Here is a 135,000-nt window from a genome sequence, read left to right as displayed (position 1 = left end):
GAATTTTTAAACTACTGTATCACCATTGGCTGAAGGTGTGTGGCAAGAACTACCACAAACTTTCGTTGTATTATATGTATTATGTGTACATTTACTACAATCAAAACCCCAGTCAGTCTAAATTTGTAATGTTCAGGCTTCGCTTGATAGATGTACAACAATCGCTTATAAATATACGAAAGCTTCCTTGAGTCAACCATTAGTGCCGTCTGTCGCGTTGTCATTGGTGGAGCAGTTGTACGTCACATCAAACAATAACAAACATGGTTTGTACTATATGTTGTCGTTTTACATTTACCAGTCATGATTTTACATGTGTGTAATCCAAAACATTGGCATTGAATCAAACGTTGTTATGAACTTGGTCAAAGATGATTAGCTGCTAAACTTTGCTAGGCTATTTTAATATGCCGGCACAGGGGTGTAAAGCAAAGGTAATTTCCGTGTAGTGTAATGGGTAGGTTAGATTTAGTCGAGTTCCCTATGTTGAAGTATAGTCTATGGCTGCATAGCTGAATGAGCGTGATCATCAGATTCGGGAAGTTTTGTTAGGGCAGGGACAAAATTAGGGTAAATGACCGTTATGGTCATCACCAGATTATATTTTCCAGTTTTTATATTCTTTCTGCGATTCTTTTTTCAATCATTCTGGATAAATGCAGTGTTGGTGTGCGTCAGGGGTCAAGTTTGAGTCCCTTGTTTATCAGGGCACTTGAAGCACTCTCACGTAACTTCAGACAGGGACTCCCATGGAAGATGTTGTATGCAGATGATTTAGTGCTGATTGTAGAGAATGAAAGGGAGGCAGGGGAAAGATTTAGGAAGTGGAGAGACGGTATGGGGCACAAGGGTTTAAGAGTAAATGTATATAAAACAACACTGATGATATCTAGGGTTGGTGGCGGTACTGTCAAAGAAGAGGGAGAGTGGTCATGTGCAATTTGTCACAAGGGCATGGGAAGTAATTTCATCTTGTACAGTGTTTGTGATAAGTGGGTGCATAAGAGATTTAGTGATATTAGAGGTAGACTGTGAGATAATGCTGAGTTTATGTGTGCGATGTGTCGGGGAGAGCAGTTGGAGATTGTCAGGCGTGAAAGGATTGAAGTTGTTGGTGGGTCTCTTGAGTGTGTGGAAGAGTGTTGTTATTTGGGAGACATGTTATGCTCTGGAGGTGGAGCTGGAGCTAGCTCTGTGACTAAAGTGAGAAGTGGTTGGAAAAAGTTCTGGGAGCTGTTGCCTCTTCTGACATTGAGAGGGCTCTTTCTACATGCTAAGGGATCTTTGTATGCAGCATGTGCATGGCTTGGTGAATGAATTTGGGAAAGTGTGTAAGAAAAGGAATCTAAAGGTGAATATAGGAAAGAGTACGGTAAAGTTATAGTCTTCAAGAGAAGTGAAGCCACTGAGTGTACAGTGAGGCTGGATGAGGAGGAATTGGAGAATGTGAGTGTATTTAAGTATTTGGGTAGTGTGATGAGTAAGGGTGGAAGTTTTGAGGGTGAAGTGCTTGAAAGGGTACAACAGGGAAGAAAGGTTACTGGTTCTTTGAAAAAAGTAATAGCGACCATGGAAGTAAAAAAGTCGCTGCATGACAGTATTGTGATACCAACCCTAACATATGGAAGTGAAGCTTGGACCTTGTTGGAAGGACACAAGTCAAGAGTGAGAGCATTGGAAATGAATTATTTGAGAGGAGCATGTAGAGTTACACGGAGAGACAGACTGACATATGAGTAAGTGAAGGAGCATTGTGGTATGGGTATGATAGAAAGCATTAGGAGAAATAGGTACATTGAGGTGGTTTGGTCATGTGGAGAGGATGGAGAGTGAGAGACTGACAAGGAGAGTTTAATGCGAATGAGGTGGAGGGGGCGAGAGGGAGTGGGTGGCCAAGGAAGAGACGGAGGGATGGAGTGGAGAGGTACAGGAGAAGGGGGTGTGAGCTGGGAGCAGGGCAATGAAAAAGTAGGTGGATGATGATAAAGAATAACCTAGAGTGCCTAACACACCAGTTTGTCATTGCAGGTTGGCGTGGAGTCCTTGTCCCGATATGTGTCCCCAGTGAACCCTGCCATATACCCCCACCTCACGTTGGTTCTCATGAGCATTGGCGTTCTCTTCACTGCCTGGTTCTTCGTGTATGAGGTCACGTCCACCAAACTTACCAGGGACTTCTTCAAGGTGAGATGTGGTGTTGATACTTCATAGATTTAAGGTATTGCTACGTTAAAACTTTTTGTGCATCTTTTTCTCTTTTAATCCGTGAGTACCGGTATGTTTGTTGAGTGCAGTGTATAATAAGCTCAATTAGATGGTTATTGATTGTGATTCTCTCTCTCTCTCTCTCTCTCCCCCTATGAATGTCATATTCTGGCTAACATCATTATTTTTTCAGCTCAGGAATTATGTCCATGGGGTATAGAATGTTGGAATTATCTCATTAACCAGGCCTGTAGCAAGGGGTGGGTCGAGAGAGTTGGATGATACCCCCCATCTGCCTGAACGTTCACTTTCTTACAGTGTGTTTTTTAATATCAGTGCAAAAAGAGTCACACTCCCCATATTCAAAAGTTTTGTGCTGCTTCTCAATGTCGCTTATGCATACACCCAGACCTCCATAGCAAACGTGCAGCAGACCTTTGACCAGCTGGCTGCTATGCAAGTCCAGGTGCATCAGAAAAGGACCCCCCCCCCACACACACACACACACAGGCCTCTGGCCTGTTAACCCCATCAGGTTGAGGGCTTCTCAGTAATTTCATTCCAGCTAATGCCATACTATTTTATTAAGCATCAGTAAAATGCCCCCAGGCTGTAGAGGATAAGCATCAATAGTATAGATATTTTATGAATTAACCCCTACATGCTGGGGGTTTTCCGATGTCACACGCTTCTCCCTGCGGTGGATTTTTGTGATTTTGGAAAAAAGTACCCTTACTTCATACCCAAATATCTGCCAAACTATAATAGCTAGAGAAAAAAGTAAAGAGACATAAGACTCATCAACTTTTCCTCTTTCAAATGAAAGTATCCCCACGTCTCCAGGTGGTCCCAGTCCCATCGATGAGTAAGGTTAAGTTAAAGTTCAAAGGGTGGCGGGAAGACACTTGCGGCTATACACGTCAACTGGCTTCCACCCAAAATCATGACTGCTATACACGTCAACTGGCACGTAGGAGTTATAATATGGTAAAAGGAATATTAAAAGGTTGTCAGTCACTCAGATACAGTACTGACCTTGTTGAAAGGTAGAAATGCAGTAGACTGGAAGAAAGAATGATGAACAAAGCCCTTTTTTTAAAAATAATAATAAGATACCAGGTATGTGTCCTCTCCCAGCTTATTTCATATAGCTCATTGGCAGAATAAGGTGATGCAGTGGTTCTACATCCTTTACATAGCACATCTTTATGGCTAGCATGATATTCCAGATTTAATCTCTTGTTATAACTCAGCTTTCAAGATGGAGAGAGGACAATTTTTTAATCAGGTTAGAGTAAAAAGAGCTTAGGTATTTCATGAGGAGCAGTAAATTGGATACAGTACAAGGAGATATTGTGAGTTGGAGAATTGAGAGAAGAGCTGAACTCTGATAGTGAAAGGCCACTTGATAACATGCATTTATTTGTGAGCAATATACTTGTAACATTAACACCGTCATCATTGCAGGAATGTCTTATTGCACTGGTAGCATCCTTCTTCATGGGCTTTGGCATTCTCTTCCTGCTGCTGTGGGTCGGGATATATGTGTGACCAAGGGTCTGTTGGACTACAATGTGAGTGAATGTGTGAGGTAAGTTCTAACAAGTTTTCATCATCATCATCCTAACCCCCGTCATTGAGTGGGGATTTGTAGAGTAGGGGCCTGTTGTGTTCTGTGAGCACAAGAAGAAAGAGTCTCCCTGCAAAAACCCTCTCTTGGTAGTTAAGGATCTGGACCAGATTGGTGGCTTTAAATTTTCCAGACTCAGCAGTGCAGGATTTTTTTTTTTTTTTTTTTTTTTTTTTCTCCACAACCCATTCTGTCCATTGTGTGTTCCAAGCTTAACATGAATATTACAGAGTTTGTCTGCATGACATATTGCTAGGGAGCAGGAATGTTTTCTTCATTAAATGTATATGAAAGTTTTGCTAAGTATTAGCTTAAGTAGCATTCACATATCAGACATGACATCTAATATACTATAGCAGTAGCCTTGTGTGTGTGTGTGTGTGTGTGTGTGTGTGTGTGTGTGTATTTTGGGCAGCCAAAACTACACATTCAAATCGCACCAAAATTGGCACATAAATCACAAAAAAATTGCTGATGTAAAAAAACTTGTAATAAACTGTAGCAGTAGCCGTGTGTCTGTGTGTGTACTTCAGGCTTGTGTTCAGACAACTTGGGTTCCATTCCTGAAGCTGCAAATAACATGATCAATTGGTTAGCTGCAAAAAATCCAAGTGACAACGTTACACTAGAATAGCACATAAATGCGCGAGCCCTCTGCAGGAGCAAGTGCGAGGGGCCCTTGCACTTGTTGTATCTGTAGGGGCACCTGTCACACATCTGCCCACTTAACTACACTTCCTGTTTGTCTTTTGCAACAATACCTTGCATTATCATCGTCCACTGAGATGATTTTTGTAGTATCCAATTTATTGATGCTTACAATCATGCTAGATATTCTTAATAAGCCTATGTTTTAGGTTATGCTCTATTCACAGTCGTAGTAAGATGAGTGTTACAAATACTGTATGTTTCAGTCCAGTCGGATCTTGAATTTGGCTCTCTCTTTTACTGTACTTTGTTTTTGTCTTGGAGGGAAGTGTTATTGGAGGCTCATGGCCTTTGGTTCCTTCTTCCTCACATAAAAAAAAAAAAAAGTTTACTAGTACGGTAGTGTATTTGTTTTACAGTGGGATCAGAAAAGTGTTGGCTGATCAAACAATACGTGACCAACCTCTGTAAACATGGATAGGAGGGCAACTATAAATTACATCCTTAGTCACATTAGTCTAGGTTTTACTTTCCTAGGCAGTATGACATCATTTGGTACTTGTCTGTGCGCTCAGAGGAAAAATACAGAAATTGTGAATCCTGCAGTTTGTATAATGTCTAATGATTGAAAGAACTTTAAAACAATATAAATGCATCATAAAAGAAACTAGTACAAATATGTAAACGTCACATGATTCCAGTGGTGATATGTAAATGAAATACAGTATATTACAGAGGGTATAAGAAGTGTGATGAGTTTCAGCCACACTGTGATGTTTCGTATGTTACCAGGATGCAGGACAGGGACCCAACTCATTGTACATCCAGTTACCACTTTGCCCGATCTTTGCAAGTACAGGTACTTTCCCCTGTTTCAGATAATATTTATTTTTGTGAGGGAAGGGCTGACCCACCAAGAGTCACTGGGGGAGGGAAGGAATCACACTCCCCAGATATTGCATTTTAGAAAAGAGTCCGTTGTACAACATGTACACCCGAAAGCACTAATTTCTCCCCCCCTAATAGCCGAAGTCACGACCAGTGAGTGACTGGGGGATCGAACACCCCTCACCCACTGCCCCTACTCCAACCCCAGTGTAAGCATTGTTGAATAGATGTGGAACGGCCAAAGCTGGTCATGTTGCAATGTGTCATTATTGTTTTTATAGACAATCAGAACCAGTAGGTGTAAGTATATAAAGGCATTTTATGTGTAAGACTGTGCTGTTATCCACAACATAAGTATGAGAAAGGCAAAAAAAATTAAAGAAGAGCTACAATGTATAATGTGTTATTGCCTATATACTTATGTCCTATATTATAATGTTACAAATAAGTATAGTATAGTGAACAGCATCTCTTTAAAGATATGCCTTTTCCCATCCATTCTCCCACCTCCACCAACTTTCTCTCTGGATTCGTCTCCACCAAACATCTCTCTCTCCCTCTCGTCCTCCCTTTGTTAACCAGTATAAACTAAGGTAATGATGAAATGATCTGTCATATATTGATAATATTTATATTATCATACACCTCTGTATTAGGCATCAACAAATCAATAGCATAAAATACTTTGGTATACCTACCTACTATTTCATCCAGTGAACTGTTGCGTGGCATACACAGTCCTAGTTGTACATTGTGTTACAAGGACATATGGTTGTTCATCATTAACATAGGTTGTGTGATTTTGGATGTCCATTAATTAATATTAAGCTGGCAGTTTAAGCCTTACATTATTAACATATAAGGTTTATGTTCCTGTCATTATTGGGTGAACGAAACGAATCAGGGATCGGCTCTGACGAACCGCAAACTCTCAGCTTTCACGAAAATATTCCGACCTCTTGTCACAAGTGTCACTTTATACGGGTTGACCCACTTTCAGTCATGTACATATAGACTTTGTGTCACTGTTGTGACAGAGGACGGAATACTTTCGTTGAACCAGAGAGTTTATGGTTCATCAGGGCCGATCCCTGATTCATTGCAGACAGTCAACTGCGCCAACAACACAGCATACACTGCTTGAGAGCTCTGTGGGAAAGCCCGATCTCGGTTGTGGCCTTCCATAGGGACTCGGGGCTGTTCAGCCAGACTGTCTTGGGAACCACAACTACAACTACTACTACTACAGGACATTAATTAAAAAAAAAAAAAAAAAAACCTGAAAGAGGTTTTAATTTCTCTTGTACAGTACTTTATTAATCTTGGAAGGATCTGAATACAAAAAGGAGAGATTAAATATTGTTAGGTTATTGGAGTGATGGAAATTCCATTTGTTAAATTTTTTATATATTGTATACTGTATATTCTCATTTATTTTGTAGGTTGGTATGTGATATAATTAGTTTGTCAAAATGGGTAACCAGTGTTGTGTGTGTCATTGTTGTATGGATGAACCTTGTAACTTGTAATGTTTTGAACAATAATTTGCAATGTACATAATATTGTAGAATTATACAGGCACAGTGTTAGTAAAAGTTTTTTTTTTTCTTTCTTTCTTTCTTTCCAGGTGTTGGTGCATTCCAGTTTATATAGTTTCACGAGTAGATTAAAAAGGTTTATGTACAGAGAGTTTTAAATAACCCATATGTAACTGTAAGGTAATTTTTCATACAGACAGTAAATTTCATAGTTACCTGCATTTTCTGTAAAGCATTAATAATAACTGATATTTTGTTCAGGAGACTTTTGAGAAGATGTGTAATCTAGTAAGCATGGGACCATTTCTTGTTCTTAACCTCCTTGTGTCAGGAGTTCCATATTCTATGGCAGTAAAATATAGGATGTAAAAGAGGAGGATATTATGATGAACAGATTACATAAACGTGGTTCATTGTATATGTGAAGTAAAGCTGAATGACATGACATCCTTAGAAGAACTGAGAGGATGAATGGGAGTGGAAAGCATCAGGAAGGAAATAGAAAGGAGAATATTGAGGTGGGTTGAACTTGAGACAATGAATCTGGGAAGCTGAGTGAGAACAGAGGTGTTGGGCTGTCTCTGGAAACGATAACCAAGGAAGGTGTGAGACAAGGTGATGTGCGCTAACTTTAGATCTGGAGGTATTGCTAAATACAGTTCAGTTCAAAATCTGATATTACTGGGATCATAAGACTTGTAGAGCACTTAATTGTGTGGAAAACTGGAATTCTCTTATTTCCGTACGTATGGACATCCACCTGTTTTGCATTTTGTTTAGTTATCACTGTATCTATGATATCATTTATCCCAGTCATGGTTTTGATGGTTCAGGTGTGAAAAAAAAATAAGCAGTGACAACTTTTTATCCACAGAGACAGAATTGCAGAACAAAATATTGAAATAAGATTAAATCAACCTTGTTAGTCCAGCATGAGGAAACTTGGGGAACTGAAGACAGCTGCATAAATTGTCAGTGCATTACTTTATAGCAGCAACTTTAAAGAAATCAAAAGATTTTTCAGGCAGTAAATGTTTGTCATCCTTTCAGAAAACTTTGTCATTAAATTGCCTTTTTCAAAATTCTTCAGGAAAAATGGGATTTAGATTTTGGCAGTTGCACTGTAACTGGTGATGAACAAAGCAAAGTGAAGTGCTATCAGTTGAACCTGTCTGATCCTTGGTCACTGGAAAATAGATGTCTCTGTCTATCTATAGCCCGATGCCGTAATCCCGCAAAGTGTGGCCACAGACAAAACGCCTCCAAGTCGCTCTGTCACCTATGTAACACTGAAAATGCCGGTGATTTTGACGATCTGGATACCATCATATTTCAAAACAGTTTGTAATTATTATTACATTCACTTACATGATTGACTAGTAAAGCACAAGACAAAGTACTGTACTATTTTCGAATTTGTACAAGAAAAATATACCTTAGTGGTAGGTGGGGGTGCTTACCATCCACTCACTCACTCAATATAGTGCTGCTTTGGGTGTCTGCCTTTTCCTTTCTTCTGTCCTTCTGCTTCTGTTTTTCTTTCCTTCATTCTTCCCTCTTTCTTCTGCCTATGGGGGACTGTACTCTCCCTCTTATATCTTTCTTTTCTACAGTCTTTCTTCTGCCTACAGGTGACTTTACACTCCCTCTTCTGTCTTTCATTCCTTCATTCTTTCCTCTTCCTTCTGCCTAAAGGTGACTCTACACTGAGTGACAAGCCAAATGTTTCCAGTACACCAGGAAACCATTTACTATGCTGGTGGTCTCCATATAACCAAATTATGGCGCCTGGTGGTTTAGTGGGTAATTAAAGTACTCCAATTGGATTGAGTCTGTGTAGGTTTATATCCAAGGGGTGGTTGGGGTTTATTGCTCACAACATGCCAGTCAGGGATGAGTGTCATTCACTCTCATCTTAAATGCTGGAACCAACTTTCTTTGCCCCGGGTTCCTGCACTCCTCATGGGGCAACATAGGATTGAATGATGGATGGATGGATGAAAAATATATCTACAAATTTGAGAGGATGTTGGAGAGTTTCTAATGCCCTCAGTCTGAAGAAGTCTCTTACAAACTGAATTATCTCATCTACAGTAGCCAGAAACATATATATGTGTCCTCAGACTGAATGGATTAATAATGATAGTTTGTCTTTGTATTTTCCCTCCTGGGTTAGGGGGTCTTCTTTGAGGACCTATCCTTGTGCGTGTGGAAAGGATTAGAGAGTACCATTCTTGTGTTCAAGTGTGTCATAAAGGAGGGTGTGTAGAAAAAGAATCCAATAGCCATCTAAACAACTACCCTGGAAAAGGTAACAATAGCCATAGTTGTCAGTCCTGTATTTGTCTAGAGCCCAGTGAACCCAGACAGGTTGATTTGGTTTTGTGTAATGTTAGAGGCATGAATGAAGAGTGACGAAGATTAGAGACAGCAAATGTCTTCAGAAAGGAACGTGTTCTGTTAGGGAATTGGATGGGTGGGAAGGCACTACATGTTAAGTCATTTATGTATGCCTGTGGATGGAGCTGTTGTGGCTGTTGGTGCTTGATGCTACTCTGTCTGACCAAGCAAACCCTCAACCACAACTAGTCAACTGCTTCTGTGGGGCTGTCCCGCTCGTACAGTATGGTACATACACTGTGTAGGGATTCAGTGCCCCGCTGTGGTAAACAGCACCTCACCAACCTCCTTCCTACAGTGAGATGTAGGGAAATAGGAAGTTTGGCTTTCTTGCAGATGCTTCACTTGGAGTACATGGCAGCACCATGTGTAGGCTCCTCCTCAGTGTTTGGATGAAGAAATTAGTGTGTGTTTGATTTAGTGGGTAATTACAGAGCTCCAGTCGGATTGAGCTGGTAAAGATTTATATCCAAGGAATGACTGGGGTTTATTGCTCACTTAATGCCACTCAGTGATGAGTGAGGCGGGTCACTCTCCTCTTGAATGTCAGGACCAACTTGCCTAGCCCTGGGCTTATGCGCTGCTCATGGGGCAACATAGGTTTGGATGATGGATGGATGGATGGATTGATATGACTCCTTAAAATCACAATGCTGAGTGGGGATGTGATACAATTGATAGATGCCATAAATGACAGCCTGAGCATTGTAGTCATATCGTAGTATATTTTTTATGAAGTCTCCAATATGTTTGCATGCATTGGCCTTAATCACTTAATGGTGGCTCTGCACACTGCTGGATCTCTGGCAGCCTTCCTATTCAGTTCCTTATCCCTGAGGTCACACTGTAACCTCATCCTAAGTCTGTGTGTGTGTGTGTGTGTGTGTGCACGCATGCATATGTACATGCACATGTGCAGGTGTCTTTTGCAACTATACCCATGACATTCACACATCTCACCCTCCCCACTCAGTTGTCATCCTCCATCCTCTGAATATGCCTAAACTATCTCAATCTATCCCTCTTTATCACAACACCAGTATATTCAAGTTGCATCCTTCCTCTCAACTCTTCAGTTGCAATCCCAGCCCCCCCCCCCCTCCCCGGACAATATTTGGTTAGTAATGGTAAAGGTGCGTGTGGTATTGGAAGGGTTGTAAGTATGAAGAAAGGTGCAGCTTGGTGGGATGTAAAGGTTGAAAGGCCAGTAAAAAAAAAAAAAAAAAAAAAAAAAAAATTAGGAAAGAAGTGGTTGGGCTGGATACATGAACACTGAGAGTAACATAAATGTGTAAAGGTTAATCATTAAGATCACAGGAAGGACTTAGGCTTGTATGATGTGGATTGAAAAATATTGAATGAAGTAAATGGGTTTTTGTGATGGTAATGAAGCATGTTTAAGAGTGGATGGTCTTGAGTGAGTGGTTCAGTATACAGTAAGGCCTCACTATAACAGACTAATTGGGGCCAAAGCCATTCCGAAAAATGCGATATTCTGATAAAAGTGACATCCAGACTTCCCTGTGCTAACCCGGACTTTTTCCAATATATCAGACATTAGTCCAGATCGCACCATTGGTTTGTAAACTGTTTTGACAACCATTGCGGTACTGTGCTGTGTTATACCATCACTACAATAATCAAATGATATAACATTTATAATAATGCTGTACTGTACACTCAACCCCCTGCTAGCACGCTTAATTGGTCCCAGCAAATGCGCGGGATAGCTGAATACGCGATAGCTGAACTGAACAATCAATGGAAAAATTTCTAATTGGTTTTTCGGTGGCCCATTTTTCTAACTTTTGACCACTTTATGCCTGCGATTTCCTGCAAATCTCTCCTCCAGCATGAAATAAAGCATTATTATATTAATAATAACAGTATAATGACTAAATGAACAACATAAAAGGCCATCAAACTTTTATAAGGATTAAGGCTTTGGTGGTTTGATGGGTTCCGAGGCTTGGGAGTGGCTTAATTGCTGCCAGATCTCTTTAGCTGTCTCCATGATTTCTTAGTGTCCACAGCTAAAGGGGATATCACATGGTACATCGTATCAGGAACAGCCGAGGAAGATTTAAGTGGAACAAAACTCGCAACCTATCACACACGTTCCTCCTCATAGTTGCCAGAGTCCCGTCTTAGTTGTAAATACCTGATTACTTTATCGACATCACAGTTTTCTTGGCATAGGAAATATTAACTCTTTATAAGGGTTTCAAAACAATTGATATTTATGCTAAAATACAGTATTGATAAGTATTCAGAGTTAGGATAAATTTCAATGCTGTAGTACGATATATTTTTTCGAGTTGAATGTGTTTTGTTCACACTGTTTTGCCCGTCGTATCCTCGGCAGGAATCCGTTCAGATGCATTCCAAATGCCCGTGGTATCGTCGGCAATTTTACCACGTTACTGTTCCGATTAACCATTGTATCCCCAGCAAACCTCGTATGAAGTGCCATGTGAATATGAAGTACCGTATGAATATGAAGTACCGCTTAGCCTGTCTTCAAACTCGATGTGTCGTAGCGGTCTTGGGGTGCGTGATAGCATGTATGGTTGTGCATTTGATGTGTGCGTGATAGTAGATAAACGTGATAGCTGAACGCACGATAGCAGGGGGTTGAGTGTACACTGATAAAGATGTCTTATTTACCTTAATGTGGTAAACATACCTGTAGTGGTCAGGCAGTCCAGACTGCTTCTGGTTTGATCAGACTTTTTCCGATATATAGGAATTTAGTCCAGTAGCTCCATGATTCCGATAAAAGCGAATTCCGATCTCTTGAAGTCCGTTATATCGAGGTTTTACTGTATATACACACACACACACACACACACACACACACACACACACACACACACAGTGGGCTTGCACAGTCCACAAGTGGATGGGCAGTCCACGACCTCACACACTGTGATTTCGCGTACTGTGAATACATAATCGTATGGGAAGAATAACATATGGGCGGGACCCCCTCAAACCTTAATATTTTTTTAACCTTAGAGATTATATGGGGAAAATTGTAAAGACATATACTACAGATACAGCTAAAATAACAAAAAACATGGTCAGTCACCTTAAAAACGATAGACGACAGGCCTGATGGACTTAAATAGCAAGGGTTCCGAGGCGCGGCAACACAGAGTGCCCACACTGTCCAGGGTGCACCACGCGTGTTTAATGGTTGCCAGTGTTGTATTAAACCAGGCTTTGATGAAGAAATTTACTGCCTGTTGAATGTTATATTACTTCCAGAATGCAGCAGCAGTCTTTATGGTGGAGGTTGCAGGTATGCCAGGTGAAGCAGGTGAGTCAGGTGGGGCTGTGGAGGTGGAGGGGGAGGCAGCAGGTGAGTCAGGTGGGGCAGTGGAAGTGGAGGAGACGGCGGCGGGCGAGTCAGGGGAGATGGTGAGGGGAGGATCCTCCATCTCCTCGCTACTGGTCACATTTTCGTTAATTTCCCTCATCTCCTTTTGTTTGTTTCATTCCTCATGTTGATATGGATGTATTTGCAGTATAACAACTTGCTTTCACAAAATAACTGTTATTCAAGTGAATCCAAACGTCATTATTGAAACTGTGTATCTTTTTTTTTTTTTTTTTTTTTTTTTAATGTGACTGACTCTGGGCATAGGCTTCACAGCCTGATTTCAAGGCCCAGTAGTCCTCCTACGTACCGCACACCTCTACATGTCACCACTTCGGCGCTAACACCCATCGTCCATACTGAATACATGCCAGGGCTGTCTCATATAGGACTGATGTATTGATATTAGCGAGAGTATTTTTACGACATGTCAGCGGGTCTTCTGGTAGATCAGTAAAGTCTGATTTATGAAATTCAAATCCTTAAACTGTTCCCTGCTTCAGCGGGATTTGAACCCGGGTCTGTCAGGACTGCAAGCCAACTCTCTACTGATTGAGCCATTGTCTTCCCCAACTTACTGTTATTGCCAAAAACGTTATTGTTGAAGTCGTTATTTGTGAGATCTTACTGTAGACTCCTCTTGACCACCTTCCCCACAAGCCTCTAAGACATGATGGGCGCGTCGTGCGGGGAGGGGGGTCATGTAGCCTGGGAAAATAGTGGTTTTGGGCCACTTCTTGCCTCTGCCTCACATATTGTTGGCTATAACTCTCACATTCAAAGTTTTATGGTTATGATTTTTGGTCACTCGTGAACCATGCGATTTGCACACTGTGATCACGCGTACTGTACAAGCCCACTGTATCTCTCTCTCTCTCTCTCTCGCTGTCTATAGTATGTGGTAGGTGGGGGCGCTCACCGTCCACTCACTTGATGTAGTGCTGTTCTTGGGTGTCTGTCCTTTCCTCTCCTCCATCCTTCTTTCATTCCATCCTTTTCTGTCTTTCTCTCCTTTATTCTTTCCTTGTCCTTCGGGTGACTTTGCACTCCCTTTTCTTTTTTCTGTCCTTCATTCTTTCTTCCTTCTGCCTGTGGGTGACTCTACACTGAGTGAGAAACTAAATGGTTTCCTGTACACCAGGAAACCATTTACTGCACTGGGTAGTAACCATATAACCAAATTTTGGCACCTGGTGGTTTAGTGGGTAATTAAGGTGCTCCAATTGGATTGAGCCAGTGAAGGTTTATATCAAAGGGATGGTTGGGGTTTATTGCTCACATAATGCCACTCGTATGGGTGAGGCTGTTCACTCTCATCTTAAGTGTCAGGACCAACTTGCCTAGCCCTGGGCTCCTACTCTCCCCATGGGGCAATGTAGGATTGGATGATGAATGAATGAATGATTATATACTGTATAGAGAGAGAGAGAGAGAGAGAAAATGGAACTATATATATATATACATACATATGGAGGAAAGAAATGGGAACTGTACTTTGTTTTTGTTGATTTGGAGAAGGCCTTTGACAGAGTGCCTACAGAGGTGGTAAAGTGGGCAATGAGAAAGCTTGGGTATGAGAAGTGGCTGGTTAGGGTGGTTATGGCCATGTTTGTGGGTGCTCATACCCAGGTAAGGGTGAATGGAGTTTTGAGTGAGGAGTTTTCCATGCATGTTGGTTTGCATCAGGGGTCAGTGTTGAGCCCCTTGTTGTTTATTATGGTGCTTGAAGCTCCCTCGCATGACTTCAGAAATTGACTCCCGTGGGAGATGATGTATGCTGTTGATTTGATGTTGATTGCAGAGAAGGGAGCAGAGGAAAGATTTAGGAAATGGACAGATGGTATGAGGCACAAGGGTCTAAGAGAAATGCTGGTAAAACAAAAGTGATGGTGTCTAGGGCTGGGGGCAGTACTATCAAAGAAGAGGTGGAGTGGCCATGTGTGATTTGCCTCAAGGGCATGGGAAGTGCTGGTAATTCAATCTTGTGCAGTGTTTGAGATGAGTGGGTGCATAAGAGATGTAGTGGTATTAGAGGTAGACTGCAAAATAACACTGATTTCATGTGTGTGTTGTGTCAGGGAGAGCTTATGGAGATTGCCAGACTTGAAAGGATTGAACTTGCTGGTGGGTCTCTTGAGTGTGTAGAAGAGTTTTGTTATTTGGGAGACATGTTATGTGCTGGGGGTGAGGTTGGAGCTAGCACTGTGGCTAGTGTGAGGAGTGGTTGGAAGAAGTTCAGGGAGCTGTTGCCTTGTCAGACATTGAGAAGGCTCTCCCTACATGCTATGGGTTCTTTGTATGCAGCATGTGTTATGAGTGTAATGTATGGTAGCAAGACCTGGGCAGTAAAGGAAGAGGATAATCGCATGCTCAAATGTACAGGATGGCAATGATTAAGTGGATGTTCAGTGCATCCCTGAGTGCGAGCCTGGGGGGGCTAGGTTTACGATGGAAGAGTTGAGAGGTAGGATGGGGCTGGAGTGTATTGATTTTGTGATGAGGAGGGGTAGATTGAGATGGTTTGGGTATGTGGAGATGATGGTGGATGATAAGTGGGTGTAGAAAGTGAGAAATGTTAATATTGGGGATAGGGTAGCATGAGGTACACCAAAAAAGGCCAGGGACAATGTCATTGAGTGTGACCTCAGGGATAAAGGACTGAATGGGGAAGCTGCCAGAGATCGAGCAGCACGGAGAGCTGCCATTAGGTGACAGATGCCAACGCATGCAAGCATGTTGGAGCCTTCAAAAACGAAAAGATATATATATATATATATATATATATATATTTGTTTGTTCATTTGTTCGAATTTGAAGGCTCTAACATGCTTGCATGTGTCAGCCTTGGTCATGTAATGGCAGGCAGCAAGTAGATGACCAGTTGATGATCAGTGAGGGAATTGTGATGGAGTGCAGACAGCATGTAGATGACCAGTTGAAGCATGTAGTCGACCATGTGAAGATAATTAGTGAGAGAATTGAGGCTGTTGAGAAATACTGCACTGGTGAGCCTCAGGTTAGTGTACAGGGAGCATATGAAAAGAATGGACAGTGTATGGTGAATATTGATGGATCCCAAGCATCTAAAGTTAGCATTACAGGGTTGAATAATCAGAATGTTGGAGTTTTAAGTCCTGGACTTAAATATGTTGATCTAGTTTTTAGGCCCCAAACCAGTGAAGTGCATGGCTATAATGGGTGTCCAATTAAAACAAAACCCTAGGAGTTTGATGGTAGAGTGTCTTGGGAAGCTTATTGTGTGGAGTTTGAGTTACTTGCAGATCAGAATGGTTGGGGTGATAGGCAGATAGCATTGCAGCTTGCTACTATAGTAGCCGCAGCGAGAAATGAACGCTGTGGTGGGGCAGCCGGTCATCCGGGGATTCCCCCACTGTAGCCATATCCACATGTCACCGACCATAGAGGTAGGATGTCACCGACCATCGGCCACTGCTGCAGCCCCGGTCCATGATCCTTACCCTGTGTCTCTGGCTTTCTCTTTCTCTCTCGGTTTCTATGTAAACTGCTGTATTTCCGAAACTAATTATGAAATTATTATGACTTTTGTTCCACACCACCACTGAGGTAAAAATCAAGGAGAGTTTTCTGTATAAAGGTTTCCCCCCCCTTGTCTGAGGGCAGGTCAGTTCTGGCGAGTGTATAATTATAGGTCAGGCGGAGGTATCGGCAAGGCCGCACTCCCCCGCTCATATGCCACATTTAGGAGGGGGGGGAAACCTTTATACAGAAAACTCTCCTTGATTTTTACCTCAAAGGTGGTGTGGAACAAAAGTCATAATAATTTCATAATTAGTTTCGGAAATACACCAGTTTATATAGAAACCGAGAGAGAAAGAGAAAGCCAGAGACACAGGGTAAGGATCATGGAGCGGGGCTGCAGCGGTGGCCGATGGTCGGTGACATGTAGATATGGCTACAGTGGGGGAATCCCCGGTCATCCCGGCTGCCCCACCACAGCGTTCATTTCTCGCTGCGGCTACTATAGCCTTAAGGGCGCAGCAATGGAGATTCTTGGCCAGATATCTGTAGAGGAGAGGAACAGTTACCAGTCCGTAGTAGAAGTACTGGAGCGCAGGTACAGGACCATGTACCAGACTGAGGTGTACGGAGCAAGATTTCAGAGCCATGTACGGGCTTGAGGTGAATCCCTCAGCAGCTTGCTCATGATCTGGATAGTATGGCATACAAGGCGTACACTGGAGCAGCACCTAAACTGTTGGCTATTCTTCTGAGGGATCAGTTCATCGATGCTGTTGATAGTACAGAGCCGAAAGTGCATGTGAAGCAGGCACAACCAAGAAGCATGCAAGAAGCACTAGCCAGGGCTCTAGACTTTGAGTCTTACGTCAGGTCCAGTACGTCCACGTTTCAGGCAGGTTGTAGTGCAGGATTCAAGGCAAGAAGGGGGTAGGTACATGAAGGGGAAAAATTTGAAGAAACTTGCTGGTACTGTGAAAAGCCAGAGCGTAGGAAAGAGGACTGATACAAGTGGAAGATGGAATTTAAGATAGGGGAGGATACTGGTTCTGTGGGAATCCAGGACACAAGAAGGAGGATTGTTACAAATGGAAGAAGGAACAAGAATAGAACAGGAATTCCACAAGTGCAATAAAGGGTGTTGGACATGTGGTGAGGTAGGGCACTTCAGTTCTGCTGTCCGAAAAAGAAAAAGGAGGATATGGAGAAGGCTGCAGAAGACAAGAAAGAAGTGCAAAACTGGTAAGGGCTGGTATTAAGGGTCAACAACCAGCCAGTTTTTTGCAAGTGGCCCCTCCACTGAGAAATTGCAAGAGGACTGCAATTGACAATGTGCGTGCGTGTAGATGGAAGAATAGACGACAACAAGTGTTCCCTGGTGATTGATTCAGGTTCAGACTTTTGTGAGGCCTGATGTGTTAACATCATCGGTGTCTGCGTGAGTTATCAGAACAACTGTGTGGCGTAATTGGGCACCGCACAGAACTGATGGGACCCTTGGATGTCCAGAATGAAATGGCAGGGCAAGAGACTACGCGTCCAGTCTACATGGCTGACGTGGAGGATCTTTGCCCTTCTTGGCCTGGACTGTCTGATGTCCATGGGATGTGAGCTGGACTTCTGCTCCATGAAGCTGAAGGTTTGAGGAAAGTCATTTCCCGTCATGGGAGTGAGACGTACCAGTTATGGTGGCGAGGTGAGGGCATTTCGCACTACAGTGCTACCCCCAAGATCAGAACTATTGCTCCATTGCAAGATGAGTAGCTCTTTTGACAGCTGTCTAGGGGTGGTGGAGCCTGATGTATGGTGCAAGATGAAGGCCAGAGTGATGGTAGGGAGAACTTTGGTGGAAACAGGTGCAGGTGAAGTGCCGGTTGTCTTGGCCAGTTTCTCCTGTGAGTTGCAGAAGATCAGTGAGGGAGAATTTGTGGGAATGTGCCAGGCAGTGGACCCTGAGTGGCATCATTGGAAGGCATATAAAAGGAGTGTAGTTAGAGAAGATGGGAATCTGCCAGCTCACTAACAAAACCTATTTTCAACTAGTTGCCAGTGCCTGGATGAATCACAAGTGCAGCAGTTAAGGCAACTGCTAGAGGAGTTTGCTGATGTCTTTTCCACTGGAGATCTAGACCTAGGATGCACAGGTCTGGTGGAGCATTGTATCAACACCAGGGATCACTGCCAGCACAGAGGATGGCGCTAGCCCAAAAGCAAAAAATGGGGAAAGTGATGGAGAATCTCCAAAGTCAAGGAGTGATGGAAAAGTCCAGCAGTCCTTGGGCATCAACAGTGGTTCTGGTAAGGAAAAGGGATGGCTTAGTAAAGTGCTGTGTTGATTATTGAGCCCTGAATGAAATGAGAGTGAGGGATGCATACCCCTTGCCAAGAATTGATGACACCCTGGGTGCTCTGGCAGGTGCCAAGTGGTTTTCCATCCTAGACATGAAGGCAGGATATCATGAGGTCAGGGTTGCAGAGAAGGACAAGGAGAAAACAACCTTTTTGTAGGGGCAGGATTTATGACAGTTTAAAGTGATGCCATTTGACCTATGCAATGCCCCAGCTACTTTTGAGTGTCTCATGGATCATTTACTGGAAGGCCTGCACTGGCAGACAGCTCATCTGTCTTGACGATGTAATTGTGTTTGAACGAACTTTTGACCAGGAGTTGGAGAGGCTGTCAGAGGTGTTCAACAGGATCTGAGCAGTGCACCTCAAGCTGAACCCTAAGAAATGCTAGTTGTTTCAGAAAGAAGTGAACTACCTTGGACACATTGTAGGCGAGGGCAACGTCTGTGCTGATCCAGAATAGGTGGCAGCTGTGAAAAACTGGCTGGTTCCAACTTGTGTGAAGGAGCTATGGAATTTCCTGGGTTTGTGTGCCTGCTACAAGCATTTTGTCAAGGATTTTGCAATGATAGCTGCACCTCTGCACAAGTTGTTGGGGAAGAAGCAGAAGGTTGTGTGGACAGCAGTGACTCAGAAGACCATTGATGAACTCAAGCATGTGTTGGCAAGCTCTCCTAGTGTTGCCAGACCCAGATCAGAATCAGCCATTTATCCTGGACTGTGACACTAGTGACCCTGGTATTAGTGGAGTCCTGTCGCAGAAGAAGGATGACAAGGAGTATGTGGTGGAGTATTACGGCAAGAAGCTCAGTCCACCAGAGCAGAACTATTGTGTGACCTGTAAGGAGCTCTTGGCAGTGATGAAGAGCCTTGATTTCTTCCATCCTTACTTGTATGGGTCCTACTTCATCATCAGGGTGGACCATTTGGCACTCAAGTGACTGAAGACATTGAAGAATCCGGAAGGACAACTGGCACGGTGGCTCGGGAAGCTGCACCAACACAGCCATGGGGTGCAACACTGTCCTTGACGGGTACATGGCAATGCTGGCAGCCTGAGTCATCAGCCTTGTGACCCAGCATGCCAGCAGTGTAGTACGATAAGAACAGAAGCAAGAAATGCAGCCATACTGGAGTGACAGGGCCAGTGTCAGCTGAAGAGGACCTGAAGAGGATGCAAATGGAGGATACAGGTTTACAACCAGTGCTAGAGAAGCTTCAGGAATTTACAGTCCGACCATCCTGGGAAGAGGTTTCCTGGTTCAGCCGTGCGACTAAGAGCTACTGGAGTCAGTGGGACCTTTGTAGTCTACCAGCTACATCCCTGCAAAACCGATAGTGGGCCACAAGTTACGTTTACCCATTGACTTGATAATGGGAAGACTACATGGTGAAGAGCTGCCTAGAGACACCTCCAGCTATGCAAAGCATCTTTAGGAAAGGCTGGCTAAGGCACATCATCAAGTGCGAGAAGTTCTAAAGTTTTCAGGCAAAGCGATGAAGTGCAAATATGATGTCAGGGCAAGTGGGGTGAGCTTCAAGGATGGTGACAAAATTTGGTTATACAATCCTCAACGGAAAGAGGACAGTCACTGAAGCTGCTGAGACCATGGGATGGGCCTTACACTGTGTTGGACCGACTGTCAGATGAAATATGCCATATTCAGGGAGGCAGGAAGTCTCGTCCAAAGGTGGTACATGTGAATTGTCTGTGGCAGTACCATGGAACAGGACTGTACACCTGGGACGTCTCCAAGAAGTCGTGCTCTCCAGCAGCCGAGGATATTGAGGAGGATCAAGGAGCTGAAGTACAAGAGGATGGTGACAGCTCCTCAAGAGAAGTGCATCAGGAAGAGAAACAAGACATTCCAGCAGGAGTGGACTAATTGAAGGAACAGGGACGTCATCGGAAGCAGCATAGGGGAAGACCTGATAGGTTGAAGGATTATTTCATGTATAATTAAATGTTTAATTTGGATTAAGTGTTATGTTTGTATACATTGCATAGTTTTGTCGGGATGACGGAGGACTAAGGAGGGGGTAGTGTTGAGAATCAGGATTTGCTGGAAGGTTCTCAGTAATTCTGGTATATAGTACAGCATTTTAGTTGTGAGTTAGAGTTGCCAGATAGCCTGATGTTGTGAGTGGAGGTATTTTGTAAAGCTGTGTATTAATTTTTATTTGTCTTCACTCTAAAATGTTTTATTTGGATGAGTATGTGATACAGTGAGTCCATGATAAATGAAAACCTGAAGTACGAATTTTTGATGTTACGAAAGCGATGAATATAGGACAGATTCCACAGTACAAAAGTATCTGTCTCAATGATACAAAAAGCGACACGAAAGGAAATACAAAAAATTCAAAATGGGCGCTCGCTTGCGGCGAGGAAACGAACTAACCCTCTCTGGTAAGCAGTTTTTCGCACGCTTCTCAGTTGAGTCCACGGTTTCGGGACGATTCGCCGTCAGGTCGATTCCCCGCCATTTATTTACATACCAGTTTATTTAGCAAGTAAATTAGTTTTTGATTTATATGAGTTATAAAGGTGATGGCGGTTTATTCTTTTTATAATAAATGTTTATAATAAATGTAAAATATGGCATCATATAGCTGGTATTAACGGAAAAAAATATAAATACTGTATATTGAAACGTGAATCAGGCGACGTACGAGGTAAAACTTGAGCAATGGAAAGAGGGATGGGATGGGGATTAATGATAGAGACTCACACATCTCTTGAATGCAGATATTGCTGTGCTGCTTTCAAAAGTGAACAACATATTTGCAGACTAGTTCAGAATTTTGTAAATACCATGCCTATGAATAGCATAATTTGAAAGGAACTTTTAGGTAAGAACAGTGATAGTTACTGATTAAAAAGTTGGTGTACGACATAGAACACTGCTAAATGGTGAGAGACGAATTGATGAATAAGTTAAGCATCTCGGTGCAGTAATAGGAATTACAGTAATGGTAAATATATAAAGGAAGTGAAGAGCAAATTGGCTCAGGGAAATGTAGATGATGTTATGAAGGCCTTGATACAAACCAAAGTCTGAGTATAGAGGCTGATGGAGGATTGCAATATGGTATGATAGTGCCCACCTCAAGTGAGTTTCGAAGATATGAACCAAGTCTGTTGATAGAGGGTGGAGGATGGAAGAGAGTAGGCCTAGGTAGTACAGGTGTCTTCACTCCCAGCATCCAAGAAGGTGCTTACTCTGCCAGGGGCATGGTCATTGCAAGAGCTCAGAAGTCACCAAAACACCCCCTCAGCGAACATCAGTCTGGTTTCACCCTCTCACATACACATGCACACCTCATAATTAACAGAAACTTTACACACTGCCACACACCTTTTACTTATGAAGCCATTATAGGTGGTGGCTTAAGCACTACCTCGATCAGAGGACGTCAATTTGGTCCAAACATGGATCCCAATTGCTTCTGTGTGCTAAGTTTCATTTAAATATTTCTAACCATTAGGGTTTATGGGTTTTTTTATGTGCACACAAATATATGGTCTTCGAGAGAGGTGAAGTTAGCGAATGTACAGTGAGGTTGGATGAGGAGGAAACGGAAAATGTGAGTGCATAAAAATACTTGGGTAGTGTGATGAGTAAGGATGGAAGTTTAGAGGGTGAAGTGCTTGAAAGGGTACAACAAGAAAGGTAGGTTGCTGGTTCCTTGAAAGCAGTGATAAGAAATGGGGAACTGAGCATGGTAGTGAAAAAGTTACTACTTGTACATGACAGTATTGTGATACCAACTCTAATGTATGGAAGTGAAGCTTGGACCTTGTTGGAGGGACAGAAGTCAAGAGTGAGAGCTGTGGAAACTAGTTATTTGACAGGAGCGTGTGGAGTCACATGGAGAGACAGGATTGACAAATGAGGAAGTGCAGGATCATTGTGGTGTGGATGTGATAGAAAACTTTAGGATAAACACATTGAGGTGGTTTGGTCATGTGGGATGGAGAGAGAGACTAACGAGGAGAGAATATGTGAGGGAGGGGGAGGCCAAGGATGAGAGGGAGGGATGGAATGAAGATGTATATGAGAGAGGGAGGTGTGAGCTGGGAGAAGGACAGTGAAATGGCGGGGGACAGGGCGACATGGAGGCGATTTGTTTGTGGCCACCTCTGACGGGATTAAGGCGTCTGACAATAGATAGATAGATAGAAAAGTATATCAAAAATTAAGTTGAGGGTCATGTGGGGGGAATAATGTACATGAGGTGAGTGTTTTCACGTGAACCAGGTAGACTGCAAAATGTAGGTGACCAGTCCCACCCTCCTTTCGGGGAACAGGGAGGAGGAAGTGAGGCTGGGGGCAACATTCGAGACGGACCTAATGTGTTAGAGAAGATGGTAGAAGAAGGCAATTATTTACAGTAGTTGAGTGGAGGAACAGAGTCAGCGTGATTTATGCGAGGACAGTTATCGTCCATGCAATGGGGGTTACCAGGAGGGAGCATGACGTCGGAAATGTTTACCATAATGAGTATTTTTAAGCAGTGTACTTGATAGTCGCACAATACTTTCAGATCATGACATGAAATTTGTGTTTTGGCGCCTATGAGAAGAATGAAGGCTCCAATGACAGTGTCTGTTTCAACGTACTGAGCTGAAACTAGCACATGTGTGTGTTTATTATTCAAGTAAAATAGTTGCCTTCAATGCGTAATGCTCGGAAAGATATTACTCTGATCGTCTTCTTTATAATAAGGAATATTGGCGACGTCCGGCAATTCACGTATCCCCATTGGTGGAGGTCTTGGAGTTGGTGTTAACTCTTGGTGGTGTAGTAAAGCCTTTAAATGAATATTACATTTTTTACTGAGTACATTGTCGGTAGTGAGAGAGTCTAAGAAAAACAATATCAGTGTTTGCTGTGAGCAACTGTAAGCTGATAGACAATGCAGGAACACAAGTGTGAATATAGTATAATAAGCAAAAGGGCACAATATTGTTGGAATTCTCCATCTTGTTGTTAGGGAAGCGAGACGAACTGAAAGTTGAGGCGTAAGTATCGAATATTGTGCAAGATATTAATTTATATAAGTGCCACGTAGTGGGAAGCGTGTAATATGACCTTGTGTCGAAGGCATATGCGAATGTAATGTAGAATAATGGTAGACCACCATACCTGTTAAGAAAGCACCACTTATTCACAGCCACGTCTCGGTTTACATTACTTCATTGCGATGGCCGGCGCTGTTACAGGGTTCATACCCCTGAGCTTGAAGCATTTTGTATGCTCAAATGCTTTTCCGATCATGCCATTTCCGTCTACCGTAAATGTTTCCCTTGTGTTGGTTCTCATATTCGAGGGTCCGATGAAACTGCGAGTGATGGAGGGCTTGAAGGTTTTTGCGTTCTACAAACTAATGAAGATATTGTGGTTGGTATTTGATGCCGATTGTGGTTGTGGAGTATTAATTAAGTGTATGCTTTTAAAGAATAGTTTTGTCATGGTAAGTTTTACCGTAAAGGAACTGAAACACTTGCGTACAAGTAGCAAGACGCAAGTGAACATTTTTGTCAAATCCTTCCTCATGAGAATGGTTGTAGGACGAAACAGCGGTTGGTTAAAAACACTGGTAAATTTTTAGTTTCAGACCATTATTATTATTATTATTATTTTATTATTATTATTACTTTGGATGATTAGCGGATTTGTTGCAGTAACAGGTGCTTCATATAATAATTTGTAAATAATAGGAGAGTGATTCTCAGGCTACTTTTCATTTACATTAATATGACTGATAATGTAACCTAACCTAAACAGTTATAATGTAGATATGATGATTGGGGAGCCTTCCCCTCCCTAAATTATTATATGAAGTAATTTTAATGGAAAAGTCATAGAGAAGTTTTCCCCAGCTGTAACTTAGTAATGTTAGTAGTGTCAGAAAACACATTTTAAAAAGATTATTGACTGATATTAAAACATATAGCCAAATACCTATTTTTGAGTGCAGTACAACACCACTTAACACAATTGTTTTATTCCTACTACCACCAGACAGGTGTACTTATTTTTTAAACATCTTGGTCTGTCAATCCATCCATTAAAGCTGCTTATCTTAATCCTGTAAGGAGTGGCCACAAACAAATTGCTTCCATTTCACCCTGTCCCCTGCCATTTTGGTGTCCTCTTCTTGGTGATTAGTAATATTGGAAGGCCTCAGCTGGCATGTAGCAGTTTATTTATAATGGAAGCCCTTCATAGCAGTCATTTATATTTATTTTGGTGACCCTTTGCAGTCATATTTTTAGAATGTTTTCAGTTATACTTTTTTTTTTTTTTTTTTTTTTTTTTTTTTTTATCCTGATGGATTTATTGATCAGGGAAACACCATATAGTGAAGGAATTATGATGGGTGTTACTCAGGATAAGTTAAAAATGAAGTAAAAAAAGTTAATTGCCAGTGCAGTTTTTCTAGTATTAAAGCATTTAAAGATAACATGTTCGATTTTAATTGTGGCTTTTATTTGTTTTTAATTTAGAAAGAAATTATTTCTTCCATCCTCAGTTTTTAGTTTTGACATATAAAGGGTCCCATACATGTTCAGTCATGATTGCACAAGCATAAAAGTGATGTATAGGTGTGAGTGAAGGCTTGTGCAAATGATTGAATAGTATCCACATGGTTTGGTGTTTTCTTGTGAGTCATGCCTGTATAATTATGCATGATGGCGTACAGGAATGACTTCCCAGTCATGGTCCTGTAAATGGGCATCATGTGTGAATTTTCACATTACTCATGCCAGTCATTCATCCACACACTTCTTCGTTTACAGGAAGAATTATTTCTGTACATGTGGCCCCTGTACTCATCTTTATGAGGTACTGTACAATACATACCTTGTCTATCTATCTATCTATAGCCCGACGCCCTAATCCCGCAAAGGGTGGCCGCAGACAAAACGCCTCCAAGTCACTCTGTCACCCACCATTTGACTCCCCTCCCCCCAACTCACCCCGCCCTCCCTCATATACTGGTAATAATTGAAGCTTGCACAGCTTTGTTGCAGTAAAAGTGTATGGTATGACCAAAACTAATGATTCCACAATCACCATGATTGTGCAGTCATAACTGACCATGTACGGGACCCTTAAATTTTATTTATTTTTTCTCCGGTTTATATTCACCCCACAATTTCTTGCCTACTTTAGGCCCTGTTGTTTTGGGAGGATAAATGAGGGGCTGCGTGTGGCCGAAAGGGTTCACAGACCATTGGGTGGAAAATGCGTTTTTGTTAGATAACACCATTTTCACCCATACTCTATTGTGTGGTCTGGGATGAGAACACCTTCCTCTACTGGGAGTATGATTGAAAGTCTTTCAAAAAAAGTATTGTACATGCACCCAGCTGTGGTGGTGTTATGAGAGTGGAGGAGCTCGTCTTGGCTGTTGCCTCTGTGTACATGTGTTGGTCGCAGCCAGTGACAACGTAGCTGAGCCACGAGCCTTGTTTAGCTACTGCATGGCTTGCTGTACATGGCGATGTGTTTGCCAAGAGCTTTTGCCGCACCACTTGTCACTCCCTACTGTTGTGCTCTGTTCATAGGACATGAAAAGGAATATTTGTTTTACAGACTACCTGGGTGACCTTTTTGCGGGAACCATAGCACGTTTATACAGTATTGTTTAATGGTATGATAACTTTTCTTCATTCTAATCAACGTTGTTTTTTGCTTAAGCAATCAAGTTTTGCCAGAAAATAGGTTGAAAGTTCAGCAAAATAAAAAAAAATTTAAAATTAAAGAGATAGGTGCAGCATGTGTGGTGGTTAGTGGAGGGAGGAGGAGATGCAGGGGTGTGCAAGGGACAGTATGGTGGAATGACGAGGTGAAACGAGCTGTGGAACAAATGAAGAAGGCATAGTGAATGGCTAGCGAGTAGAGGTAGGGGAGAAGATGAGAGAGAGAAGAGAGAGGTATATGTGAGCAGAAGGGAGGTGAAGAGATTGGTGAAGGAGAGTAAGAAGAAAGTGGACGAAGAGTTTGGAAGGAATCTGTGTGTGAAATGGAGGGAGAGTAAGAAATTGTTTTGGAAGGAGGTAAAGAAATTAAGGCAGTGTGAAAGTGGAAATAGTAGTGGAGTGAAAGATAGGAATAATAGATTGTTGATGGAGAAGAGAGAGAAATTGAGGAGATGGAAGGAGCACTTTGAGGATTTGTTGAATGTAGAAAGTGAGAACAGTGCGAGTATAAGTGGTTGGGGAATGGCTAGGAGAAGAAGAGATGAGAGAAGGGAGGAAGAGATCAGTAGGGCAAAAGTAGTGGAAGCAATGAAGAAGATCAAGATGGGAAAGGCCCCAGGAATTGATGGAGTGTGTGGTGAAATGCTGAGTTATGGGGGTGAGATTGTAGTGGAGTGGATATGGAAGTTATGTAGACTGGCCTGGGAAGAGGGAAGGGTTCTGGAGGACTTGAAATCAGGTATAATTGTTCCTTTATGCAAAAGAAGAGGGGAGAGAGAAGTATGTGGTAATCATAGGGGTATTTGCCTTCTTAGTGTGACTGGAAAAATATATGGTAGAATACTTATTAATAGGGTTAGGCATATAACAGAGGAGCTAGTTGGAGAAAAAGGGGGATTTGGGAAGGGAAAAGGGTGTGTAGATCAGATATTTGTTCTAAGATGTTTAGTGGAGAAGTATCTAGAGAAGGGAAAGAAAATGTATGCTGCCTTCATGGACTTGGAGAAAGCTTATGACAGAATAGATAGGCAAGGTATGTGGAAGGTATTAAGAATATATGGAGTGGAGGAGAAATTGTTGAGTGTTGTGAAGAGTATGTACGCAGGAGCTAGGGCTACGGTGCGAGTGGATGGTGAGTTGAGTGAGTTCTCTGATCTCAGTGTGGGACTGAAATAGGGTTGTGTGATGTCTCCATGGCTGGTTAATATATATATGGATGGGGTTGTAAAGGATATTCAAGGTAGGGCAGTGGATGTTGGGGTGGCTCTAATGAATGAGGGTGAGATTTGGAAGATTCCAGTGTTGCTGATTGCTGATGATACAGTATTGTTGAGTAAAGATGAGTGGGAGTTGCAAGGTTTGGTGAATGAATTTGGGACAGTGTGTAGGAAGAGGAATCTGAAAGTTAATGTATCCATCCATCCATCCATCATCCAATCCTACATTGCTCCATGAGGAGCGTAGGAGCCCGGGGCTAGGCAGTTGGTCGCGACATTTAAGATGAGAGTGAACAGTAAACAAGAGTAAAGTTATGGTGTTGGAGAGGAATGAAGTCACAGACTGCACAGTGAGGTTAGAGGTGAGGATATGGAGAATGTGAGTGCATTCAAGTACTGTACTTGGGTGGTGTGATGAGTAAGAATGGAAGTCTGGGGGATGAAGTGCTTGAAAGGGTACAGCAGGGAAGGAAGGTTGTTGGTTCACTGAAAGCTGTGATGAGAAATAGGGAGGTGAGTATGGAAGTTAAGAAGTCACTGCATGATTGTATTGTGATCACTACCCTGACATATGGAAGCAAGTCATGGACCTTGCTAGAGGGGAACAAGTCATGAGTGAGAGCAGTGGAAATGAGTTACTTGAGAGGAGCATGTGGAGTGACATGGAGGGACAGGTTGATGAATGAAGAAGTGAAAGAATGTTGTGGGGTGGATGTGGATGTGGTTGAGAACATTAGGAGAAATATACTGAGGTGGTTTGGTCATGTGGAGAGAATGAAAGAATGACTAAGAGGGTGTATGTAGGTGAGGTGAAGGGAGGGAAAGGGAGGGGAAGACAGAGGATGAGGTGGAGGGATGGAGTTGAGAGGTACCGTGTATATGAGGAAGGGGGGAGTGAGTTGGGGGGAGGGTAGTCAAATGGTGGGTGACAGAGCGACTAGGAAGCGTTTTGTCTGCGGCCATCCTTTGCTGGATTAGGGCGTCGGGCTATAGATAGGTAGATAGATAGCTTAATTTCATAGATATGGCCAAAATATTATAAGAATCACAATCTTCATTCAAGAACTTTTCCCAGAAAAAGATAAGCTTTTGACAATCAAAATTTAAAAAGATAAGGTTGCGAGAATACTGCTAAACTTTGAACACGTTTTCTGGCATTTTGTGATTTTGCGTGAGAACACCTCACTTCACACAACCCCTCAAGCATGGGTACAAGTTGTTGGGTTGCCACAGGGGCAAAAAGAAAGTTGTAGAAGTCTAGGAGGTAGCAAAAGTAAAATGTTAAATACGTATGAACAGAGGCCTACCAATAAAAACGTTTGTCAGTACCCCAACTCCCACCTTTTAGGCTTGGTAGATCATGGTAGCTATTAGGTTAGGACAGGAGATATGGATGTGCTTTTCACACATGGGTTAGAGATGATTAATCCGTTGTATATGATGTGAAATGCTGTCGGGATAGATGTAGACCATCTTGGTTAGACATGGTTTGTGCCTTGTAAATGCAGTAGCCACTTGTAATGTGAAATGCTGCCAGGATACATACCATATAGCTTTATCAAGGTTAAACATGGTTTGTACCTTGTAAATGACATGCTGTCAGGCTTCTACTTTCCTGTGAGGAAAGATTTAGGAAGTGGGGAGACAGAATAGGGTACAAGGGTTTGAGAGTCAGTGCAGATAAAACAAAAACATCTAGGGCTGGTGGGGGCACTGTCAAAGCAGAGGGAGAGTGTCCATACAGTATGTGATTTGCCACAAGGGTGTGGGAAGTAACTCTAACGTGTGCAGTATTGTGATGGGTGGGTTTGTAAGAGATTTACTGTATCGTGGAGGTATTAGAGGTAGATTGCGAGATAATACTGATTTCATGTGTGTGGTGTGTTGTGGAAAGCATGTAGAGATTGTCGTGCTTGAAAGGAATGATTTTGCTGGTAAGTCTCTTGAGTGTGTGGAAGAGTTTTGTTATTTGGGAGACATGGGGCTGAAGCTAGCTCTGTGGCTAGGGTAATGAGTGGTTGGAAGAAGCTGGTGTCTCTCCGGACATTGAGAGGGCTCTCCCTCTGTCCTAAGGGATCTTTGTATGTGGCATGTGTTAGGAATGTAATGCTGCATGTTAGTGAGACTTGAGCAGTAAAGGAAGAGGGTATTTGTAGGCTCAAATGTACGGAAATGTCAGTGATTAGGTGAATGTGTAGTGTGTCCTTGAATGCAAGGGCTGGGGGGGGGGGTTGCTAGGTTTACAATTGAAGAGTTGAGAGGAAGGATGGGACTGGAGTATATCGGTGTTGTGATGAAGAAGGGTAGATTAAGATGGTTTGGGTATGTGGAGGATGGCAGTTGGATGCTGAAAGTGAAAAGTGTGAATGTCAGGGATAGGGCTGTGAGAGGCAGACTGAAGAAGGACTTGGGCCAAGGTCATAGAGTGTGACTTCACGGACAAGAGTTTGAATAGGGAGGCTGCCAGAGATCAAAGGCTCCTAGCCTTTAGTTCATTCTTCCTTCGGGGGGGGGGGGGAGGCTGCCATTAGGCGACCAAAGCCGACTCATTCAAGCGTGTTGGGACCTTTATAACCGATACAGTATGACGATTTCTGTAGTTCTTTTTTGCAAGCACGTATGTTGGCTGTGCTTGTGAAGCCATTGCCTTGTTGGGGTGTAGTGGCATTGTGTCACCCAGTTTCACTAAGTAAGCCATTGCAGGAGTATGACCAAAAACACCCATCTAGAAGACATTATATTGGACATAATTCAGAATGTCAGCCATGGGAGCCCAAATGGTTGCATTTGGAATGTGTCACCAAAAAAATAATCAGGGGTTGGCATTTTGTTACATAAACAAACATGTGTACGTACTCAGCATCAGCAGTGTAGAGGTGGCATCCAGTGGTGACCATTATTCACTCAGTGTAGTGCTACCCACTTTTTCCTTCACCTTTATCATCCTTTTTCAGTGTCAGCCCATCTACTCATGCCATGTCTCCTGTCCTTTGGGGGAGCATAGTGGCTCTGTGGTAGAGCGTCGAACTCGGGACCTGGAGGGTCATGAGTTCGAGCCACCCCCGGTAGCTGCCATGCCGGGAGGGATAGCACCCTTTTGTCACCTAGCAGGGCTATATGATTTAATAAGGTCTAGCTTGGGGAAACATTTCCCTTTCCTTTTTCCATCTTTTGTGTCACTTTATATTACTCTTTCTTTTATATTACTCTTTCCACTTCAGTTGGCTGTGCACTGAATGACAAGCCTAATGGTTTCTGGTAACCCAGCAAGCCATTATTAACACATGTTGTTGACCATATAACCACTTAAGTGTTGTGGAACTTGCTGTGGTGCCCCTGGTAACTGGGTGGAGAGATGCAAATGCAGCATCCATCCAAGAACCAGACTGGTTGGAAGTGGTGGAAGCTTAAGTACAGTACAGTACTGTACTTAGATTCAGCAATACAAAACTTTGGTAATTGTGTAAAGAGAGAGTAGATTGACCCAAGGTTGAATTGGATATAAAGCCTCAGAATGGCACGTGTCTGAAATCAAGAGTAAGAGCAGTAGAAATGGAAGTGGATAACAAATGTGTGTGGGGTGCATAGGTGTGATAGGACAAGAAATATAAAAGTTCATGAAACGTGCACAGCAAGGAAATCTGTTGATCTAAGGTGAGTGTTCTTTGTGGATATGGTCAGGAAACTAGATATGAATGGGATGGTGAAAATGGTGCATGTTAGTGCATTTCTGGGTGGGAGGTAGCTTGAATGGCCAAGATGGTGAATAGATATGTGCTTTACGGTTTTGATTTCAGTATCTTCCCTTCCCCATATACTGTAGCTCCCAATATTAGTGGAAAATGGGGTTAAGGATGAGAAGATTACAAATGGCCTGTTCTGTTCTGTATTTTGAATATGAGGTGAAGTCATTATATCATTGTGTTTCTTTTTCCAGTGGTATAGACACCATTTGAAAGAGTGAAACTTACCTACAGTAGGCCTTCTGATTGCATGGTTAATGTATCACGGGAAAGTACCGCACAAACAGAAATCACGTAAGTTGTTCCATGAAAACCATTTTCATTTAGCTAAGACAATTATAAATTTTCCCACAGTTCTTAAATTACCTCCCCCTTTTTCTTCCTTCTTTCTTTCTTTCTCCAAGTACGTGTTTGAACAGTGTGTATGAAGGTATGGTGATCATTAATAGTACACATAGTAAAACTGTAATACAGCACTGTAAGTGACAAATCAAGAGGGGATTTTGTTTTTCACTTTGAAAGATGATAATGTGTTATTTTTTTTATGGTTGGGACTAAGCAGTGTTTTGAGTCTCAATATAGTCTTTCACATTTTGAGTTCACAACAGTGTTAGGGTTATAGTCTTTTGCATTTTGAGTTCACAACAGTGTAAGGGATTAATACAGTCTTTCACATTTTGAGTTCACAACAGTGTAAGGGATTAATATAGTCTGTCATATTTTGAATTCACGACAGTGTAAAGGACTACCCAGTGATAGGTAGTCTTTCCTCACAAACTGATTTCGTGCATGGGCACCCATCCAGTCAGAACAGCTATTGTAGTTGACTGATTGGAAGTAAGTTAAAAAGTACCGTACAGTTTGATGAGCAAACAGTTTTCACATGTGGAGGTCCTAAAGTGTCATCTAGAAACACAGGAGATGCTGTTTGAAAACCTTTAACCCCTAACCACCGGCTGTCGTGTATACAAGTCACGATTTTGGGCGCGGAGCAACGCCAGTTGACGTGTATAGCTGCAGGCGTCTTCCCAGTACCCTTTGAACTTTAACTTATCCTTACTCATCGATGAGACCACCTAGAGACGTTGGGATACTTTCATTTGAAAGGGGAAGAGTTGGTGATTCTTATGTATCTTTAATTTTTTCTTTAGGTGTTATAGTTTGGCAGATATTAGGGTTTAAAGTAAGGGTATTTTTTTCCGTCAGGGATATCCCCCGTAGAGAGGAGCGTGCAACATCGGAAAACCCCTGGTGGGTAGGGGTTAAGGTGTCTGTTTTAATGTTGCTGATGGATAAGTTTTTGACAACAAAAACTTTCTAAACCTACAATGAGAGGTTATGAAGGTCCCAAAGTTTACTGTCAGTGAGCTAGAACAAACAGTAAATTGGCCATTAGAGTAGGTGAGAAGATTCTCATGTCATTAAAATTTTTATTTTGATATTTACCCAGAGATGATTCCAGTCACAGCCTACCATACCATACATCTTCCTTCACCTTTATTCTTTATTTTTATTTATATATATTTTTTCCATCCTTCCTGTCACCTTTTATTACTCTTCTCTCCCCTTCAGGCAACTGTACACTAGGTAGGGTATTTTTAGATTTTTGTTGTTTATGCATTGTTTTCTTAGTGTCTGTTATTACATTGGATATTCCCATGTGTGTTTTGTGTCTAAATAACTGAAAGGGTGAATAAAGTTGCCACAGTTAGGTGGGGTACTGCATATATAAGTTGGGTATGGGTAGGGTATTGGTAGGTAGGATATTGTTCCATATTCAGATACACCAGCGGCCCTCTATTACGTCGCATAATCAAGGGATTACTGTAATTTCAAGTATATTTGATGGTTGGTACAGTTCTTATAAAGTGGTACCTAACTACTGCATACAGTCAAGCCCCAAGTTTCACACTTAATTGGTTCCATGAAAAGTATCGGTAATCATAAAACCTCTAAAGTTGGGACATTGATCCTATGAGAAATAGGCTAACCAATTCTGGGTCCCACATCAATTCCCCCTAAAACTCATTTATGCAAAGTAAATTTTGCTGATCACAAAAAAAAAGGAACTAATATTAATACAAAGTTCATAATACGCAAGGAAACTCACTTGGAAGGCTGGAGTGAAGTGCTTAATGGAAGGGATGGGGGCATAATTTCTGAGGCAGGTGGTGAGGCTACTGCGCCCCGCCACCACTGGCACCTCCATCCTCCTCTGCCTTTGCTGCCTTCGCCTCTCTGCGCAACACATCCATCCTGTGCTGCATCACTTCTGGGACAATGGCGGCAAACAAGTGACCATCACTTTCTGTGCGCGCAGTTTGTTTATGTTTTCTCACCGCGGATAGAGGGGTTTTCGCAGGAAACCTGGTGTTTGGAATATTTGCAGGTCACCACTAACCATGAAACCACGAACAAAGATGTCACTAAACTTCGAGCTTTACAGTAGCCTACAGTAAGACTCAATATAACGTACTTCAGCAGACCGGAATTCACTTTTATTGAAGTCAAGGAGCTACCGGACTAAATTCATATATTGCATATCGGAAAAAGTCTGATAAAGCCAGAAGCAGTCTGGACTACCTGACCACTTCAGCTATGTTCACCACAATGAGGTAAACAAAAGATATGTCTGTCAGTGTACAGTACAGTACAGTAAGACCTCAATATAACGGACTTCAATAGACCGGAATTCACTCTTATCGGACTGGAGGAGCTACTGGACTGAATTCCTGTATATTGGAAAAAGTCCGATAAAACCAGAAGCAGTCCAGACTACTTGACCACTTCAGCTATGTTCACCACAATAAGGTAAATAAAAGACATGTTTATCAGTGTACAGTACAGTATTATTATATATATTATACCATTTGATTAATGTACCATATTGAAGTTATAGCACAGTACAGTACAACAGTGGTAGTCAAAATAGTTTAAAAACTGTTCGTGCTATCCGGACTACTGTCAGATATATCAGAAAAAGTCTGGGTTAGCAGGGGGAAGTCCAGATGTTGCTTTTATTGGAATTTTGCTTTTTTCGGAATGGCTTGGGCCCCAATTAGTCCGTTATAGTGATATCATACTGTATCATTATCTTCCATTATATTATACCAGTTGATTATTGTAATGAAGGTATAATACAGTACAGTACTACAGTGGTAGTGAAAACAGTTTAAAAACCGTTGGTGGGATCTGGACTACTGTCTGATATATCAGAAAAAGTCCGGGTTAGCGGCGGGAAGTCCGACTATCGCTTTTATCAGAATTTCACTTTTTTCGGAATGGCATGGGCCCCACTTAGTCTGTTATAGTGAGGTCTTAGTGTATTGTGTGGATGTCATTGAAATAACTCAAAGGCTTTTCTGAAAAATTTCTATTCAGAGTTTGTAAGTTGATAGTTTATGTGTTTGAAAGTACCTGTACAGTTAAAGGAGTGTTATATTTTCATGTACAAAGTCGTGCAAGACTTTCTCTAGGGGTAGAGGAAGAGGAGGCGCTCACAAGTAGATGCTTACCAATGTTGGGGTGGGTTTTGGAGGGCTTGGAGTAATGTTTGGAAGTGCTTTGTGATGACACACTGATGCATATAACTATAAGCACCTTGTGGGTGAGATTCACTTTCATTTTATGAGAATGTATAGTTGGGGTTGGAAGGGTGGGTGATGACGACTCAGTGTACCATCTATAACTCTGTTTATGTAAGGCCTTTTTACATGGTCTGTAGAAAATTACTTACTCATGTAAAAGTGTAATTTATCAGTATTTTCATCATTTTGGTGTATGTGCAAGCACTATCTGTGAATAAACACATTTCAGATGCTCTTGCACACCCCACAGTTGCCCACATGCAGTCGTAAATGCTTGCTTGTGTTCCATCATGTGGTTTATCCTGTATGGTGTTCTTTTACAACCTAACTTTCCGTCTGTCAGATCTAAGAATGTTGGTAGTTATATTGGAGGTGCCAAGAAACATAGGGATCATCTTTCAGAAGAAAATTAGCTTGAAGAAGCAGTAAGAGGAGTGTGATAAGCTTAGTTCTGTCACTCAGCCTCCTGGCATGGCTATTTCCAGTACCAGTATTATTATGAAAGATATGGAGCATGACCAATTTTGTGATAAGAGAAGTAGCACTGTTGTTGAGGTGTAAAAAATTTTTTGGTTGTGTATCATAGACCAGAGAGACATGTGAATCAAAGACCAGAGAGAGAAAAAAACAATAATAAAGTTTTGGGTCACAGAAAGTAATTTCCCAGCTAGGAGTGGAAGGTTCAGATGATAAGGAAGCAAGCAAACCTACACAAAATTAAATTGATTGGGGAAGAAGCATGTGCAGATGATGAGACAGCAGAGGAATTTCAATCTGCCTTGAATGCCATCATCAGAGATCTTTGTACATTAGAATTTCAAATTTAGACGCCATTTAGTACAGGTGGTCCCCTACTTACAAACAGGTTACATTCCAAGAAACAGCTCCTGAGTTGATTTTTTGGTTGGTCAAAAATCCATTTAATGTCAAAAATGCTTTTAGCACACCAAACCAACTGAACATCCTAGCCTAGCCAATCCTAGTTGAAACATGCTTAGAACATTTACATTAGCTTACAACTGGTTAGCATATTAACACAAAATCTGTGTTATAATAAAGTGTTGAATGTCTCATGTTATTTATTGAATACAGTACTGAGATCGTTGATTGTGAAAGTCCAAGTTCACTTGCGATTGCCATTACGGGCTCTCCACTTTCATGCTTGACAATTTTATTGAGTTTTATCTTGAGCAGTTGCCTTCCTTTTCTTTTTCTTCCCAGTAGCTGGAGAGACAGATGGGCATTTCATAGACATAGTGGATGCACAAAACACAATGTAGATACAGGGGGTATCCAAAAAACTGCTGGCAACACAGATAGCTGTAGAGTAGGTCACTTACACTAGCAGGTGCAAGGCAGACTAGGAGGTTCTGGCCCAGGACAGTTCCCCATCAGCAGGCTGAAAATCTCTGACTTATATTTTTATATACATGTAATATGTGTAGGCTATTTGTATAATATTAATGTACAGTAATCCCTCTACTATCCGATGTAATAGAGCCAAAGGCATGTCCGGAAAGTGGACCTCTGCCTGCTGGACTGATACTTATGACCCTAACCCAGCCCAACTTTGAAAGCCACCTAAATAACTCCCTACCGGACATGCATAGCACTTAAACCTATTTAAGACCCTGTTCACGCCAGTAATGAACATAAAGCATGAAGTAAATGAAAAGGAACCAGAGAATGAGGAATTAGAAGTGAGTATGGAAAATACTTAGGCCTAGCAGTGTACAGAGTACTGTACTTACAGCACATCTGTGGCTGTCTCCTATAACTCTCTAAGGCTCTGGCAGTTTTGAAAATGCTCTTGAAGCACGTATAGTAATCCAGTGTTGTGCTACACTTAACTCTTTGCACTGTGAGTTATAATTGTTTAATGCTGCACAGTCTTCTTAATTGCTCCACGCCAGTTTCAACCGCCACTTTGCTCTCCACACTCACTCCACACTTAATCCTTTGCACTCTGAATTCTAATTTCTTAACACTGCACAACACTGTAAATTCCCATGTGGTCTAATGGTGAGGTATTGCAGTTTATTCACTGTTTATTCATAAAAAACGAGCACGTGTGGCATCCACTGCGATGGACGTCTTCCCTGAACAAAGGTTAGGCAGTAACTGGGAACAGGGTTGCCAGATCTGAACTCGGCCACATTACCAAACTCCTCATTTTTCATTACCAAATTCTTAAAGAAAGCATTTATTCTTTGCTAATTATATGTGCAAATGGAAATAATCACTCTACTTATAATCAGCAGCATGTTTGTTTTTGCATTATGTATGCTAACAGATTAATCAAAGAAAGCGGACAGTCCACCATCTCCATTCTCTATATCTTCATACATGTGGAAAATCTGTTTGGTTATGGATCATGACAATTCACTACCAAACAAACTTTTCAGTACCAAATTGGCCCACATTTGGTAATGAAAAATACCAAATGGCAACTGTGACTGGAGAGGGAGGAGGGGGAAGGAAGGAAGGGGGGAAGGGGCCGTGGTGTAAACAGCTGTTTGGCACAGTGGTGCACAGCAGTTTTAAATTATGGGTGGGAAAAAATTTGGATTTGTTGGGATTTTTTTCTTTTTTGGCCATTTTTGGGTTCCGAAGGTCCAGGCCCACAATGTCCGGTAAGTGGAGAGTCCGGAAAGTGGACGTCCAGAAAGTACAGGGAATACTGTATATCGATTGTACATTTAAAGTTATAAGACAATTGTATAAATGCTTATGTCTCATATGTCACCTAATGTTAAACCATCCATCCATCCATCCATCCATCCATTTCAACAGTGAAGTGAAAGTTATTGTACATCGCTTGATTTGTGTTTCAGTATTCTTTCCATTAATACCGACCATTTGATGCCACAATTTACATTTATAATATAAACAATAAACCATCATCACTTTTAAACTCATTTAATTAAAAAACTTGTATACAGGCTGTGGTAGGTGGGGGCGCTTACCATCCACTCATTCGATGTAGTGCTGCTCTCGGGTGTCTGCCCTTTCCTCTCCATCCTTCTTTCCTTCCATTCTCTTCTGTCTTTCATTCCTTCATTCTTTCCTTGTCCTTCTGCCTATGGGTGACTTTACACTCCCTTTTCTGTCTTTCTTTCCTTCATTCTTTCCACTTCCTTCAGCCTGTGGGTGACTACACTGAGTGACAAGCCAAATGGTTTCCTGTGCACCCGGAAACCATTTACTACGCTGGGTGGTAACCATAGAACCAAATTTTGGTGCTTGGTGGTTTGGTGGGTAATTATTGCACTCCAATCGAATTGAGCCGGTGAAGATTTGTATCCAAGGGATGGTTGGGGTTGATTGCTCATGTAATGCCACTGAGGGATGAGTGAGGCTGGTCACTCTCATCTTAAATGTCAGGACCAACTGCCTAGCCCCCGGCTCCTACGCTCCTCATGGGGCAATGTAGAATTGGATGATGGATGGATGGATGATATACAGGCAAACCCTGATTTACAATACCCCTAGATGTGATACCCCAGAATAGTGATGGGGATAGAAATACCACCCTACCCCACCCATCGTAGGCCTACCCCCAGTTTTGTGGTGGGTTTTGAATTTTTTAAACCGATTTGGATGATATTTTAGACTTAAATTTTGTGTTTAGGTTGATTTTTAAACTGTTTTTAGACAGATTAATGTGGTTAGTCATACGTGGAGTGAACACTGTCATTTGGGGTACGGATTCTCGCCCATCTGACGAGGTACAAAACATTGTGGACAACTAGGCGACTCAACAAAGACTATGTCGTGTTTGACCATTGAATTGTCATCTAACCAGTCACGGAATACGTAATAATAATTTTAAATTAATAATAATTGTGAACACCTTAGAGAGTAAATATTTCATGCATTGATGAAAACTATCTATCTATCTATATACCTAGGCTGCTTCCCCCAAGGAAAGGGAGGTAGCCGAGACAGGACGACACACTCCCCATTTACTCATCCATTCAAACACTTTCATTCGCGTCTTAGCCCCAAAAGGGAGAACGGACAGATCCTCACCGCACCACACTGCACAAGGGTCAACTGCGCAATTCAATCAGTGACATCCGCAGCAGGGCCCGACAGCAGAGCTGATTTACCCCTGCCACATCATAACAGACTCATCCTCTTACCCGCACCTGACCTGAAATAGCTGATCAGACCAAATGCGGGAGAATATCCCCTCAGGGCTGCGTCATCACTTATTCACAATTTCTCTCCACCCATTTCTGTCATGCACATTCACTCTTACTTGTTCAACAGACATCCCTCTCGCATCCAGCGCTCTCTTCACACTGTCCATCCATCCTATTCGTGGTCTTCCTCTCAGCCTTACACCTCTCACATCAGATCTACAGTGCTCGTCAGAAGTATGGAGCGCCCTGCGTCCCTCCTGAGAAACAAACCTTTCAACATTGAAAAAACATATAAATAATGCATTTTATTTACCTTTAGTGCTTCGTAGGGTAGCCTTTACGTTTCTTCTCGGACCTGAGACGTCTTGGAAGTGAAAGGGCGAGGCTCCTGAGGTGCTGGAGCGGTATTTTGTCCCAGGAGTCACGAATGGCGGCTTCCAGCTTAGGCAGAGAGCTCACGTCCTTCCCTTGGAGACTCTTCTTTACGAGGTACCAGAGGTTTTCAATCGGGTTGAGGTCTGGGCAATTTCCTGGCCAGTCTGTCATGAATGATACCTCGCAGTCACGAAGCCAATTGGTGACCGATTTGGCCTTGTGAGCAGGTGAACCGTCCTGCTGAAACACTCGTGCACCTGTTAGCTCGAAGGAGTCTGGTAAATGATCACACAGAAGCTCCAGGTAAACATCCTGATTCACTCTGAGGTTCTTGGGAAGTACAACAAGCTTCCCCAGACCCTTCCCTGAGAAACAACCCCATACCATGAGTGAATCAGGATGTTTAACTGTGCTTTCTACATACCGTGGGTCAAGTGGGTCACTACCTTTGCGTGCTCCTCTGTTACAGGTAACACTAAACGTTGCCTCATCAGACCACAACACTGACAACCATTGCTCCTCACCCCAGTTTAGATATTTATTAGCAAAGGCAAGCCTACTAATTCTCTGGCTGCTAGAGAGAAGAGGCTTTTTCACAAGCCTGTGACTTGTGTAACCAAGCTCATGCACCCTACGAGACACTGTTCTCACTGACACCTCACCAAACACTTCTGGGTTGCTCTCCTTAATTTTCCTTGCACTCACACGAGGATTAAACTCCACTGCACGTTTTAAAACATTAACAGACCTTGGGGAAGTTTTCCTAGGCCTACCAGACCTCGGTTTCTTTGTGGGAACTTCACCACTGTTTTCCTCCCGAAACCGCGCACACCAACGACGCACTGTCGATTGTGCCACACCAACCAATTCACTAATTTCCTTTGTCTGGTGGCCTGCCTCATTTAGAGCAATGATCTGGGATATGATTTCACTCGATAGTTCATGGGTAGGTGCCATAACAAAGTTTTAAAGGCCAAAACACTGCGGGACACTCAGTAAAAAATGGCGCAGTTTGAGAGGGACACTCGGCGGAGTTCCTCTCTCTCAGGCAGCCCGTGGGCGACTGAGGCGGGAACCAACCAGCGTGTCGGAAGGCCTCAGGCTACCGTGACGTCATGCTCGGAGCTCAAACTTGTGGCTCAATTCTTACCCCCAAAAATGGGTGATTCTTTTTGGGCCATAAGTATTGCGCGCCCGGCGGACAACGCTGAATACTTCTGACGAGTACTGTAGTTATCTTTTTCACCAATCGCTCATTATCCATTCTCTCCATAAGCCCCAGACCATAGCAACACCCTCTGCCCAACTCGATCAGCCATCTCCCAAACAACTCCAGTTCTCCTTTGCACTTCATTTCTCACTCGATCCATACGCATCACTCCACACACACTCCTCAGACCCCTCATCTCCATTATATTCAAACTTTTCCTCTCTGCTACACCCATATTCCATGTTTCAGCCCCATATAATGCAGTCGATACCACAACACCCTCATAGAGCCTTCTCTTTACATCCATTCTAAGCGAACGACATCTAAACACTTTTTTCATTCCTCCTAGCACCTTTCCTACATAATTCATTCTAAACTTCACTTCTGCATCTATTCTTCCATCCACAGCAACATGTGACCCTAGATATTTAAAACAATCTACCTCCTTAAGCAACTCACCATTCAAAACTATATTCCTCCTCCTACCATCTACTTACCTCATACACTTCATCACTTTACTCTTATTCTCATTTACACTCAATTTCCTCCTTTCACACACCCTTCCAAACTCCTCATTATCCATTCTCTCCATATGCCCAAACCATCGCTCAACTATGGCATCGATAAATCGTGTTTACCTTCGGGCTGTTCAAGGAAAAATGCTTTAAAAATACAAAGGCATTTCTAAATAAATGTTGGAAAACAAGAGAAGAAAATAAAGGAGCTCATCAACCAAAACAATAGCTAAAATGATATAAAGAGTGGCCTTTGAACAGGCTATCCCAATCACATCATCGATTGATAAATCATGTTATACTTTGAGGCTGTTCAAGGGAAAATGCTTTGAAAATGCAAAGGAATTTCCAAATAGATCTTGGAAAATAAGGGAGAAGAAAATAAAGGAGCTCAGCAACCAGAATGGCAACAAAAACGACTTAAAGAGGGGTCATTGAAAAGGCTATCCCAGTCGCATGATCGATTGCATTCCCCATCAAAACACCAGCAGTTCTGTGTCACAACAGTTTGCACCTTGGATGATTCTGAGTCATTCATACATTATTATTATGCATAACAGGTGTTTATTTAATTGTCCCGGGACCTTCTGATGGTGGGATTGTATATGGTGCTGCTGCTTCTTCTCTATCGAGTTTGAATATGAATCAGAGATCGCATTCGCCAGTGACCTTGACTGGGTACAAGTGATACATGCACTAGTTTTAGGCTTGGGTTAGCTTCTTTTACAGTTGTAAGGCCATTTAGATTGGCTTTAAATTTGTTTTTGGATTCATTTGGGTGGGTTTAGGACTTGGTTGGTGGGGAAATCCAAGTTCCAAAAACACATCCCTATTCTTTACATGTTAAATCTGCCCCAAGATACGATATCCCACCTAACAATGGGTTTTTACTTAACCAATTTCATCGTTAAACCGAGGTGTGCCTGTACTCGCTAAGTAAATTGGCACGGTATGGTAGTGATGGGGAATCTTCCTGGTGGGGAATTGTCCCTGAACCCACTGGTTTGTCATCTTTATGCTGGGCAGCTGAGGTGTATCTCAAGGGTAATTGCCTTCCTCCTCCTCTTCTCACCAGTAGCAGGGGAGACGGATGGGCACTTCGTAGACATGATGGATGCACAGAAAGCAACGTAGATATGGGGTTATCAAAAAAAAAAAAAAAAAAAAAAAAAAAAAAAAAAACCCTGGGAACACAGAACTCTGTAGAGCATTGGAGCATCGATTGTTTACACTTATGATGGCTCGGGCAGACTGTGACTTGGCTCACTGCCGCTGCATCGTATTGCATATCGCTAGTCCAGGAAAAGGTCAGAATTGGAATTTTGAAGTTCAGTGTCTGTATTCGTAAAGTCGAAAAATCGTAAGTCTACCGTTCGTAAATGGGAGACCACCTGTACCTGCCAAATTCCAAAGAGAGGCAGTTCCTCTTACCCTTCTGATTACAGACCAATAGATATCACATCTTTTGTCAAAGTATTTGAAATTGTAATTAATAAGCACATTGTCAAACATCTTGAATCCAACAGCTTAATTGGTGATAGACAGTATGATTATTTTCACAGAAGATCTACTGTTGATATACTCAGTCTCCTAACTTATACCATCCATCAGTCAATCGGCCTGTGGAGAAAGTCAAACAGTAGCCCATGATATTTCTGAAGCATTTGACAGAGTGTAGCACCGTTCCCTGCTATCCAAACTCCCTTGCTGTGGCCTGTTTTGTTCCTCTGATTTCGTCATATCTTGGCAACAGAAAGATAAGAGCAAAAGTAAGTGTTGTACATTTCAACATCCACTTAATTAATGCCGGCGGGCCACAAGGATCGGTTCTGGCTTCAACCCTATTCCCAATTCATATTAATGATCTCTTCTCTGTCACCCATAATCCCATTCATTCATATGCAGATGACTCAACACTTCACAGTTCATTCACACTTAAACACCCATTCACAAAGTTTAATATCTTTGACTCACAGCTCAGTACGGCACTCCCCATAAATCAAGATTTATCTAGGATTATGGAATGGGGACAAAATAACATTTTATCATTTAACTCTAGGGATAACAAATACAGTAATCCCTTTAACCTGCCCTGTACTGACTAATTTATTACAAAGCCCATCCCCAAAACCCGACATTTTTTTTTTTTTTTTTTTTTTTCTCAAACCTCTGCTTTTCGTGAGACAACGGAAAATCACCAAGAAATTGCTCATCTGAGGTTAAAAATGGTCTAGACAGGTGACCCTCTGAGCACCTGATCTAGTGTGTTTTCTGTAGCCGTGCTGCTACTGTCACATTTTCTGTGGTAGGGTAGCTATTGGAAACCACTCAGAATATGTAGATATTTATTAATTTGGTATGGTACAAATTTAAATGTAGTACAAGAATATATTGGTTTTCACAGAAAATTGTAGGCGATATAAGCGTTGTTTCATGAACATATGAATATTGCTGAATTCTTGCACAGTTGACGCACTATGACTTGTTTCAACTTATATTCTATTTTTCAACTGACATTATACTTTTCCGCTAACATTATACCAGTTTCCACCACAGGCCTTACTGTTATAGTGAGTGTCATATTATCGCATATTTACAGGCCTTACTATCATAGTGAGTCTAGTTTATCTCAAGCACACACAGTATCAGTAATGTACTAAGGTGTGGTAGAGGAAGGTGTCCCGTGTATACGTACCAAAAATCACGCGCGAAATTTTAAAAATGTGCCCACTTCCCGCCTACCTACCGTTGTGACTGCACGCTCATCACACTGGCTGCCCACATGCTCGCTTTTGTGATGGACATTGAATAAACTGTAATACCTCGCTACTAGACCACATGGGAATTTACAGTGTTGTTCAGTGTTAAGAAATCAGAATTCAGATCGCAAAGGATTAAGTGCAGAGTGCAACATCAGCCTGGCGCAAGTAAGAACAGAATGTGCAGTGTTAAACAACTATAATAGACGAGTTGTCGGTTCTGGGTAAACATGGCCAGTGCACTCTGCCATGTATTTAAAAACTTACGGTATATGTATCTTTTAATTTAATTTATCATTTGCATTGAACAAGACGTGATAACTTAGTTCTTTGTGGCTGGAGGGAACGAGCCGCTATGTTGGCGATGACGTCAGCATTCACGCTGCAGATGATGCTCCAATCCATCACACAATACTTTACCAGTAACAGAGATGATAGTTGTACCTACATGGCCACCGTAGATTCAAACTACCCCCTTCAGGTATGTTGTGAAGAAATATTTTACATGGTGTAAATGGGTGGTACCTGTTAGGTAAGTAAATTGTGATGAAATTGACTAGAAGTAGCTTTTACAGCTATACCATTCCCGAGAGGTGCTCGTACCTCATGAGGTGGGAAGTGTTAAATGTATGTCTTACAGTATCAGTTGTATGAGTTTATGATGGTATTATGCTCATATTTAATATTTGACCTCTTCATTATTAGTTTTCTGAAGAAAAAAAAAAAAAAAGTTTCAGTGACTCAACTACAGGACTTCGGCGGTCATTTACCAAATCAACACTGAATTGGCACTTTTTAATTGGTAAGTGTTATAGATTTTATCGCCGTAGAGGTTCATAGTCACCTAATTATTCGAAATCTGGTCAAATTTTTGTATTTAATTTTACCTTTAAAAAATCCGGATTCACAGCGAAAGCGGGCTAAAATTAGTGGAAATGCTTCTCCTTTAACAGCTTGCCTTGGCAGACTACTGCTTTGTATAATTATTAATTTAACATACAAATGCACTTATTTGCACTTTAAATTAGTATCTGTGCAAGACAGAAGTCTGTCAAGGCATGTTGGCAATCTAAAGTAGAAATACCCGCTAACCTTAGCATGTTTTCGCTCTGACTCTTAATATTCTATTAATGATTAAATAAAGCATAGTTTTTTTTACTGAATTTCAGATAATTAGATGTGTATGAACCTATATGGTGAAGAATATAATATTTTCACAACAGTAAAGACTGCATTCCAGCACTGGGAACTTCCGATGATCAGCCAGCCACCACTGTTTTCGTTTATTGTTATTGGCTAGTATACAGAGGAATAATTTTCCTACTGTGCTTTTGTCAGTGCACTTACACATTGGAACGAAACATTGGCCATTATTCCTCTTGTCCAGTGACTATCTAGATAGATAGATAGATAGTCACTGGACGTTCTTAGAGGTCAGAAATAAGCACAGTGTATCCTGGCTAAACGTTAACAAAGCAGACTATGCTGCCTCAGTGTGAGTAGTGACGTCACGACCAATCACAGGCCGTTTCAGTGTCACGTGATTTTTCGGCTACTTTATCTATTATTTTTTCATGTTTCTGCACATTTTTATTGGAAATAATGGTTGACATAGTTATTTTCTGAGTATCTTTTACCCATACAAGTATCTAACTTCAAAAAAATTTGACTGGAAACTCGTCTATTCACAGTGCCAAGGATTAAGTGCAACAAAACACTGCATTACTGTATGTGCTTCAAGTGCACCTTCACCACTGTCAGGGCCATAGAGGAGGCTGGTTAGTCTTTGTGGCGGTCATGGACATGTCGTAAATACCAAGTACACTGCTAAATATTTTCCACACTCAATTGTAATTTCTCATTCTCTGGTTCCTTTTCTTGTATTTTATGATTTCTGTCCCTTATTTGTGTGAATAAGGTCTTAAATAGGAGTTGTGCATGTCCAGTAGGGAGTTATTTAGGTGGCTTTCAAATTGGGTTGTGATCTATAAGTATATGTCCAGGGGCATTTTTCCCAAGTCCCAGACAAACCCAAGTCCTGGACATGCCTTTGGCTCTATTATGTCGCATCTTTGAGGGATTACTGTATATACAATTTACTAGTAACAAGATACTGTCAGATTCCTATAATACCTTCAATGCTACCAATATTCCTATCTCTAAATGTATTTGAATTGTTGGTGTTTCACTTAACATTGCCCTCAGCTAGATGTTTCATGTCAGATCACTTGCTAAATCCCATTCAGAGAAACTTGGATTGTTGTAGAGTCCGTAACTTCACTGACGAGCAGTTAGTCATATTTTACAAGAGCTGTGTGCTCTTAGCTCACCCACGTGGAATGGATGTGGAGAGGTTGCTCTAATATAACTGGACAACATTCAGAACAAAGTTAATAGAGTTATTAATAACCCTGCTGTTACAAATGCACAGGAGGAATGTTTTACCTCATGTGCATTATTTTTCAGATACAGTACTTTTATGGCAAATGCTCAGACGAGCATGCGTCCATTGTACCACCTCTCCACACCTTCCCACATGCAACACGGGCATTTGGTAGCACTCATGACTGGACGGTCACCCTGCTGTATTATTGAACTTATGCCCATCAGAATTCTTTTATTACACGCACTGAAACTCTTTGGAACTACCTTCCCCAGAATGGTTTTCCCCAAGAACAGCTTGTGGCTGTTTCCAACTGTTACAGATCTTTTATGAATGAAGGATGCATGTAGTCAGGTATATGGATTATTATTATTTTTTTGTTGTTTATTTGTTTTTCCTTCCTCCATTCTGTTGTTGAAGGAAAAAAAGCTGTCCAAACATAAATGAATTTCTTATGGAGAAAAATAAGTTGGTGCTAAGAGTGATTGATGACCACACAAATAAAATAACAGCCTTTTTTCTCTTCAGTTTTTCTGTCTTGCTCCTTGCTGTGAACATGAAAACAAATAAGAACAAACTTGTGACATATCATTTCCACTACATACCTTCCAGTATATTACAAAATGAATAGATGCTTGTCATTGCCAGTGAAACATAATCAGATAGTGATGTTGTGAAAGTTAAGAAATATTAAAGCTGGAATGAGTCGATCAGCTGGAGCATACAGGCAACTCCTATCGTCGTTCTATTTTATGAAGGCAGTTTGGGTGGGGCGCTGTGGGACCTCACTCTGTTAGCTCTTGCCACATCATCGCCACACACGTGCTCTCTCTCTCTCTCTCTCTCTCTCATATTTATATTAACTACTGCTAATTGTCTTTTCTTTATTTTTTCTCTTGTTTTCGACTTTTTTTCCACACCACCCCTGAGGTAAAAGTCTATAGGTGCGTTTTTTTAATAGCTTCCATGGCGGGAGACTGACTGTGTATGACCCGCTCACGCAGGGCTGTCCCTCGTGTCACCACCTGACAACATCGCAAAAGCAACACTGACAAGTCTAATGAGATTTATACTATACTATAGCTTTTTTATTGACTTACATCTTTACAGAGTGTTGAAAATTCATTTATAAGTAGTTACTAGCTTAAAATAGGAGAGAGAGAGAGAGAGAGAGGAGCACAAATAATTACACATGTGTCGGCGGCGATGTGACAACAGAGCTAACAGTGTGAGGTCCCAGATTGCCCCACCCAAATTCTATCTATCTATCTATTGCCAGACGCCATTATCCCGTAATGGGTGGCCATTTGACTTTGAGTTAGTTGTTTTACGGGGAGGTGCACTAACCCTCCACCAACCCACTTGTTGACACGTAGGGAGCATGTATGGTTTGGTTATATGGTTACCACCCAGCGTTGTAAATGGTTTCTTGGCTTACAGGAAACCCTTTGGCTTGTCACTCAATGTAAAGCCACCTGTAAAGGAAAGAAAAGCAATAAGAAGTGACAGGAAAGATGGGAGAAATAGGAAGAGAGGAGGGCAGGCACAGAAAAAGAATGATAAAGGCTAAGGAAGAAGTAGGCAGCACTACATCAAGTGAGTGGATGATGGTGAGAAATAGGAAGAGAGGAGGACAGGCACAGAAAAAGAATGATAAAGGCTAAGGAAGAAGTAGACAGCACTACATCAAGTGAGTGGATGATGGTCGCCACCACCTACCAAATTGCCTTCATAAAATAGAACGACTGTAGCTGCTGCTTCCGTCTGTGTGGTTACCGATGCTTATGGTCGTATCTTTGTTGCTTGTAATTTTTAGTCATCATGCATAATCTTTTATTTCAGCACTAGTCACCAAGCATAATTATTTTCACTGAAGTATGAACTATAGTAGGACTCGCGCACGTTTGCGGCTGTGGTGTGGCCCGCACCTGTGTACAGTGTTGCCACGTTTTCTATACCGTTATCTCTCTCTCTCTCTCTCTCTCCTGGCGGGAAATGTGAGCCACCCTGAGTACTTTTGATTCTTTTTTAAGTTATTTATAATTGTGCTTTCATTTGTTAATTTGGTTTTGTTATATTTAGTGATGCCGACAATGCATTCAATGCATGCCCCTCTCCTGCCTCTCTCTCTCTCTCTCTCTCTCTCTCTCTCTCTCTCTCTCTCTCTCTCTCTCTGTAGGGAAGCTATCTGTCAAGGCCACCGACTGGGTGTGGAAGTGTTGCCGCTCGCGAGTGAAGTTTTTTTTTTTTACTTCGGTATTGGCATATGCCTACTATTTTGTCCTACATATTAGCTTATGATTATAAATGTGATTATTCCTCGCCCTTAAAATTATGGTAAAAGCCAGTAAATGTGAGCATTTTTCCCAAGCAACACCTGTACAAGCTATGGTTGGGTATACGGAGGGGTACGTACTTTATTTTAGGCCAGATTGGGTGTGTAAGTGTTGCCACTCACAAGAATTACATGAATTATTTCTTTTACTTTGGATATTGGCATATTTCTTCTTTTTTCAGGCTCATTATCTTATATCCATAACTGTGATATTATTACCCACCCTAAAACTACGCTAAAAACCATTAAAAGTGACTACAATATCTTTTAGCAACACTGTACAATATGTATGCCATGTTTCTGTGTTACTGTATAAATATTTTATGCATAATAAGATTACTGTTGATTCATCCATCAAAATACACAAGTGTAAGTTTTATTCATCTGAATTTATCGAATTTGTGATGCCTTGTACATAAATAGCTTCCGTTTCACATCGCAAGTTGGGGAAACGTGGCACCATTGTACACAGGTGCGGGCCACACCACAGCCGCAAACGGGCGCGAGTCCGACTATAGGTGATTCATTAATTTTTTATTCATAACCTCTTCAGACATACTTTATCCACTAGGTTAGGATCATTTGATCCTGTTTGTGTCCGGTATCACGTAAATACATTTTGTTGTAAAAGAAAGAGTGCACATTGCTGGTACCTGCACAGGTGTTCACTTGATGTCTTTATTAAACTCATTTCAGCATTACATTGCCTGCAAATACACTAATATAATGTGCGTATGCTATTTATCTGTTGTGTTGGTGGGGGCTAGATTGGGACTGAGTCATTATTTCTAAGAGAAAATGTACACAGAATGTACATAGCTGATACCTTCACAGCCATTCACCCAGTGTCTATTTCACTAATTTTTTATATATTACCATATATAAAGTACAAGTGTACAAAACGCAACGATGCTCATCGTTTGTTGTTTTGGTGGGGAAAGATCGGGACTGAGTATCACCACCTGCATGCTTGACCCATGTGATACTGCTTCCTTGACCTCATGAACAGCTGATGCAATACATGCCATTAGTGATACAACTCATGTTATATTTCTGTCTTTGCATAATTTTGAATGGTGAAATTCTGATGTAGATATATATATATCGTGTCAGTGTAACTTGGATTAGTTCCTAACTTTTACAATGTAAATCTGAATCATTGCTAAAAGATGTCATTACCTGAGGTTTACTATAAATAGCCAGTTCAGCACAAATAAGGGCTATGATCTTTTTGTCAGAGGATCATTTACGGAGGCCAGTGTTCACATTTTGATAAGCGGCTGTAATTTTTCGGTTCTACATAGTCAGACTGTGTTTGTAAATAGAAACCAAGTGGCTTTAGATACTTTTTGAATCCCAAACTCCAGTCTCAACCTGTTGAAAATTACAAGCCTGTGATTGAAATTGCAAGCTAGCAGATATATGATGTGCCATCAAACGTAAAGCATTCAAAATTTAGCCATACTAAATTTTCGATTCTGCTGTACTGTATACCCAAATGCCGTAAGGAATATACTTTTCGGTTTTGTGTTTGTATTGTGCGTACAGTTCCATGGTTCAGATTGGTTCATCTGATATCACTCCACCTTGCATTGTTGTGTGCCAGCTGTCTAGTAATGTCTCTAGATCTGAGGTCATCGTACAACACCATGTCTCCTGTCTTCCTTGTCCTACTTCTCTATTTATGGCCCAGTACCTCTTTACTTTACATCTCTTCACCCAGCACCACTTGTCCATCCTCATGATATGTCCGAGCCATTTCAGCCTCCTCCTCCTTCCTTTCTATAACTCCTTTCCCAGCCTTCTCAGTGTTTCTGAGGGATCCTGTCATCCTGCTTTACTTCATGTATCCATCAGATAATTTTCACATTATTTCATTCCAGTCTCTTTATGCTCTCCTTCTTTACACCCCATGTTTTAGAGATACAGTGTGATACTCCTGACACACATAGCTACTTTTTGTAGGCTGCAAGAATCCTCAAGATGACAGGATGGGTAGCAGTTCTCGTAACTTTTTCCAGCCACTATGCACCTTGCAGTGGCATTTTGTCCCGCATTACTCATTGCACTAATGCCTGAGATACTGTGCTCATAAATTTGAAAATTTATCAGATTCATTGCAGGTTCACCCAAATTATAGCATAAATTTATATAAACACTATGTACTCATCCAGCATAATAATAAACTGTTATTTGCACATTTTTACTTGATGAGTAGCCAGACAGTGCTTGCTTGTGGCTACTTCCTGATCACCTGGGTGTTAGTCAGCCATAACATGCTCTTATGACCAAAAACAAGCCTTCTTCAGCTCATCACACTGTATGAAAAGGGGCATGTAGTGTCCTCTGGTTTGTTTCTTTTGTTGGTTGAATGACTGATGCACTAATGTATTGATCTTTATTATGTATGGTAAGTATTTCTGTGTAGATTCTTGATGTGAATGAGCTCCCCCCTCCCTCCCTGTCTCTCTCTCTCTCTCTCTCTCTTAAAAAAAAAAAAAAAAAAATCGCATTACAGCATGCAAAACATAAAGGGTAGGGGAATAAAGTTGGAGTATTATATTTGTCGGTGATAATGTTGAAGGATGGTTGATTTAGGAGCATCATACTAGTGTTTGTGGGCTCTGCTAAGTTGTTTTATGTAGTGCCTTGACAAACCATTTCCCAGTGTCACATTTGCCAGTTCTTCATTCCTTCTTTGCATACCACCAAAACTAGTCGCATTTACTATTGCTCTGCTCTCTTCAGTCTCATTCATTAGTCTTTCAAAATATTTTTTCCATGTTCTCCTTACTTCACATCCATTTTTTAGTACAGTATTCTTTCTTGGCCATCCTTCACACTTTTTCATTCATACACTCTGCATCTTCCTAAATTAATTTACTCACTGTAGAGTTGCTCCTTTGAATTTTTCATCCAAGGTTATCAGTTACCTGTGTGTGTGTGTGTGTGTGTGTGTGTGTGTGTGTGTGTGTGTGTGTGTGTGTGTGTGTGTACTTAGTTTCATCAGAAAGTCCCCTCTTGCATCACATCCAACAGTTGCCTGCACTTTGGCTCCATTGCTCTTTGAGCTTTTATGTCTCACCTAGCTGTACCTCTCATGCTACCCTTGTAGCACTAGGGACAGGTTTGGTATCCTTCCAAATGTCTTTCCTTATACTCACTGCATGATAATTTTTTGCATTCAGTAGTCATTTTTACCTCTGCACAAAGGCACATTCACACTTTTGTGTGTGTACACCACATATTTTCAGTTTTGTGATCAGACACTCCTCACACTTTTCTCATCTGTTTGTCAGTAACTTTCCTATTATGTAGAAACACATAGAGTGCAATATTCAGTTGAGCTTCTCTCAACAGTATCATTAGTTTGTCCATACTGGGTATTGTCATATACTACTTAGAAATACAGTATGATTTACTCATGCATGACCTTTCTTGATATATATCTAATGGTTGCCATCCAGTGTGTCTCATCATTGCTGCTTCTCATTGAACAATTACCGGTACAGTACAGTGGTCCCTCGCATTTAGCGATTTAATTAGTCTGGCGAAACCATCGCTAAATGCGAAATGTACTTTATATGGGAAAAATATCAGTTAGTCCGTGCCCATCCTCCAAGTCACCCTTTTGACCCCCTGACTTCTTACTTTAAGTTCTGAAAATAAAACACAGTGTATTAGCAATACAGTACTTTATACAGATATAGTACTGTATGGTCATACATCTACTCACCAGTGAAAAATGCCAGATGCTTGGCACTGAGAGAGAAAACAAAGCACCCAAGGTCACCAGACATTCACATCAATGATAACGATGGCAGTCTGGTGGTGGACGGGCGAGGCATTTCACGCCCCACATCGCTAAACGCGTAAGACAGTTGCTAAATGCACGGGATTGGTACCTTTACTAACCTATCGCTAAACGCGAAAATTGCTAACTTGAAACATGCTAAACGCGAGGGACCACTGTACATCATTGACAAGCTCCATACCAGCTCTTTCATTTAGATCCCACATGAGAAACACTAATCTTGGCATATGTTGTTTTAAACCATAATTATCTTCTCCCAGTAAGCAGTGCTGCTTTCACCAGTTCAAGCTTTAATGTGACTACATTAAACTTGTGTTGCTGCATTCAGAATCATTCATTCCTCACTGTTGTTTATCATTCTTCAGAGTTACTCCTTTAATTCATCTGCTTGTACTCATACCAAATGTCATACATGTAGCATCTTCCCATTTACCCATCTCTTTCCTTCTCATCATTGTGTCACACACCATTGCATACTTTCCATCCTTAACCTCTTGAGTCTGGAAGATATTCTGTTTAGTTTATTCTTGCTGCTAGTTGATTTTTTTCCTTATTAAGGAAAGGCCTCTTGTAATGAAGGGATATATTAATCCTGTTGTATCCAATCTTCCAGTTTGAAAAGTATTATCATATGCTTCATAAAATTGGCAGGGAATGACAAGAATAAAATTTTAAACACATTCCAGAGCTCAAAAAGTGTAACACCTTCGCTGCTTTTTCCTATATAAATTCTTCATTTACACCTCTTGATATTCCAAACAGCTACACAAACCTTCCTAGTTCTTTCTGGTCCTGATGGAGCATGAGGACCCTAATCCAGGCCTTATGAATCCTTATTGAGTGGTTGTTTTAAGGGCAGGGGATTCCCAGTTCACACCATCCCCCTTGCTATTATTCACCACGCCATGCATGGAATATGAATATGTGAACTGTAGTCTTTCTCCCCCAAGTCCAAGGATGTCAGAAGAAAAGAGGTCAGAAATGTGTATGAAAATTTGCAAGTATCAGATTTCAGTGTGGGTGGACTGTATATTTGTGGTTGAAGTCACTTCTAAGGTTGAATGGCTGTGTGGTTAATTACTAAGTTGTAGCCCCAGTACAATCTCACTCTCGTGGTAGGACTTCCCAGGTTGGTGGTGGCTTTCTACTTACTTCAAGGTGGATCTTTGAGTATAGTGTAAAATGAGTTGTAATAAATGAGAATATAATAATTGTATAGTGTAAAATGAGTTGTAATAAATGAAAATATATTTGTAGTCAGTTGGATAGAGCTAATCTTCTTTAATCTTTGTTTCAAGATGTAAATGCTGTTTCAGTCATGATCTTTTGGAGTACTTCTACTGAGCTTTAATATATTGAGTAACAAATAAACTGGAGTGTACAGGTATATTTAAGTATACAGTATTACAGTTATGCTGGAATATAAATAAATAATAAAGTAGTATGTGCAGGTATGTAAAAGTTATACTTGATTTTTCAGGGTATGGATCTCCACGGATTTACTACAGTGGATGAAGTTGGAGAGGAAGATGCACAAGTAAGAAATCAGGAAGAGCGTTTCAAACCAGCTACAGCAGCCGAGGAGATTGATTATTTAAATAAAATTTTGGCTGACATTGAAAGGGATGATGTGAAGGACAATAATAATGGAAGAAAGAGACCTGACTTCAAAAACAGTGTTAATTCCAATAATAGTAATGAAGAACCAGTTACAGATGATGTAGATGTATGTGAGGGGAATTCACAAAAGGAAAAGTATATTGATTGTAGTGACAAAAAACAGCATAGTGTAATTAATGATAAATTATCAAAAAATCAGAGTGATATTGATATTGAAAATGAAAATTTTACTTGTAACAAACTCCCATCCCATGTTGATAATATCTCGACTCAAGCCCATAAGCCTCAGGGTAACCTCAGCACAGATACTGACCTTGTAGCTAGGGAACTTAGCATAGAGCCAAATTTAGAGGTGGTGAATACTTCCATCCCTCTGCCAGTTGGTAGCATAGCGGTTGGAGTAGACCAGAACACATTAGGTGAAGGATTAGAAACCCACAGTGTTGGGTCTCTTAGCTTGGCAGTTCTTAACAAAAATGGCAGCTCAGAGTTAAACTACTGCAGTGATGCTATCTCAGTACCTGTTGATTGCCTACCTGGAGGTTCATCTGTGCTTGAGTCTGGACATTACTCAGCAGGGGAGGTACAAAATAGTTGTCTTTCAGGTCAGGATATTTCAGGGTTAGACATCAATAGTTCAGAGCAGGAGACTACAGAAATTTCAGCATCCAGCAACATAGTTCTTGGAGACATAAACAGCCTCCTTACGGATGCAGAAGCTGGATCTGTAGGAACAGAAGAGAGTACGACTAAAGAAGTTCCAAACCTTTCATTGGTAAAAACAGAACCAGTTGATGCTGATCCCGGTGAAGATTTTGCTTTGGAGTCTTATTTTGATGACCCAGCTGAAGAGTTTCGAGTGAAGGAGGAACAAAAGATTAAAGAAGAACCTCAAGAGTGTCCATCACCACCATCAGCCACTATGGACCAGGAACCAACATTGTTTCCTGTAAAAATTTTTAAAAGTGAAAATGAAGTTGATAATGATAATGAAGCGCTGACTAGCATGAGATACATTGTGGAGAAAGACAGACACTACAGCCGGGAACAGCTTAGTGCTGCACTAATTATCTCTCAGTCTTCTCTTGCCCCAGCTATTGATATGAGTATGTTTAACAGCCTGGGTAAAACTTTTCTTGAAGTAAAACTAAATAATCTTGAAGAAGTAGTCCTTAACTCTGCACAGCTTGTTTTGGAAGATTCAAGAGTTGTAAATCTGTTTGTGAAAAAGTATGGAAAGTCATTTAATGAATGGAAGAAAGTATTTCCAGTCCCCAAAAAGAGAGGCAGGAAGAAACAGCAGAGTAAAGACGCAGCATCTGATACAGGCAAACGCAAACGTGGACGAAGACCAAAAAAGGTAACTCAAGCATGTGATGTCAAACAAGATACAGACACATATAATGAGAAGCTACAACATGATGCACCTCTTCAGGCATTTAAGAGAGAAGGGTCTATCAATGATAGAAAAATCAAAGTTAAAACTGAATGTTCTTCTGGACAGGGCAGTGCCATACCAAAATCTGATAATAAGTCAAAGCGTAAGCCAGGAAGACCAAAGAAGGTTATTACTCAAGCTAACCAGGATCAAGAGGAAAAATTTAAGATGGAAATTCAGATACCTGTAAATATAAATGAATGCAATGATAAAAAGAAAATTGGGGACATTCAGCCTGAATCAGCACTGAGCACTGGAGTCCACTTGAGAAAAGTAAAGGAAATTGAGAAGCGGAAGCCAGGACGGCCAAAGAAGACAGATAAACATGGTACAAAGGTGCTTGAACCAAAAAATAACTGTGAGAACACAGGTCTACATGGTGATGACAAAATTGTCAAGCATCTTACCCCAGTAAAAAAAAATGAAAATTCTAATAAAGAGGCTTTTGTAACTGAATTGGGAAAAGATGAATCGGTGAGTCCCATAAAAAGTGAAAGTGATTTTGAAGGATTTTCTGATAAATCAGGTAGTCTAACTAAGGATGATAAACTGCAGAGGCCAAAGAATAAAGGTAAAAGAAAGAAGGTTGACATCCTGCATGATGACTTAAACTTACAGACAACAGAGCTGAAGGCTGGAAGTAATGAAGTAAAAAGAATGACTAGCAAAACAGATATCACCAGTCCAAAGGATGAAAGTGAAGTAATATCAGAGAAGGTTGTAAGTAAAGTCTTTGACACTAAAGCAGAAGGAAAAGTGACAGGTAAATCTGTTACCAGAATGGAGACCACAGGTCATAAAACATCTAATCTTCAGTCAAAAAGTAGTGAGGATCTTCCCTGCCTATATGCTGATGACAGTAAAAGAGTTGTTGGCACAGTTAAGCAGAACAGCAAGACAGTAGAATGTGCTGAGATTAACAAAATTGAGAAAGATATACAGAGAGAAGATATCAGTGTAGCTGAATGTACAGGGAAAAAAGACAGCCATACTTCTATATCATCTCTCGATACATGTTGCCGACCATGTTCTGTCTATTTGTTGGATATAGCTAAAGATAAAAAGTACAAGAAAGTAGTAAAGAGGCAGTTAAGAAAATTGATGAAGAAAATTAAGGGGTCACAGATCATGAAAAGTTCAGAAGCTCTGCAACCAACAACTTTCAAAGGATATACAGTTAAAGAAGCATTAGGAGGTGTGGAACAAGCAGCACTGGAAATAAGTATTTGTCAGGGAGGTAATATAAAGAAGAAAGACCCAAAAGTATCTGCAAACACCAACACTAATGTATCACTAGAGTCAGCTGCAGTTCCTAGGGAAGAAAACCATACGATTATAAAAGAAGAGGAGGAGGAGTCAACTCAAGTTCCAAGGGAAGAAAGTCATGGCATTTTGAAAGTAGAAGAGGAATCAACTGTAACTCCTGTGGAAAATAATGTTTTTGAGGAGGAGGAGTTGAATGAAGTCATGAGCAAAAATAATATTTTGGAAGAAGAGGTGTCAGTTGAAGCTGTTAAGGAAGATTGTAGTAGTTTGAAGGGAGCTGTAAGTGACGATAGTGTAGGGAAGCAAGATGTGAATGAAAAAGTAGGAATGCTGGCAGCTCAGGATGATTCTTCAGATGATAGGGGTTTATCTGACAGTGATGATTCAGAGGATGCAGAGGAAGGTATGAGAAGCTTTGGAATAGGATTAGCTCTTGCATATCTAAAGGAAAAAAATTCAAATAAGAACATCCTGAATGAGAGTGAAGACAGCAAGAAATCTGAAGAAAAATTTGGAAGATCATATGAAGATACTGAGCACAAGAAGAACAAGCCTGAAAATATGAAGGGGAAAGAAAAGATCCTCCCAGAACCTGACCCTAAAAGAAGAAAATCTGCAAAAGAAGACCAAGGAAGATGTCCTGTAAACAAAAACATCAATGTAGCTACGAGTAACCAGTCTTTGTCATCTTTGTCTTCCTTCAGGTAAATAGGTAAATTTTATTTAAAATATTCTTAACCCTTTAGTTATGGTGTTTGACTACAGTTGATTTGTGTGTGTGTACACACACACACACACAAAACAGCATTTTACAGCACAAAATATTGGTCTGGTCAACTGTTTTTCACAGATACAGATACCCCCTGATCCACTTGCACAGAAAAGGCAATTCACAAGTTCATTTTAACAGTTTCATTTTTTGGTTACATTAGACAGTCTACCTGGGTGTGCTGTCCCCATGGACCGCCGTATCTAAAGGGTTAATGCATTTGTTTTGTATAATGAGTAACATTGAATTTACATAGGATTGCTTTAAGCATATTACTAATATTTATACTGTCTTATTTCCAGGATTCCCAAGAAGACAGTTTGTAAACCATCAGAGTCACTTGGTCGAGAGGAAAGCCCTGTAATAAAGAAGAGAGTAAATAATCTGGAACCCAAAAAGAGTTCTGGATATGTGTCAGACAGACATAAAGAGATAGAAAGTCGAGACAAGAAATATAAAGATAAAAATGATACAGGTAGCAAGAAGTACAGAGACACAAATAGATCAGACAATGTCCCACATTCATCTGTAGTAGAGGGATGGCGAGCAAAAGTTAACTCATCAGATACAAGATCTGTTTGTCAGCAGGTTACTTATCATGGAAGAGATTCCAGTCAAAGACAGTACAGCCATCCACCTCCCTCACAGTGTTTTGCTTCAGAGCCATATAGTCACAGCATTTATAGTGCACATAATTGTAGCAGCACTGGAAATACATATAAAGGTAACATGCCTGGAATGCGTGGTAGTAACACTTCAGAGACGTGTGTTAAAGCTGCTCCAGGAATGCATCATAATACCAGTGGACCATATAGTAGTAATACTCGAATTCTGTCTGATAACAACACTGCCATGGTTGGCTCTCCAAGACTATGCCATGAAGATTCAAGTAGAATCCCTGTTGTAATTGGTTCTACTCCATGTTATCAAGACACTTTTATTAATATGCAGCAGAAGGCTTCTGAGTTGGTTGAGACAGATTATAGCATGAAGCAGATGAACCCGGTTTGGCCTCCTAATATTCCACCACCTCCTATAATAGAAAATTGGAATGTAGGTTTGCCTAGCAGTAATTTGACTGAGACTGGGAAGACACCTTCAATATCTAGTCAAAGCCCTGTACCATCAGTTGGATCTGTCGGTGATATTGGTAAGGAAACTGTTAACTCGAATGTGACTGAGGGTTATGGTGAAGCTCTGATGCCCATTGCAGTTGAGAGTCTGCAAACCATGAACACAGAATGTGTTGTCAACAAAAAGGGAGTTTGCACTGAGAAACAGGCAGCTAATTCTGGGAAGGAGGAACTGGAAGTACATGATAAAGACAAGCCATATGGATTTGGTGATAAATTCCAGTATAGTCATATGAGTAGAAGAGAGAAATTCAAGCTTTATGAGAAAAGGAAACGATATTATACTATAGCAAAGATGAAATTCATAGAAGAGAAAGATAAGAACAAAAGGAAAGTAAGATTCATGGAATATGAAAAAAGACGAAATGAGTACAATCATTTAAAGTGTTATTTATATGATGAAAGTCAGAAGAGAAAGAAGATAGAAGCTCAGAAAACTGAATTAGAAAGTAGTGAAGTGTTCAGCAGAGAAAGTGCTGCAGTTGAAATGGATCAGAAATTATCCAACAAAGAAATCTTGGGAAAAGATCATTCTTTGTCACCGAAGGAAGATTATACAATATCAGCACATCCAGAAGCTATAGCTTGTGATGATGATGGTGATGATGATGGTGAGGAGGAGGAGGAGGAGGAGGAGGGGGATGTACCATATTCCCCCACTGGTTCACCGTTACTTTTAGATGAAGATTTTCCAGAATTAAATGTACGAGGAACATTATTGGGCAGTACTTCAACGTCAGGGAAATCAGTCATCAAATCAGAAGGGCCATCAAGTTCTGGAATACCAGTGAATACTGAACAAATGAGAGAGCTGATAATGAGTGTCCTTGACACACTGAAGTCGGGTAAAAGTGCTATATCTGTAGAGTCAGACTCAAAGGATTTTTCACACTTGACTTCAAAAGTTAATACAGACAAGGCAAAACTTTCTCTTCGAAATGGAAGAGCAAGCCTGCAACAGAATACAGGAGTCCCTGTTCCACCAGTTGCTTTGCCTTCTCCAGTACAACCATCAGTTGACTCATCTCCAGTACTCCCACCAGTTGCTACTTCTCCGATACTCCCACCAGTTGCTGCTTCTCCGGTACTTCCATCAGTTGCTGCTTCTCCGGTACTCCCAGCAGTCACTACCCCATCTTCAGCACCAGTACTCCCACTGCCCCCAGTGGGACTATCTTTAGTGCCTGTCCCATCACCTTTCACTCCTAAGTCAAAGTTAACTAACCTACAATCACCAAATCTGCATCCTTCTCCAGTTTCTTCACCAGTATTAGATAATATACAGACCCCTTCAGGACTGTCATTAGGCATTGCACCTGTATTGTCTTCCGCCACAAGTGTACCAATTTCTGCGTCTGCCAAAGAAAAATCTGCTGCATGCAATGAAAATACTTCAGAAATACCTCTAGCTGTAAGGCTGGAGTGGGAGAAGGATTTGGAGTCAGTCATTAACCCTGAATGTTCAGTTCCTCCAGTACTTCCTGCTGATCATCATGCATTTGTGCCACCATTGCCACCTGAAGAAAAACCACCATTACCACCTGAAGAGAAGCCACCACTGCTGCCTTCTGAAAGTGGTTGTGTAAATTCCTCTCAATGTTGGTCTGTTGCAGTGAGAAGTGATCAAAACAAAGATGTGGATTGTGATGATAATGTGATGGAGGTCCCTATGGAGCTTGATTCTGATGATGAAATGGCTGCAGATGTGATTTCTGATAAAAATGGAAATGATAATGTGGCTGCAAACATTGTGCATCCAAATAAGGAAGGGAATAAGAATGTGGTTGTAGACACTGTGCGTACTCTTAAACAAGGAAGTGATTATATGGCTGTGGATACTAAGCATCCTGAAAAGCATGGAAATCAGAATACCTGTGTAGAGGCAGATGTGCATCCACACAACCAAAGAAATTCTACAGGGATAGGTGTGCATCATGATATCCCAAAGACTAAGGATTCAGTTGCGGGAGTGCATCCAGGTAACCAAGGAAATGATACATTCCTAGCATCATTTGGTATAGAAGTGCCGTCATTGGCGGAGTCTTGTAACACAAAAAGTCATGATGGAAGTTCAGATCTCAAGGATATAATATCAAGGTTAATGGGGAGACAAAAACACTGCTCAGATGTAAAAGATATTGCTGACACTCACCAGAAGACTAATGCAAAAAATCAAGATGAATCAGGGAATCCAAAGCCCAAAATTCATGGTTTTACAGGTATTCTGAATGCTTTAGGTATTCAGTCTGAAACTGTAGATGACAAGGCTGCTTTAGCCATTCAAGGAACCCCAGATACTAGTCAAGAAAATATTCTGAATTCAAATAAAGCTAATGTCTCAGCTGCACTTAAGCCAGATAAAGATGATAGCACTGATATTCAAATAGTAGAAAGCAGAGAACCTATTGAAATAATAGAAAGTAAAGAACCAAAGAAACTATTCTGTGTTGATGAATTGCTACAATCTGTTGAAGCTGCCGATCAGCCTGGTGAACTAGAAGTTGTGTATGCAGACATTAGAAGACACTCCAGTGAAGTGAAGACCAGGGTAAGTGAATTGTTTGTGTCTTGTAAGTTTTTGAAAGTTTGAGCAAAACATATTGTCGGATATGAGGAATGAATAGGAGTTATAATTGCAGAGTACAGTATTCCCACTCAAACTAAAGTTCTATGCACTGGTTTAACCAATTATTAATTGAATAATTAATATTAATTATGGAAACCTGTGGAAACAAATTGAACCCATTCCTGTTTTTTTTTTTTTTTTTTTTTTTTTTTTTTTTTTTCTCCAGACAGTGTTTTCTGTGTTTGTGTTTTCACTTGGATAATATCGTTAGTGAAGTCAAACACTTAATGGAGCCTGCTTTGTGAATCCTTCATCTTTAAAAGTTGCAGCTGGTGAAGTGTATATATATATATATATATATATATATATATATATATATAATATATATATATATTTATGAAGGCCAGGAAGTCTTTGTTATACTGTATTACTTATTTCAGTACTTATTAGTTGATGGGTAGCAAGGATCAAGAACATGGTTTTGCCATATTATATTTCATTTGACAAGATGTAAGACCAAAGGTCTTAATCAGTATAACCATCATTGTGTTGTGAGGTTGTGATATGCAAACACTGGGTAGATATAGGTACTTACTGAAATAATTTGTTCAGTACTTACCTCAGTTTATTATGAGTATGAAACATTATAAAGCAGAATGCTTTGGCATATTCTTCTTATAATTTTCCACTTATGCAGATGGTCTAATAAATACTACATGTGGGATATACAGCAGCTGAAGGAAGTGCCATTTCTGGCTAGGTCCACTAACTTCAGCATGTGATATCCAAGGGGATGTAATGGTTTCCAAATTTAAATAGGCCATGGATGTTTAAAGTTACTTATCAGCAAAGCATTTATCTTGAGTATTGAAAGAGTAGCACTACAGATCAAGATACTGCACCCTCATGCAGGTAGCACAGCACCCTGCATACTTTTTCTAATGAGGAGTCTTTTAGCTGTTGTCAGTATTTTTTAAAGTTGGTCCTGCTATCTAATTGCAAGGAAGGGGATACAACTTGCCATTGAATATGACAGGGCAGGGAATGAGACTGCTGGAAGCATGCTAAACCCTTGTCATTGTATATACAGCAAAAGTCCTGTAATCTGAATGGCAGGGGACCGAGTGTTTTTCGGACTATTGGTTTTTTCGGACTATTGGGAGGGACCTCTGAAAACATCAGAAGTATGTACACTCACAATCACTAATTTCTACCTAGGGGTGCCCCCTTCCTACCCCTGTCTATCCAGGGAAGAGGGGAGGGGAGGGACGAAAAGCTTTCCACCCACTTCTACCCCAGCTCCCAACCCTCCGCCATATTCCTACCCATCATTCTTAGCTGGCAGTTACATCTAAAGCTGATTTCATGCTTAACACTCTTGGTCCCACTACTTATACAAACATAGAACACTAGGATATGTCAAAATATACAATATAACTATGAACACGTGGCAGCAAGAAATACAGTAATGCATTACAATGTTGACAATAGAACAAAAACCTTAACAGCAGCCACCTCAGGCCTCATTTGTTGGGTGCACTGCTTGGCAATCACACACACACACACACATATATATATATATATATATATATATATATATAGTGAAGTTTAGAATAAATGAAGTAGGAAAGGTGATGGGAGGAATGAAAAAAGTGTTTAAATGTCGTTCGCTTAGAATGGATGTAAAGAGAAGGCTGTATGAGGGTGTTGTGGTACCGACTGCATTATATGGGGCTGAAACATGGAATATGGGTGTAGCAGAGAGGAAAAGTTTGAATGTAACGGAGATGAGGTGTCTGAGGAGTATGTGTGGAGTGACGCGTATGGATCGGGTGCAAAATGATGAAGTGCGAAGGAGAACTGGAGTTGTTAGGGAGATGGCTGGTAGAGTTGGGCAGAGGGTGTTGCGATGGTTTGGGCATATGGAGAGAATGGATAATGAGCGATTGGTGAAAAAGATAACTAGATCTGATGTGAGAGGTGTAAGGCTGAGAGGAAGACCACGAATAGGATGGATGGACAGTGTGAAGAGAGCGCTGGATGCGAGAGGGATGTCTGTTGAGCAAGGTAGAGTGGCTGTGCATGACAGAAATAAATGGAGAGAAATTGTGAATGAATAAGTGATGACGCAGCCCTGAGGGGATATTCTCCCGCATTTGGTCTGATCAACTAGTCAGGTCAGGTGCGGGTAAGGGGATGGGTCTGTTATGATGTGGCAGGGGTAAACCAGTTCTGCTGTCGGGCCCTGCTGCAGATGTCACTGATTGCATTGCGCAGTTGACCCTTGTGCGGTGTGGTGCAGTGAGGATCTGTCCGTTCTCCCCTTTGGAGCTAAGATGCGAATGAATGTGTTTGAATGGATGAGTAAATGGGGAGTGTGTCATCCTGTCTCGCCTACCTCCCTTTCTTGGGGGAAGCAGCCTAGGTATATAGATAGATATATAGAGCCTCTGTGGTACAGCAGTAGAGTGTGCGTTTTGTGCATGGGTGAACCAGGGTTCGTGCCCTGCCAGGGTAATAAACTTTGGGAGTGTTCACCTGGCCATGTACTGCTTTGGCAGACTCAAGGGGTGCTGTGGTTGAACCAGTGTCGCTTACTATAAAGTATTCTTGCACCCAGGCGGCTTGTGTGGGCCAATTTCACTTGGTTCACAGACTACACATACATCCAAAGCCACTCCAACACTACAATCACACTTACAAGCACTTATCACCCTACATACAATCTCTAACAGACAGCCTAAGCCACTTGGTAGAGATATATTGGCTGTCAAAGTCGGGATAGGCCGGTCCTGCAGTGGATACTCAAACAGCTGATGATGATGATGAACACACACACACACACACACACACACACACACACACACACACACACACACAGCCTGGGATGGTGGTTGTTAATGTTTTGTTTTACCATCAACGTTATAATGCATTAATTTCTTGCTGCGGCGTGTTCATAATTATATTATATGCATTTTACAAAGCCTAGTGCTTTATGTTCACATATTAGTAATGTTACTATGAGTGTAAAGTACGAGGTTAGCTTGAGGTGTAACTGCCAGTTAAGAATGGCAAGTGGGAGTTGGGCTGGGTAGGGGTTTGGGGGGAGGGTTGAGAGCTGGGATAGAGGTGAGTGAAGTTAGTTGTCCCCCCCCCCCCATCTTCCCTGGATATATAGGGGTACGAATGGGGGACCTCTGAATAGAAATTAATAATCGTGAGTGTACATGATCATTAAATAAAAACTTAAAATGATATGGGTTATTGTTTTACTCACTGGAATTGCATAGAAGTGTAGATGAATAGTTGCAGGCAGGTACAGCCAAGTCCAAGAGCAAGTCCAAACCAGATAAATCCATAGATAAAACCCAGATAAATTTTAAAATTTTGCCCTAAAAAATTCAGAGTATTGGGATTTTCGGATCATTGGTGGCCGGATTGGAGAACTTTTACTGTACGTTATTATAAGACCTTCGAGAAAACAGCATGACAGCTGGAAAAACAGTATGACAGCTGGACGGACCATTATTATGTTAAAACGCCTTAGAATGTTTTTGAGTTGAACTCTGTTGGGGGCACTGCAAAAATACAAACCTAACAGTTTTATGTTTGGACAAAGTTTTTTAAGTTTTCACGTTCATGCATGACTTCTTTCGTGGCATTTTCAGAAGAGTGGCATTTAGCTTCATTTTTGTTTGAGTCACCATTCCCAACCCATAGCAAAATTATATTTTGGCAGTAAACTACATTACTGTCTTCCAGAATGTTTTGTATTACTACTAAACCACCTTATTTATATAGAAAATAGATTATGTAAACATTCCCAGTTTTGTAGGTGAAAGCATTTAAGAAGTTCAGAAGCAGAATCCCATGAGCTTTCCAATAGTACTGTAGTTTTGGAATTAGCCATCGATAAGAGGAATGGTTTCCAAGAAAAAATTCTGATAAAGTATGACACCTAAACCACAAAGTTCTAGTGTGTTTCACACAACTTTGGGAGGGAGGTGAGACTTACCAATTGTTATATTTTTTGAAAAATTCCTCAATGGTACAACTAAAAATATTGCATATTTTTAGAACTTTTCACTTTTAGGAGGCTTCCAAAAGTTTCATGACACGATTCACATCAAAATGCATGCGAGGGTGAAGCCACCATTTGTCTAGTACAAGTATGGTAAACATTGAAGTGCATGTGGTAGTTGGGAATTTGAATTGTATCATTGTGTATGTATAAATGATAATGATCAGTAATGATCTACTAATTTGTAACTATAAGTAAAAGATAAGGTAGTTTTTCCTTCATTTTATATGTAATATTTGTTGAAAAGTGTTAACTGAACTGGTACTGAATTTACTTTAGCATGTTAGGACTTTTTGATGTCCTTGATATATAGTATTGAGACAGTTATGATCTTTCAGTGGTTATGGTGCAGTCTCACCCACATTAGCATAATGAAGCCATCTTGTATTAAATTCATCTATTGTTTTTTTGTTTTGTTTTTGAAGGCTCCAACATGCATGCATGCATTGGCCTTGGTCACCCAATGGCATCTCTCCATGTTGCTCAATCTCTAGCAGCCTCCCTGTTCAGTCCCTTGACCTTGAGGTCACACTTAATGACCTTGTCCCTGGTCTTTTTTGGTCTATCCCTCACAACCCCATCCCTATTATTAATGCTTCTTACTTTCTGCACCCAGTTATCATCCCCCAAACTCTCCACATACCCAAACCATCTCAATCTACATCGCATCACAACACGAATACGCTTCAGTCCCATCCTACCTCTCAACTCCTCCATCATGAACCTAGCCCCCCCAGGCCTTGCACTCAGGGATGCACTGCACATCCACCTAATCATTTTCATGTCTGTACATTTGAGCCTGCAAATATCCTCCTCCTCTATTGCCCAGGTCTTACTACCGTACAGCATTATACCCATAACACATGCTACATACAAAGATCCCATAGCATGTAGGGAAAGCCCTCTCAGTGTCAGGAGAGGCAACAGCTCCCTGAACCTCTTCCAACCACTTTTCATCCTACCCACAGAGTTAGCTCCAGCTCCACCTCCAGCACATAACATGTCTCCCAAATAACAAAACTCTTCCACACTCTAGAGAGATTTGCCAGCAAGTTCAATCCTTTCACTCCAGACAATCTCCATATGATTTCTCTGACGCACTGCACCCATAAATTCAGTATTATATCGCAGTCTACCTCTAATACCACTACATCTCTTCTGCACGCACTTATCACAAACACTGCATAAGATGGAATTACATACCATGCCCTTGTGGCAAATTGGACATGGCTACTCTCCCTCTTCTTTGACAGTACTGCCACCTATCTAAGGCTGGTGGCAGTACTGTCAAAGGTGAGGGAGGGTGGCCATGACAGTACCACCACTAACCTTAGATATCATCACTTTTGTATCTGTCTATCTATTTATTGCCAGATGCCTCAGTCCCATAAGGGTTGGCCACAAACAAATTGCCTCCATGTTGCCCTGTCCAATGCCACTTCATTAAATTCATACTTTTGCTATATTACTTTATCCAGTCAAGAGGAAGCCTGTCATAGCAAACGGGTTGATGGAGTCTACCTTAGCCCTTTCACAACCAGAACACCTTAAAACTGAGTAAAATCATTGAGTGATACCAGAGGGGGAAAAATCAGACATACAGCATATCATGATACTCTCATCAGTTTGAGGGTCCTCACCTAAGCTAAAGTAAAGTTGGTCTGTCAGTATTTTTAATGGTCAGTTTTTTAATGCATGACCAGTATGTTAGCTTTTAGTGTGCTTTGTCTTATGAAAGCAGTTGCCATCAATATAGTCCCTTTCTCCATGAGAGATCAGCTTCCTTATCATATAAAAGTTCTTTTTACTTTTTTCCCAACTGTTTAAAGAGATTGATCATTTAACATGTTTTCTAATCTAATATGTCTAATCAGCTGTTGTCTGTTGTAATGCTTGTTGACTCATCACTTATCCATTTAGGCTCTTGCAGTTTCATGTTTCTGGAGAGTTAAGGGCTCTCTTCATTCTCTCATCCTGTTGAGCTTAACCTGTAAACTGTATCTTAACTTGATTGAGTATGTGTGTCTGGCAGCAAGATACCTTTCTTTTTGTTCTTATTCATAATTTTTAATTATAGTACCAAATATATTGACCTGGATATGTATACCCTAACTTTACCATCCCCCCTCTATCTGATGCTCATTTTTAAAATATAGTACCGTATGTATTGACCTGGATATTTACACCCTAACTTTACCATCTCCCCTCCATCTGATGCTCATTTTTCTAGTGTGTGATTTTGCCCCCCCCCCCCCCCATTCTAGCTGTTGCAGAAAAACTTATATCAGTCTATAAATTTGGCTCAGATACTTCATTACATTGTCTGTGAGCCAATATGACCACAAGCAATAGCAGAGAAGGTTTTGCATACAGGGCAAGGTAGTTGATTTCCCGAAGCTGCATTTTGCAGGTCGTCTAGAAAACCTTGTCACGTATAGGATGTCATTCGTCAGAGGTCTCTTTAGTAAACGAAGTAACCCCAGAATCAAGTATTCTTTGAATGAGGAGTATGCCATTACCTGTAGTTTTCTGTTGATCTTTGAAACTCATATTGCCCAATGTAGCTAATCTTTGATACTGCCCATGGATCGGAGTATTTAGAGGTATGCTTTCTAGTATTTAAAGCCTTCTTTTATCGGATAATTATCTTAACAGATTTAACTTGTTCACCATGATGATGGTTTCCATTATATAATCGTCACTGCCAGAGGACTCTGTTCAACTTAGGATTTCTTGAACTGGAGGTATTACAGTTGTCATTAACCCCTTCTCCACTGGTGCTCCCCATACTGAATAACATTGCATTTTGTTAGCAAAAGTAAAAAAATAAATATTGTCATGCAGTAGGGATTCAATGACATTAGTCGCAGCTATGACAACATCATTATTAACCCCTAAAAGACAGGTGTCTGCATATGCAGTCCAAGAGCACTAGGACCAAAAAGATGGGTGTCCGCATATGTGGTCACACCTCCCACCCCCACCCCCAAAACCCTCACTGCCCCCAAATTCCCTCTACCATCCCCCAACCCCCCCACTGCCCCCTACTGCTTATAACCCCCCACCCTTCCCACCCCCTATGCTCCCCACAACCCCATCCCCCCAACCACCCCTACCATCCTCCCATCCCCCCACCACCCCATCATCCCCCCACCCCTTACTGCTGACCCCCAACCCCCTACCCCTACCCTTGCACACCCTCCAACCCTCCACACCCCCAAACCACCCCACTCCTCCAACCCCCACCAGCACCCCCACCCCCCCACCACCACCCTACCCTCCCACACCCACACCCCACCTCCTCCAAGCACCCAGCCCCCCTTCCTGCACCCCCCCACAATGCCCCACCCCCCCACACACATTCCACCACCACTCCCCTACAAACCCCCCACCACATCGCACCCGCCGATTATGCCCATCCTGAGCGTATGTCAAACCATTGCGATGCCCGTCTTTTAGGGGTTAACACTTCTGTTGCACTTCTGTTGGGGGTGGGTATGTTGGCATTTAGCCCTGTGAGGTGGAGACAGGATTTCAGGGGCTTGAATGGTTGTATGTATGATTTTGTGGCCCATTTCACCAATCATTTCATCAATAGTTTTTTCAAGCAAGCAAGAAAACTGTACTTCAGGTAAAAAATATTTGTGTAAAGTTCTTGCCCTGTATGAATTTGAAAATTTCCCCTGTTCGAGGAACACCAGCACTGTGTCTTCTCAGCTATAGAACTAATCATGACATGTCATACCGTTTTGAAATTGTTGTGAAAGTTGCATTCTAGTGGTACCAAAGTTTTTTTTTTTTTTTTTCATAAGCGTATGTAACAAAAAACACCAAAAACATCCCTCAGGGCATGAACAGAGCACTTTTTAATTTTTCTTCTTTTTTTCTTGGCCATGATTCCAGTCATGGCATGTTGCACCTATTTAAAACTTGTGAGAAATAGCCTTTGAGTGGTTCCAGATATTTATCATAGAAGAGCCAAGTGTAGCCATTAAAGGCTACAGAGGTATTACCAATACTGCAGGTTGCATACGTTGTCATTGGCAGTACTGTAACCTCTGATGGTTGGGTTGGTAGCATGTATATCCACCAACCCTCCTGGTGTGGGTTCAGTTCCCCTTGGGGTGGACATTTAAAATGTTTTAGAAATACTGTCAGGCCTTGCATGTGTGCATGCATGCTTGCACTGTCAAGGTTCCCCCCAGTGGCATAAATGTTCTCTAACTCAAACACAGCCACTCCTTCAACGTACCTCGATGTGCACTCTACGCCTTATTTGTCAGAAGCCTTCCACACCTGCTGTATACCTCTGCATTATATATAAATTGGGTTGGGGTGGGTTCACTTACTTGTGATGAAAGGCATGTTTCTTGATCCTGCAGATAAGCTACACTTCATCTTTAAAAAACACAGTTTATGAATTCATTGAGTTGGGCTGCCTACCCATATCAAGTAAATGCAAGCCAGCTGCCATAGTACATATATAATACCTTAACTTACATTGCTGCGGAAGACTTGGCTTTTCGTATAATCGCTTCGCTAACAGACATATGCCAACAGTTATGCTCTATTAGAGACGTCAGAAGTATAGCTGTTGTGACAGTCCCTTTCTAAACAAAGTATCTCATAAATACCTGATCTGATTTTAATCAAGCTTCACTCATAGGTTGTTTGTTGTAATGGGAAGAGACACTTGATTTTAATGGTGGTGTTGAGCAACCCCCATCTGTCTGGCTGAGGGACCCATCAACCACAGGCAAACAACTGCCTCTGCAGGGCAGTTTCATGCAGTGAACCGATGTTCCCATGTGGCAGATGGCGCTTCGCCACAGCAATGTGCCAGGAAGAGTGTGGAAGTTTGGTCCCCAGACAGATGCAGCATTTGTGTGCCTCCATCCATTTAACAGGGGCACCATAGTATAGTAGGCTCCACATACACCATTCTATGGGTATATGAATACACTCAGCATTGTAAATGGTTTCTTAGGTAACAGGAAACCATTAGGCTTTTCACTCATCGTAGAACTACCTGATTTGGTGACAAAAGTCATAAAAAATGGCATAGCTGAAAAGAGAAGCAGGAAGACAGGAGGGCAGACACATACAAAAAAAGAATGAGTAAGGTGGTGAAGTAAGTAGTAGTCAGCACTGTATGAAGTGAGTGGATGGTGGTTGCCACCACCTACCACCTCAATTTGAGTATCAGTCAATCAGAAGTCAAGATCACAGGTCAAGGACAAAGTTTGGGCCAGGCATGGCTATGCTTTCTGAGCATCCTCTGAAGTTGAAATTGTGTAGGACAGTAAACTGACATGCTAAGTCCATATTCTTTTTACATTATTGGCCCTCTTCTGTCTTTCTTTCCTTCATTCTTTCCACTTCCTTCAGCCTGTGGGTGACTCTACACTGAGTGACAAGCCAAATGGTTTCCTCTGCACCAGGAAACCATTTACTATGCTGGGTAGTAACCATATAACCAAATTTTGGAGCCTGGTGGTTTAGTAGGTAATTATTGTGCTCCAATTGGATTGAGCCAGTGAAGGTTTATATCCAAGGGGTGGTTGGGGTTGATTGCTCATGTAATGCCACTCAGGGATGAGTGAGGCTGGTCACTCTCATCTTAAATGTCGGGACCATCTTCCTAGCCCCGGGCTCCTACTCTCCTCATGGGGCAACATAGAATTGGATGATGGCTGGGTGGATGGATGGAAAGATGCTTACATATATACCTCGCAATTGTCAGTGAGAAGTCAAAGGTCTCAAGTTCACTCTTAAGACATCTAAATAGAAGTGCTTTCTGAACTAAATCATTCATCAGAGGGCCTCTGCCTCAGTAATTTACATTTTTTGACATTTTCCAAGGCCATATTTTATTGATGCTAAATATCATCATTATGTATCCGCTTGAAAGTAGCCCGTACAAAGTTAAGCTGACGCATATTGCTTTATGTTTTATGTGGGAACCTCCAGTTTGAAATTATTTGCACAATTCTGGTACCATGCATTAACTTAGTCTATTTTATTATACACACAGTACATATATATATATATATAGATAGATAGATTGGTGTATACATATATATTTAAAACTTTCAATACTGTACTCTGCAAATTTTTGGAAAGGTTAAACTTTTTGAATTCTCATTTTGTAATATTAGTGGTTAGCTAAGTTTAGTATATAGACATAAAAAAAAGTAGTCATCGCAAAAGAGGAAGCTCAAGGCATGCAGGACTGGAATTTATTTTTATTTTTATACCTAATTTATGCATAAACAGCTTAACTTTACTGTTACCAAGTCTCAGTGAGCCTTTCTGTATCCTTCTCTTTATATCTTTTCAGGTCAGTTCATGAAGAAAGTATAAAAGTAAAGAGAAGATTCATGAAGCAGAAAGTCTCACCGAAAGCCTTAGCTTCCAGGAGCCAACACCAACGACCAGCCTCAAGCAGTGGGTCCAAGGTCCCCACAATGATAGAGAAGAGCTCCACCCAATTACACAATCCTGATACTTTTTATTTTCTGTGCGAAAAAATACCATTTGAAAATGACACGTGGAATTTCCAGTGACACAAAAAGTTTGGATGAAGTAAATTGCGGCTGCTGTAGCTCAGGATTTAATGTTTCCATGTTTCTTTGGAAGAATCTTAGTTTTGTTAAGCTGTATATGTATGTGGCTTGCATGCCTCGTGTTTCCTCATGATGTGATGTATTGAATGTAGACTTTTATTATCATTATCATTATTGACTCTTATAAGGATGATGTGTTTCTATAAAGTACTCATAGTTTTTGCTTTTTCAGGATGAAGTTCCAAAGTACTACCAGAAGATTCCATTGGCGCAGACTCTGGTGGATAAATGCAAGGATCTTCCATTGTTGGGTAAGTTATACGTACTTGAATGATGCCCAGCAAACATCCATTTGCTGAACCAACATACCAGCTGTCCAGTCTCTCTTTCTATAAGGTCTCTAATGCCAGGCAAAGGGACCACTGAGGCCATATTCATTGTCCAACAGCTTCAGGAAAAGTACAGTATATAGGAAAAAAAGGGAACTTTATTTTATTATTGTTGATTTGGAAGACAGTCCCTAGAGAGGTGGTGAAGTAGGCAATGAGAAAGCATAGGATTGAGGAGTGGCTGGTTTGAGCAATCATGGCTATATATGTGGGTGCTTGCAACCAGATGAGAGGTAATGGAGGAGTGACAAGTTTTCTGTGAATGTTTGCTGGCATCAGGGGTCAGTCTGGAGCCACTTATTGTTGTCATGGTGCTTGAAGATCTGCCACGTACTTCAGAAATGAACTTCCATGGGAGATGTTATATGCTGATGACTTGTGTTGGTTGCAGTGAATGAAAGGAAGGCAAAGGAAAGAATTAAGAACTGGAGAGATGGAGTGGGGCACAAGGGTTTGAGAGTAAATGCAGATAAAACAAAACTGATGATATCTTGGGCTGGTGGTGGTACTGTCAAAGCAGAGGGAGTGTGGCCATGTGCAGTTTGCCATAAAGATGCGGGAAATACAGTAACTCCATCTTGTGCAGTGTGTGTGATAAGTGGGTGCACAAGACATTTAGTGATATCAGAGGTAGGGTATGAAATAACGTTGATTTCGTGTGTGTGATGTGCCAGGGAGAGCATGTAGAGATTGTCAGGCATGAAAGGACTGATCTTGTTGGAGAGTCTCTTAGGTGTATGAAGTAGTTTTGTTATTTGGGTGACATGTTATGCAATGGAGGTGGGGCTGGAGCTAGCTTTGTGGCTAGGGTAAGGAGTGGTTGGGGGAAGTTTGGGGAGCTGTTCCCTCTCAGAACAATGAGAGGGTTTTCCCCCCTTGCTAAGCGATGTTTGTATGCAGCATGTGTTTGGAGCGTAATGCTGTATGGTAGTGAGACATTGGCAGTAAAGGAAGAGGATACTTGTTGACCAAAACACTGTAAGTGACACTGATTAGATGAATGTGTAGTGCTTCCTTGAATGCAAGGGCTGGGGGGGCTAGGATTGTGTTTGAAGGGTTAAGAAGAAGGATGAGACTTGAATGTATTGGTGCTGTGATGAGGAGGGGTAGATTGAGATGGTTTGGGCATGTTGAGATGATGAAGGATGACAGCTGAGTGCGGAAAGTAAGAAGTGCGAATGTTGGGGGTAGGGTTGTGGGGGGGGGGGGTTGAAACAACTTCATAGAGTGTGACTTAAGGGATAAGGACCTGAATAAGGAGGCTGCCGGAGATTGAGCGTCATGGAGAGCCACCATTAGGTGATCAAGGCCAATGCATGCAGGCATGTTGGAGCCTTTACAAGGTCTGTTCAGAGAGTATCCGACCTTAAGCTCTAAGAAAAATAACTAACCTGTTGAGTTAGGACAGTAATCCCCCTCAAAGTAGACCCCTTCTGACGTGACACACGTAACCCAGCGTTCTTTCCACTGCCTGAAACATTTTCCAAAGTCAGTTTTGACCCTGGGGGTAGGGGGGTTTTCAAGAATACTCCCCCAGTATCCCTGCTTGTCGTAAAAGGCGACTAAAAGGGTTGGCGGAGGGTTAGTGCCCCTCCCCGGAAAACAACTAACTAAAAAAACAAACAAGAAGCCTCGGACAAGGACTGACCAAACGATGACGACCCAGGACCGGACAAAGGACTTGGTAATGAGTACATGGAATGTAAGAGGAGCGAATGATGAGGTGAAGGAGAGAGAGATTGTCCAGGTGCTTGAGGGTGCGAAAGTGGATGTATGTGGAATAACTGAAACAAAATGGAGAGGAGAAAGTGTGAGAGAATGGGAGTATGGATGGGGTATATGTGCAGGAGTAGATGAGAATGAGAGGGCAAAGGAAGGAGTGTGTATAGTTGTGAGTAAAAGATGGAAGAAGAGCATAAGACAGTATGGATCAGTTGGGTCAAGGATTGTGTGGGTAAAGTTGAAAGTTGGAATACAAATGTGGGCGATTGTGTGTGTGTATGCGCCAACGCAAGATCGTGCTAGAAGAGTGAGAGAAGAGTTCTGGACAAATGTGGAAATGTGCATGGAAAAGTTTGGAAGGAATGAGAGAGTGTTTTTGATTGGTGATATGAATGGTAAAGTTGGGAATGTGAAGGTGGATGGAATAGTTGGTGAGTGGGGTGTGCCTGCCGAGATAGATGAGAATGGGAGTGCGTTAGTGGACATTTGTGCTGGGAGGGGGTTGGTGATAGCCAATACCCTCTTCAGGCATAAAATGATCCACAGGTATACATGGCGAGTGATGAGAAGGGTGGGTGGTGAACTGAATGAAAGGAAGGCAATGATTGATTATGTGTGTGGATGAAAGGATGCGAAGATGTGTAAAGGATGCAAGAGTGTATAGAGGTTGGGGGAGTGGACTTTCTGACCACTACTTGGTGGTGGCCAGAATTAGGATGCAAGTGAGATGGAGGAATAGAAGAAGGGAAAGACGAGAGGAAGGAGTAGTTGCAAGGAGAGTGGAAAGGTTACAAGAGGATGAGAAAAAGGCAGAGTATAAGAGAGAAGTGGAGGAACGATTGGGCAAATATGAATTGGAGCAGATGGGAGACGTGGAAGGTGTGTGTAAGTTATTTACAGAAGAAATATGTGCAGCATGTGATGTGGTGTGTGGAAGGAAGAGAAGGCGGAGGGGGGTACAAGGAACAGCGTGGTGGACTGGAAGAGGTGAAACAGGCTGTGGCACAAAAGAAGAAAGCATACAATGAATGGGTGAGAAATAGGGGCGTGGAAGAAGTTGAGAGGCGGAAGAGAGAGTTATATGTGGAAAAGAAGAGAGAAGTGAAAAGATTAGTAAGAGAGAGTAAGAAGAGAGTGGATGAGGAATTTGGAAGGAATTTGAGTGTAAAGTGGAGGGACTGTAAGAAAATGTTCTGGAGAGAAGTGAAAAGAGTAAGACAGGGTGGAAGTGAAGTTAGCAGGGGAGTGAAAGATAAAAATGGTAGATTACTAGTGGAGAAGGGAGAAAAAGTGAGCAGATGGAGAGAACACTTTAAGGAATTGTTGAACGTAGAGGATGGAAGTAATGCAAGTATAAGTGGCTGGGGAATGGCTGGGAGAAGGAGGGAGGTGAGAAGACAGGAAGAAATCAGTAGGATAGAAGTTGTGGAAGCAATGAAGAAAGTTAAATCGGGGAAAGCCCCAGGAATTGATGGAGTGTGTGGTGAAATGCTGAAGCATGGGGGAGAGATAGTAGTAGAATGGATGTGGAAGATGTGCAGATTGGCCTGGGAGGAAGGTAGAGTCCCGGAGGATTGGAAGTCAGGTATAATTATTCCCTTGTACAAAGGAAAAGGGGAAAAAGAAGTGTGTGGTAATCATAGGGGCATTTGTCTTCTTAGTATAATAGGAAAAGTGTATGGTAGGATACTTATAGACAGAGTTAGAGAAAGAACAGAGAAATTAGTTGGAGAAGAACAGGGAGGCTTTAGGAAGGGAAGAGGTTGTGTAGATCAGATATTCATTCTTAGATCTTTAGTGGAAAAGTTTCTAGAGAAGGGAAAGAAGTTGTATGCGGCTTTCATGGATTTGGAGAAAGCATATGACAGGGTGGATAGACAAGGATTGTGGAAAGTGTTAAGAATATATGGAGTAGATGGGAAGTTGTTGAATGCTGTGAAGAGTATGTACGATGGTGCGAAGGCTGCAGTGCGTGGATGGTGAACTAAGTGAATTTTTCTCTTTGAAAGTTGGTTTGAAACAAGGATGTGTCATGTCTCCATGGTTGTTCAATCTGTACATGGATGGGGTAATAAAAGAGGTACAAGGTAGGGTAGTGGATGTTGGAGTGGCCATGGTGAGAGAGGATAGAGTTTGGAAACTCCCTGTACTGTTGTTTGCAGATGATACTGTGTTGTTGAGTGAAGACGAAGGGGAGCTGCAAGGCTTGGTGGATGAGTTTGAGAGAGTGTGTAAGAAACGGAACCTAAAGGTGAATGTAGGGAAGAGTAAAGTGATGGTCTTTGAGAGAGGTGAAGTTAGTGAATGTACAGCAAGGTTAGATGGTGAGGAATTGGAAAATGTGAGTACGTTTAAGTATTTGGGTAGTGTGATGAGTAAGGATGGAGGTTTGGAGTGTGAAGTGCTTGAAAGGGTACAGCAGGGAAGAAAGGTTGCTGGTTCCTTGAAAGCAGTGATAAGAAACAGGGAAGTGAGCATGGAAGTGAAAAAGTTACTACATGACAGTATTGTGATACCAACTCTAACGTACGGAAGTGAAGCTTGGACATTGTTGGAAGGACACAAGTCAAGAGTGAGAGCAGTGGAAATGAGTTATTTAAGAGGAGCCTGTGGAGTCACGTGGAGAGACAGGCTGACGAATGAGGATATAAAGGAGCGTTGTGGTGTGGATGTGGATGTGATAGGAAGCGTTATGAGGAACACACTGAGGTGGTTTGGCCATGTGGAGAGGATGGAGGGCGAAGACTGACGAAGAGAGTGTATGTGAGTGAGGTGGAGGGGGGAAGAGGGAGGGGGAGGCCGAGGATGAGATGGAGGGATGGGGTGGAGAGGTATATGAGAGAGGGGGGTGTGAGTTGGGAGCAGGGCAGTGAAATGGCGGGGGACAGGGCGACTTGGAGGCGATTTGTTTGTGGCCACCCCAAACGGGATTGAGGCGTCTGGCAATAGATAGATAGATAGTTTTCAGCATCTGCAGGTGCTTCATTGCATTTTGTCTTGATTTCTCTCAGATGAACGTTGCTTGAGAGATGTTGGAGTGCGCAGAGCGTTACCCAGACTTTTTGAAGATTGTTATCAGTGGAGACTTGGGTGTACAGGTACTACCGAGAAACCAAAGCACAGTCATCCCAGTGGAAGTATGCAGGGTTGCCCTTCGCTATAAAAAGGACGAAAGGTCCGCAGCAAGGTGCAATACACTTTCATTTTGACAGGTTTTTGTCGACTACTGCAGTGTTGTGCATCATATATACGTACCAGAAGATTGGACTGTTAACAAGCATTACTACCTTAATGTTATCTGTCGTCTTTGTGATGCAGTTCGGCAGAAGAGACCAGACATTTGGAAAATGGTAAGTTGGTAACTGCATCATGACAACACCCCCTGCCTTTTCTTCTCAACTGATTCAGGAATTTTTGGCCTAGCATGACATCCCGCAGGCTCCTTACTCACCAGATATGGCTGTGTGTGACTTTTGGCTACTCCCCAAGCTCAAAATTCCACTGAAAGGTTCCCGATTGAGACGAGAAAAAAGATCATGATGAATGCGACGAAGCATCTGCAGGAGATACCGAAAACTGACTCTGATAAATGTTTCAGGGCAATGGAAAGAACTCTGGGCTATGCATGACAGTCAAGTCAAAAGGGGCCTACTTTGAGGGGGATTAGTGTCCTAGCTCAACAGGCAAGCTATTTATTTTTCAAAGAGTCTAAGATCAAATACTTTCTGAAGAGACCTCATGTAAGCAACACAATACAAAATTATAGGAAACATGAAATTCTGTAGTGCATATACAGACTTAAGTTACAGACTTATGTTTTGATCCAGGGATGTACTAACATAGAGTGAAATGTGTCAAAAGGCTGCTGTAGCCTTATATCCTCACAGTCCAGATTCAGGCTGAGATTTCCACACAACTGCATTACTAGTTTTGCCACATATCTGAGGTACAGTGTATGTTTCCAAGCAGTTTAACTGTTGGAAAGTGTTAAGCTGGCATTAACCCTGGGTCATTGATTCAATTCATAGAAAGCCTCAGCTGTACCATTGCCATCCCCAATGAGAGAGTTCCATAAAGAAAGTTTTGCTGTCATTCTGTCTCAGATTGTTACAGTTTGAAAGCTGATATAAATCTTGTGTAAACCCTATATTATGAGGACTGCTTTTATTCTTGCTGCCGCCAGATTATGCTGTTCAGTTTGAGCACTCCATAAGAGATGAAATACAGGTACACCTACTGACATAAGAACCTGCTACATGTCAGATGGAGGGTTGGCAATATCTGGTAACCTGCCGTATTAAAGCGTAGAATTCTGTTAATGAACTTCGTCACTTGTAAGAGTGATCGTGGTTGGATGCTGTATATTTATTGTGTAGTCATTGTGGAAAACAGGAAAGATCGTTGATGTTATGTATGCACATTTTTTATTCATCCTAGTGATCCACAAGCTTTTTTTCTTAAAGGTGTGATAGAATTTTATTAAAAAGAAAACATACCAGATTTGGCCGTATCTTGCTCTCAGGCTTACCACATGATACCGTAAGACCAGCATGAATACAGTATAACATTTGGTCATTGGAATTTAAGAGGTTTTAATGCAAAAGTTGCCCAGCCCCAGGTTCTTATGCTCCTCATGGGGCAACACTGGACTAGGTGATGAATGCAAATGACCTTCACAGCATGTAGATAATATTCCTGTTGTTAAAGCAGTGGCTGCCATAACATAACGAAGGTAACTAACTGAAATCAAATAGTGACGAGTTTACCATCCTGCTCAGCTACCTCCATCACAGCAGGTCAGAGACCAGTTGAGTCAGAGTGACCAACTGTTCCATCCCAAATCACCTAGACGTATGATACACTTCTGTAGTAACCCATCCTGTCCGGGTGGCATGTATACATGACAACCTGGGGACATCCGGGTGGCATGTATACATGATCTAGTGTTTTGTAGTATTATTGTTATTGTATTATTATTATGATTATAGCATTATGTTATTATACTATTATATTATAGTTTTAGCCGAGAAATTGTGACTTAAATAACAGTGATTTTTAAGAAAAACACCTGCTGGTGGGTTGGGTAATGAAAACAACCCCCGGACGTAATGAGTTAAAACTAAATTTATTAGCTAGCGAGCTCATTATGTCTCCCATAACACGGAGAATGTTACTGTGAGGTGTAACGCTAGCAGATCAAACCTTGATTGAGGCCTCCATAAAAGTGATACATTGCCGTGCAATGTTACTGTTGTGGTAGGTCTCCATATTATAATTGCAAATCATAATAGATAGATAGATAAATAGATAGATAGAGAGACAGATAGAAGCAGGAAGTCAAATGATGAGAAGGTGTTGTGTCTGCGAGAATCGAGCAGTGCTAAGCATGCTTACACACTCTTAACACAGGAAAGCTGACGACAGCAGCCAGTAAGGAGATGATGCAGTTAGCTGTCAGCAGTCCTCTCGTGAACAAAGATCCACGAGGAACACACGTGACACACCCCTGCTACACCAGATTTTAGGAAAGAGAGTTTAGAAGGAGACAAGCGACCCTAGAGAGAGGTCGAGACGGAGATTAGCCTTAGAACAGAAAGAGAGAGAGATAGCGAGACAGGGAGGTAGCTACCCGGGACTTATACTCTTCCCATAGAAAGACCTGTTTAATATTTCCAAGACAAATAAAAATAGTCCCATACTATTCTTTACCTCTCCCGTCACTACATGACATCTGGTGGGGAAACTACTACAAGATATAAAAGCCGCTCGACCACAAGTCTAAAATATACTTCTCTACAAGTAACTACAAAGTCTTTATGACACTGTTATAGTCTGTTTCGTATGTAACAGTTAATATTTGGTGGATAATAATATCAGTGATTCTCCAAACGATAAAATATAAACACTAAGTCATTACTTTTACTGACACATGTCAGATGAAAGCTGTGGAAAGACAAAACTAAAGTGATTGTTTCATCAACCCACTACCCCTCACCTTAAAACTTGTTGCACTAAAATAAATTTGATGTATGATTCCCATGCTTGTGGTTCGTGATATCTTTAGCTGTTGGTAAACAGAATTACCATATCCATTGATATTACTCCCATTCATAATTGTAAAACATAGAATCATCATCAATAATGCCAGCTGCCTAACCATCCACAAGTCTGCTCCCTCATTACCTTAGTTCGCACTCACCATAAACTCACTCATTCCACCGTCATGCTTTCCGTTTTTGTTAATACAAGTATTGTTATCTCTTAAGCATGTTACATATGCAACTTGAAGAATCCTTAACCCCTGAAGTCCGCAAATCGCTCAACCCCCCCCTCCCCCCCCACCCCTCCTGAACTACAAAAATGGGGTGTTTTTGAGATATTGCAAGTGTCAGAATTTATGGCATATATTTCAAGAGCAGGAATTTACACACTCGAAGATGTAAGTCTTGTCCATATTGACCGAGTAGTTTTCGCACAGCAGCGGAGCAAAGAAAAAATAGTTACCCTTCCCAGCCTAGCGAGAGGCGGTACGTCGTAGAAAATGGCCTCATTATGGTTACTCACCTGTCAAAACTCACAATATTCAAGGTGAGTGATGTTCCTAGACATGAATGAACATTGCCTAACTAACCTGAACAAAAAATATATCCTGATAAAAAAATATTCCTGGGAAAAAAAATTTAATGCAAAAAATAGAATTATACATTCGTCATTGAATTCAATACTACAAACATGATAATATAATAAAATATCATGATATATCTGTAACATAAAGGTACAACACAGCTTTATATGTGTAAAAATGTTACACCTACCATAGGAAAACAAATACAGTAATTACAATGCTAAAGGTGTTAAAAAGCAGTGTCATAGAGACGTAACCCACAGTAAAATACAGTAATACATGGTAAATTTCCAATAATATACATTACATTGGGCTACTAACATACACATTATTATACATACACTAGGTATTGCTGCAATAAAAGTAAAGTCATATTTTTAGTTTACAAAGTGCAGTAAAGTCGGAAAATGAATCCTCATTCGATGTCATGCGAGGGCATAGGGGAGTAATACAGTGGAGGATAGGAGGATGGTGGAGGGAGGGTGGGGGATTTCCAGAGGGAGGGAGTGTAGAGCGTGGAAATATCACCTTTATCTGCACATTTGAGTAGGAAGGAGAAGAGTTGAGGGATATGTTTCTCAGCAGCCAAGCCAGGGGGGTAAGGTGAGTGGAGGGGGGGGGGTGCAGGAGAGGAGGTACTGTTACAGCCAAACCTCACCTCTATGCTCTAGTGGCAGTAGGAAGGGTAGAAAGAGTGGGATATGTCACATAAGGCATCAACTGAGGGGGTAGGCAGAGGGAGTGACAGGGTAGGGGGGCTTACTCCCCACTCTGTTGGTGGGCTAGAGCCCTCCTCCCTCCCTCTCAACTCGTAGCTGGGGTGGTCTTGGAGTAAGTTATATCAAGTAAGAAATGGGAAAATTTGAAAGCAGTTTTTATTGCAATTGCTCTGCTGGGCTTTTTAAGCCAAGGTGTCAAAGTAACACAAACCCCCACAGGGCCATTTAGGACCTTAGGGGTTAAGGATACGTGCTTAACATTGGCAAATATTGTGGTATATACCTTCCCTGATATTTAGTGTGGTGCAGACACTGAGATATTCTTCACAACACACAAATTAAAACATAAATAGCCATTATCCTTGCTTCTTGAGACAATGAAGTAGCCATGGTAGGTTTTATATAATCTTTTATGGTAGGTGGAGACGCTCACCATCCACTCACTTGATGTAGTGCTGCTCTTGGGTGTTTGCCCTTTCCTCTTCTTCTTTCCTTCCTTCCTCTTCTGTCTTTCCTTCATTCTTTTCTCTTCCTTCTGTCTACGAGTGACTTTACATTCCCTCTTCCGTATTTCTTTCCTTCATTCCTCTTCCTTCTGCCTGTGGGTGACTCTACACTGAGTGACAAGCCAAATGATTTCCTGGACACCAGGAAACCATTTACTACACTGGGTGATAACCATATAATCAAATTATGGCTCCTGGTGGTTCAGTGGGTAATTACGGCACTCCAATCGGATTGAGCTGATGAAGGGATATATCCAAGGGGTGATTGGGGTTTATTGCTCATGTAATGCCACTTGGGGGTGAGTGAGGTTGATCATTCTCATCTTAAATGTCAGGACCAACTTGCCTAGCCCCGGGCTTCTATGCTTCTTATGGGGCAGTGTATGATTGGATGATGGATGAATTTATGGTTATGTAACCTGCCCACCATGGATTTATAGCAAAGAGTTGGTGAGAGACTGTGAGTCAGGGTTTTAAGAAATTGTAGTGGTGGGAGGTGATAAGAAGGGTAAGCATGACGGAGGTCACCAATGTGGAATGTAGGAAAGAAGGGTGATAAAGTGTGAGTAGTGTACAAATTAAAATATAAATAGCCATCATCCTTGCTTCGTGAGACAACGAACAAACCATGGTTTTACATATAATTATTTATGGTTATGTAAACTATCTATCATGGATTTATTGCAAGTGTTAGTGGTAAGGGACTGCGAGTCAGGGTTTCAAGAAGTCATAGTGGTGGGAGGTGATAAGAAGGGTAAGCTTGACAGAGGTCACCATTGTGGAATGTAGTAGAGAAGGGTGATAAAGTGCAAGTAGTGTGAGTGACCAGTGATAAGATGTTATGAAATCGCAGTTGCTACAGTGTGTTTCCATTGTGCAAAAAGGAGATTATAATGAAAGCATTTACGCCGTGATGTTTTTCAGCTTACTGATCCATGCAGATAGAACAAATATACACACCAATTAGAAAATATTTATGGTCATGTAGATACAACAAAAATGTGAGATGCCACATACACAGAGGATAGGACAGTCATAGAAGCAGGCAGAGGGAGGGAGGAAATAATTTATAATGGCAAATTGATAAACGGGGAAGTGTGAGATGTTAATCCGCACGTTTGACAGTTAGGCAGTTGGCATTATTATTGATGATTCTGATGCTTTACAAGTATGAATGGAAGTAATATCAATGTATATGGTACTTTTTTTCACCAGTAGCTAAAGATATCATGAACCACGTACATGGGAATCATATATCAAATTTATTTTAGTGCAACAAGTTCTAAGATGAAGGGTTTCGGGTTGAGGAAGCAGTCACTTCAGTTTTGTCTTTACATAGCTTTCATCTAACACATGTCAGTAAAAGTAATGGCTTAGTGATTATATTTTATTGTTTGGAGAATTGTTGATATTATTTTCCACCAAATATTCCCTGTTGCACATCAAACAGGCTGTAAAAGTAATATTGCATGGAGATGCATCACTCAATCTGGGTTTGATCTGCTAGCCTTACACCTCATAGTAACATTCTATGTATTGTGGGAGGCATAATGAGGTCGCTGACTAATAAATTAAGTTTATTATAGAAGTGTATTGTATGTCTAGGTGATAATGGGATGGAACAGTTGGTTACCCTGACTTGACTGACCTTCGACCTGTTGTGGTGGTGGCGGCAAATCAGGATGGTAAACTGTTGTCACTGATTGATTTCAGTTAACTTCATTATGTCATGGTAGCCATTGCTTTAACAATCATCATCACCATCATCATCCGGACCTCCTTTCCCACCTTAGGGCAGGGTGAGGAGTAGCAGTGTCCAGACGGCCCAGATTTGCCCAATCCAATGGGCCACACTTCCATTCCTTCACCATTCAAGCTCCTGGAATCCTGGCTTTATTTGATATGCCAAAAACATTCATCACTTTCTGTAGCTTCACATACACGTACCTGACAGAGTCAGTGTGGATGCTGTCACGTTAAAAAGGGTGCTAAATACCTGACCATGCACTTCTTCTCACAATATTTATCCAGATAGCTCGATCTCTTGTCAGTTTCCTAGCCTCACCGACTTCCAAACCTCTCTTCCTCGCACACTCATCCACCATATCGCTTCACCTTCTCCTGTGCCTACCTCTCCTCCTCTCTCCTTCAAATTCACTCAGATATACCTTTTTCACCACTCTGTTGTTATCCATTTTCTCCATATGACCACACCATCTCAGTATACTTTTTCGGTTTTGGTGTCCACCGATTTCCACACCCCACATCTTTGTTTCGTATCCTATCCGCCCTCTGTACTCCACATACATTCCTCGGCAGTCATATCTCCACTGGTCTCACTCTTGACTTTTCATTTTCATGCCAGACCATAGTCTCATATCCGTATTTTAAAATTAACACCAACACTCCTTCGTGCAAACCTCTCGCAGCTGCAACACTCAAGCCTCTGTTTCTTATCAAGGCCTTCATTGTACCAACTACTTTCCTTCCATGTGTCACTCTACTTTCCACTTCTTTTGCACTTTTTTTTTTTTTTTTTTTTTTTTTTTTTTTTTTAACCACTACCAAGGTATTTGAACTCTCTCACCAATTCCAGTCTATCACCATTCTCTGTAACATCACACTGGGAGGCACCTTCTCTTTCAGTAACCATCACTTTACTCTTTTCTAATTTACTCTTAACCTCTTCGTTACCGCATCCCCCCCGTCCCCCACTCAGCTACCCCCCCTGCCAAACCGAATTTCCCCCAGGCGTGGCTCTTTCGTGGGGTAGTATTTATTTTATCATTACATTGTTTCTGTTTTGCTTTATATTATTTATTTTTGTATTGGTAAATAGATATTGACCACAAGATGTGTTTATGATATGTTAAAATAATGTACATGATAATGTTACATGTCTCTCCAACCGATTTAGTAAACATACAATATACAGATAAATATAGTAGATAGAGATGTAAATCAATGAATAGGGAGGAGAATAATGATTGTATTATTTACCTTGTAAGAACAGTATGAAGAAGATCCATGAAGAATGAGGTAGGAGGCAGGCAGGTCAAAAGTAGGTGGGGGGTGGGGTGATGTGCTTCCAGGCCAAACTGATACCAGAATCAGTATCACTTTCCCCACTACTATTGCTCACTTCATCGTCATTCTCGGGCATGTACTCCTCTTCAGTCACTCACAGTTATGTCATTGTGTTTCGTTATTGTCGTACACTTCTAAATCACCATCCAAGTCAGATTCATTGCCGTAGGATGCCATGGCACTGAAGTAAATTCAAAAGCACTGACACTTGCTGCTGCTTGAAAAACACTATGGCATGCTCCCACACACTTTCCCGCGGTACCACAACTGTTGGAAAGCTAGTGAGAGTCCCCTTACCAAGAAGCATTATCTATCTATCTATCTATTGCCAGACGCCTCAATCCCGTTTGGGGTGGCCACAAACAAATCGCCTCCAAGTCGCCCTGTCCCCCGCCATTTCACTGCCCTGCTCCCAACTCACACCCCCCTCTCTCATATACCTCTCCACCCCATCCCTCCATCTCATCCTCGGTCTCCCCCTCCCTCTTCCACCCTCCACCTCACTCACATACACTCTCTTCGTCAATCTTTCACCCTCCATCCTCTCCACATGGCCAAACCACCTCAGTGTGTTCCTCACAACGCTTCCTATCACATCCACATCCACACCACAACGCTCCTTTATATCCTCATTCGTCAGCCTGTCTCTCCACGTGACTCCACAGGCTCCTCTTAAATAACTCATTTCCACTGCTCTCACTCTTGACTTGTGTCTGGCAATATTATATTACATGTTATAGGGCATTATATATACCAAATTCAAAATATATAGAGTACTATGACCTATACAACATATCTGAGTCATTTTCATAAAACTATGCCCCATGGCAGGGGAGTGCAGCATCAGTGACAGAGTTGCCATATGTCATCACACATGAGATCACAAAGCACCCAAACCGAGGAAGAGGAAGCCCAATAGGCCCCTATAATGATCATGAGTACCCTAGTACTCATGATCGTATTCGGTTCCCTTCCGAAATTTCATTTTGAGTGCAATCCTACGTTGCCCCATGAGGAGCGTAGAAGCCCAGGACTAGGCAGTTGGTCCTGACATTTAAGATGAGAGTGACCAGCCTCACTCATCCCTGAGTGGCATTACATGAGCAATAAACCCCAATCACCCCTTGGATATAAACTTTCACCGGTTCAATCCGACTGGAGCACAATAATTACCCACTAAACCACCAGGCACCAAAATTTGGTTATATGGTTACCACCCAGTGTAGTAAATGGTTTCCTGGTGTACAGGAAACCATTTGGCTTGTCACTCAGTGTAGAGTCACCCACAGGCAGAAGGGAGAGGAAAGAATGAAGGAATGAAAGAGAGAAGAAGGAGTGTAAAGTCACCCGTAGGCAGAAGGAAGAGAAAAGAATGAAGGAAAAAAAGATAGAAGAAGATGGAAGGAAACAAGGATGGAGGAGAGGACAGGGCAGACATCCGAGAGCAGTACTACATTGAGTGAGTGGATGGTGGGTGTCCCCACCTACCTACCTGCACATTTCGGAAATTCGGTAAAGAAGGGGTTAAGGCACGATGCTCACAGACATGCAAAATTCTTCACTAGTCCACCAAGTTCTTGTCTGGTATTTGCAAGTATTACTGCATCATCAGCATACAACAAATTTGAGATATGCCATCCATCACCACTCATTACCAACGCTGTTCCTCTCTCCATTACTTGTGTTTTTACTTCTCTCATCACCCCATCCATGTGTATATTGAATAACCGTGAGGACATCACACAACCGTGATGCACGCGCACATCGATCGTGAACCATTCACATAGATGCCCATTAACCTTTACACATGCTTCACTACCATCATAAATCTCATGATGGCACCCAACAGCTTACCATCTACACTGTACATGCACAGCCCGCCCCCCCAATCCTTCTCTGTCTACTTTGTCTTATGCTTTTTCCAAGATCCATGAATTCCATAAACACTTTATAGTCCTTCTCACAATCATTCTCCACCGTCAGTATCACTGCAGATATTTGATCCACACATCCTCTGCCACTCCTAAAGCCACGTTGTTCATCACTCACAAGGACCTCTGAGATCTCTCTTACTTTATAATAATTCTTTCATATACCTTCCCTACTACACTCAAAAAACTTATCCCACGATAATTCTTGCACTCACTTTGCTCACTTTATTTTAGTACAGGGGTACAATTACAGCCTGTTTCCACTCTACTGGCAGTTTCACTCATCCATGCCTTCTTACATATCTCCAACAAGCATTTCACTCTGCTGCATTTCACTCTGCTCTCTGCACAACCCTTAATCATCTCTGCATACACCTCATCAACCCCAGCTGCTTTCCCATTTTTCAGCCGCTTCACAGCGCTCTTCACCCGTGCAAGTGTCACAGTTCCTGGCACTGCATTCCTTCTCTGCACACCCCCAAAACCAATCAAGTTCACAGTGGCTCTGCTCTCTCTATTCCCATTCATCAGGCCTTCAAAATATTTTTCCCATCTCGTCCTTACTTCATCCCCATAGGTTAAGTCCACCACCTGCATCCTTCACACCTTCACATTTCTTTCCGCTTTCACTTTACGTTTCGACACCTCTTTCTGGAATAACCTCCTACTTTCAGATTAGTTTGTGTTCATTTTTCTTCCTAGATCATCATTTGCCTCCTCCTTTTTCCTCTTCACTAGTCTCTTTACGTGCTTCTTGCTCACAGTACAGTGTATTCAGTTCTTATTTCAGTTGAATCCCTGTCCTGTAACCACTCTAGCCACTTCTTCTCTCTTCCTCCACTGCTCTCATAACCTCCTCATCCCACCGAGCCATACCTTTCTTTTTTGTTGTTACTCTTGCCACTCCACACGCCGCTCTAGCATTTCTAACTAAGCAATCCATATGTGCATTCTACAGGTTGTCCAGATCCATTTCATTCCGGTTCACTGATTCTAAATCCTCCCCTACTTTGGACCTGTATTCATCTGCCATTTCTTTGATCCTCAGCCTTTCAACTTTCATTCTTTCCCCTGACTGCTCCTCTCTCTCTTGGTCCAAGTCACTCCTCAGATTAATCTTGCATACCACAATCATTTGATATGACAGACCTCCACATTGTCCTCTCATGGCTTTTGTATCAACAACCATTCCTAGCATCGACCTCTCTATGAGCACATAATCAGTCAGGCTTCTTTCAGCACGATCTCTGTGAGCTCCTTTCAACACGATCCCCGTCCCCTCTGTATCATCATCATCCGGACTTCATTTCCCACTCTAGGACTGGGTGAGGAGTAGCAATGTCCAGACAGCCCAAATTAGCCCAGTCCAATGGGCCACACTTCCATTCACTCATCATTCAAGCCCCCGGAATCCTGGCTCTATCAGATACATCAAAAACATTCACCACTTTCTGTAGCTTCACATAAACGTATTTGTTAGAGTCAGGCTGGACGCAGCCTCTATACCATGTACATTTATGTATGTATTTGTGTTTGAAATGCGAGTTACAAAATGCACAACCTCCTTTCCCGACATATCCTTCAGTCACTTTCCATTATCATTTTCCCCTCCTTTAACAATAAGAATATATTAGCCTACATACTGTAAAGTACATTTGCATTAAAACCTCTTAATTCTAAGGACCAAATAACATATTCATGCTGGCTTTACATTATCGTGTAGTTAGCCTGGGAGGAAGGTGCTGCCAAATCTGGAATGTTTTCTTTCTAATAAAATTGCCTCGCCTTTAAGAAAAAAAGGTTGTGAGGAACACAAGTACAAATAATTAAACATGAATTTGCGTGCATATTTGTTGACAATTATTCCTTTTTTTTTTTCCCCTAATAATTGTACCATAAACTACAGCAGCTAACCAGGAACGCCATTAAAAGTGACGAAGTTCATTCATAATTATATGCATTCCAAGGGGTGGTTTGGGTTTATTGCTCATGTAATGCCACTCGAGATGTGTGAGGCTGGTCACTCATTATAAATGTCAAGGCCAACTTGCCTAGCCCTGGGCTCTTATGCTTCTCATTGAGCAACACAGGATATGAGTTTGATGATGATAATACTATGGCAGGTTACCAGGTATCACCAGCCAGCCACTTGATGTGTAGCTGGTTCCTATGTCTGTGGGTGCACATGATTTCATGAACTCTAATTAAGAGATGTCTTCCATAGTTGAATAGTATTGTCTGACAGTAATAAAGTAAAAAGCCATCACTGAAAAGATTATGACACATCTGGTACCTTTAGGGGAGAAAAGTAGGCTGAGGGGGAAGATGGGAGAGACCACTGATCAAATTTAAAATGCTCAATGAAATTGCAGGGCTGCAGTATGTGCTGGAGGTGAGGCAGATGGCAGACATGACCCTGGACACCTGTTACTACATCTGTGTCATCTGCAGCAAGAAGATGAGCTCCAACACCCTGGTAGCCCATGTCAAAAGTGTTCCACACAGACTTAAATTTTCGGTAAGCTGCATAGTAACTGATGATTTAGTTAGTTAACTTTGTCTATGCTATCCAAATGTGCTGCTCTTTAAGATGTGGTAACTAATTCTGGCTCATTCTGAACATTTTAAGAGAAATTGTACTTGGAGGGCAGGGGGATGAAAAGGCTAGTACTACATTAAATGAGGTAAAGTAAATGGTGAGCATTTAAGATTTCTTAAGTTTTCAGCATATAATTAACCACTATATGAAGAAGTCTGTAAATATAAAAATGATTGTTGGGAAATGTAAATGATAAGAATTAAAGAAAGCTCACGTATGAAAGAATTAAGCTGTGGATGAGTGCTTCGTTTCGTTTCATTTTGTTTAGTTTTTAAAGGTTCCAACATGCTTGCATGCATCAGCCATGGTCACCTAATGGCGGCTGTCCATGCTTCACGATCTATTGCAGCCTCCCTGTTCAGTCCCTGAACCCTGAGGTCACACTTAATGACTTAATGCTCATTAAGAAAATTTTAAATGGAAGTTGTAAGAGCAGAGCAATAGTTACTGTGTTTGAATTATATGTTAATTAGAGGGGGATCTCTAGAGTAGTCTATGTGGGTAATGTTAAGGTGCTTAATGGTTAGTGAACGTGTAAAATGTAGAAAGACATGGGACGAGGTCATTAAGTATGACCTTAGGGTTAAGGAACTGAACAGGGAGGCTGCAATGGATCGTGCAGCGTGGAGAGCCGCCATTAGGTGACCAAGGCCGACACATGCAAGCATGTTGGAGCCTTTAAAAACGAAACAAAAAACGAAACGAAACGAAGAAAAAGAAATGATGAAGGATAGAGAAGTGATATTGATATTCATGGGATGTCCCTAAATAGGTGCCAAATTTTTTAAAACTATACAACTTTGTTGTGTGGAAGTAAAGAGTGGAACAGTATTAGTGAGCCAAATTTTTGAAAACCATGAGACTTTGTAGTGTGGAAGTAAAGAGTGTGAACAAGAAGGAAATGGAGTGAAAGAAGCATTTATGGATCATGTAGCCTGGATATGCTGTAGCTCATTCATGGTCAGCTCTCAAGAGGGTTCCCAGGAAGTAGCAAGGAATAGGAGATGGTGATAGAGATGGAAAGATTGAAAGTCTGATGAATGGGAATGGAGAGAGCAAAGAGACTGTAAACATGATTGATTTTGGGGGTGTACAGAGAAATGCAGTGCCAGGAAATGTGACTCGCAAAGGTGAAGAACTCAGTGAAACAGCTGAAAAATGGGAAAGCAGCTGGGATTGAATAAATGTAGTCGAGAGAACAGAATGAAGTGCTTGTTGGAGGTAGGTAAGAAGGCATGGATGACTGAAACTATGCCGGTAGAGTGGAAAAAAGCAGTGGTTGTACCTCTGTACAAAAATGAAGGTGGGCAAAGTGGATGCAAGAATTTTTGTGGCATACTCCACTCACTTGATGTCGGGCTGCTTTGGGTGTCTGCTTTTTTGCCCTTTCCTTTCTTCCATCCTTCCTTTTCTGTCTTTCTTTCCATCATTCTTTCCTCTTTTTCTTCTGCCTACAGGTGACTTTACACTCCCTCTTCTATCCTTCTTTCCTTCATTCTTTCCTCTTCCTTTTGCCTATGGGTGACTACACTGAGTGACAAGCCAAATGGTTTCCTGTACACTAGGTATCCATTTACTATGCTGGGTGGTAACCATATAACCAAATTATGGTGCCTGGTGGTTTAGCTGGTAATTGAAATTGCTTCAGTCAGATTGAGCCTGTGAAGGTTTATATCTAAGGGATGGTTGAGGTTTATTGCTCACGTAACAACACTCAGGGATGAGTGAGGCTGGTCATTCTCATCTTAAATGTCAGGACCAGCTTGCATAGCCCCGGATTCCTCCACTCCTTTATGGGGTGACGTTGGATTGGATGATGGATAGATGGATGGATGGATGGGAGTCTGTTGAGTGTTTGTAGGGAAGGTTATAGAGAAAGTAAGAGAGATAGTGCATCAGAAGTTGTAGTGAGTAACGAACTGGGTGGCTGTAGGAGTGGCAGAGCATGTGTGGATCAAATATTTGCAGTGAGACAGATAATGGAGAAGGCTTTTGTGAAGGATCATGAGGTGTTTATGGCATTCATGGATCTGGAAAAAGCATACAACAAAGTGGACAGAGAAGGATTGTGGAAAGGTTTGCTCATGTATGGTGTAGATGGTAAGCTGCTAGGTGCCAACAAGAGTTTTTGTGATGGTAGTGAAGCATGTGTAAGAGTTAATGGGCATCTAAGTGAATGGTTCACGATCAGTGTGGGCATGCGACAAGATTGTGTGATGTTCCCATGATTTATATATATATATATATATATATGTGTGTGTGTGTGTGTGTGTGTGTGTGTGTGTGTGTGTATATGGGGTGATAAGTAAAAAACATGAGTAATGGAGAGAGGGATGGCATTGACAATGAATGGTGATGGATGGAATATCTAAAATTTGTTGTATGCTGATGATGCAGTACTACTTGGAAATACCGAACAAGAACTTGGATGATCAGTGCAGAGTTTTGCTGATGTCTGTGAGTGTTGTGCCTTGAGAGTAAATGTAGAAAAGAGCAAAGTAATGGTTATTGAGAGAAGGTGACTCCCAATGTGATGTTACAGTGAATGGAGAGAGACTGGAATTGGTGCAGTGATAGAAAAGAGAGGAAAATGTGCAAAAGAAGTGGAAAGTAGAGTGACACAAGGAAGAAAAGTAGCTGGTGCAATGAAGGCCTTGATAAGAAGCAGAAGCTTGAGTGTTGCAGCTGCATGAGGCTTGCATGAAGGAGTGTTAGTGCCAGTTTTAACATATGGATATGAGATTATGGTGTGGCATGAAAATGAAAAGTCAAGAGTGAGAGCAGTGGAGATGGGCCTGGTGAGGAATGTATGTGGAGTACAGAGAGTGGATAGGATACAGAATAATGTGGTTTGTGAAAGATGTGGAATGAGGAGGCTGTGGACACCAGAATTGAAGAGAGTGTACTGTCATGTGGAGGGAATGGATAATGGTAGAATGGAAAAAAAAGTACTGTATACCTGAGCGAATTTGAAGGAGGGAAAAGGTGAGGTAGGCCAAGGAGAAGGTGGAGAGATGTGGTGGATGAGTGTGTGAGGAAGAGAGGTTTGGAAGTCGGTGAGGCTAGGGAACTGACAAGATCGAGCTGCTTGGATGAATATTGTGAGGGGAAGTGCATGGTCAGGGATTTGGCACCCCTTTTTAACCCATGGAATGCAAGCCACAGCTGAGGCTGGGTAGCATCACGTTGCGAGCCACAGCTCAGGCTGTGCTGGCCGTGCATTACTGTAAACAACTTTTTTACCCCCACGAAAACTTATGCATGGCGCTATGCAAAGACGGAGGGGGGGAGTTTTTTTTTTTTTTTTTTTTTTTTTTTTTTTTTTTTTTTTGACTAGATGATGCCCTGGATGATTATGTTTAAGTTTATAATAAACAAAAACAAAAAAATGATTTTTTATTTTTATTTTTCTCTACTCCCGTACGTAAACTTACGCATGGCCGTACGCAAAGATGGAGAGAGCGAGATTACAGGTATTATTTATTTCACCAGATGATGCCCTGGATGTTTATCTTAAAGTTTATAATAAGAACTTAAAAAATATATATATATATTTTTTCCCCGCTTGATTTTTTGCGCACCAAGGAGTTGGATAAAAAAAAGGTAATTGCGCAATCCACGGGTTAATGTGACAACATCCGGATTGACTCTATTGGATACATTTCTGTGAAGCTACAGAATATGGTGAATGTTTTTGGCATATCCGATAGATCCAAGATTCCGAGGGCTTGAATGATGAGTGAATGGAAGCGTGGCCCATTGCAGTGGGCAAATTTGGGCTGTCTGGGCATTGCTACTCCTCACCCTGCCCTAGGGTGGGAAAGGAGGTCCGGATGATGGTAATGATGGAAATACTGTATGTGAATATTCTCTCCATTGGTATTGCAAGATCAACTCAAGTTGCTTGAGGCACATAGGCCTTTGAGATGCGGCTGAGAATTTCGAAGGCTGGAATATTGAATGACTGCGTATTGCCATTTGACCAGACACTGTATGTAATGTATGTAGTTCAACTATTTTGGTGTTTTCTGTTTCCTTTTTCTGGATACTACCGGCCCCTTCGGTAATGATGAATAATAGGGTTAGAATTATGAAGTTATTTTATGTGTTAATATATAAGTTGGATTGTTACCTTTGGTGGTGAATTTTGATTTGAAGGATTATATGTAGAATGACTACATGGTTTAAAATTTGGTTAAGAAAAGTTAATTACTTTTCCTCATTTCTGCAAGGGTTTCATAGTGACTGTCTGCCAGTTTATTTTGTTTTATACATTTTGTCAAATATTTCTTATTTATATTCTTTTGTCATATCTTTCAGGAAATCCATTGTTCAGACATATTTGAGAAGTATGGGAAATACAACTTGAAGCAGTGGACTGCCACCCTCGTCAAAGACTTCACTAAGGCTATGATAGAGGTACATTATGGTGTTGCTATTTTATTGCCATCGTCTATTTTGTTTTCATTTTTTGGCTTTCTCCCTTGAGTATATAGGTTGGAGAAACAAATTTTTACTGTATGCAATTGGAAAGGCAAATTTTCACGACCGTGGTTTCCTCAGTGATTCTTTCTCATTAGATCATACTTGTACATGTACTTAATGTTTCGTTGTACTGACACTTCAGCTCAGAGTTATCTGCATACATAGTACATAGCTCTCAAGAAGAGTTACTTGTCAGTGCTTCATATATCTTAGCAAAATAAGAAACATCCCTCAGCAAGGAGAATTCAGAGTGCAGCACCTGTGCCCTACATGTTTCATACTGCAGCAGTCTGTTGAAGTGTTGAACCTTGGACATTGTTATCACTTATTCTCAAAATTTGTAATCTTGCTTTGACCCACAACTCTTCAACAAAGTTTATTCCAAACTGGAACAAAACAGTCAGAGTTAACCCTGCCCATTGACCTCTACCCTCAGCTTACTGCTCTCACAGTATAATGTTTGCCTGACCCTCAACCCTTCCACCCAGTGTGGTTCAGATCTGTTAAAATCTTGCTTATACTACACACACACACACACACACACACACACACACACACACACACACACACACACACAGTTAGACAATGTTACTATAGTACAGAATGAATGGGCTTTCTTTAACTCCTTCACTGCAGCTAAGGTGGCAAAAGTGAGGCTTATGTTGTGTCAGTCACCCTGAAGTTTCCTGTTTTGTATTCAATAGTTTTCATATTAATACATAAGATTAAAAAAAAAAAATACGTGCACAAGAAAGTTAAACCCTTCTTTTTACCTATGAGCACTTCAGAGAGTGTCCAGATGCTCCTATGTTGTTGTAGGGATAAGTGGATGCAGTGTCATTTTTGGAATTTGTGTACATTGCTGTAGCTGCCAGTTGTCCTCAGTGACCTCCACCGTCGCCCACCACCTTTCACTTCATCACCACACACCTCTATACACATCACTTAAGTTTTCACTATGGTGTATGTGTCACTTAGCACATATATCATTATTTTATAGACATTACTCTTCCATTCTTCCTCTTTTGTCTTTTTTTTTCTTAATTCTTTCCTGTTTCTTCTGCCTGCGGGAGACTTTACACTTCCTCTTCTGTCCTTCTTTCCTTCATTCTTTCCTCTTCCTTCTGCCTGTGGGTGACTTTACACTGAGTGACAAGCCAGACGGTTTCCTGTATATTAGGAAACCATTTACTATGCTGGGTGGTAACCATATAACCAAATTTTGGCACCTGGTGGTTTAGTGGGTAATTACAGCGCTCCAATCAGATAGAACCGGTGAAGGGTTATATCCAAGGGGTGGTTGGGGTTTATTGCTCACGTAATGCCACTCGGATGAGTGAGGCTGGTCACTCTTATCTTAAATGTCAGGACCAATTTGCCTAGCCCCGGGCTCCTACGCTCCTTATGGGGCAACGTAGGATTGGATGGTGGTGGTGGTTTGGTGATATATATATATTCCATCCATCATCCAATCCTACATTGCCCCATGAGGAGCGTAGGAGCCCGGGGCTAGGCAGTTGGTCATGACATTTAAGATGAGAGTGACTAGCCTCACTCATCCCTGAGTGGTATTACATGAGCAATCAACCCCAACCACCCCTTGGATATAAATCTTCACCGGCTCAATCCGATTGGAGCGCAGTAATTACCCACTAAAACCACCAGGCACCAAAATCTGGTTATATGGTTACCACCCAGCATAGTAAATGCTTTCCTGGTGTACAGGAAACCATTTGGCTTGTCACTCAGTGTGGAGTCACCCACAGGCTGAAGGAAGAGGAAAGAATGAAGGAAAGAAAGCCAGAAGAGGGAGTGTAAAGTCACCCGTAGGCAGAAGGACAAGGAAAGAAAGACAGAAGAGAATGGAAGGAAAGAAGGATGGAGAGGAAAGGGCAGACACCCGAGAGCTGCACTACATCGAGTGAGTGGATGGTGAGCGTCCCCCCCCTACCACAAATATATATATATATATATATATATATATATATATATATATATATATATATATATATATATATATATTTATATATATATATATATTTATATATATATATATATTTATATAAATCTGTATACCCCTCTTTTGTCCATTCCATGTCTGTACTTAGACATTGATACACATTCCCAAATTAACCCATTCCATACTGTAATATGATACAGTACTTTATTCAGGCTGCCAGCGATAACTGCATTTAGCTGAGGATTGGTCCCATGTAGTGAAGGTTAGAAATAGTTTCCTTTAAAACCCTCAGGATGATGTCTCTTATTTTATTCTGATTACCCCCAGACTGTTCTATTTGGCTTATAAGAGCCCTTTCATATTAAAGAGTGTTCTGTTTGGCTTAAAGGAGCGCCTTCATATTATAGAGTTTAAATAACAACTCCCTTATTCTTCACAACTTATAATTTAATGTGGAAGAAACTTATATTTACATTGCTTCTATGCATTATGATTTAATAAATAATATTTACTCAATCTCCTTAGGTAGAGGCAAAGATGGGCCGTCACAGACTTGCTGTAGGCTATGAGAAGGATATGTCATCAGTGTTGGCTGCCATCAAGCAGAAAATCAATGAAATCACTGACCTCAGGTAATTTTTTTTTTTTTTTTAAGGGTAAAGGAAATTTGTATTCAAGAAAATTTCAAGTTTCATCATCATCATCATCATCATCACCCGGACCTCCTTTCCCACCAGTGTTACCATAGTCATCACCATCGTCATCCGGACCTCCTTTCCCACCCAGTGTTACTGTAGTCATTTTCGTTATCATCATCATCATCATGTCATCATCGTCATCATCATCATCTGGACCTCCTGGTGAGGAGTAGCAATGTCCAGACAGCCCAAGTTTGCCCAATTCAGTGGGCCACACTTCCATTCACTCATCATTGAAGCCCACAGAATCCTGGCTCCATCAGATAGGCCAAAAAAATTTCACCACATTCTGTAGCTTCACATATACCTATCTGATAAGAGTCCATCCGAACACTGTCGTATTAAAAAGGGTGCCAAATCCCTGGGTATGCGCTTCTCCGCATAAAATTCATCCAGCCAGCTCGATCTCCTGTCAGTCCCTTAGCCTCTCTATCTTCCATACCTCTCTTCCTCACACACTCATCCACCATATCCCTCCACTTTCTTCTTGGCCTGCCTTGCCTCCTCCCTCCTTCAAATTCACTCAGATATACCATTTTCACCACTCTGTTGTCATCCATTATCTCCACATGACCAAACCATCTCAGTACACTGTCTTTGATTCTGGTGTCCTTGCTGCGCATCATTCTAGAATCACATTATTCTGTATCTTATCCACTCTTGTACACCACATACATTCCTCAGCAGTCTCATCTCCACTGCTCATACTCTTGACTTTTCATTTTCATGCCACACTATGGTTTCACATCTCTGTGTTAAAGTGGCACTAACACTCCTTCATGTAAGCCTTATGCAGCTGCAACACTCAGGCCTCTTTTTTTTTTTTTTTTTTTTTTTTTTTTTTTTTTTTAGGGCCTTCATAGTACCAGCTACTTTTCTCCTTTGTGTCACTCTACTTTCCACTTCTTTTGCACATTTCCTTTTCTTTCACTGTACCCAGGTATTTGAACTCCCTCACCAACTCCAGTCTCTCTCCATTCACTGTAACATCACATTGAGAGTTACCTTTTCTCTTAATAACCATCACTTTACTCTTTTCTACATTTACTCTCAAAGCACAGTGCTCACAGACATGTACAAAACTCTGCACTAGTCTACCAAGTTCTTGACTGGTATTTGCAAGTAGCACTGCATCATCAGCATAAAATAAATTTGAGATATTCCATCCTCAGCATTCACTACCAATGCTATTCCTCTCCCCATTATTCGTGTTTTTACTTTGCTCCTCACCCCATCCATATATGATACAACCATGGGGACATCACACAACCCTGTCACATGCCCACATTGTTAGTGAACCAATCACTTAGATGCCCATTTACCCTTACACATGCCTCACTGCCGTCATAAAAATCTCTTGACGGCACCTAGCAACTTACCATCCACACCATACATGCGCAAAATATTCCACAGTCCTTCTTAGTCTACTTTGTCATTTGCTTTTTCTAGATTCATAAATCCCTTGAACACCTAATAGTCCTTCTCACACGCCTTCTCCACCGTCTGTCTTACTGCAAATATTTGATCCACACATGTTCTGCCACTCCTAAAGCCACCCTGTTCATCACTCACAAGGACTTCTGATCTCTCTCATATTTTCTGTTTAATAATTCTTCCCTCTACCTTCCCTACTACACATATGCAATGATAATTTTTGTCCTCACTTTCAGACATGGGGTCTGTTACTGGGTTTCTAGTACTATGACTATTACTATTAATTTCAATTGCTCTCTGTTATATTATAATTACTTTAGTGGTCATCTGTTACTATTACTTGGTCACCTATTAGTATTACTATAACTATTAATATATTATTTATGATAACGGTATTAATTAAATTGAAAATGGTTTTTATTTTCATTACCGTTGGGAGGCTGTTCCTCTGAATGCACAAGTGCATCTTGATCACCTGATGGCCTGTTGACCACTCTCCATTCTGCATGGTCTCTTGTGGTGTACCTGCAGCTTGGAGAGCAGCCAACAGGTAACCAAGGTGAGAAGGCTGTTTTTATTGATTATGGTAAACGGTATTAAAGAAGTGTCTATAATGAGAAAGTGATATACAATTACACTGGTTTACAAAAAATTTGAGGCAAGCATGAAATTAGGTGTTCTAACCTAATTTTGGAGTGCTGATTTCAGATTCGAAATCCGTTTTCATTCATCACCTCTAATTTTTGAGAAATACGTGTATACATGTACGTACATGTATACATATAGGCCTAGACCCAAAATATTCACCAAAAATCCATTTACCGTCTTTTTATCTTGGAACTTGGTTTAAAACGCGCGCCACAACAGGGTCAAACGTGCATTGTGTGGCTGGGAATGCCAGTAGCTTACTGGGGGTCAATGAGCACTTTTATGCCTGGAAAACACAGTGTCCAAGAAAGTCCTCTGGTGGACATGAACAAGGTGCTTCTTCCCGCTCTTCATATCAAGCTTGGCCGTGTGAAGAATTTCGTGAAGGCCATGGACAAGGATGGCGCTGCCTTCCAACACCTGTGCACTCTGTTCCCAGCTCTCAGTTCTGCTAAGCTCAAGGAGGGCATCTTCGTCGGACCTCAGATCCGGGAGGTGCTGAAGGATGAGGTATTCGAAGAGAAGCTCATCTTGAAGGAACTGAGAGCATGGGAAGCATTTCAGTCAGTCTGCCATGGCTTCCTTGGTAACACACGGACACTAAATTACCAAGAACATGTCGAAAAGTAGTTGCAGGCTTATCAGGATATGGAGTGCCGAATGTCTCTCAAGATTCACTTTCTCCACTCCCACCTCAACTTCTTCCCCCAGAACCTCGGAGCAGTAAGTGACAAACATGGGGGAAGGTTCCACCAAGATATTATTAAGTTGGAGAGCAACTACCATGGCAAGTGGAACCTCAGCATGATGGGGGACTTTGCTGGATGCTCCTGCGTGACATCTTGCAGGCAAAGTACACCAGATCGTCCAAAAAAACTCACTTCTGACTGTCTGCAGTACTATGATGTGTATACATGCTTATATCTTAGTACTAGTAATATTTAGTTCTGTCAGTGTTATGTGTCTTTTGTTTCGTTCTGTAATATGCCATTTTAATACATGAAATAAGCTCATTACATTATAAATATATGCATTATAATAAAAAAATAGGATATGTGAAAGCAAAAAAACTAGAGGTGATAGAACAAAACTGTTTAGAAATTTGAATTAAGCATATCAAAAAAAAAAAAAAAAAAAAAAACATGCTTGCCTCATTTTTTTTTTTTTTTTTTTAAACCAGTGTTATCTATTACTTTGTCTTCTATTACTATTACAATTACTATTACAGCCAGGAACTTGTAATCTATTACTATTACTATTACTTTGAAAACCCTGTAATAGTCCATTACTATTATTATTACATATTACTATTACCCCATGTCTGCTCACTTTGCTCACCTGTATTTTTGTAGAGGAGTACAATCACAGCCATTTTCCACTCTACTAGCACAGTTTCACTCATCCCTGCCATCTTACATGTCTTCAACAAACACTTCACTCCACTTTCTCCACCACACTTAAGGGCAGTGGACACCAGCAGGGGCCGATTTTCGACTGACAAAGGCATTTTGTGAAAGTTACCCCATAAAATAGCTCCGAGTATCACTTGTTCTTTGTAAATATATGGCAGCTGTATGATAATTCTTTCCCCTTCAGAAAAAAATTATTTTGTAATTCCAATTTAGAGGGTCACTTACCTGCAGACATCTCCGTTTCCTATGCAGTGTATAATATGACCACTTTTTTTTTCTTTTCTGCAAAAATTGTCATATGTCTGGCAATCGGAGTGTGTGTGTGTGTGTGTGTGGAGGGTGACAGCGAGGTGGGAAACACCAGAGATGCTATGACACTGGGAGGGGTGGGACATGCCAGCCTTGGTTTCCGTCTGTTCTCAATCTGTGCTAATCTTGGCCATTTCTCATCATTTTTGAACACTTTTTGGAGATGGGGCAACCGTCTAAGAAACTACTGCAATGTCGGAAAGTGGCAGAAATAAATTTTATGCTATTTTGAGGGAAGAAAAACGTGTCGGAAGCAGCAATTCTTTCTCCATCATCGCCGCCTCCCTCCTCACCTGCCCTCCCCACCATCACCTCACCTGACGACTTCCAACCTTCTACGTCTTTTTCTCCAACTTTTCCTTCTCCAACACCCTCTACCTCTTCATAGCCATCCCTAATCTTAACTCATAAAAAAGTATCCAAGTTGTTTCTAATCGTATTTGTAATCGTACAGACACCGCAAGTCAACAGAAAACGAGTGATATCTCGGAACTAAACTTATTGTCCTTTGGAGTGATATAACTCCATTAGTTTTGAACATAAGACAGAAAGCAAAGTGCCTACAAAAAGAGGAATGAAAGGGGAACATTTTGTGCTTATATGGTTTTCAAAGACTGACAAACGTGACTGTAATGATATTTTGAACATGGCAAAAAGAGGGTAAAATTTGGGATAAATAGGCATTTTGAGAATTTTTTTGTTCAGCAGTGATGAAGAATATTAAAAAACTGTTAGGGCAATGTATCATTGAGGATTTTATTAGTAAATGCCAAATATCATAGAGATCAGATGAACACACTTCCCTTCCTTTCCCATTTCTCGCATCTCTTATTTTATATGTATTATGCATATATTATATTTTTTTGGTCTGTAAAAACTAATCGACCAAATTTACTCAAACTCTGGAATGTTATTGCTCATACAAGGTACAAAAAAAAAAAAAAAAAAAAAAAAAAAAAAAAAAAATTAAGAAAAACAAACGTACCCTCATAAGTAACAACCATCCATTTCCCTTAAGTACCATACCACGTTGAGTACACCGCTTCCCGTTCGATCAGCGAAGTTAAGCAACGTTGGGTCTGGTTAGTACTTGGATGGGTGACTGCCTGGGAACACCAGATGCTGTTGGCATCCCTACGTGTCAAGTGGGGTTGGTGGAGGATTAGTGCCCCTCCCTGTAAAACAATTAACTCTAAGCCCTTGACCACCCCGTTTGGGATACATGGCGTCTGGCAATGAATGAATGAAAATCTCTGCATACACCTCATGAACCCCAGTTGCTTTCCCATTTTTCAGCCGCTTCACAGTGTTCTCCACCTCTTTAAGTGTCATGTTTCCTGGCACTGCATTCCTTCTCAGTACACCCCCAAACCAGTCACGTTAACAGTCGCTTTGCTCTCCCCATTCCCATTCATCAGACTTTCAAAATATCCTCTCCATCTGTTATTACTTCATCCCCAAGGGTTAATAATCTACCACTTACATCCTTCACATTTTCACATTTCTCTCCATTGTCACTTCTACATTTCCATACTTCTTTACAGAATAACTTCATATTGTCAGAAAGATTTTGTATTAATTTTTCATCCTGTCATAATTTACCTCCTCCTTTTTCCACTTCACTAGTCTATATACGTGCTTCTTAATCTCAATAAATTCATTTCTTATTTCAACTGAACCCCTGTCCTGTATCCACTCTAGCCACTTCTTTTTCTTCACTGCTATCTGAACCTCTTCACCCCACCATGCCATACTTTTCTTCTTTATTGTTACTCTTGCCACACCACACACCGCTTTAGCATTCCTAACTAAGCAATCTCCATATACATTCTGCAAGCTGTCCAGATCCATTTCATTTCAGTTCACTGATTTTAACTCTTCCCCTACTTTGACCTTGTATTCATCTGCCATTTCTTTGATCCTCAGCTTTTCGACTTTCAGTCTCTCTCCCCGACAGCTCCTCTCTTTCTTGGTCCACCTCACTCCTCAGCTTGATCTGGCATACCACAATCATATGATCTGCTGAACCCCCACATCGTCCCCTCACTGCCCTTGTATCAGCAGCACTACCCAGCATCAATTTCTTTACGAGCATGTAATCAATCAGGCTCCTTTCAACATGATCTCCATTCCGTCTATATCACGTATGTTTATGTGCATGTTGGTGTTTAAAATAAGAATTACAAATGCACAGCCTCCTTTCTTGACACACGTCCTTCAGTCACTTCCCATTATCTTTCTCTCCTGATGCCCCATTATTACCCATTATATCATTTGCAGGACCAGTGCCTACTCCACCATTCATATTGCCCATTACAATCACATTATAACTCCAAGGCATTTTTCATACTAATGTACATCATCCAGCTTATCCCAAACCTGTCTTTCTGTTACTGCAATAGGTAAAATAATTATATCCACACATGTTTGTATAATTCTTCCATATGAACACTTAACATCCCTTTCCATGAAGATAAGTCAGTCTATCATAATCATCATCATAGTAATAGATAAATATAAGTAGCAAATAATATGAGCATATTCTTGGTGTCCCTCAATAGGTATTTGAGGTATGACTGTTTTTTACTTAGCTCATAATGATTATAAATTGGGTTATGCATTATTGGAAACTGCTGAGTGTGGTAGGAAATGTATATGGGAGAATAAAGAAGGTATATAATTGTTTTAGATAGTTCCATGAGTGATGATCTGGGTGATTTTATGAATAGTAGGGGATGTGTGGATCTGATATCCATAGGTTGACAGGTAGTGGAGAGAGTATGGTAGAAAGAATGTACGACATAAATCTGTCTGGATTAGCATATTGCAAAGTGACTGAAGAAGGATAGTGGAAGGGTTTACATTTGTATGGTATGTTGAATGCTGTAAAGGGATATAGAAGTTGGTAAGGGTAGGGGATTGATTTGGTTGGCTGAAGTGCCAGGTATATACAGAGGAGGGCTTTGCAAAGGTCGGTTGAAGTACCAGGTATATACAGAGGAGGGCTTGGCAAAGGTTGGTTTGAAGTACCAGGTATATACAGAGGAGGGCATGGCAAAGGATTCACATCGCTCCCCATCCTTATATATATATATATATATATATATATATATACACACACACACACACACACACACACACACACCAGGAAACCATTCACTACGCTGGGTGGTAACCTTATAACCAAATTTTGGCGCCTGGTGGTTTAGTGGGTAATTATTGCGCTCCAGTTGGATTGAGCCGGTGCAGGTTTATATCCAAGGGGTGGTTGGGGTTCATTGTTCATGTAATGCCACTCAGGGATGAGTGAGGCTGGACACTCTCATCTTAAATGTCAGGACCAACTTGCCTAGCCCTGGGTTCCTACACTCCTTATGGGGCAACGTAGTATTGGATGATGGATGGATATATATATATATATATATATATATATATATATGAGGCGTCTAGAGCCAAAGGGGCATCCCCACCAATATACTGGTTTTGAGTTAGGTAGGGGAGACAACAGGCTTAACCCTCTTCTCAGTGACAGCACTGGTTGCCATACAAGATTCGGCCTTCTGGACAGTGGTAGAGGGGCTCAAAGTCACGTGGGTTTGTCCATGCTGCCGGGCGAACAAATCAGAGCAGGCAGGCATCTAAGCCCCTCAGCCCAAACCAATCAGCATTCTCACTCTCTGCCACTCCCCCAGAGCAGCCAATCAGCAAGCGTGTGGCCTGCCCGGTGTGCCGGTGAGGCTTCCCTCCCATGTTCACTGAGGTGTATAATTATTACGTATTGGATTTTTACCCCATTTATCGTGGATTATTGGTGACAAGATGAGCTGTTGTTATTGGGATTGAAGGGGGGGTGACAAGATGAGTTCAGTACATAGTTACAGTGAGGAGGTGGTGCCTATAACCTCTCGTAAGTGTCAGAAGTGTGTGGAGAAGTGGAAAAAGGTAGAAAGGAAGAGGAAAAGAGAGTGGTGAGGGGAGACAGCGGGAGGGGGCGTGGCACCGAGGAGGCAGAGTTGGATGTCGACCTCCTAGATGACGACCCCACCATTTAACCCCCCACTACCCCTTCTCAATTTACTTAAGCACTACACTACTTTTTTTTTTAGTGTTATTATTTTAATCTATTATGGTAGAGGAAAAATAATAACTGCATTGATTTCAGTTTTAGTTGTCAAAAACGTGAAATTACAGTAATAATTATTCTATCTATCTATCTATCTATCTATTGCCAGATGCCATAATCCCTTAAGGGGTGGCCATTTGACTTCGAGTTATTTGTTTTAAGGGGAGGGGCACTAACCCTCCACCAACCCACTTGTTCACAGGTAGGAAGCACGTATGGTTTGGTTATATGGTTACCACCCAGCGTTGTAAATGGTTTCTTGGCTTACAGGAAACCATTTGGCTTGTCACTCAATGTAAAGCCACCTGTAAAGGAAAGAAAAGCAATAAGAAGTGACAGGAAAGATGCGAGAAATAGGAAGAGAGGAGGGGAGGCACAGAAAAAGAATGATAAAGGCTAAGGAAGAAGTAGGCAGCATTAATAATTATTCGTTTATTAATATTAAGTGAACTGGAATCTTCAGTTAATATAGTTTTGTACATTAATACATTCGTTGATGTTCTGCTATGTTTTTAAATCCCTACAATATGTTATTATGTCCACTTATAAATTGGGGGTTTGGTTTACTGCCTATTTTGTGGTTACGGTTATTAATGTTTTGTTTTTTTGCCTTTACATGTAGAGCATAGGCGCTGATGATCATTTTGATGTATAAAAGGTTTGTTTATTGCCTTCTGGTTATGACGTTGCCATAAACACAACTTTAAAGCATCATAACTCAAAAGTACATTTTGGCGCCGATGCCCCTTTGGTTCTAGACGCCTCAATTATATATATCATCATCATCATCCAATCCTATGTCGCCCCACAGAAGAGTGTAGGAACCCAGGGCTAGGCAAGTTGGTCCTGACATTTAAGATGAGAGTGACCAGCCTCACTCATCCCTGAGTGGCATTACATGAGCAATCAACCCCAACCATCCCTTGGATATAAACCTTCACTGGCTCAATCTGATTGGAGTGCAACAATTACCTACTAAACCACCAGGCGCCAAAATTTGGTTATATGTTACCACCCAGCGTAGTATATGGTTTCCTGGTGTACAGGAAACCATTTGACTTGTCACTCAGTGTAGAGTCACCCACAGGCAGAATGAAGAGGAAAGAATGAAGGAAAGAAAGACAGAAGTGGGAGTGTAAAGTTACCATATATATATATATATATATATATATATATATATATATATATATATATATATTTATATATTTATATATATATATATATATATATATATAAATATATATATATATATAGATATATAAATAAAAAAAATATATATAAATAGATATATATATATATATATTTATATTTATATATTTATATATATATATATATTTATATATATATATATATATATATATATATTTATATAATATACAGCAAACTCGCCCCTAATGCGAGGGTTTCGTTCCAACCGTGGCGCATTTGGTGCGAAACCGCGTAAGTTTTAACTGCTTCTTTTTTGCTCCCTAGACCCCCTGAATGCCACTGGTAATCAATATGAAGCACTTTAAGTGGTTAGAATGTTTATTTAAAGTTATAATTTACAAATACATCTTACAAATACAGTACTGCACAGCAAAACTTCAACACACAAATAAATAAACACATGGCAACATTCTGATGCCGATTGGTTTCGGGACAATTCGTCGTCAAGTCAATTCGCCATCACAACAATAACAAGACAGTTCGCCGTCATTAATGAAGACAGCTGTGGGTGATGCTATAGTATAATTCAAAGGCGAAATAAGTATATTTATAGAATGACGGGGAATCATTCAGGGTGAGAATTGTCCTGACGGGGAATCATCCATGTTTTGACGGGAAGTTGTCTGATGGAGAATTGTCTCGGAACCCGCCGATCATGGGTAATCATATAAATCAGATTAACTGGTTACAAGGCTTTATTTAACGCTTTAACTTTATTTAAGTGCTTTAACTTACGTACCAGAACAGTAAATATTTAACTTGCAAATACAGTATCGTGGAAAATCAGTGCAGCAAATCTTTAATGAACAAATAAAAAAGGCAATATTCTGACGCCTGTCAGGTAAACTGGTTATAAGACTTTATTTCTTGCTTTAACGTTATTTAACAGTGCTTTAATGTACATAAACTTACCAGAACAGGAATGTAAATATTTAACTTACAAGTACAGTACTGTGAAAAAGCAGGACACCATCACATGATCAAAACAAACCGTGCGTGGTGCTGCGCTGATGTTCGAGGATTTGGCCTTTCAAAGGCTGCTTCCCTTGCATAAATTTATAGTTTTCTTAATGGTTCTTTAATCTTACATTGTCTTATACGTATCCCAGCACTAATCGCGTATACTGCAATTGCGATCGCGTTCGGCGAGAACGTGTTCGGGGCGAGTCTACTGTGTATATATATATATATATATATATATATATATATATGTACAGTATGTATATGTATATATGTGTATATATATACATACATATATACAGTATATATATAGATATATATATACTTCCATATATACATATATATAACATACATACGTATATATCAGCATCGTCATCCAGACCTCCTGTCCCACCCAAGGTCAGGGTAAGTAGTAGCAACATCCAGACAGCCAAAGTTTGCCCAATTCGGTGGGCCATGCTTCCATTCACTCACCAGTGATTCAAGCCCTTGAAATCCTGGCTCCATCAGAAGGTTTAGCGCATGTATGGTGTAAATGGTAAACTGCTAGGTGCTGTCGAGAGTTTATGATGGTAGTAAAGCATGTGCAAGGGTAAATAGGCATCTTAGTGAATTTTTCACAATCAGTGTGGATGTGCGACAAGGTTGTGTGATGTCCCCATGGTTGTTCAGTATAATATATATGGATGGGGTGATGAGAGAAGTAAAAACATGAGTCATGGAGAGGGAGATGGCATTGACAGTGAATGGTGATTGATGGAATATCTCAAATTTGTTGTATGCTGATGATGCAGTACTACTTGCAAATACTGGACAGAACTTGGTAGACTAATGCAGAGTTTTGCTGATATCTGTGAGTGCCGTGCCATGAGAGTAAATGTAGAAAACAGTAAAGTGATAGTTATTTAGAGAGAAGGTGACTCCCAGTGTGATGTTACAGTGAATGGAGAGAGGCTGGAATTGAGAGAGTTCAAATACTTGGGTACAGTGATAGAAAAGAGAGGAAAATGTGCAAAAGAAGTGGAAAGTAGAGTGACACAAGAAAGGAAAGTAGCTGGTGCTATGAAGGCCTTGATAAGAAACGGGCTTGAGTGTTGCAGCTGCACAAGGCTTACAAGAAGGAGTGATAGTGCCAGCTTTAACATATGCATGTGAGACTATGGTGTGGCATGAAAATGAAAAGTCAAGAATGAGAGCTGTGAAGATGGGACTGCTGAGGATTGTATGTGGAGTACAGAGAGTGGATGGGATACAGAATAATGTGATTGGTGAAAGATGTGGATTGGAGAAGTCTGTGGACACCAGAATCAAAGAGAGTGTACTGATATGGTATGGTCATGTGTAGAGAGTGGATGACAATAGAGTGGTGAAAAAGGTATATCTGAGTGAATTTGAAGGAGGGAGGAGGCAAGGTAGGCCAAGGAGAAGGTGGAAGGATATGATGGATGAGTGTGTGAGGAAGAGAGGTATGGAAGTCAGTGAGGCTAGGTGACTGACAAAAGATCAAGCTGGCTGGATGAATGTTGTGAGAGGAAGTGCATGCTCAGGGACTTGGCACCCCTTTTTAACATGACAGTGTCTGAATTGACTCTATCAGATACATTTATGTGAATCTACAGAGTGTGGTGAATGTTTTTGGCGTATCAGATAGGTCCAGGATTCTGGGGGCTTGAATGATGAGTGATGGAAGCATGGCCCATTGGATTGGGCAAACTTGGGCTGTCTGGATGTTGCTACTCCTCACCCTGCCCAAGGGTGTGAAAAGAGGTCCAGATGATGGTGAATGATGATGACATATATATATATATATATATATATATATATATCCATCATCCAATCCTACATTGCCCCATGAGGAGCATAGGAACCCGGGGCTAGGCAGTTGGTCCTGACTTTTAAGATGAGAGTAATATATATAGATATATATATATATATATATATATTGTATATATATTTTTCCTTGTTTAACGATGTAATTGGTTAGGTAAAAACCCATCATTGGGCGGGGTATCGTGTATCGGGGTAATATGACGTAAAGTAATGGGTTGCGTTTTTCAACCTTTGATTTCCCCACCAATCAAGTCGAAAACCCATCCAATGAGTCCAGAAACAAGTTTAGAGCCAATCTAAATGGCCTAACAGCTGTAAAAGAAGCTAACCAAAGCCTGACTCTTGTAAATAACTCACTAAAACCAATAAACAAAATCTGAAAATCATCAAATATAAGTCTGGAAAAATCAAGCCTTGTAAACTACCCCAAAATGATAATGTTCACTCCACCTATGGCTAAAACACATTAATCTAAGTCTAAAAACAGTTTATAAATCAACTTAAACACAATTTCAGTCTGAAATATCATCAAAATCAATTAAGAAAATCAAAACCCATCATTAAACTGAGGTTTTGCCATTGTTAGGCGGGGTATGGTGGTATTTCTACCCCCATCGTTAAGTCAGGGTATCTCATCTAGGGGTATCGTATATCGAAGTACTGTATACCATTATATATGTATATATAGTGTTTATTATGTGGATGATGGTGATGATAACCCCTTTTGCCACCCAAAGATGGGGATGAGGCAGTATCCAGACATAGAAAGAGAAAACAGGAATATGGGAAAATGATCAATTGCACACCTTGTGAAATACTCATAGGTCATATACCATTCAGGCTATGCGGTTTTTGGTTGAGGTTTTACCGACTTTTTCATTGATAATTTTTTAGATGAATCTAAATCTCATTGTGTTATATGTAGCTACTGTATATTTGCACCAGTAGTCGCAGTAATGAGAAGAGGAATCTGGGGAAAGAGGTGGTCACTTCCAAACCGTCTACAAATGGTAATGCACCACCAACTCAGCCAGCACAGCCAGTACAACCAGTGACCAAGCCAGTTTCCTTAGGCAAAAGTCTTCTCAACTTAGGTGAAGTGCCACTTCCATCATCTGCTCCACCTCCCAAACGGACACCCTCTGCTGGCCAGGGAGCAGATTCTGCCAAGCCGTCAGAGAAGACAGATCAATCCTCTTCAGGTATGCCACAATAGTTGATCTGTTACATGGCTCTCAAGCTGTTGTTTGGCAGTGAAACCATAGGAAAAAGTAGGTAAAAAAAAGTTAAAAGAAGGCAAAGTTTTAATAGTCAGTTGTGGTAAATGGATAGACAGGTTTGGATGGTCATTTGGCATGGCTGATACATTGCGAGTTTTCATTCTACAGTACTTTCAAAGTTGCATATGTGTAGCACACTGAGTGAAGAAGAGCTGTCAGTGATTCAGGTGATTGATAAGAACTTGTCTGCTAAAAGTAGTCAAAAATTGTAGCTGAAATAAAAAATGTGAAATATATAAAAACTTTGGCATTGTGGCTAGAAGAAGAGAAACATACTTCTGTGTTTTGACCAGCTGAACAGAGTACAGGAAAACGGTGACAAGGAGAGTTTGAAAGTGAGGGAGTTGGTGTTGCAAAAGGAATACGTCCCCACTAAAGAACATGGAAGAAGCAGGTTGAACAACTTATAGGCTAAAAAGTTGGCAAGGGAAGAAGAGTATTTGAGAGAGCAAGAGAAATGTGCAAGAATACAGTAGTGGAAACTTCTCTCTCATAATATAGTTCTAGGAGGTTGGGGATGGTGGGAGGTCATCAGTAGCATATGTAGATAGTTGTAGATAAAGGATTGGATAACAGAAACAGTCAGTTCCATGTTATCCATGTTATCCTTTGAGGCATAGGTGCAGGAGCCAAGGCAGCCATAGTCTTAAACATCTGAAGCTTGGGATGATGAAAAGAAGCAATTAACCCGTACAGCGTCGACCAGTTTGGCTTATATGTACACGCCCAGCGTCGGGACGATGGAAAAAAATTTTATTGGCTAGATGGGTCAGAAATGCTGAAAAAACATGAGTTTCATTCATGAAAACGTTCGTTTTCAACTCGAAGATTGTTTTTTTTTCCCATGTCGGGCATTGCCGAAAATTACGTTTTCCCCCCCATAGAGTTTTACAGCCCTTACGTAATTCGGTTGCGGCTAGTCAGCAACGATTTTCGTAAGCCTTATCCATTTACTACACATGTCTAAGATACCAAAATACTTACAATAGACTAAACTATTTACAAAATATACATATCTTGATATATATTGTAGGCATAAAAATGTAACAAAATGCAGATGAAAGGTATAGAAATTAGAGAAAAGTTACTGTAACAGAAAAGTAAGGTATTTGGAAAAAAGGAATACTAATAAATAGGTAAAAAAAAAAAAAAAACATGAGTTTCACAGATCGTCACTCAAATCCACAAGGAAATACTTTTTTTTTCGTATATAAGAATGCTTACTTTTCATTCCCATCCCGTAGACTTCAGAGATTTTACGTATATTTGGTGGGGGAAAATAAAAATGCAGTTATGACAATTCTAGGTTTACATTTTCGTATTCAATGCTTACATAAACAACCAAAACGCTTGAAGTACAGTATACTATTCAAAAAATGTACTTATTGTTATTAGGAGGTAAATACTCATCCTCACTATCACTATCCACTAATGATGCATCACTATCAGCATATACCACACTTTCACTCATCTTAGACGATACAGTATCGTCTAGAGCTTTGTCTATTTCTTCTTGGGAGAGACCGGAACGACGAGCTTGAGACATCTTGACAGCGTAAAAGCTCAACTCAGAGTGATGGCCTAGGTAGGCCAAGGACGGGGTAAGGGAGGCCTGGAGGGGTCAGGTTGTACAGTGAGACAGTGGAATGAAACAATGGTGTTCATAGAAGGTCGCGTTCACACTGTCACGACATGTAAAGACTTACTACAAGTGTGCGAATATGAGGTGGTATATATACCACCGCGACGCTCTAGTCACTGGGAGCTCAGGTGGTATATATACCACCGCGACGCTGTACGGGTTAAAGAGTGGTTTCATGCTCAAAATACACTTAGGTACATTCTAAGTCTAAACCAGACCACATGGCAAGAGCCCATGGGAAGATTATTTTATGATGTCTTCTTTGCATGTTGTTGAAGCTAAGAAGCTTTATGAAATATTTGCCAGAAAATATACTGTAGTGAAATGTTTTGAGATAGTGTGGTTGTTTCATAGGCATGGTCACTGAATGATTTTTATGAAGTCATTTAATAAGTCGATAGAAGTATGGCAATGTGTCATATATGTATGTTACAGTGGTCATTACAGTATATGGTATGTCATCCTTTCCATGGTGTTGTAATATTATTTGGATTGATTGCTTATAGTTATTATTTTGCACCAGACTTCTTATTAGAAAGATATGTAAGTGAATGTCTTTGCCATTCTAGTACACCAGAAAGGGACTGGTGAAAAGACAGCAAATACTAATGATGAAGTGATCGTCATATCAAGCCCCAAAGGTGAAAATGAAGGACAGTTTACAAAATCAGGTAGGAGCTGCTAAATGAGTTGTAGGGGGGCTGGTGAAGGAACAAGGTAATAGTGAGAGTTTAAGTATTGTATTTAAACCTTTCATGCAGTGTAGTTATGCAGTCGATGTGTGTTATATACTAATTACTGTATTTAGAAGCATGCATGCAGTGTGCTTGTCATATTTCTTTTGGGGGCAAATCATTATCCTGCCTGTAATAATGGAGGAAAGGTAGATGAATTCTGAAAGAGAAATAGTGAGCATACATTTATTATTTGTCTGTCTGTCTATCTATCTATTGCCAGATGCCTTAATCCCGTAAGGGGTGGCTACAAACAAATTGCCCCCTTGTCATCCTGTTCCCCACCATTTCACTCCCCTCCCCACAGCTCTCACACCCCTCTTATATACCTCTCCACTCCATCCCTCCGTCTCATCCTTACCTCCCCCTCCCCCTCCATCTCCCACCTCCACCTCACGCACATACACTTTCCTCATTAGTCTCTTTCTCTCCATCCTCTCCACTTGGCCAAACCACTTCAGTGGATTTCTCCTAATGCTTTCTGTTACATCCACACCCACACCACAAGGCTCCCGCACTCATTTATTTGTCAATCTGTCTCTCCATGTAACTCCACGGGCTCCTTTCTAATAACAAATTTCAACTGCTCTCATTTGTGACTCGTGTCCTTCCATCAAGGTCCAAGTTTCACTTCCATACGTTCAGAGTTGGTATCATAATACAGTACTATCGTTCAGCGACCTTTTTTGTACTTCCATGCACAGTTCCCTATCTCTAATCACTGTTTTCAAAGAACCAGCAACCTTTCTTCCTTGTTCCACCCTTTCAAGCACTTCATCCTCCAAACTTCCACCCAAACTCATCTCTCTACCCTAGTACTTAAATGCATTCACATTTTCCATTTCATCATCCAACGTCACTGTACATTCACTGACTTCAATTCCCCTGAAGACATAACTTTATTCTTCCCTACATTGACCTTTAGATTCCATTTCTTACACACACTCCCAAACTCATTCACCAAGCCTTGGAGCTCCCCTTCATCTTTACTTAACAACACAGTAGCATCTGCAGACAACAGTACAGGGAGTTTCCACACACTGCCTTGTCTCATTAGGCCTGCTCCAACATCCACTGCCCTACCATGTACCTCTTTTATAACCCCATCCATATAAATTTTCAATAATCATGGAGACATGATACATCCCCGTTTCAGTCCAACATTCTGATAGAAAAATTCACCCAGTTCACTGTCCACACGCACTGCAGCCGTAGCATCCCCAGACACACTCTTCACAGCATTTAACAACTTTCCATTTACTCCATGTATTCTTAACATTTTCCACATTCTTTGTCTATTCACTCTGTCATATGCATCTTCAAATCCATGAAAGCTGCTTACAGCTTCTTTCCCTTCTCTAGAAACTTTTCCACTAAAGACCTATGGATGCATATCTGACCTACACAACCTCTTCTCTTCCAAAAACCTACCTGTTCGGCTCCAACAAATTCCTCTGTTATTTCCCTAACTCTGTCAATAAGTATCCTGCTATATACTTTTCCTGTTATACGAAGAAGGCAGATGCTGCTATGATTACCTCACACTTCTTTTTCCCCCATTTCCTTTGTACAGGGGAATAATTAAGGAAATAATTATATTTGACTTCCAATCCTCTGGGACTCTACCTTCCTCCCAGCCCAGTCTACCCACCTCTATATCCATTCTACGACTGTCTCTCCACCATGCTTCAGCATTTCACCACACACTCTATCAGTTCCTGGGACTTTCCCCATTTTGTCTTTCTTCATTGCTTCCACTACTTTCGTCCTAATCTCTTCCCCCTTGCTTCTCTCAACCTTTCCCCAGCCACTTGCAGTACTTTCATTCTCACTATTTAACAGTTCTGTAAAGTGTCATCTCCATCTGCCGTCTTTTTCTCCTTTCTCCACTATCAATCTACCATTATCTGTCACTCCCCTGCTAACTTCATTTGCCCTGCCTAACTCTCTTTACCTCCTTCCAGATCATTTTCTTACATTCCCTCTACTTTAGATTTCTTCCAGATTCCTCCTCCACTCATCTTGCTTACTCTTAATAATTTTTTCACCTCACTCCCTCTCTACGTATAACTCTCTCTTCCGTCTCCCAACTTCCTCCACACGTCAGGGTCCCATCCACTCACTATATGCTTTCTTCTTTTGTGCACAGCTTGTCTCACCTCTTCATTCCACCATGCTGTACCTTGCACCCCCTTACATCTTCTCTTCACCCCACACACCTGTTAGTCCATCCTGGTCCGAGGCTTCTTGTTTTTGTTTTCAGTTGTTTTCCGGTGAGGGGCACTAACCCTCCACCAACCCACTTGATACGTAGGGAACACTCGTTGGTTGGTTATAAGGTTACCACCCATCATATTAAATTATTTTCTGGATATACAGGAAATAATTTGGCTTGCCACTCAGTGTAGAGGTACCCCAAAATAGAGTATCACTACAGTGAGTGGGTGAATCCTGGCTCTATCGGATATGCCAAAAACATTCACCACATCCTGTAGTTTCATGTAGACTTATCCAACTGAGTCAGTCTGGGCGCTGCAACATTAAAAGGGGTGCCAAATCCCTGATCATGCTCTTCTCACAACAATCATCCAGCCAGCTCGATCTCTTCTCAGTTCCCTAGCCTCACCGACCTCCAACCCTCTCTTCCTCTTACACTTATCCACTGTATCTCTCCACCTTCTCCGTGGCTTACCTCGCCTTTTCCCTCCATCAAATTTGCTCAGATGTACCTTTTTCACCACTCTATGGTTATCCATTCTCTCCACATGATCACACCATCTCAGTACACTCTTCGATTCTGGTGTCCACCAACTTCCTCACTCCGCATCTTTCACGAATCACATTATTTTGTATCCTATCCACCCTCTGTACTCCACATACACTTCTCAGTAGCCCCATCTCTGCTGCTCTTACTCTTGACTTTTCATTTTCATGCCACACCATAGTGTCACATCCATTTTTTTTTTTTTTTTTTATGCGAGAAAAAAGGAACCAAAGGCCATGAGCCAGCAGTAACAGTTCCCTCCAAGAGAAAAACAAAATACAATAGAGAGCCAAATTCAAGATCCGATCATTTTGAGATCATATGTTAAAGTTGGCACTAACTTTTCTTCATGTAGGCCTCGTGCAGCTGCAACACTCAAGCCTCTGTTTCTTATCAAGGCCTTCATCGCGTCAGCTCCTTTTCTTCCTTGTGTCACTCTACTTTCCACTTGTTTTGCACATTTTCCTCTCTTTTCCATCACCGTACCCAGGTATTTGAACTCTCTCATCAATTCCAGTCTCTCTCCATCCACTGTAACATCGCTTTGGGAATCACCTTCTGTCTCAATAACCATTACTTTACCCTTTCCTACATTTACTCTCAAGGCACGACACTCTCAGACATCAGCAAAACTCTGCACTAGCCTACCAAGTCTTGTCCAGTACTTGCAAGCAGTAGTGCATCATCAGCATACAACAAATTTGAGATATTCCATCCATCACTACTCATTGTCCACGCCATCCCTCCCTCCATTACTCGTGTTTTTAATTCTCTCATCACCCCATCCATATATGTATTGAACAACCATGGGGACATCACACAATCTTGTCACACACCCACACCGATTGTGATCCATTCACTTTGATGCCCATTAACCCTTACACATGCTTCACTACCATCATAAAAACTCTTGATGGCACCTAACAGCTTACCATCTACACCATACGTGTGCAAAACTTTCCGCAGTCTTTCTCTGTCCACTTTGTCATATGCTTTTTCCAGATCCATGAAAGCCATAAACACCTTATGGTCCTTCTCACAAGCCTTCTCTGTTATCTGTCTCACTACAGATATTTGATCCACACATCCTCTGCCACTCCTAAAGCCACCCTGTTCATCACTTCTGATATCTCTCTAACATTCTCCATAATAATTTTTCCATATACCTTCCATACCACACTCAGTAAACTTATTCCATGACAATTCTTGCACTTACTTCACTGAACCTTTATTTTTGTACGGGGGTACAATCACAGCCTTTTTCCACTCTGCGGGCACAGTTTCACTCATCCATGCCTTCTTACATATCTCCAACAAGCACTTCATTCCACTTTTTCCACTACACTTAAGCATCTCTGCATACACCTCATCAACCCAAGCTGCTTTCCCATTTTTCAGCTGCTTCACAGCACTATTCACCTGGGCAAGTGTCACATCTCCTGGCACTGCATCCCTTCTCTGCACACTCCCAAAACCAGTCATGTTTACAGCATATTTTTTTTGTCTTCAGAGTTTCAGTGAAGCAGTACTCTACCATGAGCGGAACACTTGCGGGTCGGTGTGACAATTGAAATAAAATGTCTCTGTTCCTTACCTTCTCATAACCCTTGCCAAGCTACATACCTCATATGAGGCACATTGAAGTTTGCACGGACCAAGTTGCTAGCCTCATATGATGTACAATTTACATTGGTTATAAAACATTGACTCAGGAGGTAAACTATCCTTCGAAGAATCAGTCAGGCAGGGGGTTAAACTCCAGTTTATGGTATCTGTATTAAATTAATGAAGTGGTCAGGCAAAAGCCACAGGAAAAGGTTTCAAAGTTGTTTTTGTATTGAAGGCTTTACACAGTGCTCATTTTTGTAGCACAGTAACTGTTGTGGAGGTAAGATCTAATAAAAGGGGAGGTGGTAGGGGAATGGACTGCTGATTATAAGATTATGCTTTAATTTGATCCCTAGCTCATGCAAGAAACAGTTTGAGGATTTCAGTAGCTTTGATATAGTCTTCACTAATCTTCCACAAGATAGATTCTGTTCGTTGGATAATATTGGAGAACATATGCACCTCTTCATCTGTCTGTCTATCTAGTTTATCCATCTGTTGACATGTCTGTCTTGTTTCCTGTTGCATGTGAGTACTATCCTCTTAGTCAGACAGTTCTCTACACACATAAGGATCAAGGGTGGGCCTTTGTGCACAATACTGATATACAGTAGTGCATTTGCCTCATTGCTGTCATACAGTTTTTAGAATTTTTAGACATGTAGTGGTCCAACAAAGTCGGGCACTTCAAGTGGATGTGGCTCATTGGGATCTCATTCTGAAGGGTGGTTGGGGTTTCTTTCTCATGTAATGCCAATGGGGCAATACTGGATTGGGTGATGGATGGCCTGTCTTTCAGTGTATCTGCTTGGCTGTTTTTACTTATTGTTTGATGTCGAGTGTGCAGTGTGTCGTAGTTGAATAATAATGTTTGCTGTCGAATCTGCAGTCTGTCGTAGTTGAATAAAAATATCTTGCTATAGCTTAATTGGATATTATTATACTGAGGGTTTAATCTGAAAATGTGTACTATGCATGTGTTTTGGTGTAGAGGAAAATATTCAGGAAAGCATGGATTGCATTACTCTAAGTTTTAGGGGGGAAAAACAAAAAACAGGAGGATAATCAGAGTTGAAGGTTCTGATGTTTGGCGAAACAAGAGAACCATTCTGTTGACTGCTGTAGGCAATATGTTTGGAAGAACATTGAGAAGGTAAGCCCATTCTCAGAAAGTCTGCTTAGTTTTGAATGATGGTTTCTCCTGAATGGTAGGGGATGCACAGAGATAATGTTTGTGATAAAGCAGTTGGTGGAAATGGCATATAAGAAAGGTATGGTACTTATAGTGCCTTTATGGTCAGTACAGCACAAGACAGTCTGACCTGGATGGGGGGGGGGGAGTATGGAATGAGTATATTACATCAGCATGGTTTGGGAAAAAATTGCAGAATACTGAACATTTTTAAATGTTGATTGTAAGGTATGTATATGGTTCAGTGGATGCACTAGTGAATAGTTCAGTATCAAATCAGTGGTGTAGTAAGATGAGAATCAGTTATGATCCTGTGGTTGCACCATACACCATCGTGTGTGTGATGGAGGATGTACACGGCTAAAACAAGGGGATTGAAATAGCTATAACTTGTGGTGAAGGTTACAGGTGACAATATATTGTTGGTTGGTGGTGGTGGGGAATTGAATTCAATAATTGCAGACTGAGTTAAGAGATTTTTTAATTGCAGTGTTTAGAAATAAATGTAAGTAAAAGTAAAATGATGGCTGCACAGAAGTGTTCATTATAGTTTCCAGGTAATGGCAGATATGCTTGAATTAGGGGATGATTGTAAGTTCCTGAGTGCATTTAATAGAGAAGAGAAGGAAGTGGAATTAAGAATGACTTAAGGTAGAAAACTTCATGTTGAATAATTTCATTAACATTCAGGTGTTAGAAATATGAATTTAGAACAGTGAACATGGAATTGTGGAGGAAGTGTTCTGTATATGCTGTATCATAGATGACAGAAGACGCGGATTTGACTCAAAAATGGCCGCATTGCAGTAAAGGACCCAAAGCTGGAACACGTTCCTTTAAGTTGAAACCTTGAGATCTCGGCTTGTAGCAAATATAAAATCGATGAAACACATGGTGAAGCAAGCTAAGGGTGTCAGATACAGTGGTTAGGGTCTGATACTGAAGCTGCCAGTCAGCTTCACCAGCCTATGTCCAATCCAGGTCTTCTGTCATCTGTGGCTATATAGATTTGATCAGATAGGTTGTTGGGAGTTTTTACTAGATATGGAGCAAGGAAATTTGTTGACCAAAATATAGAAGAGTACTGTATGTACAATAGGCCCATGATTTGTGTGGGTAATATGTCATTGGAAAGTGGCATTTGCACTTAGAGTTGATTTATGACAAGGATGGTTAAAGGGATATACTGGTATGTAAGACAAGATTGAAGGTAGGAGGAGGCAGTACACTAAGATCTCACTATAATGGATTAAATGAAGCCCAGGCCATTCCAAAAAAAGCAAAATTCAAATAAATGCAACATCTGGACTTCCCCCTGCTAACTCAGACTTTTTCCGATATATTAGACTTGAGTCCAGATGCCATCAACAGATTTTAAACTATTTTGACTACATTGTAGTACCTTCACTACCATAATCAAATGGTATAATATATGTAATAATACTGTACCGGTAGTGTATACCGTGCAGTACCTTCACAACAATAATCAAATGGTTTAATATATGTAATAATACTGTACCGGTAGTGTATACCGATACATGCTTTTTATTTACCTTGTTACAGTGAACGTAGCTGAAACGGTCAAGCACCCCGGACTGCGTTTGGCTTTATCTGACTTTTTCCGATATACAGCATAGGAATTTAGTCCAGTAGCTCCTCAGTTCCGATAAAAACAAATTCCAGTCTATCGAAGTCCGTTATATTGAGGTTTTACTGTATATGCTAAAATTATTGCTTCAGTGGCAAGTAGAAAAATGTAAGAGAAGGCAGTGGAATTGACAAAACTTACAGTATGTGTGTATGAAAATCTTTTTCATATGGCAGGTTGCACATTCTTCTCAGTTGCCGTGTCACATTCTATATTGGTGTTACCAGAGAGGCATGATGAACTTAACTACATTTAGATGATCTTGCTTGTGGGATGGATGGAAGAATATAAAAGGCTTGAATAATCAGTGTATGACCTGCTTCACTCATTATTATTATTGTTGTTTTTTCCTTTGTAGAATACTACCCACCCTATTCAGGTTAATGAGAATCTGGGTTAGGTGGTCATAATGATATTCTCCCTCTTCTTTACTCCGATGGATAATTATTCTCTTTAATGCCTTGCAGATTCACTTGGATCAAAATTTCAAAAAAGGAACTACCGTGCCCGATCTCACTCAGAGCAAAGATCCCCTACTCCTACCCAGACCACCACCCCTTCCTCTCCCCGGAAGAAGAAGTCACGGTCACCAGCCTCACGGAAGTCAAGATCTCCTGTCCACCGAAGGTCACGTTCACCTGCGTCCTCATCAAGGAGGAGGCGCACTAAATCTCCATCTAGTAGGAAATCATCACCCCCCAGCAAGCGGGTGTAAGCACACTTATCCATACCTTTGTTTATACCGGTATATAACTGCCATGGCATATAATTTATAAAGTCCTTCAAAATAAGATTTAAAAAGAATTATGTGATTAGGGTTATGAGGTCAAAACAAGGAAGTTTAAAAAAAAGGCCGGTGGAATAATGGTGAATGTTAAGTGTGGATCTTTTCAGTGGGCTAACTTGGTAATTTTCTCTCGTGTCCTATTTTTCTTGATCTTACTCGATTATCATAGGTTTAAGAGTGATGGGAGTGATACAGTATTGTGTAATTTTTCATGGTTGGGTTGGATTTTGTGCCAAGACCATGAACACACTGTTTCCCATCTTCATATGGTCTTTGTTGGAGCTGTTTTTTATTGTGGGTGGTTGAATTTGGCCTTGTTAGGTGTTGTTATGCCAAAATGACTGTACACCAATTATAACCCCACTCATTGATCTTGGTAATTTTAGGAAGCACGGCAGACGTACTCCCTCCCCTGCCAGTCGGAAGAGGAAGCGTCATTCTCTGTCACGATCACGATCTAGGTCCAGGGGGCCACGAGGGAGCCGACATCGGTCTCGTAGTCGCTCTCCACACAGGAGGTACGGTCTGGAGGTTATAGTTTTAGTGATTTTGTAGATATCTTAACACCTATTCCTCAGTGATTTGTCCCCATATACTGTATCTCGTTATCCCCCATATGTTGTAAATGCAACTTATATTGATAGTAAAACAAAGTGCTGCGTCATCTTTGCACATACTTGGGGTAAAACAACTTAGTGCTGCATCATCTTTGCACGTACTTGGGGTTTCATTTTCATGTGTTTTATTTTGGAAAGATTATATTACTTTTCCTGTAAAATCTGTTTCCGAGAGATTAGGTGTGCCCAGCCGACTACGTGCCTTCTTTACCCTTGCACAGTTGTTGACTTTATACATGGGTGTTGTTTGCCCCTGTTTAGAGTACAGCTCTCATCTGTGGGGAGGCTCTATATACAGGTCTTCTCAACATGGTGGAGTAAAAGACTTTTTGTCTCATTAACTTACTGGCTCCCCTCAACCTCTGTCTCTTTGTTGCACTGTCACATCTTTCTCTCTTTTCTGTTGCAACTTCAGTGGTCACTGCTCTTCTGAACTGTCTGCTTGCATCCCTCCTCCAGTACAGTGGGTGCATAGCACCTGTCTAGCAACAAATTCTCATCCCTTTTCTGTCCATCCCTCAAATGCAAGAGTTAGCTGTTACTCCCACTCCTTCACATATACAACAGGTCAGCACAGGAATTGGCTTCCTCTGTCTGTATTTCCCATCACCTGTGACCTCCAGTCTTGTAAGCGAAGTGTGTCCAGGCATCTCGAAATGAGCAGATCTTGAATTAGGTTCTCTGGTATCTTGTTTTTATGTTGGAGTGAACAGTTTCTGTGCTTCTGACCTTTGGTTCCTTCTTCCTTGCATAAGTTTAAATTTTATTTGTACAAACTCCAGTCATTCCACTAACCTTTGAAAGAAACTTGAGATCCATAGGTGGTCCAGAGCCAGAGACAGAGCAAGTTGAAGAGGAGGTGTTCTGTGTGGTCAGAGAACATGGGTCGCTCAGGCGGGCACAAGGCTGCACCACAAGTAGCAAGCCTGCTACACCACATGGAGGACAAAGTTTGGGAGGCGACTTTCTTGATTTATAACACTAAAAAGCAAGTACAGGTAACTCGCACGGAACACGAGGGTTTCGTTCCTACCGTGCCTTGTTAGGTGCGAAATCGCGTATATTTAAACTACTCCGTATTTTGCTCCCTAGACCCCCCAAATGTGTTGTTTTGCTGTTATCTGTCACTAGAAAGCACTTTAAGTGGTTAGAAGATTTATTTAATGTTATAACTCACAAATACAGTACTCCTGAGCAAAACTTCAACACACAAATACTGTACGTAAACACAAGGAAACATTCCGACGCCGATCATAGGTAATAAATTAGGTTAACTGGTACCAGTGCTTTAACTTACAAGTACATACCAGAACAGTACATATTTAACTTAGAAATGCAGTACTGTGATATCGAATGATTTCAGTACATAATCTGTTAGGAATGGCTGGAAAAAAAAAAAAAATGTTATGAATACATTTTCACCTTTTTGATATATGTTTATGGTAGTTTCGAGTTCGTTGTGCCCATGCTTGGAAAAGGGAGCGAAAGAGTTGAATTTTCAGTCCTAAATGAGAAAACTGCACGTCCTCCAAGGCTAGACTCTGCCACGGGAGAATAAAGTGGAGGGTCAGTCCGATTAGCAATAAGGAAGTTGTGTCACAACTTCCAGCTCCCACACCACGAGAATGGCTAAAAATAGAATCGTAATGCAGTTTCAGAACTAACAATAAGTCTAATTATTACGAATACAGATACAAAGCAGAAATAAATACGTTTACAGACAGGAAAACGTATTTCTTCCGTCATAACATGTTCATCTTTCTCAATCATTTTACGTTCATCTTTATCATTTTACCTTGTTATTTTCGCAATATATATTGCTGTCTCGTAAACAGGGTGGTTGTTTGTGTTTTGCAAGGGAGGAAAAAGGTTGTATTTTCTGTCTGGGTCGAGATAATGGGTGTAACTATGTGTGGTTAGGCATGGCCACGAGCGAAAAAATCGTACATCCACTCATCACGATAGCCGGTGGTGAACTGACAGATGATACATGAGACGATGAAGTCAAGGTCATGTCCCAGATTTTCGTTCACTTCCCGAAAGTTTTCACAGTTTTCTACAAGTTGCAAACCATTACAGCAAACCTGAGCAAATAGGTAAAGATACCAAGACAAAAATGTATTTTTCTTTTATTATAAGTCTTTAACGAACAAACAAAAAAAAAGGCAGTATTCCGACGCCGATCATGGGTAATCATATAAATCAGGTTAACTGGTTACAAGGCTTTATTTAATGCTTTAATTGCTTACAAGTACATACCAGAACAGTAAATATTTAACTTACAAATACAGTACTGTAGAAAAGCAGTACAGTAAGAGTTTAACGAACAAACAAAAAAGGCAATATTCCGACGCCGATCATGGGTAATCATATAATTCGGGTTATCTGGTTACAAGGCTTTATTTAATGCTTTAACTTTATTTAAGTGCTTACAAGTACAGTACATACGAGAACAGTAAATATTTAACTTACAAATACTGAACAGCACTGTGGAAAAAACGAACAAATAAAAAAGGCAATATTCTGACGCCTATCAGGTAAACTGGTTATAAGACTTTATTTCTTGCTTTAACGTTATTTAATAGTACTTTAAGTTGCACATAAACTTACCAGAACAGTACAGTACTGTAAATATTTAACTTACAAATACTGTGCTACTGTATTCGGGAATGTCTCACTCACTGAATAATTTCCCGCCTAGATCGTCACGTAATCAAAACAAACCGCGCGCTGCGGTGACGTTCGAGGATTTGATCTTTCAAAGGCCTCTCCTGCGTTAATTTGTAGTTTTCATAATGGTTTTTTAATCTTACGTTGTCTTATATGTATCCCAGCCCTTACCGTGTATAATTGCGAGCGCGTTCCGTGAGATCGTGTTCCGTGCGAGTTACCTGTACACTTATCTCTTGGAAGCAGATTTCACGGGAGTTAATATGATCTTTCCAAGATAAATCCTGAGAGAATGCAAACCCCAAGTATGTTCACAGATGATGTTGGTCTTAGTTGGGTATTGTTAAGAATTAGAGGATATTCCTGTGGTAGATTTTTATGGATCAAAAGATGTAGGAACTGAGCTTTTGATGCATTGAAAACAAGATAACAGTTACCTCAATCAGAGATCTGAGACATTAAGTGTGCCATAGCCTCATCCTTTGCTTCTTTAAGTAACTGCTGAGGAAGCAGATGGAGAGATAACTATAAGTAGACCAAACTAGCTCGTAAAAGCACCCCATTTTCCCCATATCTGTCGCACCAGCAACTTTGGTGGGGGGGGGGGTAATGCTGCTAACCCCCTGATTGAAACCATGTTATAACTACATTGATACACAGTCATTCAGTTTAACAATCAATTTTTTAAGCTATCCCCCTCTTTTAATGGTGATTGCCAGTGTGTGTGGGCCCCATCACCAGCTTTTGGAATAATTGTTGTTTGGTGGATGCATGATGAAAGTGGTAATGAAAGGAGATGTAGGATCATCATTAGTTAAGTAAATATGATTAGAAATGCATCTTAGATAGTTCTGGAGGGAAAATGTCTTTAGCTTTGTCTTGGGAAAGTACTGCTGTTGATAACAATGTCTCAGGAAAGTACTGCTCTTGATAATAACAGTTGCATTAAGGGGGGCACCCACTTTTTACTCTTGAGGGGCAGGTAATTTTTAAGGTATCATAACCATTTTTGGCACAGTTATAGGGGTCCATTAGTAGTTAAAACTGATACCAAAATAAATCGGATATGTCTAATAGTTTTCGAGTTATGGCCAATTTTGTGTCGAAATTTTCGTAAAAAATAGTAAAAGTAATACACTATCTAGACATACCAAGATGTTTTTATCGTAATTTCCTTAGGACACATTGCATATCAACACTATTACTATAATTGTGCGCTAGGGATTTCATTTACCTGCTCTAGTTTCGAAATTAGGGCATTAGGAAATTAGTGTAATTAGAAAATTAATTTTTTTGCTAAATTTCGGACTTTGAGTACTTGGTGTGAACGAACAGAGAAGATTAGGGGAAAATCCCTGGGTGTATTTATTGTATTTTTTACGCTGATTCCAATGGTATCATTAGTTTTTATGTAGGTGCATTGGTTCTCAAGTTATTAGACTCGAAAGTGCTATAACTTACATTTTGAGAAAATCGCTGTCAAAGCTTTTCGAAGCTTTTGAACACGTATACCGTGCGTTTTAGTAAAGATAGGTTTATGAAATTGCTAGTAGAGGTACTATACACTATTCTCATTGTATATGCAACATGGATTTACACATATAGGCAAGTAAATACAAGGTACAGGCAAGAATGTGCTGATATACTGACTGGCACCTGGTCCCCTCTTACTAAGTATAGCCCTCGATTAGAAAGTTATTGTTTCTAACAAGAGAATTCACATAATATGATAGTATAAGGGTATCATGGGTCGCCCCTCCCACTCATTGTAGCTCATTGTAGCCAGGATTGTCATACTAGAAGGCCCCAGGACTGTAAAATTCATCGTCATCATCATCGGGTGTCTTTCGTTTCTGGCGGGTGTTGGTCCTTCGAGGGGTGCTGGTCCTCACGCACTCTTTTTGGAGATATTGAAGGTTAGCTAGCTTATTATCCGTGACTCCAAAACCAAGGTGTGCTAGCAAATAAGCCGCCTCATAGCCAAAGTTGTGTTCTAGGGACACCTGGTGAGCTAGAAATGTGACACGTCGAAGGCCAACATACTTGGACTTTGAGGTCTTCATCCATAGCTTGTGATGAACGCTCTCGTTGGGATTTTGGGTCCGTCCTTTCAGGCATCTACTAAGCAGTTTCTCATCAGTCAAGTCCAGGTAAACCTGTTTCACCATCTTCCTTTTCTCGTCTGACAACTTGCTCAGGTATCCAGGCTTATCACTGTGTTTGCGACATGGCTGGGTCTTGTCTGCCTCCCACCTCTTGTAAAAACACCAAGAATCATAATCAGGAGGAGAGGTAGGTGTTGTGCCTGATGTAGAAGGTTGTGAGGGAGGTGTGGTGGGAGGTGTAGGCGGGATGGGTGATGGTGGGCGTGGCAGGACATCTGTCATGCGTAGCTGTTGTAGGCGTAATGCACGCATTCTAGCATTCTTGGCAGGCTTCTTTGGCATCTTAGCTGAAGCTGTTGGTATGCCCAAAAGAGAATAGAAAAATATATCAAGTAAGGTGCGAGTGTCAAGGGGAATGATTGAGACGTGGGGCATACATCTGCTCTGTACAGGGACTCACCCGGCACTGAATGAACTCTTTCTCTTCGTGACAGATGGCATTGTGAGGGAGGGATTGCTAAATGTTACTAGACAGAAGGCTGTAGTGATAAATACATACGTTTTTGTCAATATAAAACAACTGTCAGAGTATTTGGGATGGCAAACAACTTTGCAAACAATATGTTGGTTATAAACACGTTCCTGGCGTGCGTATTAGCTCGAGATACCTTCAAATAAGCCTGAATTTACCAGCTTTAGAATGGGTTTTCACCCTTATGAATCCTCATGAGGTTAGAGGGGGTGTTAGACTAGCCCCTGGATGGCATAACAGAAAACGGCCAACATCATAGAAAATTAGCCTAAAAAGGTGGTCGTACCCCTTAAATGCTGACATCCATAGTATGGCCTTGAAGTGAGACCATCTTTAATCCTGTGTCAGACTGTAAGTATTTGTACTCCATCCATAAAGACATTTTATGCTTCAAGTATAGTTGTACTGCACAACCTTCAGTCCATCTGTTCAAGTCTTTATTGTGCCATCAAGAGTAAAGATTCCAAAAGCAAGAGGGGCAAACAGCTCATGAGCATTAGTTACAAGCAGTCCCCCCCCCCTCCCCCCCAACCATGTTGGTGATCATAAGAAAGAATGAGTCTTCAGAGTTTTGCATGTTCAGATGTACAGCCACTGGTAATTAGGTATGAGTTCATGAATGAAATAATGGCTGAATGTAGCTACTGAAAGCATATGATTTAATAAGAAAAAGAACTGCACAAGTGTTTGTCCACAGATCCAACAGATCACGACGCACTCCTGATGAGGATTCAGAGGAAGTACGTGCAAGGCGTAAGTTGAGAGAGTTCAGGGACGCAGAGGCAAGATTAAAGAAACGTCATGCACATTTACAGGTTGGTTATTAAGTTAATTACAGGATAAGTATTCAGTCCATGTCAGCTTAATCTCAAGGACTGAAACCCTGTATACTGTATGAACTTGGATGTTTTCAGAGTAAACTAAAATATAAACAGTACTCTCTTGCATGTTTTTTTCCAGAATAGCCAATTCATCACATTATTCATTTTGCCTAATAGCATTGTGCTGTATTTACTCAGACTAGAGTCATTAGAGAAAATATTTAACTGTAATAATTTTGGAGCAAATATGAATGTGGTAATGATGGGAGATCTGAATGCTAGAGTGGGAAATGTAGCAGCTGAAGGTGTAGTTGGTATGCATGGTGTGCCTGGAAGAAATGAAAATGGGGAACGAATGATAGAGATGTGCGTTGAGCGAGAGATGGTGATTGGAAATACCCTGTTTGAGAAGAAAGATATTTATAAGTATACATGGGTGAGACAGGAGGGTGGAAGGGTTTTTGATAGAGCATTGATGGACTATATGGTTGTGTCCAGGAATGTAATAGGAAGATTGTTGGATGTGAGAGTTCTGAGAGGGGAAGGTGGAGGTATGTCTGACCACTACCTGGTGGAGGGAAAGTTAAGAGTAGATAAGAGATGGGTTAGAGCTAGCTAGGAGAGTTAGGTATGGCAGGGAGGTGTTGAAAGTGAGTGAGGTGGATAAAAGAGAGAAAATGATTAGAGTATCAGGAGAAATTGAAAGATGAGTGGAATGCAGTGAAAAATCAGGAAAATGGCAGTGTGGAGGAGGAATGGCAGTTGTTTAAGAGTGCTGTGGTGGGGCATTCAGAAAAGGTGTGTGGTGTGAGACATGTGGGTGGTGTTGTAAGAAAAGGAAATGAATGGTGGTGCGAGGAAGTAAGTATGGCCGTGGCTGAGAAGAGACGTGCCTATGAAGTGTGGCTGCAGAGGAAGGCTCAGGTATCATATGAGAGATATAAGGAAAAGAGGAATAGGGTGAGAAGGGCTGTGTGTGATGCTAAAGTGGCAGCAGATGAAAGGTGGGGTAGGCAGTTGACTGAGAATTTTCAACAGAATAAGAAAATGTTTTGGAAGGAGGTGAAAAGGGTGCGAAAGGGAGAGTCTGGGAAGGAAGAGCGAGTAAAAACAGAGGATGGAAGGATGTTAATTGAGATGGATGCACTAAGGAAGAGATGGGCAGAGTATTGTGAAAGATTGTTAAATGTAGAGGAGGAAAGGGTGGCTGAGATTGTGGCAGATGGAAGGGTGCAAGGAATAAATATGTTGGAGAGTTGAATCATTCTTTGATCACAAAAGAGGAAGTGCAGGAGGCAGTAAAGGAGATGAAAACAGGGAAAGCTGCAGGTATGGATGGGTGTGCTGTGGAATGCCTGAAGGGTGATGGAGCGACTAGTGTTGACTGGTTAGTAAGATTGTTGAATTTGTGCTTTGTGAAAGGTATGGTGCCAGTTGACTGGGCAAGTGCTTGTGTGGTCCCGTTGCATAAAAGCAAGGGTGATAAGTATGATGTACTAGTTTTAGCGGTACAAGTCTGTTGAGTGTTGTAGGTAAGATGTATGGTAGAGTGTTAATTAAGAGAGTTAGAGAGGGTACAGAGGGAGTGATTGGTGATGAGCAGTGTGGCTTTAGGAGAGGGATGGAATGCGTGGATCAGGTGTTTGCTGTGAGACAAGTGTGTGAAAAGTATTTAGCGAAAGGCAAGGATGTGTTTTGGGCATTCATGGATTTAGCCTATGATAGAATAGATAGGGAGGCTCTGTGGACTGTTTTAAGATTGTATGGACTTGATGGTAGGTTAATAAAAGGGGTGAAAAGTTTTTATGTAAATAGTAAGGCATGTATAAGAGTGGGAAATACTGTGAGTGATTGGTTTCCTGTGAGAGTGTGGCTGCGGCAGGGATGTGTGATGTCGCCTTAGTTGTTTAATATTTATATGGATGGTGTTGTAAAGGACGTGAATGCAAGAGTTTTAGGTGAAGGTCTGAGTCTGGTAAGTGTTGATGGTAGAGAGTGGGATCTGAAGCAGCTGCTGTTTGCAGATGATACTGCACTGGTGGCTGATTCAGAGGAGAGATTGAGACAATTGGTAGAGGAGTTTGGAAGGGTGTGTGAAAGGAGGAAATTGAAAGTAAATGAGAATAAGAGTAAAGTGATGAAGTGTATGAGGTAAGTAGATGGTAGGAGGAGGAATATAGTTTTGAATGGTGAGTTGCTTGAGGAGGTAGATTGTTTTAAATATCTAGGGTCACATGTTGCTGTGGATGGAAGAATAGATGCAGAAGTGAAGTTTAGAATGAATGATGTAGGAAAGGTGCTGGGAGGAATGAAAAAAGTGTTTAGATGTCATTCGCTTAGAATGGATGTAAAGAGAAGGCTGTATGTGGGTGTTGTGGTATCGACTGCATTATATGGGGCTGAAACATGGAATATGGGTGTAGCAGAGAGGAAAAGTTTGAATATAATGGAGATGAGAAGTCTGAGGAGTATGTGATGGAGTGTATGAGGTGTGATGGTCGAAGGAGGAATATAGTTTTGAATGGTGCAAGTTGCTTGAGGAACTGGTAGTTTTAAATATCTAGGGTCACATGTTGCTGTGATGGAAGAATAGATGCAGTGAAGTTTAGGCAATGAATGATGTTGAAATGGTGCTGGGAGGAAAGTGTTTAGATGAGAGAATGGATGTAAAAGCGTATGTGGGTGTTGTGGTATCGACTGCATTATATGGGGCTGAAACTAGATCTGATGTGAGAGGTGTAAGGCTGAGAGGGAGACCACGAATAGGATGGATGGACTGTGAAGAGAGTGTTGGATGCAAGAGGGATGTCTGTTGAGCAAGAAAGAGTGGCTGTGCCTGACAGAAATAAATGGAGAGAAATTGTGAATGAATAAATGATGACACAGCCCAGAGGGGATATTCTCCCACATTTGGTCTGATCAGCTAATCAGGTCACGTGCGGGTAAGGGGATGGGTCTATTATGATGTCGCAGGGGTAAACCAGCTCTGCTGTCGGGCCCTGCTGTGGATGTCACTGATTGCACTGCGCAGTTGACTCTCATGTGGTGTGGTGCGGTGAGGATCTGTCTCTTCTCGCCTTTGGGGCTAAGATGCGAATGAATGTGTTTGAATGTATGAGTAAATTGGGAGTGTGTCGTCCTGTCTCGGCTACCTCCCTATCCTTGGAGGAAGCAGCCTAGGTATATAGATAGATAGATAGTAATATAGTGGTATTGCTCAAATTTACTACAGTTTATATATATATATATATATAACCTTTGCATTAGAAAATGGTACACTGCTGTCCCTAAGAGAGTAAGCTTAACTTATGTGAGTTAGGTATTAGCTTAATCTTATTGTCACAATGGAGTTTTTAATAATTCACAATTTTTATTTTTATTATTATTATTTTTTTTAACATACTGTATCTCATTGATAAGCTTTTTACTCTCTCCCTACAGAAAGAGTTTGAAAAGGACCCTGAGTCACATCCGAAGTATAGACGTGAATGGAAAAGTTTCTGGGAGCGTCGATGTCAGGAACTGCAGAATGAAGGTTGTGACCCTAGCCGTTATGACTTCAAGCCAGAATGGGCAGCTTTTTGGCATCATCGTATTAAATTTCTGGTAGATGATGACTACAAAACAAGGAGGGATGATGTGTTACGGAAACTGAAAATTGACGACCCTGATTTGCCTGGTAGAGATGTCGCACCAGCGCTGTCAGGTAATGAATTTAAGAAAGTAGATGGACAAGACAGGGATGTGATAAGCCGAATTGATAGATCACCAAGCCCATGGGAGGGGAATGAAGGTATAAAAGCAAAAAACCCATCTCCTCCCAAAGAGGTGTTAAAAGACAAGTCTTTGCCTGAAACAGACACCACCTCCTTAGCTAAAATTTATGAAGAACAGTTTTCTGTAATAGGAACACTAAAACTTTTGAATGAATTGGAAGATCAGCTGGGATCTTTTGGTCCTGCAATGACTACCCTTCTTGACAAAGCAATAGAATGTAGTCAGAAAGGTGGAGACCCGATGGAACTTTTTAAGGACCTAGACAACATGGTACTCGTAAAGTATGCACGGGAAAAGCTGTCATCACAAATATCTGCTGGAATTTTGGGGGCAACAGCACTTGTTCGAACTCAGATGGCTGTTGAAAGAGCGATGTGGCTTCAGTCTCAGGCTGAAAAATTCAATAAAGGGGGAAAACACTTGGGCTTAGACATTGCAAGCATTGCCCGGGAAACATTAGGTAAAGATACAGTACAAATAGCAAACTTCATTGCACAGCATTTATTACAAGTAGGTAAGCCAGATGCAAGTGAAGAAGACTTACAAAACATATTATTTGCTGTTTCAGCAGCTCACACAAAAATGATTGTCGAAAAGGCAACCAAACCAACACAAAATGTCGTCCCTAATGTTGCTGGCTCAGTACCACATGTTCAGCCCAGCCCTACAGTTAACTCACCAGTAGCAGTTGCTGTCCATAATGAACCTCCACCACCCCAGACATCACAAGGTTCTAAACAGCCATTGTTCCCAGCTTCTGCTGCTAGTAGTTTTAAAGAAGATGAGAGAGATCCTGCTGATTCAGAGAAAGAAGAATCCAAAGAAGATGGACCTAGCGTTAGTGGATTATCCCTTTTGCAGAATGCATATGAGGATGACTCGGTTGACATGGATAAATTGTCACTAGATGATTTGAAGTCACTTTTAGCAAACTTCCGTTCTTTAAGTAATGAGGAGCAGGAGGCACTCACAAAATATCTGAAAAAGTTAGAAGCTACTGATAGTAAAAAAGTTACAAAACTGCGTGAGGAAATGCAGAAAACTGCAAAGAATGCTAGCGCAGCCAATAAAGCAAGAACATTGGCTAATTCAAAACCCAGTATTACCCAGGGTAATAGTGCTACAAGCTCAAGCTCAAAAATAGCAGTGCAACATTCAAGCAATGGGAAGGGCTTACCCCAGTCACATAATTCAGGAAAGGATGGTACATCTGCAGTAAACCAGCCAGTTAATATAGAGACTAATGTTCAAGCAAGTGGATTTTCAGTGAATTCGGAACCACCTAGGGATCAGAAACCACCATCTTCTATAAAACCTAATGAAATGCAACCTAGGGGTGATCCCATGCTGCAGCAAACTGGTAAATATATTGGGAACGATCATCCTAATTCAGACGTCTTGCCTCAAGAAAGAGGGAGAGAAGGATTTCCTGAGCAAAGAAATTTGCCCGAGAGTAGAACTGACCAAAATAGAATGGAATTTCACCATGGAGATAATAATGAACGCATCAACAAACCAGGATTTAGTGATGTGCAAGGGTTTGGAAATCCAAGGGATGAAAGAAAGGATGATATGCAAGATTTTGGAAACCCAAGGGATGATCAAAGAAGGGGAGAGTTTCAGGGATTCGGAAACATGAGGGATGATCAAAGAAAGGGTGAGTTTCAGAGATTTGGAAACCCATGGGACAATCAAAGAAGTGAGCTTCAGGGATTTGGAAACCCCATGGGTGAGGATAGGAGAGGTGAGTTTCAGAGGTTTGGAAACACTAGGGATGATGAAAGAAGGGGTGAGTTTGAGAGATTTGGAAACCCAAGGGATAATGAAAAAATGGGTGACTGGCAGGGATTTGGAAACCCAAGATTTGATGATAGAAGGGGTGATTGGCAGGGATTTGGAAATCCAAGGTTTGATGATAGAAGGGGTAATTGGCAGGGATGTGGAAATCCAAGGGATGATGACAGAAAGAATTCTTATGGACCTGATTTGAACAATCCTGGCCCACCACATCAACAGGGTCAGTTTATGCCTCGTCCAACAAGTGGAAATCGATATGATCCTCGGCACAACCAAAATGAAACAGGGGGGCCACCCCCGCACGTAGGACCAGAAAACTCCTTCGGAGGAAGGCCGGGTATGATGCCACCTGGTGCCTATCAGTCCTATAGGGGATCATGGTAGGTTTCTTGTAGATGTGAAGCCTAAAAATATCATATTGTACCTTCAGCATCCAAGGCATTGAATTTGATACGCATCTACAAATTATGTTCGTACAGACATTGTTACGGTGAAATGGTATTTGCACGACTTCTGAAGGAACTGTAAGCCATACAGGAAAAATAACTATTTTGTAACAGATATTGATTGTAAATACACTACAGTATTATGTATGAGTTGGTACAGCAGTTCAGGTTTTAGGATTGCAGCATACTCTGTATAAAAATATTATTGTTTGAACATTCACAATTTTTTTTTATTTTTTTTCCCTGTAACAGTGAAGGTGTACAGAAGTTAATAGATAAGATTTAACCCATTTGTGACTGCATAAATCCCTTATTGTATATGTATAGGTATTTGTATTTTCTCGAAAAATACTAAGACTAGTATGATTTTGCCATCACTCAGTGGTTGTTGTACGCCTGGTTCCTAAGGTTACCAGACCATCAGCTGTGCTGCAGTTATCATTCTTCAGATTTTAAAATTCATTCTAATGTAAAAGAAGATTGCTGCATTCCTGCTGCCCAGATTCTTTGTAAATCATACTCGATGAAGCTTTGCAGCATGGCCCATGCTGACCAAAATTGTGCATTGTGAGGTCTGCAGTGCGGTAGGAGTTGAGTTGATGGACTTTGTATTCCCCCCACCCCCCAGCAGTCAGTCAGCATATTATTCACCTATGTAAATTTGTAAATGCTTCTAGTTGAGTCTGTTTTTTTAGAGATGAATTTGAATAACAGTAGTACTCTTAAGTATGAGAGCCAAAGGTTCCGTGACTATTCCCACCAGCAAAGAACATTCCATTTGCTCCAATGATGGTATTTAGAGTTTCAAGATTAATCTTATCTAGTTATAGGTCAACTGAAAGAATGAAATTCCTGTTTACTTTTTGCACAAGATTGTATAATTTTATCACTACAGTAGTTCCAGAGCTGCTCACTTTTAAGTAGACATGCCCTCCTGGTTGAAGCCATGTCTAAAGACAGTGGCATATCCTGAGTGTACATAATCATTCATAGCCAGGTTATTCTGTCATCTCTCGGAGGACATCAGTCTGAGAAGGATGGAAATGCCAGATATATTTCCACCCACCCCACCTCTCCATTCTTCTTATATCTGTGCCACAGATGATAAGAGGCTGATAGTTTGTTTAACATAGGTCATGGATCCAACTTGTCTCTGTGCCAATAACAAAAGGAGTTTCCAGCCTACTCTTTTAATTATTTGTCATTAAGTTACATTAAGTACCACGCATAGTAGTCATTGTTTCTCCCTAAGGCCTGTCAACTGAAGATTTAGAATTCTGTCATGGCAATTTTTTGTACAGTGATAATGCAGGGGGGGGGAGGGAGTCCTGTTTTTCATGCTAGACATGGATTAATTTCCTGGGAGTTGTAACTACCATTACGTGAATTATATTGACTACTGTAAATGGTATAGAATATATATTGATACGTATGAAGTATATAACTGGATATAGGTACAGTATTTGTACATGCAGTTATACATATACGGTATATTATGAATGTATACTGTATATATGGAGAGGTATGGCTCAGCTGTTTTATCAATACAGCCCTTGTCGTGCTAGATGCCTTCAATCTGATTTTGGGGAGGAGGGGGGGGGGGGAGCATGCTTGGTAGCTAGAAACTATACAGCCACAGAAGTGTGTGAAAGAATGTTAACCCCTAAAAGATGGGTGTCGACATATGCTGTCCAAGGGTACTAGGCCCAAAAGACAATTACATATTGTCATCATTAACCACTGAAAACCATATCATTTACATGATACATTTGAAATTTATCTCATAGTAATTAAATCAATTTTGTCTATGATTAATAAGTTTAATAAAAATGAAAAAATTTAAAAATAATAAAAAATGATATCATTCATGATAGATTAAAATTAAATAGCATTGTGCCTGTTACTATGTCAAAACATTCTGGTGCCGATCTTTTAGGGATTAAGTACTTGTAGTTAATTGTATAAATTCTGCTTGTCATTATTTTGTTTGAAAATGTACGTGTATTAGCCGAAGCTGTATATTTTGGATATAAATATGACTGTATCAAAAATTTAAATTTTGTAAAATATACATGTACATATATATATATATATATATATATATATATATATATATATATGTTCATGTCATATATATATTCCATTCTGTACATACAT

General features: G+C 41.0%; 2 protein-coding genes and 1 pseudogene across 3 annotated transcripts; all 3 read left to right on the top strand.

The window, feature by feature from the left end:
• The first annotated feature begins 208 nt into the window (after positions 1-208).
• On the top strand, positions 209-7,069 carry kud (oligosaccharyltransferase subunit 5 kud). 2 transcript variants are annotated; one of them, XM_080277452.1, is made up of 4 exons: positions 209-266; positions 2,029-2,184; positions 3,673-3,796; positions 6,999-7,069. In XM_080277452.1, the coding sequence occupies exons 1-3, from the start codon at positions 264-266 to the stop codon at positions 3,754-3,756; spliced, it is 243 nt and encodes an 80-aa protein (XP_080133578.1). In that variant the 5' UTR covers positions 209-263; the 3' UTR covers positions 3,757-3,796; positions 6,999-7,069. The 2 variants fall into 2 exon arrangements, with proteins under 2 accessions (XP_080133578.1, XP_080133579.1); XM_080277453.1 differs by lacking the exon at positions 6,999-7,069 and adding an exon at positions 5,510-5,553.
• Positions 7,070-53,821: 46,752 nt separating this feature from the next.
• On the top strand, positions 53,822-134,139 carry LOC145406452 (uncharacterized). The gene is made up of 13 exons (XM_080277608.1): positions 53,822-57,366; positions 57,734-59,151; positions 59,245-61,112; positions 72,010-72,088; positions 89,129-89,274; positions 93,676-93,774; positions 96,326-96,432; positions 109,369-109,625; positions 111,915-112,016; positions 119,759-120,002; positions 120,465-120,596; positions 126,700-126,817; positions 130,265-134,139. Exons 1-13 carry the CDS (start codon positions 53,822-53,824, stop codon positions 132,779-132,781), a joined length of 10,632 nt encoding a protein of 3,543 aa, XP_080133734.1. The 3' UTR covers positions 132,782-134,139.
• LOC145406495 (5S ribosomal RNA) lies at positions 101,314-101,432 on the top strand (annotated as a pseudogene).
• Positions 134,140-135,000: the final 861 nt, after the last annotated feature.

This window comes from Coenobita brevimanus, chromosome 70, assembly GCF_032717465.1.
Source record: "Coenobita brevimanus isolate Jiangsu-jjx chromosome 70, ASM3271746v2, whole genome shotgun sequence".
In the NCBI taxonomy this organism is placed as follows: domain Eukaryota; kingdom Metazoa; phylum Arthropoda; class Malacostraca; order Decapoda; family Coenobitidae; genus Coenobita; species Coenobita brevimanus.
Note: the sequence above shows the minus strand (reverse complement) of the source record. Positions and strands in the feature narration are given on the sequence as shown.

What these genes read in the sequence shown, in the direction of transcription:
- kud (XM_080277452.1), top strand. An exon ending in TTACCAGGGACTTCTTCAAG is followed by an intron (nt 2,185 to 3,672) that starts GTGAGATGTGGT and finishes TCATCATTGCAG; the next exon opens with GAATGTCTTATTGCACTGGT.
- LOC145406452 (XM_080277608.1), top strand. Translation starts at nt 53,822, where the DNA reads ATGGATCTCCACGGATTTACTACAGTGGATGAAGTTGGAGAGGAAGAT. An exon ending in CAAGGATCTTCCATTGTTGG is followed by an intron (nt 72,089 to 89,128) that starts GTAAGTTATACG and finishes ATGAAATTGCAG; the next exon opens with GGCTGCAGTATGTGCTGGAG. An exon ending in AATGAAATCACTGACCTCAG is followed by an intron (nt 96,433 to 109,368) that starts GTAATTTTTTTT and finishes TATTTGCACCAG; the next exon opens with TAGTCGCAGTAATGAGAAGA.